This window comes from Rattus rattus, chromosome 8 (genome assembly GCF_011064425.1).
Source record: "Rattus rattus isolate New Zealand chromosome 8, Rrattus_CSIRO_v1, whole genome shotgun sequence".
Classification (NCBI taxonomy): Eukaryota; Metazoa; Chordata; class Mammalia; order Rodentia; family Muridae; genus Rattus; species Rattus rattus.
The window spans coordinates 49,180,652-49,292,063 of NC_046161.1; the positions used below are offsets into that span (position 1 = coordinate 49,180,652).

Here is a 111,412-nt window from a genome sequence, read left to right on the forward strand (position 1 = left end):
GCAAAGTGCTTGCTGCCCAACACAGGGGCCTGAGTCAGACCCCACAGAGCATACATAAAAGCCTGCTGGAGTGGCACATGCTTGTAATTGGCATACTCCTAGGCTCCCTGGCCATAGACTTGCCTAATTGGTGAGCTCCTGGCCACTGAGAGACTCAAAGTCCAAGATGGACTGCACCTGAGGAGCAACATACACAAGGTTGATCTCTGGCATCCACTACACACACAAACACATATGTACATGTACTCACACACGCCATGCAGATTCCCTCAAGAGATCCTTGAGAGGAGGAGAATTATTCAGTATGTTCTACTTAAGTGATTTTTTTTAATTGCCTAGAAAGAAATCAAGTTAGAATCATCATTGCCTTAAGCTGCAAACCTCAAATTAAGGGGTTTAGCTGACACAGAACTATAAAAACACTACCAATCAACACAGGGGGAAAACAAGTATTTATGTGATCTTAGGGATGCTAAGAGAATTTTTAAGCTAAATACTCAAAACAGGCATTATAAAGAAAGTGAAACTATTGCCAGCTTAGTTTTTCTCATTATCTCTCCTGCCTTTTTTTTTTTTTTTCTGGTGTTTTGGAAACTTATGGAAGTTTTGACTTTTATGTAATGAAATATATCAGTGTGGCTAGTCTATGAAAATACTTATCAACCAATGGGAAAGATGGGTATATTAATGAAAACTGATCAAGAAAAGGAACAAACAATTCAGCAAAGAAGAAATTCACACACATACACTCACACACACTCACGCACACACATATACTCACACATTCACATACACACAAACTCACAAATACTCACATGCACACATATACTCACACATTCACATACACACACACTCACTCACACATACATGAGGCAATGAGGTTCAGTGGGTAGAAGCATTTGTTACTTAAGTGTGAGTACTTGAGTTCAAATCCCCAGGGCCAAGGAAAAGCCAGACATGTAATCTAAGTGTCAGCAACCCCAGAGCCCAGGGAAGATTGTGGGCAGAGAGCAAATGCCAGGGAACTCACAGGCCAGGGAGTCTGGCTTATGTGACAGCAAACAACATGCAGGTTCTGTCTCAAAGTAGAAGGTGAGGATGGACATTGAAGATTGTCCTCTGATCTCATCATGCACACACATACACACACACACACACACACACACACACACACACACACACACACACACAGTACATATAGCATTCAATTTCGCTAGTAATAAAAAAGAAAAAGTATCTTAGGTTTTCCATTGCTGAGAAGAGACACCATGACCAACGCAACTCTTTTTTTTTTTTTTTTTTTTGTTCTTTTTTTCGAGCTGGGGACCAAACCCAGGGCCTTGTGCTTTCTAGGCAAGCGCTCTACCACTGAGCTAAATCCCCAACCCCGACCAATGCAACTCTTATAAGGACATTTAATTGGCGCTGGCTTAGAGGTTCAGAGTTTTAGTCCATCATCATCAAGACAGGAAGCATGGCAGCATCCAGGCAGGCATGGCACTAAAGAAGGAGCTGAGAGTTTTACTTCTTGTTCCATAAGGCAACCAGAAGGCTGGATCACACTGACAAGACTTAGGCATATCTATGAGACCTCAGAGCCCTGACTCCACAGTGACACACTTCCTCTAAGAAGGCTACACTTCCTCCAACAAGGCCACAACTCATAATAGTGCCACTCCCTGAGCCAAGCATATTCAAACGGGTGAATCTATGGGGGCCAAACCTATTCAACCCACTCCGAAAAGCAAGTCTGATGTTTAAGAGGGCTTGGGCAAAAGAACTCTCATCTCTTGTTATACAAAGGTAAACAGTAACAACCTGTACTGGTTACATAGTCGATTATATGAACTCTACCTAGTAGCTAACAGTTGTTATATAGCAGAGAAGACCTAAGTAGAGGACATTTGTTACAGTATAGTTAACAATAGTCTAAACAACAAAACAATGTATCCAATCACAAATAAGGTAACCATTGAGTGCATTGCGCATTCAGGTCACAAATCCCTGTCCTGCTCTAAGAGCCCCAGCTTAAAGTGTGGCTGTTTGGAGCCACAGTGCTCAGAGCATGCCCAGTTTCCTAGATCCCCCTAATCTGTACTAGATAAAAACAGTACATACACCTTTTAGAGGTAAGTATTTTGGGGGCTGGTGAGACGGTTCAGCAGTTAAGAACATCGGCTGCTCTTCCAGAGCTCCTGAGTTCAACTCCCAGCAACCACATGATGGCTCACAACTATCTATAAAGGAGTCTGATGCCCTCTTCTGACATGACTCCTACATTAAAAAAAACACTAATAAATTTTAAAAAATAAGTCTTTTTCTTTAAAAATAAAATACAAATCTTTCTTTTCTGGAGGATATAAGTCAGAGAGCTAGATGCAATAGCTTATCAGAGAGTAATTTTATAAAAATAGTTACTGTCTAGTGGCTCAAGAACATTTTATTCTTATAAGAGGGTTAGAAAAATCAGGAGTCTGGGCTGGAGGGATGGCTTACATATTAGAGTACTTTCTGTTGCACAGGCACAGGCATGGTGGCTCGCAACCGTCTGCAACCCCAGTCGCAACCCTTCTGGCTTTTGCAGGCACTGCACACACATGATGTACATGTACTTCAAAAGTATTTACTTACCTGAGGTCTTCCTGAAAGTGTCCAAATATATTCAAACCTAAATTGGAGGTCCTTACAGATTTCTATGGATGTGTCTTGACTCTTTGGTCTGGGGGGTGATCTAAGAGAGTACCCAAGTCCCAAGGACTAACCTGCAGTTGAATAGTACAGCCAGCATCTACTAAGGCCACATTAGACAAGCTACCTACTATTCCAAAGTCTCTACTTTACCATCCATCAAATGGGTGTGATCACCAAATTCTCTTTTAAGTGATTTATTTTATGTGTATGTATTTTGTCAGGCACACAAGAAGGCATCCGATCCCATGGGACTACAGCTATAGATGGTTGTGAGAAACCATGTAGGTACTGGAACTCAGGACCTCTGGAAGAACAGCCAGCTCTCTTAACCTCTGACCATTTCTCCAGCCCCTGCCTCATTTCTTAGGGCAGAAAGGGGAAATCCCCACAAGGCAATAAATATCACAGTGTCATCACAGAGCAGGCTAAGTTTGTTCCAGGCCTCCCGTTCTCCAGCAGTAAACCCACTCCTTTTTTTGAAGTCAGCAGTGGCAGCGCATTCCCAATAGGCTAGCATTCAAGTTGTATCTTCTTGCTCCGTAGTTTTTGTCTGGCCCGGGGCATGTGATTAAGACCCACTGACTGTTCTGGGTGTTGAGGAAGAGCTTGGACAAACACCAAGTCTCTGACTACCTAAATGCTGTGGCCAGTGTTACCTGAGCCCTACTTCCTCCTGTGCAAAGAATGAGGCCAGACCAGTTCCTCCCAAGCTTTCCTCAGGGGCTCTCAAGAGAGGAATGCTGCTTCCATTTGGAAGAGAGGCTGGTCCATTGATGTCAGGTCAAATCTAGGCAGCTCGGCAGAGGTTGTGAGGCATCTTCTCATTATTCAGGGAAGAACAAGATATTAGCCCATGCCCATTCAGAGGTAAAAGGCTGCTAGTGTGGGGCACTAAAGGTTGTGGTTGGCCATCCCCAGCTCTGGCTAGCATCCTCAATAAAGGCAATCTCAGAAGGCACCAGATCTACCCTTCAGCCTCCACAGCGACTGCACACAAACTAACTTACAGATTCCTGCAATTTTATCTCATTTCATTGGCCAACAACTTGGAGTTTGTAGGTTTGCCTGAAGAATACTGCCATGACCATTCACGGATGGGATGGTGGGAGAAGCCAGATTAGGCAATTACGTGAAAACTGCTCAGGTTGGCAAAGAGACCTGGGGAGGCTCCTGTCCCAGGTCTGATGGTGGTGGTGGACATTCTGAAAAGAACTGGCCACAGAGAGGCGTCAGAAGAGTTTCATGGTTGCTTGTCCCTTCACTGTGGAAGGCCTTAGCAGCAGTCCTAATCGGAAGGACAGGAATCATACATCCACAGACAGGCTACACTGAGGAGGCTGAGTTCTGCTCACTAAGACAGTGTGCTGGCATTCGTGGGATAGTAAGAGTATCTGGTCTCTGTTAGAACTGTAGAGGAGAGGCTGACCCACGGAGTCCATTGGTATATTAGTATTCTGTCAAATCATTATAAGCTATAACTTCCTATAAGGAGGGAACCTATAAGGAGGTGCCAGAAAGCTCACTGAAACTGCCACAGGGCATTGTCCCTGGATCAGTTTCTATCTGAACACAGAAAGGAGTGGACGCAAGGGAACTGGCACTTAAAAGTCATGAAGAGAAATGCTGGCTCTCATATGTCAGCTGCATAAAGGACAGGGTATAGGTACTCATTTGCCTTCTAGCTTCTTGCCCTTGTTCTTGTTGGCAAGTTCATCTATCCTGCGCTGAGCCATTCCTTCCTGGTTTTAGAACTTACCTCTTTATGATTCCAATGACTACTGAGGACCAGCTGAGACATCCAACCTCGTGGACTGAACAGCTACTGTATTCTTGGCCTTTCTGTCAGGGCACAGCACTGTTGGACTAGCCAGTACACAGCCTGCAAGCCATTCTAATAAGTCCCCTCTTGATGTGTGTGTGTGTGTGTGTGTGTGTGTGTGTGTGTGTGTGTGTGTGTGTGTGTGTATTGTTGGGGTCTAAAAATCTAAAACAACCCAGGCACAAGAGTCCAGCAAAGCAAAATCTTTACTTGAACTAGGCAGAAAAGATTGACCAGTCATGGGCAACAGCACAGACTCGGGAGCTGACTGCATCTCAAACGTTCATCTTAGTATTTAAGTAGCTAACAAAAATGTACTCAAGCCCCTACTGGTTGGTCAGGCCATAGAACAAAGTTGGGAGCTGAACTGAGTCACGAGTTTACAGAGTTTGTAAGTTCGAAGTCCACAGACATCTGTGCATGTTATACTCACAAATTTTCACCAATCAGAATAATTTGTTCTTTTGTGGTTAGGAACAACCATTATGTTTTGGGGAACAAAACAAGAATAAGGAGGAAACTGAATAGACATCTGGAAAGGTCCCCTAGAGTCTGGGAACTTGAATTTCATCTTAAGATCAAAATGGAGTCTGAAAACAAAAATGGCATTATTTAGGATAAGTCTCATTTGTTTGATCCCAACAATAGATGATATACATACACACACATATATATATATATTATATTATATGAGTTTATGTGTATATAAATTCTACCAGTCTGGTCCTCTAAGGCAGTTTCAACCTTCCTAATGCTGTGACCTTTTGATACATTTCCTCATTCTATGTGACCCTCACCCATAAAACTATTTTGCTACTACTTGATAACCGTAATTTTGCTACCGTTGTAAATCATAACATAAATAACTGATATGCAGGATATTTAATATGCAACCCCCAAGGGGGTCATGACCCACAGGTTGAGAACTACTGTTCTAGAGAATCCTGACTAAAACATAGAGGGTGCAAATAAGGTTCATCTTGTGTTCTGATAGGATGGCTGCACAGAGAACCATGCTAGAAAGGAGTCTAAGGAAGACCAGGGTTACTGGTGCACTATTCTGTGATTGATTAGCCATGCCTACCATGGACATAGGCTTGGAGCTAAAGGTATGCACCAAACATCTGCCGGCTCTGGAGAGAATGCCTGTCCCCACTTCTCCAGCATTGCAGACGTGCGCCACCTTGCCTAGCTTTCTTTGTGGATGCAGGGGACCCAAACTCAGGTATTCATGTTTGTGTGGTGAGCGCTTTACCAGCAGAGCCGCCTCCTTCCCAAACGAGGGAGCAAATTTTGTTTGTGTCTTCTAGGTGCCAGAAATGTCACTGAACTCGCAACAGGAGTGTTCCTGGCTCAGGATCTGTGCACAGCGTTTCTTGGAAGGGCTGTGTATTTGTTTGCTTGGTGCCGGGAACTGAACGAGTTAAGCATGTACTCTGCCACCAAGCAAGAGCTGCAGCCCCAGGAGGGTTCTTTACATCGGAGCTTCAAGGAGGAAAAAAGTTATTACAGATGATGTTTTCAGCTTTACTGAAAATTCTAAAGTAGCTTATAATTTCTGGCAGAGATCTTTGAAAGTGAATATTTTTTTTCCTCTTTACTAATAGAGAACTGGATTTATGTCATTACCTGGTTCGTGATAGAGTCTCATTATTGGTGCGTATAGGCGCATTTTAATATGTTCTATGGTGATTTGAATGAGAATGGCCACCGTAGGCTCACACGCTTGAATGTTTCCCAAAAGTCCAATATGTTAAAGATCTGTTCCCTCATCCTTGGTGCTTTTGGGGGACACAGGACTTTAAGGTGGAGAAGATGGGGGAGGGTGGTGGAAGGAAGTTTAGTCAGTGCAGTTATGTCCTTGAAGGAGATATGGGGATGGACCCTACTCTCTCCTCCCTGTCTCTTTTGCTTCCTGACTATCATGAGGTTTCCTGACTGAAACCTACAGAACTGTGAGGCAGGATGAACTTCCTGTTTTGTTTTGTTTTTGTTTTTGTTTTTTTTAAGGTAATCATCCTGGGTATTTTGATATAATTTGAAAATCTGAGATAGGAAGACGACTCAGTCAGGACCTGCCAGACTGGCATTAGGGCCTGAATTTGGATACTCAGAACATGTGTAAAAAGCCATGCATGGCGTGACCTCAGCCTTGAGGTGGGGTGAGGGCAAAGACAGACAGATCCCCTCAAGCTCAGTGGTCAGACAGCCTAGACAAACTGATGAGTGTCAGGTCCCACGAGAGACCCTGTCTCCAAAAAGAAAGGTAAAGAATGATATAGAAAGATACCCACCCTGGCCCCGGGCTTCCACATGCAAGTGCGTATACAGTCATCCCTCCCCCAACATGCACACAGATACATGACACTGGAAAGCTGACCGTTATACCGTTATGACCGTTTTCATGTGTGCAGTTCAATCATATAAAATAGACTAAAAGTGCCAGGCAAACAGTTTCCAGAATGGTCGTCATCATGCAAAACCAGAACTACCTACAAGAGCCCTCTTCCCTGACCTGCCAGACGCTCTGTTTTTCTGTGTTTGACTAAACATCTCAGATAAGGTGAATCATACAGGATGTGGCTTTTTGTGAGGATACTTAGTGTGGTTTCCTCAAGGTCTGTCCCTGTTGTAGCATGTGTCACAATCTTCTTCCCTTTTATGGACGTATTAACATCCCATTGTGTGAACCGATACCTTTGTCTATTCATCCATCGAGGGAACCCAGGTTGCTTCCAACTTTCAGGTGTTTTGATTAAGCCTTCTGTATCAAGAGGAATTATAAGCACTAATGTGGAACTACAGGGTGCTCTGCTGTGTGGGTTGGGCAAGCCAAGCTCCCTCCTCTAGTTCCTCATGATACAGTTTTGGTTTTATTTGTTTTGTCTCTGTATAACCCTACACTATATCCATGCATCCCCTCTCCCCAGCCGTTTCCTGGGCTTTATGAAGGATGATGCCCTTTTCTTCCGTGGGGAGTTTGCCTTTTTTACTTACTGTCATTGCTAAGGTCTACGTTTCTCGCTATACCGGTTCTTTGTCATTGCTGTGTGACACCTCAGAGTGAGCAGAGCCCAAGGCTGCTCACGCTAATGTTTGGGTATGAGCCGGTGTGGCCACTTTGGAAAGTAGCTTGTCACTACTTCAAGAAGTCAATATTCCTGTATCTTGTGCCCTGGTGATATTTCCCTTAATGGAAAAGTTCCTGCCTGTGTAAAACCAAAGACGTGTTTGCAGAATGCCCCCAGCAGCTCTGCTGGCTGTAGTCAGAACCACCAAGCAAGAGCAACTGACTGGGTGGTCATTCATCAGAAAGGGTTTCACCCCACTACCTTTCCTTCAATCACGTGATGCCAGCAGTATTCCTGTAATTATCGTGAGGGCAGGAGTCTTGTAGCGATTGATACTTTGGTGATAGTCCTGCTCAGCTATGGGACAGTTGCTACAGACCCAAACAAGAACAGGGAGGATGAGGGTCCCCTGGGCTCACTGAGCAAGTGGCCAGGTCCCAGGGAGGGGCAACAAAGAGAGAAATTTGAACCTATAGGAAATAGACACACAACAAGTCAGTCTTCACAAATACCTCAGTCACTCAGGTGAATCCAAGTGGCAATTGTCACCTCAAAATGCTGTTAAGTTTATCAGGGGTAACCATTTACCAAGCACCCGGCATACATGACAGTGTGCTGGGTAAGAGTCACACAGCTAGAGAATGGCTGATTCAGAAACTGGTCTACCAGTAAAAGCAGGCAACGTCTGAGGGCTTAGGTTAGCTCTCTCCCAGTAAGTCTTTCTCTACATGCTCTAAACATAGCAAACCCCCATTCTTCATACCTTGAACCAAACCAACAGCTCTTCCTTTTCAGAGACAATTTTAAGGGCAGCCTCTAGGGCAATGCTCCAAGCCAAAAGAACTCTCCTCTACATCAGTTTCCGCAGGCAGGCCCTGGTGTGTCCATGTATGGAAAGATTCCCCAAGGTGGCCTTCAGGCCTACGGCATTGTCCTCAGATATGGGTCAGAGGCAGCACAGCACGGCCTGTCCACAACCACTGCAGGAGTCCACTTGGCTTTTTAACTGGTTATCCGTTGTTTTTAAAGACACCCTAGGCAGCAGGCCATATGACTCCATCCAACTGCTAACGTGGACAGCTCCTCCTGGTCTCAGAGCAGGAGCTTGCCGTCTGTACACACAGCCCCCCGAGCCATGTCCCAGGCTGTCTCCTGGTTAAACAGATGTCATCCTCTGCTTCCCTCTCACAGATGGCTGGAGCTGCCAGCAGTCCCTGAAGATGTGCAGCCTGGGCCTGTCTTAATTTCATCACCCAAGAGGTGCCTGTAGGAAAAGAGGCAAGGCTGGGCCAACTCCATGCGACTCCAATTCCTTTTCTTGGTTCAGTGACCCCCTTCAGTGTGTGTGTGTGTGTGTGTGTGTGTGTGTGTGTGTGTGTGTGTGTGTGTGTCCCATGGAACAGCCACTGCTGGCTACAGGCTGAGTATTAGCTCACAGTCTGCCGGCAAAAGACGTTCACAAGGAAGCCATGTGCTACCTCGTCTTAGGCAATGGCATCATGCGGCTTATGTTTTATGTTTTTCAGAGATCATTAGGGTTTTGTTGTTGTTGTCCATCTCAATCTAATCTAATTTCAACGGATTATATAGATAGAATTCTTCCGAACTCACAGACACCTACTTTAGACGTAGTTGAAAACACGCACCCTAATTTTGCACAGCTGACTCTGGATTCTATAATGACCAAGGGCATAGGATCTGGGCTCAGATCCAGGCTCGGCGAACACAGGCTGTAAAATAACACAACTTACAGCCTTAGTTTCTCAGTGTGTGGCAGGGATTATTAGCTGAGGCAGGTGTGGAGAACCAGTGCACTCCTGGTTCAGAAGGCCCCAGGCGGAATACTATCATCCTGACGACACATACGCTAGTGACAAGGAAGTACTTAGAGCTGTAGCTGAACATCTGTGTGTTCGAGTTTGGAGGAGTGTACTTCTGCATGCTCTCATCTTAGCTCATAGCCCTTATACTACTGAGGCTCTTAAACTCAGTACTCAGTTTGCGTTACAGCACGGCTGTCAAAAATGATAAATGAATTGGACATAACACCCTGCTTTTTAAAATCATTTCATTCATTTACATTTCAAATGATATGCCCCGTCCGGGTTACCCTCCACAAACCTCCGATCCCATCCCCCCTCTTCCCCTTCCCCATTGTCTCTATGAGGGTGCTCCTCCACCCACTCACCCATTCCCACCTGACCCCTCTAGCATCCCCCCTATACTGGGGCATCAAGCTTCTACAGGACCAAGGGCCCCTTTCCACTGACACCAGATAAAGGCCATTCTCTGCTACATATGCGGCTGGAGCCATGGGTCCCTCCATGTATACTCTTGATTTCTATTTATTAGTTTCAGCAGCAAACATGTGTCTGGGTCAAGAACAGCATGCTTCAAGGGCTGGGAACGTGGTTCATTGGGTAAGTACTTGCTATGCTAGCATAAGGGCCTGAGTACAGATCTCAGTTAAGAGATGAGCATTTTACTGGATGGTGGTGATACCCGCTGTTAATCCCAGAACTTGAGGGGCAGGTGGGGGTTGGGGATTTAGCTCAGTGGGGGTTGGGATTTAGCTCAGTGGTAGAGCACTTGCCTAGCAAGTGCAAGGCCCTGGGTTCGGTCCCCAGCTCCGAAAAAAAAGAAAAGAAAAAAAAAAAAAAAAAAAAAAGGCAGGTGGCTCTCTGAGTTCAAGGTCAACTTGCTTTATAGAGCAAGTTCTAGGTCAGCCAGAGCTTCACAGAGAGACCCTGTCTCCAAAAACAAACAAACTCACAAAAAAGGAAAACAAAAAACGAGGGGGAGAGGGTAATTACAAACAGAACAACCAGAAAAGAAAAATCTGTGTCACCAGAGCTTCAAAGCAAAGTGATACCATCACCAATCATCAAGATGCACAAACGGGAGAGAGCAACTTTGAATCAGGTCACAAAGAAAGATAAGGAACTGCTAGGCAAGATAGCATGCTTTTGAAAGTTCCCTTTGGCTCTGCAGCTTGATCAGGGACACAGGAGGCCAAGATGGCTGCCACCTGAACTAACTCGGTGCCTTGAGCAGGGCCACAGAGGGAGTCTGTCACCTGAATTGGTTCAGTGACTTGATCAGGGTTGTGGAAGGAGCCTGCCACCCCAATCCAGGTCTCTGTCCCATGTCTTCCCTGAAGTCTGGTCTTCATTAACTAATCCAAGATACAAAGTAACAATTACTGAGGTTCCTCAGTAGGGGCTGGAAAGAGTCTGTGGACTGAGTTTGATGTTCAGAACCCATGTACAAAAGCTGAGTGTGGATGCAAGATGGCTCAGCAGGTAAAGAAAGGCATTTGCCACCAGACCCGACCACCTGAGTGTGATCCCTGCATCTCACATGGTACAAGGAGAGAACCAGCTCCTGACTTTCACATGAGTGACCTGGCTTGCACCCCCCCATACACAAACACAAACAAACAAATATTTTTAAAAATTTCAAAACCAGGTATAGCAGTTTGAATGAAAATATCCCCCATAGACTCATAGGGAGTGGCATTTCTGGAGGTGTGGGCTTTGAGGTTTTAGATTCTTAAGCCAGGCTGTCAGTCTTCCTGCTGCCTGCTGGTCCAGATGTAGAACTCTCGACTACCTTTCCCGCACCACGTCTGCCTGCAGGCTGCCATACTTCCTGCCATGATGATAATGGACTAAGCCTCTGAACTGTAAGCCAGCCCCAATTAAATGGTTTCCTTTATAAGAGTTCCCAAGGTCGTGGTGTCTCTTCACAGCAATGGAAACCCTAACTAAGGCTTTGGTGGGAGGCTAGAACTGGGGTAGTAGAAACAGGTTGATTCCTAGGGCTAACTAGGCTACCCAGTGAACTCCAGGCCAGTGAGATGAGACCTGGTCAAGAAAACCGAAGAAGACATCTCCTCAGGAACAACACTGGAGGTTGCCCTACAGCTTAAAAACACACACACACACACACACTCACACTCACACACACACACACACACACACACTCACAATCGCCCTAGAAGGGAAGGGGGAGGGAATGGGGAAGGGAGGTGGGAGGGAAGTAAGGAGGAGGGGGAAAGAGAGAGAGGGGGAGGGGAGGGAGGAGAGAGAGAGAGAGAGAGAGAGAGAGAGAGAGAGAGAGAGAGAGAGAGAATATGGAAACACAACTGATTTGAAAGGGCAATAGCCATGGTTCCTGGGTCCTTGGGCTCTCTGTTGAGGAAACAGTAAGGACGTCCAGTGTCAGCTTTACTCTCAGCCTCAGCCTTGCTCCTTGACCCCAGTCACAGATTCTGGAGTTAGACTGCCTAGGCGCCAAGCCCAGTTACAGCTGGGTGAATGCAGGCTGTTCCCCTGGCCTCTCTGTGCCTCAATGTACTCACATGTAAAGTTGGAACAACAGTAACAGCTCTTCTGAAGCATTACTGGGAGTATTAATGAGCCATTTCATATTAAGAGCTTCTGGTAGTGGGTAGCCCTGTCTCTCTGTGCTACAGTCACTACAGTCACCATGGTTACAGCATCCCGATTGCTCTGCCCTTTGACTTTTCCTCTGACTTTGTGATGTAGTCAAGTCCTTCTCAGTTATTCCTTGTGTAGCTTGAATTTTATAGTTGGTTAGTTCCAGGATACAGTAAAACTTCAAGCCCCAAAGTAAGGTGTCCCGTGAATGGATCAGACTCTCCCATTCAGTCATTTGGCCTCTGTGCCTGTATAGGCCACTCCCTTTGCCGACAGCCCTGCCCCCACTCTCCCCTGGCTTGTCTCCTGGCCACTGTCTCTCTTTCTTCATCCCTTAGTTCATGTTGCCTAGGACTTCACTGCAGCTTTTACCACCCTGCCTGAAGGCCAAGGCGGGGGAGAGGGGCATTCCAGAACCCCAGCTGTCCTTTGTTTGGCACTGCGGACAGGTGGTCTAGTTTCCTGTTACCTCCAAAACACTCAACCTTGGGACACTGGCTGTGGCTTTTATCTTCCGTCTCTATATCCTCTTAGATGTCTCTATGTCTTCTCCCATTCTCCTTCCTCTCCTCTGTCCTGGAGGCAGGCCTACTCGTCTAGCCTTCCTGGAACACCTAACCAGAAGAAAGATAACATAGAATATAATTATCAAAACCAGTTACTCGGTGAAAGTGCACATGGTAATGACTGTGGGGATTTGCTGTGACCTCACAGTTAAGACCTTGTCATTCCACAGTCACCTTTACCCAACATCACAGTTACGAAAGCATCCTGAGACTCTACAGATGCCCATATTAAATGCTTGCACCTGCCCTTAAAAAACAATGTCTGTATTAATACTTTACATTTTAACAATTTTTCGTTGTTAATTATCTAACCTAGGTTGGCGTGACAGAATTGATGACTATCTATCTATCTATCTATCTATCTATCTATCTATCTATCTATCGATGGTAAATGTAATATTTTTAAAAATTATACTCTGTGTTAGGAAGGTATGCTGACCTTGCCCTGGTTAGTTTTTTTGGTCAACTTGACACAAGCTAGACATATCTGGGAAAAGAGAACTTCAGTTGAGAAAACACCTCCATCATATTAGCCTGTAAGCTTTTGCCTCTGTGTTCCTGCCCTGAATACCTTCCTTAGCTTCCCTCAGTGATTGATTATAAACTGTTACTGGACATAAACCCTCTCCTCCCCAAGTTGCTTTTGATCATGGTGTTTCTCACAGCATCAGAAAGCAAATTAAAACAGCCATTCATGGAAGATGTATCCTAAGCAATTTTAGAAAGCTTGGACTATTCGCTTTTAAATTTCTAAGTTCATCTTTAGTCTCTGTCATTAGCTGAAACGAACAGTTCCATTTCCTGTGTGACCCCTCCTCTTTGGATATGAGATCCGGTGCTCTTAAACGGGATATGTTCTATCAAGTGTATATGTGTTTGGTGTCAACTTTGTATGCATGTGGCATGCCGTGTCAGGATTAGCACCAACTTCTCTGGACTAATGGAACATGCTGTTTGAACTGGTAGAAGGTCTGTATTCCAAGCTTCTATTCTCTCCTCCCACAAAGATCAATATATACACACGCTCTTAAGTCAAAAGGCAAGGCGGTCCACAGCCTGAAAGTTTTATTGCCAGATGAAACACTAAGGTTTTGTGCTACCATTCAACTCTAAGTGGAATGTTCCCTTCGTCACCCACCATACTTCAGCGTGTAAGCACAGCAGTCTGTGGTCAGCTTCCTATGTCATCACATGAAAACGTCTCCAACTGCACCCATGAGCCAGCCTGGATGGGTCTTTTACTACGTCCCCTAGCACACCACGTGTTTGTGGAGGGTGCGTTAGCATGACTTTCTCTGTGAAGGGACCACGTGCCCACTTACATTCTGCTGCCAGCACCTTAGTCTTTGCCTATCATTTCTGCTGTGTTATCAGACAATCTTCCCACATGGAACCCAGCTACACCAGCTGACGAGGTCGTGTACTTTGATGACTGACAATGGCCGACTATTTACTATGTTCTAAGTGTCTGTTTTTGATTTCCATTCACATCCCATCACAAGCTGGTGGCAGCATGCAGAGCTACCGAGCTCTGCACATCACACTCTGAATGATACTGCCCTACCCGGTTCCCATCTTTCCAGCTCCAGCATGCAGGCACCATGCCTCTCCTCTGTTCTCTCTTGGTCCCTGCTCTCTTCCTCATGTCACCCACATAACCACACCTTCATACTTTGTTATCTTTTCTTTACTTCTTTTTGAAGCAATGCCTCACTATATAGCCTTGGCTGGCCTATACTCTGCTTTCCAAGTGTTGGGATTAAATGTATGTATCATCATATCTGGCTGTAAGGTATACACATACATGTGCATGTGTGTGAGAACCAGAGGTTGGCTTCAGGTGTCCTGTGACCTTTTACATGACCATCACCACCATCATCACCACCATCACCACCACTATCATCATCATTGTCATCATCATTTTGAGACACCTTCTCTTACTGAATCTGAAACTTGACAATTTGGCTAGACTGGCTGGCTAGCAAGGCCGTGGTGATCCTCCTGTCTCCAGTGCTGGGATTACACGTGCACACTATTACACTCAGCTTTTCATGTGGGGTCTGGGGATCCAAACTCAGGTCCTCGTGTTAGTATAGCAGACCCTTTACCTGTCTAGCTAGCTATTTCTCCAACTCTTCATAACCGTCGCCTTGGGTTTTTAATAAAGATCTTCCTTGGATTATTCTAAGGTTGGTGTCTTTGTTCTCTTTGAAAATGTCTTTGGTAAAACGTCCCAGTGTAACAACTCAGTCATTAAAGAGAAGACAGAGGATGCGTGGTGACTGGATAAATAACCAGTTATCTGTTTTGAAGGAGGTCAAATGAAGAAAGAGCTGGCCAATCTAGGGACTCCCAAGATGTCCTGTTCATTCTGAATCTGGAGTCCTTGGCAGAGACATTACTACCTTGTATAATGCTGTTGTGTACATTGGAATAAGGCACAGGCTTTGGAAGGACACAACTCCTCCAAGTTGTAGGATTTGAAGTATGGACCCCTTTGCCCCTCAATCCAGACACTCCTTGCTGAAACAATGCATACAGTCTTAGATGGTGATGTGTTACGTGTGATTCTCTGAGGCAGCCTTCTGCCACTCAGAATTTGTGGGAATATGTTATTCTTGTTTGCAGGGCGATCTTTCCCCACACATTTTCTCTTTGGCTTCCTGAGTGGAAGAGGAGAGTCCTTATCACCATGCTGAGTAAGTAGTTTGAAGGGCCACTGAAGTTCTGGGAGCAAATGCTTCTGTTCTGAATATAATTGTGTCATCTCGGGGAGGCCTGTAAGACCCCACGCTGCCTATTTGTGACTGAGAGCAGCTCTCGAGAGCAGAGTCAGGGAGAGCAGGCACTGAACCAATTCTTCCTGACTGGAGCTCTGCATCACTCCCACGATGGTGTGCTGATCTCAGGAGTGGGCTAGAGAGCTGGGGGAGGAGTTCAGGAGAGTGGCGTGAGGAAACCAAACAACTGTCAGTGCCTTGTGATTCAGACCTTCCAGTTGTAGAGGGAGTGATTTGGGTTGACACGAATTCCCAGAATGCCTGACACACCCACAAGCAAGCGGGCTCCAACCCATCCCAGGGACCTTCTGTTAACCAGCTGAGGGCTGTGTGTCTTCTCTCAGCACCATGTCCTGCTCTACAACAGCAAGTCCCCCCCCACTCCCCCCCAGAACATCAGAGGGAGTTCCTGTGGAAAATGGTCAGGGGGCTTGTGTGAGATTAACCCCTTAATTCTCAATGGGGAGGGTTATTTCAGGAGAAATGGTATCCTGTCTTTGCCAGAAGCTCGACACACCTTAGCTTCTTCTCTTATTTCTTAAATTGCTCAAGCAGATGGGTCAGCTGTTGGCTTGGTGGTAATGACAGGAATATTTACTCTGTAAGCCTGGGAGGACACAGGAAGGTATATCAGGAAACAGGGCAAGGCAATACCCTGGGGCCTGCAAAGAAACACCTTTTCCTGCAGCTGCTGGAGTCAGTAGTAGAAAGGAAGACTCTCATCGTTTGGGAAACTAGAGAGTGCCAGGACCACTGCCCTTCTGGTTTAAGACTAAGACACTGAAACTCAAAGAAATGTATTACTGCTGAAGATTATGCAGGAAATGATAACGTCAGGGTTAGAATCCAGGTCGGGTGGCTGATAGTCCAGTGTGACTTTTGGTATACTCTGTGCCATACAACATAGATGTCTCTCCATTCATTCATTTGTTCATTCATTCATTCACTCATTCACTCTGTATTTGTTGAACACCATTAGTTGGTTCTATGATATGAGCCTGTAGATCTAGAGCCATCAATGAGATAGACATGAAGTTTAAGTGCCATAAGACACATTCATTGAGAAATTATCCAATTAACAATGGCAAATAGGGCTCCTTGCAAGAATCCGGGGATGCCAAGGATACTAATGTGTATACCTTTACCCTGGTCCTGGGAGAGGTGATTGCAATAAGTATCCTGGTTATTTATTTATTTATTTATTTATTTATTTATTTTTGGTCATGGCAATACAAGCTAGTTAACGAGAATTGGGAAATTGCCTCCATAAGATTGCCTGGAGATGGGGTTGGGGATTTAGCTCAGTGGTAGAGCGCTTGTCTAGCATGCGCAAGGCCCTGAGTTCGGTCCCCAGCTCCGGAAAAAAAAAAAAGAAAAAGAAAAAAAGAAAAAAACAAACAAAGATTGCCTGGAGACACATCTGTAGAACGTTTTCTTGAGTCCTGATAGATGTTGGATGAGCCAGCTTACTGGGGTTGGAGTCTAGGTTGTATAAGAATACAGGCTGACCCAGCGTATAGTGGCATACTCATGCCCTTAACCCTGGCATTCAGGAGGCAGAGGAAGGTGGATCTCTGTGAAATCAAAGACAGTCAGGTGTGTGTAGCGAGTAGAAAAGCCAGTACTAGCTACATGTAGGACCTGTCTGGAAAAATAAAATGACAACAAAGCAGAGAGGTGGGGATGGGCATGGGCAAGAGAGAGCAGGCTGAGCAAGCCATAGGAAACAAGGCAGGAAGCATGAACACTGTCCTTCCATGGCCTTGACTTTAGTTCCTGCCTCCAGGTTCCTGCCTTGAGTTCCTGCCCTGGCTTCTCCTGATAGACTATAGCCTGTCAGCAAAAACAAAACAAAACAAAACAACAACAACCTCCCCTTTCTTCCTCAGATGCATTCAGTCATGGTATTTACCACATCACTAGAAACTTATCTAGATCTTAGGAGCTGTCCCAAGACAGTCATGTGATACTCAAGCTTAGCCGTGGACAGCAAATGGAGGATAGTGTGGTGAAAGGGGATGAGAAGTGAGTTTGGTTCAGAGAGACAGGATCACAAAGATGGTCTTGAGAAATACAATGGGTTTGGAAGACAGAAGGAGTCCGTAGGGCTGGGGACTAGCTCCATTCCAACTCCTTCACTAAGGGGTTTAACTCCAGTTGAACCTATTTCCTGGCTACATAAAAGAGAACTGTTGGAAAAATCCATTCTTTCTTCTAGTTTTCTTTTTAAAAATGCTTATTTTGTTGTTGTTGTTGTTATTGTTCCTCCTCCTCCTCCTCCTCCTCCTCCTCCTCCTCCTCCTCCTCCTCCTCCTCCTCCTCCTCCTCTTCCCTATTATTTTGAGACAGGAACTCACTATTTAGCCCTGCTGGCCTGGGACTCAGTATGTAGGCCACACTGTCCCCAAATGCATAGACACCTGCCTGCTTCTGCCTCCCATTAGACTCATTTACCACCATGCCTGGCTTCTTCTGTTTTTGGAGACATGCTGTCTTAACTGCCAGCAAGATCCAGGACTCCAACTGCCTCTGTCTTCCCAGAGCTGGGCTTGTAGGAGTCTGCCACTGTACCTGGCTTGTTTGCTTGTTTTTGCTTTGTTTTGTTTTGTTTCTTGAGACACGGTTTCTCTGCGTAATCTTGGTTGTTCTAGACTAAATTTGTAGACCAGGCTGGCCTCAGCTCATATATATCTGCCTGCCTCTGCCTCCCAAGTGCTGGAACTAAAGGTATGTGCTACCTACCACACATGGATTCTGGTATCAAACCCAGGTCTGCGTGCTTTATTCTCCCAACTCCTCCCATCCCTGTCTTCTGAATGTTTTGTGTGGAACAGCTCAGAAGTCAAAATAGAAACAGTGTAATCTGTTCTAGCCAACACCTGAGACCTGAGATAGGCCCCTGCCCTCCCTCCCTTTCTTAGGGTATTTATTACAAACTGAAATATTTTCTATCTCTTTGGTGTGTGTGTGTGTGTGTGTGTGTGTGTGTGTGTGTGTGTGTGTGTGTGTGTGTGTGTGTGTGTGTGTGTGTGTGTGTGTGTGTGTGTGTGTGTGTGTGTGTGTGTGTGTGTGTATCTTTCAACCCCAGGAGTGTTTTGCTCAAGGACCCAAACACCATTACTTTGAAATGTACTCACCAGGACAGACAGGGAAGAGCGGATGCTAACTCTGACAGTGACCAGCTCCTGGACGTGGCTGGCACAATCTCACCTCTGCAGCCCTCAGCAAGCTCTTAGAACCAGTTCACTCCCTTGATCCCCCTATCAACGTGCGGATCACCAGTGCACATGCTGGAATGGGGCTCGCCTTTTCCCGTTGTCAGAAGTTACTGAATGCAATCTGTTTTCCTCACTTTAACTACTGTCTGGCTCTATTTAATCACTGTCAGAACCTTCCCCAGATACAATGTTTATTTGAAGAACGGTTGGCAGCCGTGGGTGATGGCAAACATCTATAACGGGTTTATTTGCTCTTTTTCTCTCTCTTTTTTTTCTCTTCGTGACTTGTCTCTTTCCAGGAAGGACACGGTACAGAAAGAGTAACACAATAAGGCCCAAAGGGAAGCCAACTGTCCTGAGAAGGAGTATGTTGGTTAGGGAACACGCTGAGAACAAAAACCCAAAATAGAGTGCTGACACTCGAGAGCTTCTTTCTCTCTTACACAGTAGGTGGGAAGTGAGTCCAGCAGGAGAGGGGCAGCTGTGATCATCCTCTGCCACCATGGAAGTGATATCATCTCTTCTAGGTGTATCCCCTTGTCCACATCTTAGCTATTGGGCCCCACTGACTTGCGAGGGATATTGAAAAAGACAGTCTTTGGTTAGGTGTTCACATACCCAGAGAAAACTGAATATAAAAAGGGGAAATAGCTAGGCAGTGGTGCTCATATCTTTAACCCCAGCACTCAGGAGGCAGGAGGCAGAGGCAGAGAGATCCATGATCTCTATGAGTGTGAGGTCAACGTGGTCTACAGAGGGAGTTCCAGGACAATTATGGCTACACAGAGAAACTCTGTCTCAAAAAACCAACCAACCAACCAACCCACCAACCCCTCAAAAAGGAAATCGGCATCGTGAATATCCAAAACAGAATGGAAGCACCCCGGAGTAAGAGTCAGAGATTTGACTGCCAATATTTGCAGCCTTCCAGCAGGGGGTATGTCAGCCATGTACGACACAAGCATAATGTGCCAGAGAAGGGGGGAGGGGGAGGGGGAGGGAGAGGGAGAGACAGAGACAGAGACAGAAGTTAGCTCTTATAGTTCAGGTTTCTCTTGCATGGCTGGGACGATCCTGCGGCATTATAGAGTGTTCCCAGGTTTATCAGCGAGACCAAACTCCGGTTACCTTTCTTCCTGCTTTCTGAGATCCAACCCCAATATAAAACACCTGTACCTGGAATCCTTGTTCAGTGTCTTACTTCTGGGGTAGTGCTAAGACCAAACCTGGGATCCTTCGAAATCCAGAGGGAAACTAACCCACATAACTGCTGCATTTAGAAAGTAGGAGAGAAGCCAGCTCTTCAACCGAGACAGGGCTTCTCCTTGCCCCTCTCCATTCCTCCCCAACAAGTGCAACTAAGTGCCTGCTTCCCCTCTGCCGGGTCACTGTGGTACTTCTGTTTGCTCTGCTCTCACACCTATGGGCCCCTTGACCCTTCCGACCCTTTGAGCTAGGAAACTCCCTCACACATTCTTAGAACTAAGCATGTCTGGATGGTGGAAAATATGAACTCTGTCCAAGACCTCTTGACACACAAAGAAACCAAGTACTGCAGAGTGTGACTGGCCACATGTTCCCGGGAGAGTAGCTCAGGAAGCCGGCTCGGTGCCATGCTGGTTTTCTGCCATGAGCGGATTTTGTTTTACCCTCTGAGTGGAGCTCCAAGCTTTTAGCTGGAGCATGTTTGTAATTGGTGAAGAAGCCTCCGCCCGGAGTGGGCTACGTCGTCTGCCCTTGGCCATGAGGTCTGAAGGACTGTGCTGGTCACTATTTAATTTTTCATATCTTGTAAGATGAGACCTAAATGTAACCAGGGAAATAATCTATTGATTTCAGGCTATTCAGAATCCTATAATGCATTCATTGATTATGGAAGACTGCAAACAGACTCAAGCTCTTGTTTCCATGAATTTCTCCTGGAAATCACACCCCTTGATAACTCGAATTTGATCCCAGAGGAGGAAGCCCCCAAGCCAAACTGAAAGCATCAAGGCCCTTACTCAGCATGGTTTGGGGAGAAGGATTTTTTTTTTTTTCTAAAACAGGGTAAAATTTGTGAAGCATCAGTGAATCAGCTGTTTGTCTAGGAGCTTGAAGTTCAGGTGTTTGTAATTCAACCTGAGTCCCTTCTATTTCAAGTGTCCTTTTGTGATTAGAAAACAGATCAACCAAACCAGGAGCTGGGGAAGTAGCCCAGAGAGTCAAGTGCTCACAGTGTAAACATGAGTTCCCATATTCTGTCCCCAGCAGTCACATAACAAAGATGCGTGTAGTGCTACAGGCCTATAACCCCAGAGCGGGGGGAGGAGGATGCAGGGAAGATCTCCCAGGTTTGCTGACCACCCAGTCCAGCTCAATCTCCAAGCTTCAGGCTCAGTGAGAGACCCAAAATGCAAACAAATGAACAAACAAAAATAAAAAAAGTTGGGGCTGAGAGGTAGTACAGCGACAGCGTGCTTGCCTAGCAAATTATGAGGCCCTGCTTCAAACCACAGCACCACCCCCAAAACTAGGTGAAGAGGAAGACAGGGAGACACCTGTTACTGACCTCTGGTTTCTACATGCACATGCATCTAAGCACACACACACCAAGTACCCACGCAAACCCATGTGCGAAACCAAACCAAAGCAAACCGAACACATGTGTACTGGCTCATTAAATTTTCTTTTTAAAATTCTTCCATGACTGACATCTATCTTAAATATGTATAAACTAGTTTAAAATTATGTATTTAGGCTACTGCACAATACCAATATTTTGGAAAATATAAATAAACAGATAGAAAATTTGAAAAAGTCTCCAGATTGGCAGGAATGTTCATTATTGGTGTGATGGTGCGTCCTTCCAGGTACACATACAGCCTGGTTAAAGGCCTTCAGTTATTCCACTGGGTAGTCCAAAATGTTTGAAATGTCCAGTTCTAAAACTCTGAGTCCTATCTTGTCTTTTACAATGATAAAGGTGCTTTTCTCTACGCACGCACGCACGCACGCACGCACGCACGCACGCACGCACGCACGCACGCATGCATCCCCTGTATATAGGCCAGCAATCAACATTGGCTGTCTGGCTGAATTGCTCTCACCTTGTTTTTTGACACAGGGCGTCTCACTGAATCTGGAGCTCACTGATCCAGTTGCCTTGGCTGGCAGGGAGCCTAAGATCCTTCCACTTGCCTCTCCAGGCTGAGGTTATAGTTTTATGTTACCAAGCCCAGTTTTTAATTTTTAAAAATATCCTTTGCCCTGACTTATCCTGGGAATTGCAGGCCTGAGATACAAAGTCTCTATCCTGAGCCCCACGAGCACATCACATTCCGCACCTCTTTAGGCTGTGTGGTATCACTGCCCTCCTGTCCTGTCTTCCAGACTTTTCAGTGTTACTCTGATTAAAACTCTTTCTGGACTATTATCATCTCTCAGACCCAGCAGTTCTACCACAGGCATGTCCCTAGAATTGCCATGATACTCTCTTGTCTCACTGTTCCCTGCTCTTTTTTCACTACTGGCTTGGGCTGATCCAAAGTCTCTGGAAAATTGTGTATGAAGTAATTGTTTCACCAAAGGATTCTCTGTCTCTCTGTCTCTCTCTGTCTCTCTGTCTCTCTCTGTCTCTCTCTGTCTCTGTCTCTCTCTCTCTGTCTCTCTCTCTGTATGTGTGTGTGTGTGTGTGTGTGTGTGTGTGTGTGTGTGTATGTGCACATGCATGTAGAGGCCAGAGGACAACTGAAATGGAAACTTAGGGTTCTTTTGGAAAGTCAGTTGGACGGTGGTTTGCTGGTGCACACACGTGAAGGTGTGTTTAGTGGAAGTGGACACAGGTGAAAGGCTAAGGCAGATTCATGAAGGAACGTTTAGCTGAAGCAGACACAGGTAAAAGGATGTTCTGCTAAAGCGAGCGTGTGAAAGGACAGGTGATGAAGGACTCTTTGCTAACCACAGGCACGCATTTGTCTGCCTTACATTGCATAGTTGAGTTGCATTTGTTGTGACACCATAGAGAGAAACACAGCAAAAACCTTCTGGTAGTGTGCTGCAGTTTCTCGCTGCTTCCTTGGACTCGGGCTGATGGGCAGAGTGATGTCAGCTGAGGCCAGACCTGTGGAGGACTCGTGATATTTGGAGGGTATAAATAGGACTCTACAGACAGTGAGACACTGAGCGAGGCTTGCTTATAGAGCTAGCTGTGCAATGCTTGTGGGTCTCAAGCCTTTCATGATCTTTGCTTCTCTGAGAGAGACACAGCCGAGAACTTCTGGTGTTCCTCCTGGTCTTTCCTGTTGACCATGGCTTAGGCTTAGGCTGGGGCTGAGGCTGAGGCTGAGGCCTGGCTGGCTCTGCTAGGTAGTGCCACTGCTGCTGATGCCTGTTTGCTATCCCAACTCTACCAAACTGGACTGCTGGTGTATCCATGAAGTGTTTGCGAGTGGATCAGGCTGCCGCTGCCTGTTAACCTGTGAACTGAACTGCCTATCTCCAGATGACACAGATGGGAGTTGGCCACCAGCCTAGGGGGTGGCACCATCCCCGGTGAGCTGGATCCTCCTACATCAATCATTAGTAAAGAAAATGCCCACAGGCCAACTTAGTGGGGATATTTTTTTCAAATGAGGTTCCCTCCTCTTGAACGAAGGACCCTAGCTTATACAAAGTTGACCAAGCAAGCAAGCAAACAAAACTAACCAGGACGGGGGGTCTGCACGTGCCACTGCATGTGTGCTGAGAATAGGGAAGTCAGCTTTCTTTTTCTGACTTTACACAGGTTTATCTGGCTGCAAGTCCAGCGGGTGCTTTTACCTGCTGAGTCATGGTGCTGGCCAGTACCTGGTGGTTTCCTCTAAGGGGTTTCTGGGTATCAAACCCAGGCGCCATGCTTGCCAGGAGAGCACCTGATCAAGTGAGCTCTCTCCCCAGCCCCCATTATGACATTTTCATTCATATGCTATTATAGTTTGTTCTTATCTGTGCTCCTTCCTAGCTCCCACACAGCTCTCGTGGTGGCCCCCATTCCCTTTTTACTTTCATGACATATTTTATTACCCCTACCCTCAGTTTAGGATTGCTTCCTTTCTTTCCACCATCCTCCTTCTATTTTCATGTCTTCCATTCACCCCAGTCAGAATGACTGAGCTGGAGAACCTCACAGATGGGTATAAACTACTCCACCGAATTAGGGGTAGGGGATAGGGAGCTAGGTCAGTTGGCGAAGTGCTTGTCACTTAAGCATGCAGACCTTAGTTTGATCCCCAGAACCCATGTAAAAATCTGGGCATGTGTTAGACACAGGAGAACTGGTGGGGTTTGAAGGCCAGTCAGGCAGCCTAGAAGAGCCCGTGTGTAAGCACTTCACCAGTAAGACACTGCATTTCAGAGAGCAAGATGAACATCTCTGACACCCAAGGAATGACACCGAGGTTGGCCTCTGCACCACCCCAATGAGACACACACACACACACACACACACGCGCGCAAAATAATTTTTAAAAATTAGGGGCAGGCCAGAATTAGAGAATCTGGGTTTATTGCTGCACTCTCCCCCTCCCCCCATGGCTATTTTGTTTTCTTAAACCAGTATTCATCCTTTTTGTGTAGTAATGCCAAACTAATTGTAAAAGTAGTGACCCTCACCAGATGAAAAGATAGTTCCTGGCATGTGTGCCAGGGCTCCAAAAATCTAGTCACAAATGACTTCTCAGTTTGATCTTTCTCCTGGCCCCTGACTGTACAGTACACAGAAGAGCTGTCTCCTGGGAGGGTTCTTGAAAAAGGTTCCTAAGTCTTACAAGGAGAACTGGGCTAATGGATCCTTTCTGTCGTTGGGTACTTTGTCTAGATGCATCTGCTTACTTTCAGCCTGACAAACTCCTTTCAAATAATCTTGAGTTCTCGATGGCATTATTACCCACCAAGTCAACCGATCCTGGAGATGGCTTTGCTTTCGGATGTCTCATTACATGAAGCAATATATTTCTTTATTGTTTATGCTATTTTCAACCACTCTCCTGTTATTTGCAGCACAATACACCAGGAGACAGTATTTTGTTTTTTGTTTTTTTTTTTTTAATATGTGATATATTAAGCTTCTTTAATTCAGATAATCTACTCATCTTTTTATGCCTGTTAGTCTTGGTCCACGCTGATCCATTCAAGAGAATAATTGTGAGATTAATGCTTGTATATATCTCTAAGATATAATAGGTAAGATCAATCACAATATAGCTTTTTATCATCTTATAGCAAGTGAAACCTGTTTAATGATACCTACTTCTGACCAGAATGGGTTCCTTTGTTGCTAATCCTCGTTTGTGACTGCTATGTCTGTTAGGATCCTGAGTACCAGGGATTGAAGGAGCAAAAGGAAATGATCAGTCACATCTGTGCTTAGGGCAGCAGTCACTCCTGTGTAGTACCTTACTTCTAGCTCAAAGCCCATGTTTATGGTGTTGCAGCCACAAATCTCCATTAAGTACAAGTTTTATTGGTGAAAGTATTTTTCTGGAAAGGTAAGTTGCAACTTTTCTTCCGTTCTCAATGAGATCTAGACCCCTTCTGAAAGCTAAGCACCATAACATGGTACCTCAGAAATAAAAATAAACAACCCCTCCCCCCCAAACAATGCTTCCCTCTGTTGTTCTGTTGTGATTTAAGGAAGTCAAACAGGAGACATTTAGGCGGCAAGGATGGGTACCTCAAGACCAGTGTAAAGAGGAAAAGCAGGGCCCCTCTTAGAATGTAAGACTTTCAAAGCCTGCTGTGGTGGTGCACACCTTTAATTGTAGCACTTGGGAGGCAGAAGCAGCTGGATCTACGAGAGTTTAAGGCCACCCTGGTCTACATAGTGACTTCAAGGACAGTCAGTGTACATAGAGAGCCCATTTCCAAAAACAAACGAATGAATTCCTAGTTTGGCAGTGGTGGTGCAGGCCTTTAATCCCAGCATTCTGGAGGCGGGGAAGTAGAGACAGTCTGATCTCTGTGAGTTCAAGGCCAGCCAGGGCTACAAAGTGAAACTGGCTCAAAAACAAAACAATAGGGCTGGAGAGATGGCCCATTGATTAAGGGCACTGACTGCTCTTCCAGAGGTCCTGAGTTCAAGTCCCAGCAACCACGTATGGTGGCTCACAACCATCTGTAATGGGATCTGATGCCCTCTTCTGGTGTGTCTGAGGATAGCTACACACCAGCTACACACACTCACATACATAAAATAAATAAATCTTTAAAAAATTTCAAAAAAAGAATTTCAAGATGGTGACAGCAGGGCACTAAATCAGACCCGGGAGCCTTACTAAGCTAGGAACTCTGGGTACCATATAGGTGGTGCCTCTGGAACACGTGCCTAAATAAATCTATATGTATTATTCTCTTGCCTTCCTTCTTTAGACTGCAATGTAGTCCTTCAGTTATTTGTGAACGCACATCCCAGGTGGGATTGTGTTAAGTGTTGGGGATTCAGGTGAGAGCAAGAATTTATTAAAAGACACTGGTGTCATTAGGTTCTCCGTCCCCTCGATCCTGGGGGTGCTGATCTGAATTAGATTTCAGTGTTAAGCAGAAACAAACAGAAAGACGCAGTAAGTTAACCTATTGATGGGATACATGGTATCTACATGGTTACTTTAGCTTAGTTGGTTCTGAAAGATCAGTCTGACACATTTGGGATGCGACTTGAAACATGGTCGAGCCTGGGAAGTACAGCAGAAACTCAGGACGCTGAGTATCCACATTAGCGCAAGCACAGAAATGTTTACGGGAAAGATTGAAATGATGATGGGAAGAAGCTGGCAGGCTCCACCACCGTCTTCGGCAAATGGGAGCGAAGGAGGGAGCACAAGTCTGGTGAGAAGGACCTTTCGGGAGCCACACTTAGAAAAGTGGTGGGTGGTTCAGCGCAGAGCGAGAGCAACAGAGGTGAGGCTGCTAGGTGCGCACCCCTCACCTCCCCATCCGGGCCGCGCCCAGGCCAGGTGAGTGGGTGGCCCGCGGACAACCACGCGCAGGAGCTACCTCCAGGGGCCCGCGCGCTTCCTACCGGAGCCGACGTGGCCCGTGCGATAGGCCGCACACGTGTCTGGCCAGAGGCCCGGGCGCACAGGCGCGCCGGGGGCTCGGGTCCGTCCTCGTGCGCTGCCGCCAGCCCAAATCCTCCGGGTAGCGAGTGCTGGGCGCGGAGCCCCGGCGCGGGGCGGAAGGGGGCTGGGTCATGAGAGGAGGGGGCGGTCGGGAGCGCGCACGGAGCTCGCGGACGCGCGCCGGGGCGGGGGCAGCCCTCTCCCAGGCGGCGGTGGGGGCGGCGTCGCTGTTGCCCTTTTAAGCGGCGGGGCCACCGCCTCCTGCGGGTGGAGTCGGTTACAAAGGCAGCAGCCGGCCCTGCGCCCGCCCGCCGAGGCCTCGCGCTCCTCGCCATTTTCCAGCCGCGCTCCGACGCGGGTCGCGGCGGCGGGGAGAGGCGGAGCCGCGAGAGCGCGGCCCGGGCCGGCCCCGCGGGGCGGTCGCGGCCGTGACAGCGGCTCCCGGCCCCGGCTCCCTTTCCTCACCCCTCCCGCCGGAGATGAGGGGAAGATGTCCGTGTCAGGGCTCAAGGCCGAGCTGAAGTTCCTGGCGTCCATCTTCGACAAGAACCACGAGCTATTCCGCATCGTCAGCTGGAAGCTGGACGAGCTGCACTGCCAGTTCCTGGTGCCGCCGCCGCCACCGCCGGGCAGCTCGCATTCGCCGCCGCCGCCGCTCACACTCCACTGCAACATCACGGTGAGGCGCCGGGCCGTAGCCCCTCAGGGCCGGGCGGGGGCGGACGGGGGCGCCGCAGTCCCGGGACAAAGGGCGTCAGCCCGGGAGACCCCCGGGGTCTCGGGCGCGGCCGGTTGGCGGCTGGGCCCTGGGCCCGGCCCGGAGCTCCGGCTGCTTGGCCCGGAGGAGGCGGAGGCGCGTCGCAGCACGGCGCGGGCCGGCTTTGCTCTGTTGGCCCCTCGCGGCCCCCGTCGGGCCCCGAGGTCGCCATGGCCGCCGGCAGCCGGCCTGATCTGGGGACCACGGCGGGTCGGTGGGCTCCTGTCAGCCGCTCAGGTGGAAAGGCTCTCAAGTATTTGTTTTAGCTACTCGTTTTCCCACCAGGTTTCAAAACCCTCGTCCTTGCTTGTTCAACCAGTTCTCGTTTGTGTATTGGTCTCTGAGGACAAATGAACACTGAAAGCCTACGTATGTAGGGAAAAAGTTTTGGATGCAACCCCGGGGGATGGATGGTGTGAACCATCGTTTACCCCAGACCTGGCTTTGCGCTAACGTGTTTTGGAAAAGCTCATGGAACCTTCCACGCGGCAGGTGGTGTGGTGAGTGTGCAAGCTGTCCCACCTGTGCCCTGTGCGAAAGCCTGGACATTACCAGCAGGGGAAAGGAGATGCTTTCCAGTTTATTACCCGGGAAGATCGGGTGGGATTAGAAAGCTGGAGAAACACGTGGAAAGTTACTTTTCCTGTTTAAGGGGGAAAAAAGCTCATTAGAAACATTCAGTTGGTAAAATATCAGATTGTAAGTGAACTCTCCCCCCACCTCCGAGCGAAGTTTATTATGAGGCTGACTATTCATCGTGGAACTGATCTCATGTGCAGAATACACCTTATGACAACAGGCATTAAGGCGGTAGTTTTTATATGGCTAAGATGCCTTCTGTTAAGTCAGCCAGTAGATAGCCCCAAATGTGGTGGGAGTTTGCTAAGGCCTTAACATTGTAATTGAACTTAACATTTAGTTCACTGCTATATCTGACAAAAGAAAAACAACAACAACAACTGCTGCAGTGTGCTTTAGGAAGGAGAGAATTCACTTTCTGAATATCTTGTTAAGCTGCTGTGGCTACTAGTGTTTGAGGAGTTGGCAGACCTGTGCCTATTCAGAGAATTCAGACTTCTTGTAGAGTTTTGTACATCTGTGACAACTACTTTGATGCTATGAAATCTAAAGGGAGCATCTAATTTTGAGTAGGGAACTGTTTACTAGTTTTCTTTCAACTTGACAGAGAGAGGACTAAGAGGGGGAGACCTCAGCTGAGAAAAATAGCACCTCAGGAGTGGCCTGCAGGCCGGCCTAGGGGGCGTTTTCTTCATTAATGATTGAGGGCTCAGCCCATTGTGGTGGTTTACCCCTGGGTAGTTGGTTCTGTGGTGGGGGTAGGCTTTTAATCCAGCACTACAGAGGCAGAGGCAGGAGGGTCTCTGAGGCCAACCTGGTCTACAGAGCGATTTCCAGGACAGCTAGAGCTACACAGAGAAACCCTGTCTTGGAAAACAACAACAAAACAAGACCAAAAACACCCCCAAAAAACCAAAAATCCCCCCCCAAAAACAAGCAGAGTAAGAAGTGATCCCGCGTGACTTCTGCTTCAGCTCCTGCTTTGAGTCTTGCCCTGACTTAGTTCACCCGCAACCCCCTTTCCAGTCTGCTTACCGTCACTGAAGGTGTGCCATAGAGAAAGCTTTGAGCAGTTGAACAGGTGAGTACAGATTCGGAATCTAGCATCAGTAAGGTGTCCTAGAGAGAGGAAACTCCACCCAATGAAACACTGACGCCTGAGAAAGATGATTTGTATGAGTGGACAGTTAGTTCATGCTAAGACTTGAAATGTCCAGGGTTGTAGGCTGGTGAAGATTTTCCAAATATGGAAGGCAGAAAGTAGTAGTCAGTATAGAGTAACAGTAAGTAAACTGGCCTGGACAGTTGGAGGGTTATTATTCAAGCGGAACCTGAAGGTATGGGAAGAAAAGGAACAACTGGTCTAAATGACAGGACACTGAATTTGTAGACTAGGGAGCTGTACCCTTACTTTGGTAAGATGAGAAAAAAATGTCTGTTTTCAGAACTCTGATTCTTTACAGTGGTGTGGGATTAGAAAATGCACGAATGTATGGTTTTGGTTATTCTAGCAATCTGGGCCAGGCTGTTGGTGTGCCGGCATTTACTACCAGGGGATGCTAATGTCGGGCAGTCTGCCATGTCAAAGAATTATCTGACCTAAAGTGCCAGCAGCATCCCATGGAGAACCATTTTGGAGACAAATAGGTCAGACAAAGGATGTTGATGATCTGGATTAGGTAGTGGCAGTGGGAATGGAGTAAGAAAAGACTCAAAAACTGGGTGAAAGGATGCGTTGATGTGCACTAGTGCAGTGGTGCTGCTAGTAGACATTATTACAACTGACCTACTAATGACTTATGACCAGACATTATCAGAAGACAATTACAGATTCACAGTAGGAGTGTATATTAGCTTTATTGTGGAAAACTAACAAATATACAAACTGAACAGAGAGACCTTGTGCACTCAGGCTCAACACTGATAAACCTTTGGCCAGTCTTATTTCATGTATACTCCTATTGGATTAATTTGAAGTGTAGTCCAGACATACAGGGTTTTTTTTCTATAAAGATTTCGGTATGTGAGTATGTGTTTTGATAATGTATAGGGCCTGCTTACATAGGTACAATTTGCTCAGAAGGAAAATAGCAAGGGAAAAATGTTGGAATTTAAATACAAGTACCCTGTCTACTAGGTTTGTGATTTGTTATTTTGTAAAAAGTTGTATGTCATTAGTGTAGTGGACTTGACCCATTCTTTTAACTTTTCGTCTTTAGAGAGCAGTATTTATGGAGCACTCTTCTACACTAGGTTACCAAACTACCAAGAACCATCTGAATGGCATCGTACTAGTGTACCAGTTTCTTAGGAATCCTCTGAGGACACTGTGCCTACTTTTCTTCCTAACCTTCTTTATCAGCTGTTCTTCCTCTGGAATGAGCTCCTGCCTCTCACCTATGCTCTGCCACAGCCTGCTTTTTCCATGGTTGACTGCCCCCAAGACTTTCTGGGTCACACGCAGTTCATGATAGCATTTCCCCTTCCTCCTTTTAGTTCTCGTGATTTCTGCTTTTTTTTTTTTTTTTTTTTTTAATGTTCACTCATAATTCTGATTATCCTTTCTCCGAGTTAGTTTTAATGGTGGCAGAATATTGTCTAATTATAATTTTGTGCCTTGTATTTTCTTTTCATTCATACTTGTCTTACTGACTATATGGCCAGTGTTCTAGATACATTAGAAGGAATTTTCCCTACCTTGAAAGATAGCTGGTAAGAATTTCTCAGAAAGTATCATGGGAAGTAAAGAAATGCTTAAAAGATCACTGAAGATTTGATCGGACATCTGTAATTTGGCTACATAGGAAGACTAGTATCAGAAGAAAAACTCAAAGTGCCTTCCTTCCTAGACCAGGGAAATTGGGTTGTTAAGGTTTTTTTTCCTCATCCTGTTTTATGAATTTGTCGCACTCTTGAATATGAACCTCACAGAATCTTTATTTCTTGTTTTCTGTGGACTCATGAAAGATTATCAGTTATACACTTCCACATGGCCTTCCATTTCAGTAAACAGGCCTGGTTGCCAGTCCTCACTAACATTCACTTGTTACAATCACACTCCAAAGCAAAGCAGCTTATTTTAGTAACCAGCATGACCATTTGGGGAGCCAATATGTGGCTTTCTTTTAGTCATTTAAAAATAATTAAGCTGGCAATTCCATTATTCCTTTTTGGGGGGAGTAAAGGAATGTTGAGATAGGATCTCCCTGTACTGCCTTGGCTGGCTTGAAACTTACTATGCAGACTAAGCTGGCCCTAAAACTTCATGACTCTTCAGAGTGCTGGGATCATATCATAGTCTACTGTGTCTGGCTCCATTCCTTCCTGTATAGACTTGTTGAAATTTTAAGAGAGAGAGAGTGTGTGTGTGCATGTTCATGTGGGTACATGTGTTTGTGGGTACAGGTAGAGGTCAGAAGTCAACTTTGGGTGGTTTTTTTCAGGAGCCATCTACTTTTTTTTCCCCTTTAACAGAGTGTATTTCATTGGCTTGGGGCTCCTCAATTAGATTAGGTGGCTCGCCAGTGGACCCAGGCATCTACCTGCCATTGCCTCCTTAGTGCTTGGCTTAATAGAGTGTGCCACCATGCCTGGCTTGCTTTCTTTTTTAGACGTGGATTCTGAAAAACAAGCTTAGGCTGCCAGGCTTGTGTAGTAAGCACTTTATAGTCTGAGCCATCTCCCCATCCTCCCTCCCTCCCACCCCCTCTCTCTCTCTGTGTGTGTGTGTGTGTGTGTGTGTGTGTGTGTGTGTGTGTGTGTGTGTGTATAAGAAGGCCAGAGCCCAACCTTGAGTGTTTATACTTAGGAATCGTATACCTTGTGCGCTTTTTTAAAATTTTTATTTTTTTTTATGTTGGTGTGTGTACATGTTCATTGTATGATACCCAACCATGGTGTGTGTGTATAGGTCAGAGGACAATCTCCACTATTGATTCTTGTCTTCTGCCTTTTTTTAAAAAAATTTTTTTAAAAAGATTTATTTATTTACTAAATGAGTACACTGTAGCTGTCTTCAGACACACCAGAAGAGGGCATCAGATCTCATTACAGATGGTTGTGAGCAACCTGTGGTTGCTGGGATTTGAACTCAGGACCTCTGGAAGAGCAGTTAGTACTCTTAACCGCTGAGCCATCTCTCCAGCCCATCTTCTGCCTTTTTTGAGGCAAGGTCTCATTTTGCTGCTGTAATAGGTACACCAAGGTAACTGGCCACTTCAGGTGTATTCTCCTGTTTCTACCTCCCATTTTGCCAGAGGAAGGCTGGGCTTATGGACTGTATAGACAGTGTGCTTACTTGAGTTTTGGAGGTCTGAACTCAGGTGGTTAGACATTCATGACAGACAGTTCTACCTGCTGGGCCATCTTCCTGGTCTTTGCTTTTTTTTTTTTTTTTTTAACTACTGTAAGGCCAGATAATTGACTGGCTAGTTGCTGTCTCCCCAGCACTGGGATTCTATGAATGCACCACTACATTGGCTTTTTGTGCATTCTGAGACTCAAATTCAGACTCTTAAGCTTTCATTGCAAACTTTACCAACTGAGCTGTCTACTGCCCTGAGTCTTCCCCGACCTCTATTTTGAGGGTCCCATACTGTAGTTCGGGACTGGCCTTGAACTTGCTTTGTAAAACTCCTGATCCTCCTGTCTCCCCTCTGTGTGTACTCGACTACATACCTAGGAACATCTGGTAATTCTCGGTACTAAATTACTATTTTAGAGTTAAAATAAAACAAAACAAAATGTCTCACAGGAAATATAAATTGGTGTTAAATTGAAACTTTATTCTTTGTTACTTGTATATGTAAATTATTTCTTAATGAATGATTGTCAGGCTAGTTTTGATGAAATACTTTTTGTTTAGCTAATTTCTATTCTTTATTACTAAAAACACCTCTCTCATAGCAAGCTACTAAGTTAACAAATATTCACACTGAATCTGGGAGGGAGAGCTTTAAGCATTACTTAATATTTAGGATCTTAAATAATTTCTTTTATTGTTTCAAAACAGTCCCCCTTTGCCCTGGATGTTATTGGAAAGCTTGTCAACAGTATGGTACTATACTGTACAAATGGGAAAGTGGTAGCCTTTACTTTAAAAATTCTGAGCTGGATAGTTCAGTGGTAGAATACTCCACCTTGCCACTATAGCATATGCAAGATCCAGCTACAAAGGAAGGAGATAAATTACCTGCTTTGTAACCTCTTTTTATGGCAAATAAGGCAGTCTGCCCTGTTAACTTCATGTTTTGTTTTTCTAGTCTATATACTGATACAAAGTCATTCAGCTAAAGTTGTACAAAGGAAATAATGAACAAAATGACCACAGAGCCTAAGGACCTTTCTCTAGCTTATTCTCCTGTGACAGATTACCTTTCCAAATTGAATTCATGGAGAAGCTGTTGGAAATACGCTCTGAAATGGTACTTTCAGATCAGAAAGACTCATTGTTCTCATTTATTTGACCAGCTAATGACACAGGGTCAGATTCCTTGTGGTTCTCTGTCCTCCATCTCCATTTTAGTGCAGTTTCTTGAGAAAAATGAGATTATGTAGAGGCTTGGGTTTCCTTTTCGTGAATGATGGTATACCTTAGTAAATTTTTGGTGGTGTCTGTAGGATAGGAGTGTTAAACTTAGACCTGGGAAGGGGTGGAATTAGATAAGAGTCAGGTAATTGAGGGAGGGGGTAGAGACGGAATGCCAAATATAAAACATTACAGGAGAGAAACAACAAGGCTTACCCCCACCACAAGGCTTCTGTAATAGTGGTTTCTGGTAGCTTCTAAAGAGAGTTATGAAAAACAATGGTTAATCAGAACCACTGAAATCATCCAGGGGAATTTGTAGCCTACTTGATTCAGATCAATTTCATTATTTTATCTGCTTCAGTTCATTTAGAAAGATGTTCTGAGTAGATGTAGTTGTTCTCTACCTTGGGTATTTAAACAGCTTTTAGAACATGATGCAGAGTTTGTGTTGAAAGCTTTTCCAGTGGTGGTGGTAGGTGTTTTGTAATATGGAAAACAAAACGTTGTGGGAAATTTAGAAACCAGAGAAGCAAAACAAAACAACAAAACCTCTTTAATTCTTGTACTCACTGCTATAGGTTCTGGTTTAGTATCTTTCTGGTCGTCTTTTCATCTAGTTTCCTGTTAGCTTGACACAGGATAGAGTCGTCTGAGAAGGAAACCTCAATTGAGCGAATGCCAACATAAGACGAGGCTGTAGGCAAGCCTGTAGGGAATATTCTTATGGCTGCTTGAGAAGGGCCCAGCCCATTGTAGGCACTGCCGTCCCTGGCTAGTAGTCCTGTAAGGAAGCAGACTGAGCAAGCCAGTGTGCGGCAACCTCCATGTCTTCTGCAACAGCTCCTGCTCCCAGGCTCTTGTCCTGTTTGAGTTCCTGCCTTGGCTTCCTTCAGTGGACTGTGACTCAGGATATGTGGAATCCAGATAAATCCTTCCTCTCCAAGTTGCTTTTGGTCATGATATTTCATCATAGTTCTTGGTCAGGCTTTGTGTCAAGGGAGGGAGGTGTCAAAACCAGCCCCAGTGGAACATGTAGGCTAATGTAGAATGGAGAAAAGGAGGTTTTTTTTTTTTTTTTTTTTTTTTTTTTCCAAGGAGGAAAGGCTAGGGGATTTGGCAGGAGAGAAATAGGAAAGTAGCAGTTCTCAATATTTTTGGTGTCAGGACCTCCTTAAACTCTTTTTTCTTTTTTTTCCAGAGCTGGGGACCGAACCCAAGCGCTCTACCACTGAGCTAAATCCCCAACCCCTCCTTAAACTCTTAAAAATATCATAGGCCTAAGGAAACTTCATTTTTATGTTTATACCTTTGATATTTATTATTAAAATTAAAACATGTTTAAAACATTAATAACTAATATTGCAAGTTTCTTTGACACTTGTTCTGTCATTTGCTTCTGCACTTTTAAACATATATTTAAATATAGTATAAGATAATATATTTTAAAAATATTTGTATATTTTATAGATTATAAAAGTATATTTTAAAATGTATTTTAGGTGTATGTTTTGTCTCTTATGAATGACTGTGCACCATGTGCATGCCTGGTGCCTGTGGAGGCCAGAAGAGAGGGTGTGATATTTGCTGGAACTGGAGTTAGAGATAGTTAGGAACCACCATGTGGGTTCAGGGAATTGAACTCAGGTCCTCTGCAAGAGTAGTCATGCTCCTAACCTCAGCGCCATCCCTCCAGCCCAGTTGTTTGATGCTTTAGTTGAAGTAATGTGAACAAAACCCAACTTTGTTATCTGGTTGAAAAAAAATTAATGGCAATAGCCACTGTAGATAATTGGGCTCTCGATGCTCTTCAGTTCTGGGAACTGAACCTGGGACCTCAAGCATGGTAGGCAAGTGTTCTTACCACTGAGCTGTTTCCCAGCTTGTGAATGTTTTTGAGTGAGTAGTGTGTGTGTGTGTGTGTGTGTGTGTGTGTGTGTGTGTGTGTGTGTGTGTGTGTGTGTGACAGACAGACAGACAGACAGACTGACTTTACAAAAAGTTGATCTATTTCTTGCATGATATTATAGCATCATGCATTGATTATTGGGAAAATATTTGGTTGATATATCTTCTAAATACTAGCTAACATCAAAATACAGTCTCCCCACCAGTCTAATCAGAATACTTTGTGAGGCCCCCACTGGTGGGTACAAGTGTTTCAAAGTTTGAATGGTTTTCTCTAAAATTTGACTTTTATTGATGAAGTATACTGACTTTTGTTTTGAAAATGACATGCTGTCTCTTATTTTTGAGAAAATATCTTCCAGAAACTCAAGTTGGGGTGAGCATTGCAGTCATCCTTTCAAGTAAAGTATCTGTTCATGTCAGTTCACTTCACAGATGAGTCACACGTGCCTACTGTCAAGTGTGCCACAGGGGCTCCTGGGTACTCCCTGCTCCGTTACCATAGTGTTGAAAAGGTTTATAAACTGTAAGGGACAGCACAGCACCGGCATTCTGAAGGGAAGCCTGATTTCTTTTCACAGCTTTGTCCATTTAAACACTAGCAGGAAAAGATTCCAGCAGACCACTGTTAAGACCTTCCCTTGTGGGAAGGTAGCAGAACTTTTTTAAGCAGAGTAATTAAGTTGCATTAAGATTCTCTTAAGTAGAGTGAAAAAGATCATTGACATTTTAGACTTCTTGTACTGAGGGGTGCAAGGCCTTTGAAAACATTGAAGTGAGTGCTTGGATTTGCTGCCTGTCCTGCCTTTTCATGTCAGGATTTAAAATGCACACAGATCTCAGGGGGAACTGATTTCCTTTCCCTAACTTTCTCTTAACATGGCGAAAGGCATTTCATTCCACATTAATAGCTCATGTTTCTTCATGCAGACATTTACCAGGTGAACAAGAATCTGTACAATGAACTTTTAGATCGTGTTTTATTTTTTTTAAAGCTAAAGCAAATGCAAAGCCCAGACAATAAGTTCCTAAGCTAGGATGAAGAATGTGAAAGATGAAAATACCCTGCGGTGCGAAGTGCCTCTATCTAAGAACGGGGTTAGTGCTGAAGAAACTCTACCTTAGATAAACAAGCTAGTGCTGGACAGGGACATGCACATCACTGCTGACCACTGATCTCTGTAGTTTTTTTCCTTAAGATTTGGTCAAATGTTTTTAAAATTTTCAGTTTCTCTGCTGTTAGTTCTGTTATTTTGTGTGTGTGTGTGTGTGTGTGTGTGTGTGTGTGTGTGTATGATATATATATTATATATATACCATATATGTATAAAATTAGGTTATATATAGCATTAAAGAACACTGTTCTGTAAAACTCTTTGTGTAGTGCAGTTTTCTACTACTTAAATATATTCAGAAGCCAGTATCTGTCAATAATCTCTTTTTCCAGATTCCTAGTAAAAATCAGAATAAAGGAGCAAAAAAATGCCTGTTAATGGGTAAGAGTATGACTCTTAATTAAGTCACTTAAAAACACACACATTTGTGGCTTTAAAAGATACAAATTATTAGTAGCATTTCTTTGTATGATAGGATGATTCTATTGCTTTACTAGCAATAGGTGTATTTCTCTGTAATAAACTTAGAAACTTATCTATATTACTTAATTTATCTTACGTGTATAGATAGGTGTTTTGACTGCATGTATTTTTGTGCACACATGTGTGCAGTGCCATCAAATCCCCTAGAATTGGAGTCATAGGTGTTTGTGAGCACCAAATCTGGATTCCCTCCCTGTAAAGGCAATCAATTCGTTACTGCGAAGCCATTAGAACTTAAAAGAAATGAGTGTGTGTGTGTTTGCCTGCATGAGTTTACAGGAGCCTACAGAAGCCAGAAGTGGTTGGGGTACCTGGAACTGGAGTCACAGCTAGTGGTGAGCGGCCATCTGGGTGCGGGAACTGAACCTGCCCTGCTGCAAGGGCAGCGAGGGCTCTACCCACTGGGCCATGGCTTCAGCCTCCTAATTTAGAACCTTTAAGAACCAATGTTACTCTTGGGTTCTGTGGATCAGAGTCTGTGCATCCCTTCCTTACCTTGGTTTCTCTGACCTATGGTCGTTTCCAGTGCAGGAAAGTGTTGGCGGAGGATGCAGTGGTCAGAAGGATGGAGATCTGCCTCCAAGCTCTCTCATAGTTGCTGGCAGGCTCCTTCTCATAGGATGTTGCCTAATTTGAGAACCTTGGTTTAATTTTTAGAGATCTTTTTCAATTCTTGCCATGCAGAGCTCTCCATAGGTGGCAGCTGATTTTCATCACCAGGATTAATTGCAAGACCAGGAGATAAACAAGACAGATGTTAACTTTTTTGTAACTTGATTTCAGAAGTGATATTAGTATTTTTACTGCATTTAGATGTGAGTGGTAAGTCCAAGGTAGGGGATTTTACAAGGGTGTGATACCAAGACATGAGATTAACTGGGGCCAATTTAGAGGTTTCCGGGTAGAGTGTTTGAGAATACCATTGATAATGTCTTCAAATAAATGTCAGGAACATCTGTATTAGGGGAAAAGCTAACTCATAAGCCCACCTCTGTGGCAGGTGAAATCTGAATAAGGATTGTGGCAGCCCTGTGCTGCTGTTCACTCTGCTTCTAGCACTTGTTATATTTAAAAAGTAGTCTTTAAGGATTTCTGCTATAGTTCAGTGGTAGAGCATGTACCTGGGCACGACCTTATGTTTGGTCCTCAGATCTCCAAAAACAAAACAGGTAGAAGAAACTATCACCATTAAGAAAATGATTAGGCAAGATCAAATGAAGGTAATCTTATTTAATGTGTCTGTTTTCTATGAAACTATATTCTGAGGCCAGCCAGTATCTTAGCACTTAGGAGGCTGAAGTAGGAGAGTGTGCAAACTTGAGTCTATATATTGAGACCATGTCTCAAAAAACAAGAGAAAAAAAACAAAGAAATAAACTACATTCATTGTTACAGTCTAAGAAGGGATGGAAAAACAAATCGATCAGTCCCGCCTTTAGATATTATTTGTGTGTGTGTGTGTGTGTGTGTGTGTGTGTGTGTGTGTGTGTGTGTGTGTATGTATGCATGCATGCATGCATTAGACACAATGAGTGCAGTTCTAGAGGTGCCATATCCCTTTTTTTTTTTTTTTACCCCCCGAGGTGCCATATCCCTTAAAGCTGGAGTCACAGGCAGTTGGAGCCAGCTGACATGGGTGCCTGGTGAACTGAACTCAGGTTCTCTGGAAAAACAGTACACGTTCTTAACCAGCCCACTTACAGCCTACTTTTCGAGATAGGGACTTTGTCTGTCCTAGGCTGGCCTCAAGCTCACCAGCTTCCTACCCAGTTTTTGAGGTGGCCATCCCCAAGCCTGGCTCAATGTAGTAAATTTAATATAGGTGAAAGAAAAAGAAGTCCTTGGAGAGACTTCTCTGATTATTTTATACTGAAGACCAGAATGCTGTGGGTAGAGGGTCTTGAAGGTGCAGATTTGGAGACGTGTTCCTTGGATTAGTTTTTTTTTTTTTTTTTTTTTTTTTTGGTTCTTTTTTTCCGGAGCTGGGGACTGAACCCAGGGCCTTGTGCTTCCTAGGCAAGTGCTCTACCACTGAGCTAAATCCCCAACCCCCTTGGGTTAGTTTTATAATTCAGAATTAGGTATCTAGAAATGTAGTATTATTTAAAAGCAAAGATACTGTTCAAAATCTGTAGACTGAATTTTAAAGTTGGGATTTTCTTTTTAATTTACCTTTTCACTTTGAGAGATTATCATGATTCCATATTTTAAAGCTCTGAAAAGGTAAAAACTAGAAAATTCAGGTCATGATAGACATGTTGTTACAAGTCTTCAGTGCCACTTGAATACAGTTTCTCCCCTTAGATAAAAGCAACTCTTAAGGTATATTTGGTTTTAATCATTTTGATCATTGGGTAAGTTCTGTTGTCTGCTTTTAAACTCACAGATTGTATAACATGGACTACACAAGATTAAGTTGTTAAACTTAGCAATTTTAATTTTTAAATTCCACAGAGGCATCTGGTCTGTCCCCACATGAATTTCAATGTCTCCTTCCCTCCTTTGATGAATTGTGTGGATCACGATCACCCGCCCCTAGTGGTACAGTCTTAACTGCATCTCTGGTTGGTCTGTTGTAAATAGTCTCACCTAGCTGTCTCTGTAACAGGAGTCTTACCCTTCTTCTTCACCAATATGGTTTGTGGACTCTGATGACCCAAATCTGACATCAGTCCTGGAGCGCTTAGAAGATACTAAGAACAACAGTTCGGTAAGGAGATGAACCAGACTTTCCTTTTTCCTTCTCATGGTCTTATGCAGAAAAATATTAATATTAAGCAGTAATATGATAAAAAATTTATCACACTAAAATTTACTTCATTTACTTCCCTTTTTGATAATTTTCCATGTCTTCTTAGATTGTAATACAAGTTGTTAAAGCATGTTTAATAATGACAGTTTTAGCATGGTTAGAGACCTTTTGAAGCCCATCTCCCCCTTTCTACATATACACTCTATTTATGTTAGGAATTGAGGTTCTTTTTTTTCCCCCTTCATTCTAACCATTAAAGCAAACATTTTTTGATAGACTGTTGGGTGAGGTGAGAAAGGACAAAGGGGAAAGAAAGGTCAGTGTAGATAGATGGTAAGGGAGGTAACATAGGATAATACCTTTGTAATATATGAATATACTGTAGCAGTCTTCAGACACACCAGAAGAGGGCATCAGATCTCATTATAGATGGTTGTGAGCCACCATGTGGTGGTTGCTGGGAATTGAACTCAGGACCTTTGGAAGAACAGTCAGTGCTCTTAACCACTGAGCTCAGTGTTTGTGTTAGGGAATTCCTTTGCTGGTCAAGGGTCCACAAGTCTGCAGTAAAAGCCAAATTTATTGAAAAAAGAGTTTGTTTGTGTGTTTTTTAGTTTGTTTTTGATCCATAGTCATTCCCCTGTGCACAAGTTCCAAGACTCTCAGTAGAAGCCTAGATCTGTGGGTTGCTCTAAACTCTATACAGACAGGTTTTCTTCAGGATGTTGCACACTAAGAGATTCATGTTCAATAACTGTAAACATTATTTACTTCCAGTTAGTATATGGGGACCTTGAATAACCCTGGAAAACAATGTTTTTCTCTGGGTTAGAAGGGGGGGGGGCTGCTGTGTAAAGAGATGTATCCTTCCAGGCTGGAGAGATGACTCAGGAGTTTAGAACACTTCTACAGAGGACCTGAGGTCAGTTCCCAGCACCCAAGTTGCCACAGCTTACAAGTGCCTATAACTCTAGCTCTGGGCATCTAATGTCTCTGTTCCCTACAGGCACTGTACTCAGGTGTACACGCTATACACAATTAAAAATGAAAAATCTTGTGAAAAGTATCCTTTTATTTTTTTTAATATTAAATGTTTTATTCTTTGATTGTAAATGTCTTAAGTACCCATTGTGAGAAAACTATGGTGTAGATAAAGAAAAAGAGGACACTTTTACAAATGCGACTTATCTCCATGTCCTTATATTTATAAATGTAATGCCGTGTCATTGGGAATGATTTATTTATTTTGGCTTTTAAAGACAGGGTCTTGCTGTGTAGACAAGGCTGTTCTGGACTTGCAAGCCTCTTGCCTCAGCCTTTCCAGGTCTGGGATTCCAGGCTGTGTCGCCATGCCTGGTAACCAGCATAATTGTTTCTGGTACTGTCAGAATGACTCAAGAAAAAAATGATAAAATACAAAAGTTTAAAGAGGTAAAGAATTTTCCCAAACAGGTAGTAAATGAAATAAAATATTAACTATTGGAACTCGACCAGCAGGCAATAGAAATTTAGAAACAGCCATTCAAACTTAGAATAAGCAAAGCTGGAGTTTTAACCCAAGAAGGAAGAATCTTTCTATAGATAATTTTAGAACTGACCATTTAGGGAAGTTAGACTCATTAACTCTTTGACTTGTCAAAAATAAGTTATAGATGGTTTAAGCATGTTCCTAAAATTAAGAACGCCGGGGTTGTTGAAATGGTTCAGCAGATGAAGGCAGTTGTCTACAAGACCCAGGAGAGAACACCTCCTACAGTTGTCCTCTGACCGCCACGTTGTGTCATGGCACATGTCAGCCCCCACTCTCCTAACCTCCATAAGTGTAAAATTCTAAAATAGTGAGCAATATAAGTTTCAACAGTTTGTAAAAGAGTCCATGAGAGTGGGAGGTAATTAAAAGCCAGGCAGGTACATGTTTCATCTCCAGCAGACTGGTGATGGAAAAGACAGAAAGACATAGCCCTCTAGCTGTTCCTCCTTAAATTGCTTGTGAGTTAGGCCTGCTGGCACAGGCCCATAATCCCAACTACTTTGGAGTTAAGGTATGGAGATTGCAAGGTCAAGGCCAGTCTGGTCAACAGATTGAGGTCCTGTCTCAGAAGTGAAGAGATGGTTGGACTATAACTCACCTACCTTGCACAGGGCCCTAGGCATAATCCCTGATACTATGGAAAAAAACAACCCCAAAAAACAGAAAAACCCCTGTGTCAAGTTAAATGGAATAAGACTTACATTGGATCTAATTATAGAAAGTAAGTACATTTACATGAAGGAAAGACATGTTTTTGTTCTTAGAGATAGCCTTTGCTAACTTCTCAGAACCTGGTTTCTAGAGAGAACAGTTGTTTTGTTTTGACTTTTTAGTTTAGTTACTATAGGTAGAGAATCTGCTGTTGTATAGACATTTCTTAGCTGTCAAGTCCAGTGGCTTCTTTTTAGTACTCAAAAGGATTTTTTCATGGTTGAAATATTGTTCCATCAACATGTATTACTTAATGCCCCCTAAAGAGCTGGTTAAACTTTTAAAAATGTAATGTATAGTTGAATACTCCAATGTAGTTAAAAAAAAAAAAAAAAAAGAAAGCAGCCAGCCTATTCCCATAGTACACATAGGCCATTGCAAGACAGAAGTAAAGAGCAAGGCATGGAATACTGTTTAATCTGCCCTCTTCTGTATTTAGTGTTGGACGATACATATTAGAGATGCCTTAGCTGTGCTTGCATTCTCCTTCCGTAAATGTAGGAAGCTGTTAACAAAACACAGAACATACTTCAAGAATATTGATTGGCTTCTCTGAAGCTCTGTGATAAGTGATATGTATTCAAAGCCAAGATGTGTCTGTCCTGTGCTAATTGATAGCCTAGTGGGGACCTCTATGAGACCACCATTCCCGGCTCTCTTACTATCTCATCATGGTCTCCTCTAAGATGCTCTTCCTTGGTATGTCTCCTTATTATCTTTTTACTCTGTGTTTTCTCTGTGCAAGCTCTTTTACTCTCAGTTAATTCATACTTTATTTATTGCAGGGATCCTTAAATCTGGATCTCTAGCCAAAATGTGTCTTCAGAGTTTGAAACCCATGTACTTAGGTTATTGATCCTCTAGGGGATCTTGCTTAGTTGTGCCATGGGATGTGCATGTCAGTTTACATTTGTCTCCATCACGTTTTCCCTCACTAACTCTCTGTGAAAATGAAACAATGATACTGGTTCTGTGCCTGGCCCTGGGAACTTAAGAATTCTTTTTTATACTTATGTTCCCAAAACTATAAACTAGTAAGTACCAAAGACTTGTCCATTTACCTTCTTAAATAGTTGAGATCCTCCCTGTGATCTTAGTTTCTTCCACAGTCCCTGAAGAGGAGGGGAGTGTTAAAAGTTAAATTTCCTGGAAAATGTACTCCCTGTTTTTCCTGTTGCTTGGTATGGTGCCATCATACTGCTGTCACCTACAGCACACCTGCAGAGTCCCGTGGCAGGATCCGAGGTCAGGGCTGTGTCCTGGTCACCCTGTCTCATCTCATTTTATGCCTACACACATCCACAGAAGGAGCCCTTTGCTTCCCTTTGAGCATGAGGACATTTGTTTGATCTAATTTAGTGCTTAGCCTTCCTCATGTTCACTTGGTCCTTCATCCACTTTGGAAGGGCTTGCTCTTTGCTGGGTTTAACCCATTCTAATCCTGTTTCTGTTTTCTTAGTCCTCCATAAACCTGCTTCTTCTTCATGTCTTTTCTTGATCAGAGACGCCGAGCTCACCATTCCTGCCCATGAAGTCACTTGCTTTATCACCTCCAATCTGAGTCTTAAGTATTGCTCATATTTTATGTTGAGGAAAAACCCTAAATAATGAAAAGTACGTTTGCACAGATTTCCTTGTTTACTTCCTTACAGTAAATATACCTACAAATATTTAAAATGAAAATTTAAAGAGCTATTCTAATATGGCAGTTTCACTAATGATTTTTTTCTTTTCTATTGGAGAGACTTAATTTTAATTTACTCCTTACTGTCATGAGACAGCCTTCATTTCCCTGTTTTGCAGATGGCAGAGACTAAAGCCAGGGTTTAGGTATACAAAGTTATTTATTCCAGGCTGATCCTACTAGGTCACAATTGCCTTATAGTTATAAATAAATCTAACTGTTGCAAATGAAATTTTATAATCCATATGCAACACTTTTAGTTTTTTTTGTAGTCTTACGAATGCATTAATGTTCTGTTGTCTAAAGCTCCCAGTTTCTAACATTAGTTAGCAACTAGACACTAGACAATGTCTGAGCCTTCCTTCTGTGCCTTTTTGTTGGTGTTACCTGCTAGTTACCGTGTTGTAAGGACATACTAAGCTGTAGTAACTTTTTAAAAATAGTGATTTTCTTATATCAGCAGCTCTAACATGCGTCAGAGACAGTTACTCCATCCGTAGGCCGCAGTTGAGCAGGAGCACGTTTTCCTTTCCTTCTGGATTGATTTAACAGTAGTTGTAGCATTATTCAATGTCTTCTAAGGGCTCTTTAACATAATGCTTATTTACTGAAATGTGTTTTGTAGCTCCGTCAGCAATTGAAGTGGTTGATATGTGACCTCTGCAGATTATATAACCTTCCTAAGCACCTGGATGTTGAGATGCTAGATCAACCACTACCCACGGGTCAGGTAAAGTAAACGTTCTCTAGTGTTGAAGAGCTGAAATCAATTGTCTTAATTGAAAGTTAAACTAGGATAATTTAAAATTATTATGTAGCCTATTTGGAAGTTAGCTTTGTGTTCCTAGTAAATTGCCTTGCTTTAGGTGCTAACACAGCCTTTTCATTTCTTGGAGTTGTTTGTATTTTACTGGGATAGGACTGCTGCTCCCCAATCCCTCCACTTTGATTTTTGTTAAAATTTCTGATTGCTGTGTTTCTTCTTTGACTGGTTGTTTAATCAATTACTTTCCTCTGACATACAATGTCCATAAGTCCGTTTGTGCTTCTTAAGATCTAATGCAAAGTTAGCTCTCCCTAAGCCATAGAAATTTCTACCAACTCATGATTTTTAGACGTTTTTAATTAGCTATTAGTTAGCTGACCTTTTATTACAATAAGTGAGGATTTAGCTCTTATGTGAAACACCTCCTTAAACATCCACTGCTTCTCAAGCAGTGTTTTCATCTTGAACCATCAGTTTGCCATGAGCACTTTGGGAGCCATGCTTTCTGTCATGGCAATTCCATACGGGCACCATTGTTTATTTCTCAGTTTATAGACGTCACGTTCTCTTTCTGGAATCCTTTGTCTTTGGAGTCTCTGGCTCTTCTGCATTAGTCCTTGTGAGATCTCTAACTGCCTATGCAGTTGTCACCTTAAGATTTTTCTTCTCTGCTATCCTAGAGTGAATTTATTGATTCCTGGGTCTTATGGCATTTCTATTGGCTTCCTTTTTCTTGTTTGTCTCTATCTATTACAATGTCAGATAAAAGCCAAAGCATGAAGGAATGGCACATTTTCTGAGTTAGCTTTTGAAAATCCTGGTTCAGAGTTGTCGTTAGAACAAGACCACACTGGTTTCAAAACGTGTGAAAGATCCTATGGCATCTTTAGCATTTCTTTACATGGCTTCCTCTTAGTCTCTGACCACTTCTCCCTTGTACGGAGTGGTTTGGCAGCCCTGCAGGTGTTCTAAAGTGGCGCACAGTGACGTGTGTGAGAGTTGTGGGCCCCTAGTATCAACTGCTGTTGTGTTCTGTTTTAATCAGTGTTTCATTGAATAATAAATCTAGGCTGATATGTTTGCCTAAGAATTTCAAATACAATGCTGTTGTCCTCCAGCCAGTGGTATTGCTGAAGCCGATGCCATCTGGGATCTTAGGTTTTCTTTGGAAGCTTCAGGGAATTTGTGTTTTCTTTGGTGTAATGAACTGCACCAGTGTCCCTGACTTAGGGTCTTTTTTTCTTTTATTGTGCTGGACATTTAGTAAGGATATCCCTTTTCAAATTTGAACCTTGAATTTCGGTATATATTTTTGTGTGTTAACTTTGATTTTCCATTTTGTTTGTTTTAGAGTTTATTAATTGGGCTTTTTAATTTTGTTCTTACTTTTTGGAGACAAGGTCTTGTATACTTCAGGTGCTGACCTCAAAAACCATGTGTAGCTGAGGCTGATGGTTCTCTAGTCTTTATAACCTGAAAGCTAAAATCACAGGCTATCTCGTCATGCCTGGCTGCTTTTAGATTTTAAATCTGATACTTTGAGTCTTTACCTCTATTGTATTATATTATTTTCTTAGTTTTATTATATTTTTATTTGTATATGCCTGTGTGTATGTGTTGACATGGACATTGGTGGCACTTCTCTGGGGATCAGAGAACAACTTGCAGGAATTGGTTCTCCCCGTGACCATCTGAGTCCCAGGATCAAACCCCGGTGGTCAGGCGTGGCAGTAAGCACCTTTATCCACTGAGCCCCTTACCTTTCTCTATTTCTTTTACAGTCTTGCTGCTCTATCAACTTTTTGCTTATTTCACATGGACAATAATAACTTTTAAGGTTTTAAATAGTCCGTGTGTGAGTGTTTTGCCTACATGTATGTGCACCACATGCACATAGTAGAGAATCTGTTAGGATTCCCTGGAAATGGATGGTTGTTAGCTGCATTAGGCGCTAGCAATCAAACCTTAGTCTTCTACGAGAGCAGCGAGTGCTCTTAACCAATGGGCCACTCTTTAGCCCCAACGTTTTGTTTTTATTATATATCTATTTACCCCACTTTCTCAGAACTTAGTGGCTTAGAGATGGATGTGGTGGCACATGTGTTTAATCTCAGTACTCAGGAGCTTGAGGCAGGGCGTGTGTGAGTTTGAGGCCAGCCTGTCCTACAAGTGAAGACCCAGTCTCAGAATCCCCCAAGCAGGCTGGGGATGACACTCGAGAAGTAGAGACAGGCAAATCTCTTGAATTTACAGCCAGTTGCAGCTATACAGTGAAACCCTGTCTCCAAAGATTAAAACAAAAAAAACCTTAATGCCTTAAAATATTAATTCCTGCTATTGGATGGCTTAGTTAGGCTTAGCTGAGTAATGTCTGTGGTTTCATTTGGTGACTGTTATGGTGGCACATTGAAGATAGTATGGCCGCAGACAACTAGTGTGATCTTTACCTGAACAGCTAGCTCTCAAGTGTCCAAGGATGGCTTCTTTCTTTTCCCCCACTTCTCACCTTTCTGGCATCTTTAGCATTTCTTTACATGGCTTTTTTTCTGTACCTGACGCTATCCTCTAGGGCCTCTTCATAAGGCTTCTGTTTTCTTACAGGTCAGGCAGAACTCTTCAAGAATACAAGAGGGGAAGTTGCTGGGCATTTCCTCCAAGACAGGGTTTCTCTGAGTAGCAGCCCTGGCTGTTTGGCAGCTCACTCTGTAGGTCAGGCTGTCCATCTCTGCCTTCTGAGTGCTGGGACCACCAGCGCCCACATTAAGTTGCTGGACATTCTTAAGGCTTAAACCTGGAGAGGCCCAGTGGTTTGTGAGCTGAAGCCTTCTCCAAGCCAGCTCAGGTTCACTGTGTGCTGTGACATCCCAGGCTTTAAGCCTGGTGATGTGGCTCATCTGGAGGAGGGAGTCCTCTTCGTGTCTGAGTGTGAACCTGATGGTCCTTCTCCGTGGCATTCTGCCTGTCACTGTGATAGGGTCAGAAAGCAGCTTATTTTGGCCCTTTGGCCTCTTTAGCAGCTGTCACTTTTTACTCTGCGTTTTCTCAGAGTCGTCATGTCTTCCTGTATATATTGTAAAGCCTGTCCTCAAGTACTTTTGTGTTCTGTCTTTACTCATTCAGATTTTGATTTTTTTTTAAACATTCCTTTTTTCTTTTATACCAAATAAATGATTTGGAGTTTCTTGTAGCCAATACTTGTCAGCTGAAGCTCAAGGGGAGTTTATGTTGATTCCCAGCCACTTTTCCACTTGTTAGTACAGGGTAAATGATGGCTCCAGTTTCTCTGCAGATGACATTTTGTCTGACAGATAATCTGGGTTCTACTTAAAGGGGTGGGGAATGCAGGGCACTGAGGGCTGCAGGTAGGCTTTTGGCTAGTCTGTAGGTTTCCGTCGAGCCTACTGTTCGTCCTCAGTGTGAGTCCGGAGCCTCTGAAGTCAGGGTGCTTTTGCAGATCTCTCCTTGATCACTTCTGTTTGCTGACTGAGTCCCTCCTTCAGAGCTCACAGCAGCCATCTTCCTTACTTTTCTCTGACTTTATCCCCCACAGTGCAGACTGTGTATAGTTTAGTGTCGCCCTTATTGAGTGCTGAGAGTCACACTAGGTATTGCATGCTTTCTTTGCAGCCCCTTTTTATTGTTATATTTATTTCATTGTTCAGAAAGACCAGAATGCCCATTTGCTTGTTGGTGGATAATGGTAGACAGTTCAGAGTCCTGCTGTGGAGTTCTTGTTTGTGCAGTCATTTCTCTGGAGTATATACTTATTGGTTGCTAGGATATGAGTATTTTTTTTCCTTTTCCTTCTTTTTTTCAAACCCAAGAGTTATCTAGACAGAACTTTATAATACTTTACAGGTGACTTAGGGGCTACTTTTGTTTTTGTCAGTGCGTGTGACCTCGCAATTACATGGACTGTGCCATTGGCGTCATTGCTGCTACTGCTACTCACTCTCAGGTGGATCCCTACATAGCATATTCTATGTTTTTCCTAGAAAGATTTGCTTTATGAAGATAACATATTGTATACATGGAGAGTGCTGTATACTTGATGTCTGTTTTTAGCATGTAGAGCGTGTTGATGTGGAGAACCTGCATGTACATGTGTATGAGCACAGAGCTGCTGAATGAATCGTGCCAATTTACTTACATTTATTGTTACTAGATACAACTCCAGTGATTGCGTGATTCCGCTTTCTGTGTATTTCATTTTCCTGTCTGATTTTCTCTGTAACTGTGGACTTTGTTTTGCTTCTCAGTATTTCTTTGGGGTAACCAGAGATACTTAATATCCTAAACTCTTCCCAGAACTTGCCTGCCACCATGTGTCCCTTTCCTTGCATAGTTTCCCTCTTGTTCTCCAGATGAACATTAGCCCTTTGTGTTCCTGTCTTCCAGGTCCCTCGAATGATCTTATTTGTAACTCCTCAGGCTTCCCATCTCTTTTCTTCACGGCCGTGTCTCAGTTTGGCCATTGTCATTATAAATGCTTTGTTCAGAGGAGACTGGTGGGTTCTTTTTGCTCTACTGTCTTTCTTCAAATGTTTCTTATTTCCTGGAACTGTCCTGTCCTTTTATAGTAATGTGGTCCTACTACAATAGGTGCAGTAGCTTCTCAGCAGCGCTAAGGATTCCAGTTAGATTTTAGTTTGTCTTCCTTCCTAGTTGTGTTTTAGGCCACTTGTGTGACTTTTCTGTGTGGCACCCTCAGAGTCTGTTTTCTGTTCATGGTACTTGGTCATTTGCTTGTTGTGTAGGAGAGGTATGGCATCGGTCAATACCAGCTGTTGACAGAGGTGTCTGGAAGAAAGATACTTTTCTCTGCTGCCCAGTGTGTAGACCTGTGTTCTGCTGAAGCTGGAGGATGGAGTTGGGGTTTCCATCTCCAGAGGTGTTAGGAAATTCTGCTCTTGTGTTGAGTTATAGTGAAAAGACTTTTCCTTTTCCCTTTGGTTCTAGTACCTACCTATTAGTGCACTAGATTGAGAGACCATCGGGGTAGATGGGGCTCCTAGAGAACAGAGGGGCCCTTAACATTAATTAGGACAAATCTACAGCAGTTCATCCTGTTGTTCTCCTGAGTGAGGCTTTCTCAGTCAGGGCATCCAAAATTTCCCAGCAGCCATAGGATCCACCTGCTGTGTCTGCTGCTGCTCTATAGTTAGGGGTCTGTATATTGTTTTCTAAGTAGCAATGTCGTTCATTATCAAAATTTGTCACCTTCCCCTAACTCTGTGTTGGTTGTGTTTAAGGCAGGATTTGTATTCTCAGCTCAGGTTGTCCTAGAACTCACTGTAGGGTACCTGGCCTTGAACTCACAGCAGGCCTCTTGAGTGCTAGGATTACAGGCATGAGCCACTGTGCTTGCTTTCATTGAGCTTTTGAAAAGAAGCCAGCCTGCTTGTTGAAATGAAGGCCTTCGATTTCTTTTTTTTTTTTTCCGAGCTGGGGACCAACCTAGGGCCTTGTGCTTGCTAGGCAAGCGCTCTACCACTGAGCTAAATCCCCAACCCCGGCCTTACGATTTCATGAGCCTAATTAATTGGCTTTGTGTTTTTGTCAAATTACTTGTCCTTTGGGGAAGAATTGCTCAGCTTTCTCATTTATAGAATATTAGGCAGGGACTAGTTTGATGGTCACTGACATAGGCTAGAGCTGCATGTCAGGATCATCTAAAAATACTTTTTAAAACCATAACTTTTAAAAATTAAAATATAAAATTATATTGTTACCCTTCTCCCTCAAACACCTCCCAGTACTGACCTTGCTGTCTTTCAAATTCATGGCCTCTATTTCTTCAATTGTTATTGTTTCTCTCTCTCTCTCCCTCTCTCTCCCTCTCTCTCTCTCCCTCTCTCCCTCCCTCTCTCCCTCCCTCTCTCCCTCCCTCTCTCCCTCCCTCTCTCCCTCCCTTCTTCTCTTCCCTCCCAGCCCCCCTTCAGTCCATACACTGTAACCATGTGGTCTTGGTTAACTTGTTGCCATGCTGTCCTTTGGGATGACCATTTCTCCTACTGTTGCACAGCCTGCTTTTCCTGTTAGCATTTTTGTTGGTGTCATTCTTGTTCACATCTTAATTTAGATAAGCATCACAGTGAGACTTCATGGGTATAGTAGCTTCTATGATATTTCTAGGAGACCAAAATCTCCCAACAAATTTCCTTTTCCCTCCTCTGGCTCTTAGTCTTCTGGCCCCATCTTCTTTTCTGACCCCAAGCCTTAGACATAGGAGTTGTGTTGTAGATAACCTCAGTTGGGGCTGGACACTACTAGCCCACTTATTCTTTGTATTTTGATTGGTCATGGTTTTCTGTAAGGGTCTCTAACTGTTGCATTAAAATGCATTTGATGAGGGATTTTCTGGGGTAGGTTTTGAAATTAGCATTTCAACAATGCTTTTCACCCTTGGTGCACTCAGACTTGTATTTGGGAACTTGGGACTGCTTGGTAGCTGTGTTCTTTCTGTTTTTGAAAATATATCAGAAATAATATGGTTTAGAAATGCAGAAAAGGGTGAACCACACCACAATAATTTGGGGAACTGCTTGCTTTTCTCATTTTGTCCCTGGGAAAGGAATAAGTGTTTGGAGAGATTGCGATTTTAAAATAAGCCTAAGCTTAGGCTGCATGAACCTGCACAGACTTCTCCAGCTCACTGGTCATGAGGAGTTAATGAGGGTGTTTTGTTATTAAGACTTGTGCTCTCAGAGAATCTAAGAACAGACGCTTTGAGATGCTGAGATCTGGTGGTCTGATTTGATCTCTGGGTCCCAAACTAAACCTGCCTTTTTGAATACAGATGCATTTCCATATTGAGAGGTGACAGACTTGGCTCTGGCAGGAGACTTCATGTCTGACTGTATATGAAGACCCTTCCTAAAATCCCACGTGACTGACTCCAGTGTAGATGCGTAGTAAACCCTGCCTTAGGAGAGGTGTTCGTAGTAGATAGACCGGCTCTTAAGTTACTCATTCTCGAGTATCTATTTCTTTATAGCATCTCATCACTTAAAATGCAAGGCAGGTGAATTTATAGAAAAATTAAGGTATTTTTTTGGGGGGTGTTAAATGGGTAGATGAGGAAAAAATAATTTGGAGCATTTATTATGAGCAGAACATATAAGTAAAAAATTAAAATTAGGTTATCTTTAGTTTTTAAGTTTCCTTTATATTTGATTGCCTTTGTATATTCATAATGCATCTGCTACATTGGATTGACTTGAAATTCTTTAGTAAGCTCTGCTCGTGGTTCTGTGGTGACAGTGACTAATAGTGGCCAGCTTTCTGATGGGCTGTGTGTAGCATTGGCACATTCTTTCTCTGTTTCAGAATGGCACAACGGAAGAAGTAACTTCAGAAGAGGAGGAAGAGGAAGAGATGGCTGAAGTAGGTATTTATGTAAGAATAGTACTTCATGAATACCTAATGGAGTTTTCTCCATTTAATTTAATTAATTTGTATGTGTGTGCGTGTGTATATGCGTGTGCGTGCGCGTGTGTGTGTGTGGCATGTGGAGGTCAGAGGGCAACATTTGAGAGTCTGTTCTTTGTTTCTGCGTCATGGGTTCAAGGTTTGGTCTCAAGTCCTTAGACTTGGGACACTTCCTTTTATTGGCTGAGTGGTCCATCCCACTGGTTCACATCTCATGAATATCTCAACATTTAAACGTTTTAATAATTCTTTAATCTTTTTAAAGTACTATTAATGTTGAATAACAAAAAGTACCTGGTATTTCAAATGAAATATACTTCTAAACTCTGGTTTTGCTTCATTAGAAGCAAACAATATTGTTTTATCTGAGGGCAGTAAAAAATTGTTTATATTTAATAATAGTATTTAGCTTATAGTTTGGTTATTTTTAGAAAATAACTATTGAGTTTAAAGTTTGTGTCTACAGCTGGGAAGATGGCTCAGTCAGTAAAGTGCTTGCCATGCAAGTTTGAGGACCTGAGTTCAGATTCCCCAGCACTCATGTTTAAAAAAACAGAAAGAATCTAGGTGCTGCAGCTTGCATCTGCAACTCCAGTTCTGGGGAGGCAGAGACAGAAGGGTTCCTGTGACTCTTAGTTACCCAGGCAGTTAGACCCAGGTTCAGTAAGAGACACTGTGTGAAAAAAATAAGGGTGTGATTTGAGGTAGTATTTGATCTCCATACACACATGAGCCTAACATAGACAGACAGATAGACAGACAGACAGAGAATTGTATTTGAATGAAAGGAAAGTTTGAGGACATCACAAACTGCTTGTTAGAAGCAGTGACATTGTCTCTTATTGAAAAAAAAAAAAAAAAACATTTAAGGGCTTTCTGTTAGTTTGCTTTGTGTTGCTGGAATTAGACTACCCAGGACTAGGTAATTTATGTTCATACTGTTTAAGAGCTAGGAAGTTTAGAATCAGGGTATTTTGTGAGAATTTTCATGCTGTGACCTCAAAGGTTGAAAGCAAAAGAGCAGGAGAACTGAGGCACATAACCTTTTATGCTTCCTTTGTTATCAAGGAAGAAGGGCTCATGCCTACTCATCTGTTAAAGGCCTGATCTCTTTTAATCTTTTTTGTTTTGTTTGAGATAGGATTTCCTTTGTGTAGCTTTGACTGTCCTGGAAGGTTGCTCTGTAGACCAGGCTGGCCTCAAACTCAGAAATCCACCTGCCTCCTGAGTGCTGGAGATTATAGGCATGAGCCACCAATGCATTTTAATATTTTTAATTTTTATATTCTAATATGTTTTTAATTGAAATAGAATATCACTTTCCTTCCCCTAACTCTTCCCAGCTACCTTCCCTTGAACCCTTCCCATGTCCCCCCACTCCTAAGTTGATAGCCTCTTTTTCTTTATTGTTATGTATGTTAAATATGAATGAGTGTGTGTGTGTGTATGTGTGTGTGTGTGTGTGTGTGTGTGTGTACACGTGTGTACATGCACATAACCTACTGAGCCTGGTTTTGCTTGTGTATTTGGTTTCAAGCGTAACCATTCTGCATTCTGCAACCAATAAGGGGGCTCATCCCTGGGAGAGGCTAATTTTTCTTAAAGTCCATGAACTCACTAGTTCTAGGAAAGCTGCCTAAATTTCCAGTACCAGACATGATTTCCCTTCTGTTGAGTGGGGTCTTTAGTCCAATTAGACTGCTGTTGATTGCCACCGACATGTGAGTGCCACTTACTATACCTTTATGCATATCTTGGCCTGATGGAAATTGTGGAATTGTCACCTGGGGAGGACTGCTCCCTTGCTTAGCTGCTTGCATAGCATTTACTGCAACTGTGAAGGCTAGACAGGACACAAGCCTTCAGGACAGATGCAGCTCTGATCATCAGAGTCCTCTGTGTGGTGGTGACATTAGCAATGGGGAAGGCTCCCGTTTTAATACCATTATAGCACCACACCTGACTTTGGAGGGAACATTTAAATCACAAATTTTGTAGCAACTTTCCAAAGCATTAAGATAATTGTCACTCACCAATAGATCTTTAGGCTTCTGAACCTTTGAGTTTAAATTCAGAGTTTGAAATAAAGATTCAAAACTCCATTGACCAGATAAAATGCATATGAATTTCAGTGATCTTTAGCTTCAAGAAAATTGGTTTTTGTTTTGAATCTTATTATTTTATCAGACTTTTACCCTACTTTATTTGAAAAAAAAAATCTGTTTAAAATGTACTTTGAGAATGGGTCAAAGCAAATGAAAGAGTCACTTGTTTTGTATCTGGGAGTAGAATCATTCTTAAAATTATTTAATTAGAGTGACTTTGGTGGATAGGCTGTTTGCTTTACTGTTTCCATGGAGTTTAATTAGGTGGGACAAACTACACAAGAACATTAAACTCCCCCACCCTCCCACCCCTGGCCCCATATGCAGTGAAGTAGACTTTGTACTCAGAGTTTCTGTACTTTTTCTTTTTCTTCTCATAAAATTGACATGGGATAGTAATATTTAGAGAAATCTAGAAAGGTAGGAAATAACAAGGAAGACATTTCAATGTTACTAGAACTAACGTGGTTGAAGGACCTGAGTGTAGTGTTTTTTGGGCACTGGATGCTGTCCTTTAAGCAGAGGAGAGGTGGCTTCTAGAGTACATGATATTATTGAAATTCTGAAGAAAACAAATACAGGACAGGAGAAAAGTCTTCATAGCATGAAGCCCTGCATAGAATCTGATTAAGAACAAAATGTGATGGGTGGAAGAAACCTGTCGAGTTTGCTTTGGATTGAAGGTAGTCATTGACCTTCAATTCAGATTGCATGGAAAGTGGAGGAAGTGGATACTCCTTCAGAGATCTTGGTTAATTGAAGCTTGAAGCAGTCCTAAAGTTAGGACCAGAAAGCTTGGGCATAGATTTGTGTGTGTGTGGGTAAGAGCAAATGATACGGGAACGAGAATGGGCTGTGAAAGATGCTGGTCTACAGGTGTTTTTCAAATTCTTTTTCTAAAAACTTTGCCCTAAAGTTGTCAAAACAAAACAAAACAAAACAAAAAAACCAAAACAAAACAAAACAAAAAAAACTCAAGAGTCTTTTAGCACTATCTGTTTCAGTTCTTATTTTGAGAGCATGGAGAGTCTGTATTTCCATGTCTTTTATTTCAGGGTTTTTATTGATAAAGAAAATAATTACGCTGGCTATGTCTGTGTTTGTAGTAGCTTAGTTGGTAATGTGCTTGCCTAAGCATGTGCAAGGTCCTGGCCTTGATCTCCAAGCACCATATAAAACTGAGCATGGTGGCACTTGCTTATAATCCTAGCACCAAGAGGTATACAGGTAGGAGTATCAGAAGATCAGGGTCATCCTCAGCTCCAAAGGGAGTTTGAGCCAGCTCAAGACTATATAAAACTAAGCTGATTTTAGTATCCTAAAGACCGCATAATGGATGATCCATCAAATTAAGTGGGTTTTGGTTTGGTTGTTTGTTTTTGCATGTGTATATTTTATTTTTGTAATTATCAGAACGAGATGGGTATAATTATTCCTAAATTAGTATTGATATTTCTTAGAATAAAACTCTAAAGTTAGGTTTCTAGAATAAAATACGAACAATTAAAGGGTCACTAAATTGTTTGAAAAGTTCCTCATAATCGAAGGTTTCTAAAGATGGCATATTTGATGATAGTCAGCAGCTTTATCGTTCCAATTTTAGTATATGTGCTGCCGAAGCGAGCACAGTCAGCAGCTTTATGAAACTATGAAATCTGCTCTACTCAACCCAGCTTTTCCACAGAACACAAGGTATTAAAGGAGAGAGCCTTGTGAATGGAATCTGAGGCTTTCCTCCTCCTCCTAGAATGGATGATCCTTTTTTTCTTGTACTTTTTAAATTTTATTCAAATTTTTTTTCTGACACAAGAAACTAGTGAAGAAGAGAAGAAACCTTAATAACACTCTGTTTGTAGGATATAGAAGACTTGGATCACTACGAGATGAAGGAAGAAGAGCCTATTAATGGGAAAAAGTCAGAAGACGAAGGGATTGAAAAAGAAAATTTGGCAATATTGGAGAAAATCAGGAAGACTCAAAGGCAAGACCATTTAAATGTAAGTGTGAGTAAGTATCTAGAACACGAACTTGTGGTTACATAATTACAGATTGGGTAATTAATTAACTCATTAAGATATCAATTTTGGCTGCCCTCTATCCTTTCCTTAGTGATGGGTTTGGTCATTTGTTTTGTTGAACTGTGCTGCTTCTCCTGGTTGTTGACAGCCACTTTCTTCCCTGTTCATCTGTTCTTCACGTCTTTTTTTTTTTTTTTTTTTTTTTTGATTCTTTTTTTCGGAGCTGGGGACCGAACCCCGGGCCTTGTGCTTCCTAGTGCTCTACCACTGAGCTAAATCCCCAACCCCTGTTCTTCACGTCTTAAAAACAAACTATCTCTGTATAATAATCCTGTGGTGGACAGTTGTAATGGTCAACTTGACATAACCTTAGAGTTAACATGGAAGAGAGGCTCAGCCAGGAGCATTGGATTGACCTGTGGGCGCGTCTGTGGGCGCGTCTGTCAAGGAACTGTCTTACTCAGTTAACTGATTCAGGAAGACTCCGCCCACTGTGCGGGTGACTCCATTCCCTAGTAGGGAGTCTTAAATTCTGTAGCGAAGACAAATGCAGACTGCAAGCAAGCAAGTGGGTGAGAATGTACGTGTTCGCTCCTCTCTGCTCTTGACTGTAGATGTGGTATGGCTATCTATTTGAAGTTATTTCCTTGACTTCTCCACAGTGATGGACTCTAACCTGGTATTGTAGGGTGAAACGAACCCTATTCTTTCCCCAAGTTGTTTTTTTGTCAGGGTATTTTTATCACAGCAACAGAAACGAGTGTAGAGGAACTGCTCTTTGCATTCTGTTGCCGCTTTACTTACTTCCCTACTATAGGTTCTGTTGTGCTCAGACTCAGGCTCCTACAAAGTATTACTCTGTCTCTGTTCTCCCTCAAACCTCACCTCTGGCTTTTATACCCTAATCAGCCCAAAAGTAACTTTTCTCTTTAGATTTACTTATCCCTGTCCCTTACCCCTGAGTTTGAACTGTGTAGCCATGGCTAGCCTGGAACTCTTGTAGACCAGGCTGCCATTCATTCACTTCAGAAATCTGCCTACCTCTACTTCCTAAGTGCTAGGATTGGAGGTGTATATTACCTACCATGCTAGATGATTTAACATGCCTTTTAGGAAAAAGAAGCAACATAGCAGTATAAGATGCATACTTTGGTGAAAAAAACCACGCCTGTGTGGCTTTGGATTGCTCATCTTTCAAATATAGGCAAACAGTATTTGGATGACTTGTGAAAAATGAAAATGGTGGGTGGGGTGTGTTGTCAGTCAAGGAATGTATGCATTGGCAGTCTTGTGTTAGAGCACCTTATTAAACTTCAGGAGGTCGGGCCAGCTGCTTTGTTTTAGGCAAACATAGTGAGTGAATTGTTATATAAGTTAATGTCAGGAATGAATTATAGAAAATTCTTATACTTCCTTCAATCATGTTTAATACACTAATTTAATTAGCAAGTCTTTTGTTGCAGAGAATGTTAAGCCCATATCTTGATTATTAAAGTAAGGTTGTAGCACCTGAACTGATACTTTACTTGCTGTGTCTGATGATGGACTTCAGTTTGTATGGGGTTAGTTAGAACAGCTACAAGTTATTGGGTACTCTGACATAAGTATAAGACTTAATACTTTATATTACTGTCCCATTTAGTCTTCATAGAATCTTCATTTCCATTGTAGGAAATCGACATTCTTCATATTTTATAGATATAAATACTAGGGCGTAAAACCAGTTGGAGGGTTGCGAGATGGCACAATGGTAAAGGTTGGTTGCCTCTCAAGCTGCAAGTATTAGGATTGGTATTTGATCTCTAGAACCCACATTAAATGCTGAATGTCTGTGGTGGCCAGCCTATACTTCCACAACTCAGAAGCAGGAGACAGGATCCCCCTGAGCAGGCTGGCTAATTAAACTAAACTGTTGTCAGTTAAGAGCCCTTACATCAGTGAATAAGGTGGAAAGCAACCAAGGATGATGATCCACTTCACACATCTACCTTGGCCCATACATGTGTGGGTACACATGTGCACTTGACTATACATGAGTGAGTCTACAGGTATACAAATACACATGTATACTACACATATGTACATTAAAAAAACTAGTTCAGGGTTTCATGGCTAGGAAATAGATCTTTGAAACCTTTAAACTCATAGTAGTACAACCTTCAAACTTTGATTTTTAAGAAAAAGTATGCTATTTTGTGTGCACGTGTGTGGAGGAAGGGGTGCTTGTCAAAGCACACATGTGAAGGTCAGAGGACAACTTGTGCTGAAGTTAATGCTAAAATGTCTTAGTGAGGGTCTTGTAGCATTTTTAGAAGTTGTAGTTTGGAATAGACTCATACTGAACTCTAAACTGTCACAGAGTCCATGGTGTTCTGGGCATACTGTGAGGCCTTCCCTCATGATATAAACAAGCAAAACATATCTTCAGTTTTCTGTTTTTCTTAGCATTTCATAATCCTTTATTCACTTGCACTTCTTGACTTCTTAATACTGAGTTGTGGTCATTTTTACAATGTTTCTGTAAAATTTTACTCAGGCTTTGGTACCTTAAGACTTAATTATTCATTGTTTCAGGGTGCGGTATCTGGGTCAGTACAAGCATCAGATAGACTCATGAAGGAGCTCAGGGACGTCTACAGATCACAGAGCTACAAGGCAGGTGAGGCTCTGGCCTGCTGGCCGCTTGCTGCTTTACACGGAGCCTTTCTCTTTTGCTTTGCCTTCCTTCTGGGGAGTGATGGGGACCATTTAGCACAAACTGTTTTGGAACTCACTATTTTTCTCTTTGATCACGATAGGGTTAGATATGTGTGCCACCACACCAAATATGTGTCATTTACTGAAATATAGGTAGACCTCTGTGAGTCTGAGGCCAAATACAGAGTTGGAAATTTTTATTGATGTTATTTCAGAGATGTAAAATTCAGGTTTAATGAAATTCTAAATGATAAAAGATATTAAATGAGTTTATCTTGTTTGTAGTTTTGTTTTCTGAGATGGGTTTTTCTGTGTATTCTTGGCTGTCCTGGAACTTATTCTGGCCTCAAACTCAGGCTGGCCTGGAACTCAGAGATCCACCTGCTTTTGCCTCCCAAGTGCTGGGATTAAAGATGTGCGCCCAGTGAGTTTATCTTTTGTATTTAAAAAAAAAAAAATTACAGGGGCTGGAGAGATGTCTCAGTGGTTAAGAGCACTGACTGCTCTTCCACAGGTCCAGAGTTCAATTCCCAGCAACCACATGGTAGCTCACAACCATCTGTAATGGGATCCGATGCCCTCTTCTGGTGTGTCTGAAGACAGAGACAGTGTATTTTTGTATTTATATACATAAAATAAATCTTTAAAAAAAATTGCATTCTTTTTCTTCTTGCCTTTTTTTCTGGTGAAGATATAACTTACGATTTTTATTTTCTGGCAAAAGCATGAATAATACTACTTAAGAATAAGAAAGATTAATGCATTTTGTTGTACAAGGAAAACTTGCTAGATTTATTTTCCTAGTTTTCTTATTTTGAAACAGAGCTTACAGTAGAGGTGGTGTTCTTTTTTAAATTGATGGGTTTCATTCATTCACAGTTCCACAAAAAACATCTTTCAGGGCTGGAGCTGAAGCTCTTTGGTAGAAAACTTGCCCAGTTGACATAGGGCCCTGACAGTCAATCCTCAAAAGCAGGAGTTTTTTAAACAGATAGTAAGATTTGTGCATTATAGAGCCTGAGGGGAAAATGTATTGCATTTAGGAATAATTGGTTCAGTTAATTTGGCTTTATTAAAAGAATGTTACAGAGTGGTTTAGAAGACTGATACTAAGAGCTGGAGAGTGGTTAAGAAGCGTCCTACTTTGGGGAGGACCCAGTTCCAGTTCCCAGATTTAATGCTCACAGCTGCCTCTGACTCCCAGTCTCGGGTGTCTTGACACCCATGTGGCCTCCACAGGCACGTACACCGGTGGTATATATAATACATAATATATACATACATAATACAAATACTAAAAATGAATACATTTATGTGGATGCTCTAGAAAGGGGGACAGTAGAAAACAGACGTCTCAGAAAAGTGAAGATTAACGTAATACATAGAGAGGGACTCCTTTCTTAGAAGAGTCTGTGTGCTTGCATAGTGTATGTTGTTCAGTGGAAGTCAGCACTAAGCAGTGTTTTTACATTCATTTAAGTATCTTTTAGTTGATAGCCTTAGTTACTTTGATAGTGAAAATGTGCTGTTATTACTACTCAGCATACTTAGAGCTAACTCCCACCAGAGTGATGGAAATGAAGAGTGACCAGTATGTCTTATGTCTCCACAGGGATCTATTCAGTGGAGCTAATAAATGACAGCTTATATGACTGGCACGTCAAACTACACAAGTGAGTACCTGTTGTGCTGACCTCCTTTACAATGAAATGCTGGGTTTTCTTTCTTCTTTTTGCCTCATCAGTTTCATAGTTTTGTATTCTGCATTTGCTTGGACAGCACTGCTCAGTAAGTGGTTGTTAAATTACTAAAGTGAGCTGTTCTGAGGCTCAGACAACAGGGAGTGATAGACAGGCAGGGAGTGTTTGACAAGTTTATGAGATTGTGGCAGTTTACAAACAAAAGGTATTCAAATAGCATGAGACTGATCCTGTTTATGTTTGAAATGAGGAGATTTAGGCAGTACGTGTAGAAGAGTTATAGAAAAAAATGTTTTTATAGTGATTTACTTTTGGTGGTTTTATTGGTGGTAATTTTTTTTCCCTTAAACTTCTTTGTTAAAAGTACGATTTTAGGAAAGGATATTACCAAAACGTCTTTCAGTTGTTTGAAAAGTTATGTGTATCTAATTGTTGTTCTTTGGAATGACCATTAATTTCAGATTCCCTTTGTTCCCAAGGAGCTAGAGCCCATAGTGATTCATTTTATTTTTTCTGGGACTGTGGAGTACGTTCTGTTTAGAACTTACCTTGGAGGCTCTGTTCCCCCGCCCCCCTTTGGACTGGTTTAATTGGAGCTTAGTAAGAAAGGTTTCTCTAATCTTGTTTGAACTGGCTTTTGTTTTATTATTCTTAGGGTTGACTCTGATAGTCCTTTGCACAGTGATCTTCAGATCTTAAAAGAAAAAGAAGGCATAGAATATATTTTGCTTAACTTCTCTTTTAAGGTAAGAACATTGTAATGGGTTCCATGTTCTAGTGGGAGGATGTTAGTGGCTCAGTTGCCTTGGAGAGCAGTTTGGTAAAGTGGAAGATATTCGTACCACATAGTTCTGGATTTTTTTCCCTTTCCTTTCCTTTTCTTTTTCTTTCTTTCTTTCTTTTTTTTTTTTTTTTTTTGAGACAGGGTCTCACTGTGTAGCCTCAAACTTTCTATCTAAACTAGAGTAGCCTCAGACTCACAGAGGTCTGCCTGCTTCCCTTTCACTCCCAAGCATTGGAATTAAATGTTGATACTGAGCTTGGCTAGTTGAGGAACTGCTGAGATGTGTACTCCACAAGAGATGAGTGCTTAGACACCAGGACACACACGAATGTGTAGAGCAGCATTGTATCACAGCTACAACCAAAGTAATCCAGGTACAGTGACCTGGAGAATGTGGCATCCATAAGATATTGACAAGATAGGTCAGTCTTCTATATAGTATATATAAGTAGAAGAAATTAGACTTAGACTCCTAGCAGTTTTGTGTAGTTTTGTTTATATAGAATTCAAAACTTGTAAACAGTGTTGTATAGGGCATGTGTTGTAAGTGCAGGTAAGGGAAATCTGGTCCTGCAAATAAATATTCTTAGGCATTATAACAGTCTTTAGCCAAAAACCATATTTCTCTTGTGCTAAAATTCCATGGGGCCAGGGACTCTGGTAAAATTAGGAAAAACATTTCTAGAAAGACTTTTTAGGTACACAATAGTGAGAAAAGAAAGCTCAAAAACACCGAAATTGTGGTTCATACCTGGGCAGCAGAACCAGAGAGCAAAGGTGTGATCACCATAACGAGCTGCTGAGCAGACAGAGGCGTCTGTTGGTCTTGTGGGCATCCTGTTTACAATAAGCTCTAAAGTTTTCCCTGTATATTTATGTTCCTTTTCAAGATGTTAAAAATAAAGGTTAAAAAAGAATAGTAATGGGCTCTAGATAAAATGTTAGTGGTTTCATGTCTAATATGGTAAAATGTAATGATTGAAAATCTCAGCTAGATTGAGGTGTTTTGAGGTTTATGTTGAGTGTTCTTGTGAGTTGAAGAGGAGGATTAGCGCATCCGCTGTCTTGCAGTTACAGGGTTTGTCCACAGTGGTTATCCAAGTGACTTTGAATTTCTTCTTGCTGTGTAAGGGTTTGGGGTTTGAAGTTGTCTCTGGGGAAAAGGGACTGTCGGACTTTCAAGAACATACTGAAAAGCCTACGGTTTCTGGGATGTGCTCTTTGTGCTGTAAGCCAGCCATGGGAGGTTTTTATTTGAGGGCATAGTTGGTCTGTTCTGCTTCTTGTTTTGTCTTAAACAGTTGGTTAGCTCCCTTTGTTAGCACTGGTTGATAGTATATAGTTGGTCCCTGACAGAGTAGTTAGAGGCTGTTACCTAATCTTAGAAAGAAATGGTGCAGCGTTTGTACATGGCGTTGGTGCTACAGGTGACACAGGTGGGTTTAAGATGTTTTGAAGGAAGAAAACATAGACGTTAAAGAATATTTTTCTTTCTTTTTTCTTTCTTTTTTTTTTTTTTTTTTTTTTTGAGCTGAGGACCGAACCCAGGGCCTTGTGCTTGCTAGGCAAGCGCTCTACCACTGAGCTAAATCCCCAACCCTAAAGACTATTTTCTTATACTTAGAATTGTAAAAAGCTTTATTAGTTGAATTCCAGAGCACAGTTTATGGAGGAGCCTCTAGGCTCTGAAGTAGAATTACTTTCTGAGATTTCTGAAACTGAAGGTAGTTCTCAATCAGTCAAAAGAGGTTTTATAGTTGCTCATTTGGGATTATGTATTTAAAGAAAGATCTATTCTAATAATACCTTTGCTCTAACAAGCTTTATGTCCATGCTTTGTTATAATGTTACATTATAGATAGATTTAGAAGTAGATGAAGCTCTCAGTGGGTTGACATCTTGTATGGACAGGTGTCTTCATTTTCTAACTTGCAGTAGAAATGTATGATGATGCATTTTAGCCTCTAGAAACACCTGTCCTCTGCCAGGAGGACTGAAGAGTAGTATTTTAGTCATTTTCCACTTGTTTTCTTGGAAATAATTGGATGAGACATGTTTGTTCCTATCTTGCCTCAAAACTAAGTTTTTAAAAAAGCATTACTTCACGTTGTTTGAACATAAAAATTGGACATAATTTTTGTTAGACTCCCTTGGCCTGCCTTCGTCAAGAGCAGGAAGCCATTTTCCTACCTAGCTGCTGCAGAAAGTTAGAGGCAGCTTTGCTGACCCGTCCGTCCATTAGGGGACTAACAAATAACGCTCTTGGCTACTTTAGCTTCTGTCTGTGTGCTATCAGATGACTCTCACCTTTTTAGGGCTGGAGCGGGGCAGGGTCTCTGACTAAACCTGGAGTTCTCCAGTATGTCTAGATGGGCTGACCAATGAGCTTAAGACATCCTCCTGTTCATGTGTCCTCAGTTCTAGACACACAGACATGTGCCAGCATATCTGACTGTCGTCTTTGGTTCTGAGGCTGGAGCTCAGATCCTTGAGCTTGTACCGCTGTTTCCTCAGCACCTCTGACTTTATGAAGCAGCTTAGTCATTGTATTGAATGTTACCATTGGTACTCACCATATTATAGGTGATTTTCTACTTGTCTTTTTTGTGTTGTATCTCCCTTCCCCGGCCCCATTCCCTTTTGGATTTTCTTAGGACTTCTGTTTCCTACCTTTTAACTTAGTAGTTATATGTTTTCTTACTCATCCTGTATATATCCTTGAAATGTCAAAGTCCAATATTCTGCTTTTTGCCTTTGTAATCTCATAGCCTTTGAGTACTATTTCTCAAACTACCTACTACTGACCTTTTAATACAGTTCCTCATGTGTGGTGACCCCCAACCATAAAAATTTTTTTGTTGTTACTTCATTACTAATTTTGCTAAGTTATGAAATATAACGTAAATATCTGATATGTAGAATATTTGTTATGTTAGATAGGTTGAGAGCCACTGCCTTAGAATGTTTGAGTTCATGTTCTCAATACAAACATTTACATTCTTTACTTGGATTATTCTGAGACAAGCCAAATTTGGAATTTTCATGCTCTTTAGTCTCTCAGGTTATATATAGCATTATCTTTTTTCTGCCTAAAAATTATAGTTAAGTATTTCTTTTTAGGGTAGCTTTGAAGATGGAAAATGCATCTGTTTAATTTCTTTTTCTCTGAGATAAGGTCTTGTTCTGAGTCACAGACTAGTCTCAAACTCGTTACCTTCTTCTCTTGCTTCCTGGGTGCTGGGGTTACAGGTATGTGCTGGTTTGCCTGGCTTTAATTGCATTTTTGAGGAATATGGATTTTTAGGTTGGCAAGTTATCAACTCCTTTCAGCCCCTTGAAGATACCTTTCTTATCACTAAAGATTCTAGTCTTTCCTGAAAGTGCTTATAGTGAGTGGCCAAGCATTGGGAAATCTTTGAAAAATTCTCATCCATTTTTCTTGCCTTATTTTCTCTTCTAAGACTCAGACATAAGTGGTAAACATTGTGTCATTGTTTTCTGCATCTTTCACCTCTTGTACATTTTTGGGTCTTCCCTAACTTCATTCTGGGTGTTTGTTTTCTGTTTTCCACTTCCTGAGCCTCTCCTCTGCAGTTTGTTGGCACAGTCTCAGTCACCTCAGTCTCAGTCACCTCAGTCTCTCTCAGTCACCTCAGCCTCAGTCACCTCAGCCTCAGTCACCTCAGCCTCAGTCACCTCAGTCTCAGTCACCTCAGTCTCAGTCACCTCAGCCTCAGTCAGTCTCAGTCACCTCAGTCTCAGTCACCTCAGTCTCAGTCACCTCAGTCTCAGTCACCTCAGCCTCAGTCACCTCAGTCTCAGTCACCTCAGCCTCAGTCACCTCAGCCTCAGTCACCTCAGTCTCAGTCACCTCAGTCTCAGTCACCTCAGTCTCAGTCACCTCAGTCTCAGTCACCTCAGTCTCAGTCACCTCAGCCTCAGTCACCTCAGTCTCAGTCACCTCAGCCTCAGTCTCAGTCACCTCAGCCTCAGTCACCTCAGTCTCAGTCACCTCAGCCTCAGTCACCTCAGTCTCAGTCACCTCAGTCTCAGTCACCTCAGCCTCAGTCAGTCACCTATTGGGTTGTTAGTTCCTGCTGCTTTGGCTCCAGATCCCAGAACCTCTAAGGTTCTGTTGTAATGATATACAGTTGTGCTGTGGTTTGGTTTCATCTTCTCTTCCTTCCAGATGTGCAGCAGTTACTGTAACATGTGCCTGTTGACTCTGTCTCATTGTGTTGTCCTTACGTCTAAGTCTTCACAGTGATGGACATAATGTGTGAAAGATCACAGAAGAGGGTTGCAGTATTGCGTTCTTCCCCAGAAGGGATTAACGTTTGCCCTGCCAGGGCCACAGACAGCGGGGTACCTAGACAGTGAGGTGATGGAGACTGTTGAGAGCCAGGTTTGACTCCCTGTGAGGGTAGTCGGCCATTGGTCCCTTGGGGCCCATCCTGACCTGCAGAAGGCCCCCAGGCGTCTCTTTGCCTCCCTGGCAGCAAGTCTGCATTCTGCTGTTTGCTAACCTCTTCCATTCCTCTTCTGTAGTGGGAAGAAAAGGCCTCTCCCAGGCCTAACCACACCACGCTGCTTACTTATGGTGTGAGTTAGTGCAGCTCTGCTCTGTTCTGTCCTGACCTGAGTCTCCTATTTAATGGTTTTGTTGTTACTTGTTTCTCATCTGTCCTTTGGTATTAATTTTACTTTCATGACCAGGTAATAAGATGATATATTTATTGATTATTTGAAAACCTTCTAAATAATGCAAAGTTAAAAATGATGTTCTTAAAATTGATTAAACATTTTTTTTAGGATAATTTCCCATTTGATCCCCCGTTTGTTCGAGTGGTGTTACCTGTTCTCTCAGGAGGGTAAGTTTACATATTTACTTTTTTGTGATAGTATGTGTCAGAGTGATTCTGTGTCAGGTAGGTTAAAGGGACTTGAGAACATACATTTCTAAGTAGTTCTTAAATGAAACTGAGAGCACTTCCTTGGGGTCCACATTCAGAACCACAGGCCGAATTAGTTACTTATAAGTACACATCCTAATGGAGTTTATTTATAGGTATTGACCCTCTAGAAGCAGGTTTTAGCTGAGTGTACCTGCCTGTAATCTCAGTCTGTCAAAAGCTGATGCAGGATTGTGAGTTCCAGGCCAGCCTTGCCTATGCAGTAGGTCTGAGCCTGCCAGAGAGATCCATCCATGTCTATATCTGGATATTAGGTAATATGGTCAATGTATATCAAGATCCGGTCTTTAAAAAATGTTTTCCAAATATAAAGCATGCTTGAGGATTTCAGGAATGTTACAGTTACTGAGCTTCTCACAGGCCTCTGTGCCGAGTGTAGTCACAATGGTGATCTGGCAACCTGAGGCGACTGTGGAAGTGATCTCGGCATGAATAGTTATTACTTAATACAGTTGACTGGCGATTGTCATACAGTTGTCCTGAATTTGTCTTCCTTCTTTTTGTAGTTAGGAAGCTATGGGAGGCAAGAAAAAGATCAACTCTGAAATGTTATGCAGTCCCCCATCAGACATCATTGAACTACTTGTAAGGGAGCAGGGAAGGTTAGAGTAGTTGTTTCTCTTGCAAAGGACCCAAAGTCAGTTTCTAGCACCCATGTGAAGTGACTTACAACTACCTGCTACTTCAACTCCAGTGGATTTAATACCCCCTTCTGGCCTCTATAGGCTTTTGCACACACATGAATGAAAAGAAAAACAATCTTGAAAAAAATCGTTTGAGAGTTTTCAAATCCTCAGCTAATTCTACTTTGTGAGATAATTTCTATTGTAATAATAAAATCTAAAAACATTGCCTATAAGCTGATAATTTCTGTATTTGAAACAATAGTGAATGACTCCTAAAGATAGACTTCAGATCTTCTCAGAAATAGTCTCTTGTAATATATAGATGTGCAAAAACAAATAGAATTTTTTTGTTTCTGAGATCACATCCTGGTAGGATTTCTCAATATAGTCAGAATGTGTGTGACCTGATGTTGGGGTGTAGAACCCGACACGACTGGCCATTGTGTCCATGAGGCTCAGCATGTCTAAGTACAGTCCAGGAACACTTCTTTAAAAGGTGACTTAGGTGCTGCCTGCAGCCTGCTCCTTTGGCGACATCTCCCAGAAAGTCCTGTGGTATATTAGACATTTTGAACACAGGCTCAGTCATATTTATTCCAAAGGGACTTGTTGAAGACTTGATGTGATTTTTCCAAAAACTCACTAAATAACAGCTCCTAAATCTGTCTTCCACAAAATCACTGGATAACTTCTAATATTAATATATATATTTGGCCCCTTGGCATCTCAGAAGATGGCATCCTCTGGTTTGCTGTTTGGGAAATGTTGCTCTTTGAGACACTGCAGTTCTGAGTGATGCTCAGCTGAAGTAATTCCGTAGAAATGTAGCTGCTGCTTTTGGCAAACTGTTACAGTTCTGACCACAGATACTGTTAGGATGAGTGGAGATCACAAGCTAGGAGGGCTAAAGTTTCACTTTGTTACCTTTAAACACTTCCGCATGCTTCTGGATCGGGCAGTGGGGGTGGTTTTTCTACCATAAAGCCCCATGGCTATTTTTGTAAGGAGAGCATTAGGTAACCTAGCCAAATATTTACATACACAAAATAAACATAGGGTGGAAATATGGTGAATTTTAAAACTTTTATATCTCTCAGAACACCAGCCCTTTCCTAGCCAAGTATAGCAATGTTAAACTTTTTTACAGTTTAGTTTTGCTATAGCATTGTAAATTCTGTAACAAGTCTTTTTTTTCCCCCCTCCTTCCTCTGGTAAGCATATTTAACTGTGAATATTGGATTTGTCTGTCATTAACTGGTATATAGGAAAAAGGAAATAATTTTCTAGGAACAGAAGAGATGGCTTAGTTGGTAGAATGTTTGCTGAGAAATTAGGACCTGAGTTGAGATACTAGAGCCCACATACAGTCTGGGTATGATGGCTTATTCCTGTAACCCAAGCACTTGTGGGGAGAGGGAGGACAGGGAAAGGAGAAGAATCCTTGAAGCTGGCTGGAATTGGTGAGAGGTTCATCGAGAGACCCTATCTTAAACAGTATGGGGATAGCTGGAGTTAGGTCTAACCTCCATAGTGTGTGTAACACACACACCCCAACCACACACAGAAGAGAGGAGAAGCACCTAGAGCGATGGGTCCGATCTAAAGACTATAGCTGAGCTCCCGTCGCCATGGGGTTAAGTGACAGAAGACCTGATGAAAAGAGGAGTGAGGTAGGGAAGCCTAGTAAAGGAGAACCAAAGTGGCTTCTTTCATAGCTCAGCTACTAAAAGAAGAAAAACTACTAGCTGATCAAAACCAACAATCTCAGAATTAGAAGACAGCTTAAATTTTGTATGAAGGTATAGAAATGGAGGCATGGTAGGGCGTGTGTGGGCTCTACTGTGCCGTCTCAACAAAACACTGAAGACTCAGACTGTACAGCTGTCTGTAACCCTGTCAGCAGAGTTGTCAGCATTGCAACAGGGTGCAGAGAAAACTCCAGAGACTGAAGAACATGAGTGTCCACTAAGAAAACAGATTGTTTTGCTCCTGTTCTCTGGGATGTTTGGAGCGAAGGTTTTAGTTTTTGACATCAGAAAAGTTTATTAGTATTCTCTTCAACTTGTTTGACAAGTCGATGGTATTAGAGTAAGGACTGTAAACATTTGAAATTGGCCAGTCTTCTGTCTCTAACAACAGTTTCTATTTCTGGATGCTGTCTTCTACTTTTGTGTGAGTACTGTCTTAGTAATGATTCAGAAGTTAAGGAAGATTCTCTATGCTTGCTTTCCTTTTTTAAAGGTACGTGTTGGGCGGAGGAGCACTGTGTATGGAACTTCTCACAAAACAGGTAACTTCTGTACAATTCTCAGCTTTAGTGGACTATTTCCATACATAAGCTGGATGTTAAGAGGAGAGCTCTTAAATGTAGTAGCACCTACTTCTGAAACAAGTGTAAGGTAAAGTGTTTCCATGCTGGAACAACCATTGAGAGTGGTGTTGATCTGAAATTATAACCCACTCGCTGACATTTAGAACCCGGGTTGTTAGTGAGAATCTAGAAGTGGCCCACTGTTTTTCCTGTCACTACGGATTTGTAAGCACTGATTGCTACTGTTAGCTCCTTCTCTGTGCCGTTTCGTTAGGCTTTTCTGGATGGGAATTGTGAAGATCGCTGAGTTTTAGATGCACCTTTTTCTTCCTGCAGGGCTGGAGCAGTGCCTACTCAATAGAATCTGTCATCATGCAGATCAATGCCACCTTAGTGAAAGGCAAAGCTCGGGTGCAGTTTGGAGCAAATAAGGTACTTGACTAAACTCCACAGACATACTGGGGTGCTCAGGCTGGCATGCCTTATGTTGAAGGCATCTTCCTGTCTTGATTCTATTTTTAAAATTTATTTTTATGTCTACGAGTGTTTTTCCTACGTGTATGTGTCTGCACCATATGTGTGCCTGGTGCCCTCTGAGGTAAGAAGAGGCTATTGGATGAACTATAGCTAAGGGCAGCTGTGAGTCACTGTGTGGATTATTGGAATTGAACTCAGGTCCTCTTCAAGAAAAAGCACTCTTAACTGTGGAGCCCTGTCGTGGTTATTTTGAGACTATTTATTTCATTTTTTATTTGGTTTTCTTGTTTTAGAAAGGTGTAGGTAGAAAACACAGATGTGTAAGAGAAGATACTCATTACAGCTCCTTAACTGCACTGTCTTGGATGGTCACAGATGTGTTTAGTGTTTGAGCTCATTGTTGCTAAATAGAACACGCTACGTAAAATCCTGGGGGACCTTGAGGTTTCTCTAAACTGGGACCATGTTAGCATCATTAATTTTCAGCCTGTGTGTACATGCTGGACTCTATTCTAATCTACATCATTAACCTTTTCATCCTTTTCATAACCTAAGAGAGATGTTCTGTTGTATAACTCTTAAGGTCATGGGGTCAAGACAAAGGTTTTAGTCAGCAGGCATAGTCTGCGCACTTACTCACTGAGATATGTGCTGAGTATACTAGGATGATCCTCCTAGGTGGGACTGTAGGCATTCGTAGGTATTTGTGATTGTTTTGAAAAGAACTTTTGTGATGGAAATCAACTTTGATCTAATGCTTTTTGCATAGTGAATATTTCCCCTAAAGTTCTTTGTAAGTTTGCATTGTTTATTCAGGTAGTAAGATTTATATTTATACTGTACTTCAGATTGTTTTAGAATGTTAATCCACAGAAAAAGAAAAGTTTAAAAGATCATTATTTGGGATGATAATGTTGCTTTTAACAGTTGTTCGTTTACATGGAACAAAATGCCATTGTCTAAAATCTAGAAGGTAAGCAGCTCACCTGTGGTCAGCAATTCCTATCAAACCTACCTACCCACCTCCCTACCTACCTACCCACCTCCCTACCTACCTACCCACCTCCCTACCTCCCCACCTCCCCACCCACCCACCCACCTACCCACCCACCCACCCACCCACCCACCCACCCACCCACCCACCCACCCACCCCCACCCCCCCACCCACCCACCCCCCCCCCCACCCACCCACCCACCCACCCACCCAACCCACCCACCCACCCACCCACCCACCCACCCACCCACCCACCTACCTACCTACCCACTTACCTACCCACCTACCTACCTAGTACCTTCCTTCCTTCCTACCTACCTACCTACCTACCTACCTACCTACTACCTACCTTCCATCCTTCCTTCCTTCCTTCCTTCCTTCCTTCCTTCCTTCCTTCCTTCCTTCCTTCCTTTCTCTCTCTTTCTTTTCTTTCATTCATTTGCTTGTTTTTGAAGACAGGGTTTCTTTGTGTGTAGCCCTGGCTCTTCTGGAACTCATATAGACCAAGCTGGCTTAGAACTCAACTAGAATCCATTTGCCCCTGCTTCCTGAGTGCTGGGACTAAAGGCCTGAGCCGTCACCAATGGGCCAGAACAACATTTCTTAACAGTATATGTGAACCTATGGTTTTATCTTAATGTGTCAATAAAATGGTTATGTAGTATAGTCTAAAAACTTTTTAATGATAAAATAAATAGTTGCTCATGCAAAGTTCCTAAAGTAAATAACATCACAAAAACTTGAAAAGATAATTTGTAATTTTGAATACCTAGAAATAAGGCATTGAGGTGTTCTTCAATGCTTTCTTCCTGGCATCTATTTATATAGAGGATTTGATGTTAAATTTTAATAATTTTTTTAAAGATTTATTTATTTATTTATTTATTTATTTAATGTATATGGGTGCACTGTCACTGTCTTCAGACACACCAGAAAAGGGCATTATAGATGGTTGTGAGACACCATGTGGTTGCTGGGATTTGAACTCAGGACCTCTGGAAGAGCAGTCTGTTCTCTTAACCACTGAGCCATCTCTCCAGCCCATAATTTTTTAAAAATTTACTTGTTTTTCATTTTAAAAGAAAATTAGAAGGGCACAGAACAGTAATTTTTTTCTTTCCTTTTGGGTAATTGAAATTTACCTGCACACTGTGCAGACTTTCTTCTCCTGAGAACTGTGTATCAAATAGAGTAGGACAGAGAAGTTTAAGTTCTCTATTGTTTTGAGTGCCACCCGTATTCTTTGTTTTGTTTTGTTTTGTTTTGGGTGATGTGTATTTCTCTTGGCAAGAAGCAGCAACATCCATCATACCTAAGATGCTAAGTCAGGCTGCTGAGAACTTTTGTATATTGACTCTATTCACCCACTGCTTAAATGTGGAGCTCTCCTGCAACTGTGTTATATAAGTAATAACACATACCTACTAAGATGGCTGTGATGACATAGCGTATAGAATCTTTTGAGACCATCATCCTCTGTGCTGGCTTTTTGTTCATGGTTGACAGAAGTGACTTTATGTGGTTAGTACAGTAGAAGGTCAGAGGTGTTAGAGAAAGGACTGAAGGAGCTGAAGGAGCAACCCCATAAGAACAACAACAGTATCAACCAACCAGAGCTCCCAGAGCTCTCAGGGGCTAAACAACCAACTGAAAAGTACACAGGGATGAACCCATGGCTCCACCTGCCTATGTAGCAGAGGATGGCCTTGCTGGGCGTCAGTGGGAGGAGAGACCTTGGTCCTGTCATGGCTCAATGCTCCAGTGTAGGAGAATGTCAGGGCGGGGAGGTGGGAGGAAGGGAGGGTTGGGTAAGGGAGTGCTCTCATAGAAGCAGGGGAAAGGGGGTGGGATAGGGGGTTTATGGACAGGAAACTGGGAAAGGGGATAACATTTAAAATGTAAATAAAAATAAATAAAAGAAAAAATATTGTGAGCTAAGAAAGTGGAAACTTTCTTACGATGTAGTAGAATTCCTGAATTCTGAACTCTTCAGGGAATAATCTAATCATTAACTTAAAAAAAAATACTATAAAAGTCTGCCATGGTGATTCATGCCTATAGTTTGAGCAGTTGGGGTAGCCTGGGCTATGTAGTGAGACCCTGCCTCAAAAACACTAAACCCCTAAACAATCAAAAAAGAAAAAAAAAAGAAAAGAAAGGAAGCTGGACGGTGAGATGGCTCAGTGGGTAAACACATTTGGCACCAAGCCAGAAAGAGGACCTGCACTCAGTCACGGTAGGAGAACCAATTTCCAAGGTCATCCTGACCTTCACAATCATATAACGGTGCATGTCTCTCGCTTGTTCCCCACATGCACACACATACAATGAATGTAACCGAAAAGGAAGATAGAGAGCTGGGCAGATGGCTCAGCTTGTAAGAACAGTTGCTATGCTTACGGAGAGTCTGGCAGCCAGCTCACAAATGCCTCTAGCTCCTACTCTAGAGGGGTCTGAGGCCCCTGGGCATCTGCACCCAAGTGTAAGACTCGACATAAAGACACATACACACATAATTAAAAATAGTAAAAGTCAGTCTTTAAAGGGCCAGCAGGTTGATTCATGGAATAGAACTACTGCCATGTAGGCCTGATAAACCAAGTTCAGTTACAGTGGAAGGAGAGAACTGTCTTCTGAAAGCTATTCTCTGATCTCCATGTGCCTGAGCACACACATATTTATATATTCATTCTCTCTTTCCTCCTCCCCTTCCTCCCTGCCTGGCTTCCTCTGTTTCAAATAAAAGAAGTTGCTGACATTTGGGGCTGGTGAGGTGGTTTAGTGGGCAGGTCTGACAACCTGAGTTTGAATCCCGGAAGCCATGTAAAAGGGAAGCAGAGAGCCAGCTCTAGATCTTCTGATTGCCACATGTGCTGAAGCACAATAAATATTTTAAACTGTGTTAAAAATAAGCTTTTGATATGTGTGGGCTGGTTCATGTGTCTGAGTGGGGAAGCCATGGGGAGGAAGGGAGAGCTATGTAAAATATCAATAGAGACTGCTTTTGGAAGAACAGTCAAATGCATACAGCCATTGTTACTGATTAAGGATTTTTGAAATACCAGTAGGGTTAAGTTAAAAATGAGATTAGTATTGTGCTCTTCAAATTTCTTTTTGTCACATATTTATTACTTTAGAGTATTTTAAATATTTACAATTGATCTTAGTAAAAAAGCCAAGCGATATTCTAATTATATTGTTAGTTGTTGATTCAAAGTAATTGGATGTGCTTGCCTTTTAAAAAGCTGAATTAACTGATAGGTATGCTAGAAATCTGAGTTCTTCTCAGTAGACATGATTGAGGCCAGGTTGTAATGGGGCTGAGACCTTGGTAGCTCTGTCCAGGCAAGAGCCTGTGGAGAGAGGGAAGGACATTCTTGCCATCAGCCCCATCCCTACTCCCTGACAATGTTTAGCCAGAAGGAGCGAGAACAAGCCATGGAGTTAGAAGGTGAGGCAGACTGTTTCCTGTTCAATTACTAGGAAATGAAGTCTATAGTGTTAGCTTGAGGATTGACCCATCCTTTCAGAGTATGGGCCTGTCTGTAGAAGGTAGTCCCAGCACTGGTGGAAGGCTAAGGCAGGACGTTTGCACATTTGAGGCCATCTGGGCTACACGGCGAGTCTATACTGAGCTGGGCTGTATACAGACTTGCACGTTTCAGAGGGACCTTCGGTCAATGGTAGGGAAGCCTGGAAACACAGCCTTGGGGCAGTGCTGACCTTGCCTCTGCAACCAGAATAGGAGCCTTCTGTTGCTGCCACTTACTGCAGAACCCTTCATGACGGTCATAAGCCCAGGAGTGAGTTTTTCATCGTTTCCAGTGTGCGGGGGGGGGTAACTAAGCCCTGGCCCTGTATCCATAAGTGAGTTGTGGTGCCAAATACAGAAGCGTGATTGTCCACAGGGCCTGTTCTGATCCCACTCTCAGCTCTCACCTCAGCTCTCACCAGAAGTGGACCCATACTCTAGAGAAAGGTGTTTCTAATTGAGGCTTGTAGACTTCCCAAAGATTAAAATCAAACAAATGGGGAATTCCGTTAAAGATCACAACTAGGCCACCCAGGCACAGAATTCACATGAATATTACATACATGTCCCCAAGGACTGGTTCTTGAAATATCAGATCACAGGATAGGGGTAAGGGCTGTGGTTGTAGCTGAGTAGTAGGGTGCCTACTTAGTGCTGTTCAACCCCAGCACCTCAGACACAAACAACAAACTGAAAACTGCAGTTATTTGAAATGAATAAAGTAGTTGTATGAAATGTCAAAGGAAGAAAATAGCTAGGGAAATGGTCATATGCTTATAACCCCAGTGCTCAGAGAAGGTGGAGGCAAGAGGATCACAAGTTCAAGGTAATGTTTGGCTACATAGTGGGTTCAAGGCCACAGTGGCCTAAATGAGACCCTATCGCAAAAAGCCAAAGAAGGGGCTGGGGATTTAGCTCAGTGGTAGAGCCCTTGCCTAGGAAGCGCAAGGCCCTGGGTTCGGTCCCCAGCTCCGAAAAAAAAGAACTAAAAAAAAAAAAAAAAAAAAAGCCAAAGGAAAGAAAACATTTAAAAATGGAACCTTGAAACTGACCAATTAATAAGACCGGGAGTGGAGTTGAGGGGTCTGAACATCTTAATAGAACATACAGAATAGCTTAAATTGAAGAGAAAACCCCTAATAAAAGCACAGGGAAAACCAGATCAATGTACCAACAAAGAAAGGGCTGCACACGTTGTCTGCTGGCTAAACCAGCTGAGCTCTGTTCCCAGCGTGAAATGGCCTTGAGTCTTTCTCAGACATACATAAGAAACTAAAGTTCACAGCAGATTATTTTATAAAGCAAGGCAGATAATATAACAACAGTGATACCTTCCAAAACTATATAATTCAATATAATTAAGTTAGAAAATAATAATGAAGATGAATTAGATTATATGTGAACTTCGAAATTTAAGTGCATTTCTAAGTTATAGTAAAAAGAACATATAAAATTAAAAATAATTTTGAACTGTAATGGCAAAGTAAAATTCTTGAAAAAAAAGTTTAAAGTTGTTGGAGTGAAGACAACCCATAATACTGAAAACTAAAAGGAAGACAGACCCTATCCCAGCTAAGTAAAACTTACAGTAAGTTAATGTTCCAGAAATACACAATGTGCTGTGGACATTCAGACTTACATAGCCCGTTGGTCAAGTAGGAATTAGAAGATAAAATTCTGCAGTGTCTGAGATGGTAGCGACAATGCTCTCAGACACTGAGGGGGCTCAGCAACCGTAGGAGAAGAAAGGACCCATGACTCCTGAGACTGAAAGAGGAGAGACTGGAGGCCGGGAAGGGACAAGGGTAGGGACCGTGAGGGAGAGGAGAGTCCACTAATGCACACCTTGTTAAAAAATGCTGAGAGCTAGTTCTTTGTATGCTAAAGTACAAAATAAAACCAGTAACAATAGATCAGAATCCAACTCATTGTTAGAGGTGAGTCAGAAGGGAGAAATAGCCAAGGTGTGAGAAGAAGTCTGCAGTCCTAACCTGGAGGTCAGTCATCAGCTGTGGCGACTGTCCACACTGATGGGCTCTGCTTAGGAGAGTGGGCTCAGTGTTTCCTGATCTGAGCGCTTGGCATATGTATTTTGTTAGGTTTAGTCTATTTCTCCTTTATTTTTCTTTTTATGGGAAATAAATTAGTGTGTATTAATGTTTTGCCTGCATTTCTTGTTTGTCTGTGGACTGCATACATGTTTGCTGCCCTTAGAGGCCAGGAGAGAGTATCAGATTCATGGAACTGCAGTTGTTACCCACGGCGTGGGTGCTAGGAATCGAGGCTTGGTGCTCTAGAAGAGCAGTCAGTGCTTTTTAACCACAGAACCGTCTCTCCAGCCCATGGAAGTATTTTCAAATCATCTTTGAGATAGTTACCTTAGATTGTCATAGATGCCTTATGGCAGGGCATGGGATTACTCTATAGAAAATAGGGGGGGTTGGGGATTTGTCTCAGTGTAGAGCGTTTGCCTAGCAAGCTCAAGGCCCTGGGTTCAGTCCCCAGCTCCGGGGGGGGGGGGTGTCCTGGTATAGCTGCTCTGTTCACAGAAATAAAGATAATAGCTCACAAATGCATGGAAACTGGCCCGGCTGGACTGCATAGTAGACCAGCAAGCAGGTTGAAACTACAAGGAGGATGTGGCTTTACACAGAGCTGAAGGCTCCTGGGAAACGCCTCGGATGTGCTTGCAGATGCATGGACGGCCTTGCAGCCCATGTCAAGCACCTGAGCGACTAGTGAATGTAGCTAACTACAGGAGAGAGAAGCAGGGTCAGGCGGTTGTTGGGAGACTGTCTCTACATTGTGTTTCCTGTGCACTTGATTTGTTATACAACAAGTGGTGTGTTGCTGTAGGTGGGGTGACCTGTTTTGGAGAACGTGTCTGGTATTTGAAGTTAAGATGTAGCCCATTTGAACTTTTAAGACAAAATTCAGTCTGAACTTGGCTTCTTAGAGAACATTCCTTATTTTAGCCAAAAGAGGTGTCTGGGTGGCAATCATGGCTGTTCTTAGTATTTATAAATATCAAAAATTTACACGTATTTACATGCACAGTGCCTAAAGCTTAGCTTTTTTTTTTCTGAAAACATTATCTCATAGACTGTCCTTTTGGATTAAGTTAGAAGGAAGAGTTGGGGCTTTATTCATCCAAATGTGTTTCCTTCGCCTTGATCAGACAGTGTGGAGAGACACACTAGGACTGTAAACCCTCCTGCTTGACCAGTGGTAGGAAAACTTTAAAACAACAACCCTGAAGCTTGTGGGGTTTTACTGAAGTACAATTGTGGTATTGTTAGTCTTGTAAAATGATAGCAAGTATGGAAGTAACACAATTTGCCTGAAGAATGAAAATGTTCTTTTAAGCACAGTAGTTATGCATCCAGAAATGTACTATGCTTTTCATCTGTCTGCAGTTTTGATTTAATATGTGTATTTCTTTTTCAGAATCAGTATAATCTAGCACGAGCCCAACAATCCTATAATTCCATTGTACAGATACATGAGAAAAATGGTATGTTTAATTCACTAAGTACTTATTAATATTTATGAAGTTATATATAACATGTTGATGTTTTCTTTGTTCTTTTTTGTGTTTTTGTCCTAATTTTTTATCAAATACTGTTAATTACAGTGCGGGGAAAACATTTTCTATATTCATAATCTTGGAACAAATCTTAACACTGCTTCTATCAAAAGCTGATGCCCTGAATTCCTTGACTTGAGCACCTTTGAGTCACTGCCAAGAATTTAGGTTAATAGATAAATTCCTTTGCTCACTTGAAATATACTCTGTAAGTAAAGAAATTGTGTTAGCAACTCTATATAGAGCTCTCACTGTAGCAGAGCTAATGTAACCTGATCAGGACCATCTGCTTCTGAAACATCTTCAGATTCCTACTCGGTTCATTTCCTACCACAGGGTCAAACCTAGAACCCTACCAGGCAAAATCACACACTGTGTGTGTGCATCATCTGCCTTGCACTGGTTCTTGACTTTCTCTTCCTTTTTTTCTTTTTTCTTTTTGTTTGTTTTACTTTTTAAGACAAGATCTCACTGAGTGTCCCAGGCTGGCTTTGAGATCACTCTGTAGTTCAGGCAAGGCCTGAACTTGGAGTCCTTGTGCTTCAGTCTTCCTAGTAGCTGGGATCATAGGCCTGCCTCACCTGGCCTGGCTTGGAAGACCTATTTGCCAAGTGTCATTTATGTCACTCCCTAGAAATATGGCTTTGAAGGAGTCCTCAGATTTCTTTAGAAGAGAAATTTGTTTCTGTGTGTATGTGTTTGCCACTGCACATGTGGGTGCTGAGAGTCAGACTCAGGTTGTCTGGCTTGGTGGCGAGTACCTTTACCCACTGAGCCGTTTGCCAGCCTCTGGTTTCTTTTATCCCTAGTTTGCTCACCTGAAGTTGGGAAAGTGTCTCTTAGAAAACGTAAAGAAAAAGAATAGTACCTATGCAGAGCACTTTGTAACTAAGTGCCCTGAATAAGAAATTCATTGTAGTAGTGGAAGGGAAACTAATACTCTTTCATACAGAGTAGAAGGGTAGGTACCTTAGGATAAGTACTGTAGTAAATGGTCTTGACTCTGCTATACATGTGTTAGTTGGGCTGGGAAATTACCAGGCATGAGGCCCTAAGTTTGTTCTCAGAATGCACATGAAAAGCCAGGTGTGGCAGTGGATGTTTCTGATCCCATCTGTGGGGAGGCAGAGAAGGAAAGAGTCTTGGGTTTGCTGGCCAGCCAGACTGAATCATTGAACTCCAGGTTGAGAATCTGTCTCAAAACAACAATAAAAAAAGTGATTTGAGGAAGACCCAGGATGTTGATCTCTGTGTACACACTTACATAGGCGTATTAGTTTGTAAGTTTGGATTTGCATCTTGCATTCTATTTTAATGACAAAGCCAACTTGTCACTTTTTCCATGATTCCTTTTAGTAATAGTATTCAAAACCAAATCTTGAAACTTCAAAGGAAGGTCTTAAAATATGAGGTCAAGCCCAGGCTTTTGTAGCAGTCATTTCTGGAAAATACATCAGATGAGGTTGTTCCAATGCTATACTGGGCATAACTGAGCATCCACTTGCCTTTCTGTGAGAGCTTACACTTGTGTGGAGCCTGAGCCAACAGTTACGTTTCCCCCCTTTTTATTTCTTAAACCCTACAATTGGTGTTCACAAGATGCTTATAGAAAATATATTTGGGAGAGACAGAGAAAGAGCCTTGCATTGATGGAGGAGCAGTGGATTCATAATCAGAAGAGAGCAAGTCTAATTTCAAAGTTTTTTTTTTTAATCTTTGTACTTGTTTTAAATTGAGAAAATTGTGTACTTATCATGAGTAACTTGATGTTTAGTCATACATTATGAGGTTACTATGTGATGGACCACCTCACATAGCTGGAATTTTAATGTGATGAGAGCACTTTCCCTACCAATGTTTTTGTTTGTTTGTTTTAAATTCTGATCACCAGGACTTTGTTTGGGGGATATTTTGAGTGAGGTTTGCTGTTAAATACAAAACTGAGATGGAAGGTTAGCATGGGGATGTTAGTCCATACTGAGACTGTCAGCCAGGAGTCCATTCATACAGAGATGCTGACATCCAGGTATGCTTTAGTCATGAGCAGTAACCAAGTCAGATAGCAGAATGCTGGGTTAGTCACTAAACAGCAAGTTAAATTTCTACTGTAGGGTTAAACAGCACAGTTATGAGCAGAGACTGAGTCTGATCTTAGTAATGCCTTTTGTAATGCCTTTTACTAACTGCTTCAAGATTGATGTAGTTAACCTTTTTCCATTTTATTGCAGGCTGGTACACACCTCCAAAGGAAGATGGCTAACTACATTGACATATGTCTGGACCAATGTTGCTTTAAAGAAAATCGTTCCAACGTACAGACATAAGCTTTTGAGTGCCCGTATAACAGCAGTACCGAAGACATTAGCTAATAGATCATTTAGTGGATAATCTGTCAACTGACATCCAGTTACAGTCTTTTCATTTTGCTCACTTTAGGTATCTTGGACTGAGCAGTGGGGCCTTTACTGTATTTTTCCTGATAAGTACACACAGTAGCCACTCCCTACCACCTCTTTCTTGAAAAGTGAAATCTTTTAAGCAGGGAAGTCAGCATCAGTTTACTGCAGCTGTGATTTTACAGTAACCTTTCTATATTGAGCCTATGGGGTATGAAGATATGCAAAATCCTGTTCGTTTAGAGCCAATAAAAGTTTAACTGATGGTCAATACTGGTTTAGAAATTTTAGGTCTTCTAAACCATAGCTTTTTCAGGTCTGAAATCATTTTATTGCCAAAATTATGACAGGAAGCCTCTTCATTAACTTGTTACATTTTCCATGGTTGTGTGAAGGTTTGAACTAGTCTGAAAGTCTGATTGTAATTGTGTCATGTTAGGTACAGCAAAGCCAGGTAGCCACTTGTGACTGTAATTCCCACTGGGGCAGCAGGGTCTTGTTGAACTGAACCTGCTTCCTGTTGGTTCAACATTTCTTGTGAGGAAGAGCCACAGTGTAGAACCTGAAGTTCTAAAGTATGAGGTCATTTACCTTTCCATTTATTAGCGGGGTGTTGCAATTGATGATAAGCTAATAAACGTATGGAATGATTGGCACAAAGACAGACTCTTGGAGCAAAATTACCTAAATTGGAGATCCTTAAATTTTTGCTATAGTCATGCAGTGACTTTTACATCAAAAGACTAGTAGGAATTCAGCCTATGTTAATTCTTTTATAAAGTGTGACACGAATCAACGTACTTTGCATTTTATTGCCTTACCTGAATCAGTCCTCTTTGGTTGGCAATAGATTTCTTTTTTCTAATAATCCCATGTTTGATTTAAATCTAGCTATTTAAGCACTTTTAAAAAGAAACCCAGAAGCACATTTTCCTGCACAAACCAATACAGAGTTCAATGGTATTTCCTATATATTTGATTTGGGATTTTTTTTTTAAACTTTGTAAACCACATCTAGGAGACGTGGCACTTGTGCATTTTATGTGTGGTTTTAGTTTCTCTTGATTCTGTTGGTTAAGAGGGCAATAAAGATATCTGGTATTCTCGGTCACTTGGTTACCTTAAATAAATGATTACCAGTGACTCAGATGACAAGTGACAAGGCAGAATTCCTCAACACGTTATGAAGCTCCTTATGCCTAAGGCAAAATCTTGAATATATTATTGAATTCTAATTTCCTACTAGCTAGCAGACTGACAGCTGCACATTTGGCATGCTTTGGGTTGGTTTTTTTTTTTTTTTGGATTTTATTTTTCATTGCAGATTTATTTGGCAATGTACAGTAAATTTTGTAAACTTGCATCAAGTTTATGAATAAAGAACCATTTAAAAATCGGTTTGTCACCTTTCCCTCATAAGAGATGTTATGATTCAGGTGTCTTTAGACTCTATATTGAATTTCTAGTGTAGACTATTTAAAGAGAAGATGGGGTGTGGGGAGGTTTCAGAAATGTCGATGAAGCTAATGAGAAAGAGATAGGGAACCTAGAATTGGTGTGTACACACATAATATATTCAGTTTTTCTTTAACCATTCCCTTTACTACGTCCTTTAAATTCAAATACATGTGATTTCTAGTGCTGTTTTAATTAATGTCTCTAATGTTCTTAGGGCAGTAATAGCACAGCTCCTCTTGTATGCTCATGGCCCCTATATACACCATTATCAGAGCTCAGCAGAAGGAAAGCTCGAGGGCCAGCATGTTTCTCTCCGTGACTGAAATTCCTGTGCCAGTTTCATCTTTGGTTTGAATGTTATGTCTCCATGTACAGCCACTCTATTTCATTCAGAAACTGGTTTTCTCTGAAGGTTGCCTTAGCTGAGGAGATGTTCAGAAGTCCTCTTAAACATACTGGCCCTTGATATTCATGCCCTAGTCCTCATCACATGTCTCCCTCTCCCCCTCCTATCCAGTGACTGGTCAGAAGAATGGAGCCACAGAGCAGTTTGGGGCCATTAGTTCTATAAGTAGGACTTAGGACTCCTGGAGACCCCAAGAGCTGCTGGGGTTTTTATTAATGGAAAGCATTTAAGTTTTCACACACTCTCAGTGTATCGTGGCGCTTTGTAGACTGTATGCATCCATGTTTGCTATTAAGCCTTAAGGTTTCCAGAGTAAAGTGGCAGTTTGGAGTTGGGCCCAGATTCTTTTCGGCTTCTGATCCTCTTGCCTCCAGCTTGCTAGATTGCACCATCATGTACAGCTCAAAATGTTATAATGGGTTATCGAAATGTCATGAGGCCAAAACAAGAAGCACCAGGTCAGACTAAGTAGCTGGGGCCAAAGGGCCCCTCACTCAGGAGACAGTCTACTCAGTTGAAAGGAAGCTGCCTCTACCGTTCTTTCATTTTCGGTTCGGGAATGTACGGGAACCTTAGAAGGGTTAAAACAGGTTGTTGGGCTTGTGATTCTGTAGCCCTGCGAGGAAGAACCAGCACGAGCCAAAGAATAATGGTTCCAGTGTCAAAATATCTGTCTGGTTTGGCATGTGCTTTTTGTAGCAATTAGAGTTAGTGGCCAAAGAATAGCGAGTGCTATTTTGTCTACTCGTTTAAAATTTAAGAGCTAACGAGTTAACCAGATTCATCAAATACACAAGTGTCTGCCGCAGACTTAAGCGCCAGGCTGCATCCGTTCCCTTCCGGGCGGAACAGTGCAGGCTGGTGCACCGCTGCAGCGGCGTATCCAGAGCCGGAAGCGGCCCGCCGGAAGTGGCGCGCGCCTGCTCAGTGGGCTCTGGTTGTCGGTGGTGCGCCGGCCGCTCCGGTGCCTCTGAGCCTCCGTAGGGCTTTCGGGCCGGTAGACGAGGATGGAGCCAGCAGGCGGCGGCGGCGGCTCCTCCTCCACAGATCCGCGAGGCACCTATGTGCTGAGTAACCTTGCGGAGGTGGTGGAGCGTGTGTTTACCTTCCTGCCGGCCAAAGCGCTGCTTCGGGTAGCCGGGTGAGGGCGGATGGGGCGGGAGGAGACCTTCGTTCCGGAGGGTGGCGGGTTCGCCCCTGCCCAGGTGTCCTAGTGCTTGGCTGACGCTGCGAGGCTGCTGACGATGGGAACGGGCCGCCCGGCGGCAACCCTTTGTGCTTTTGCATCCCTAGAGTATGCCGCCTGTGGAGAGAGTGTGTGCGCAGAGTGCTGCGGACCCATCGCAGCGTGACCTGGATCTCCGCGGGTGTGGCGGAGGCGGGCCACCTGGAGGGACATTGCTTGGTCCGCGTGGTAGCTGAAGCACTTGAGGCAAGTATGGAGTTGTGCCGTGGACAGTCACTTGCAGGGCTAGTGGGCCATCTTTAAGAACTTTTTTTAAAAATCACGATACATGTCCTTGCTTTTGTTAACTTGGGGAACCTATGCTCGTATTCTGGATTTTGTAGTAAACCTTAGGTTTTGTAAGGGCGTGCTGCGGTATGTTCATTATTAGATGTTGGGTAATTTAAGTATCCAGGTGCCCACTATTACAAGGCCCTACAGAACTTTCCTCAACTTGCCTCAGTTTTGCATTGAAAACATTGGGTCATATACTAGAACTGGAAGAACTAAAACTTATACCTAAATACTTAAACCACAGTCCTTTCCTCATTTTTCTCCCTGGAGCCAGGAGTCTGTTCAGGGAGGTGAAGACAAATTACAGAGCTGATAGTGAATCTCCAGTATCTCACTGAGTGGCAGGGGCCCTCGTGAGGAAATTGCTCATTTGATGCCTTACTGTGTATAACAGGCAAACAGAAAATGTTCTACTTCACAATATAGCCTCCAAATTGGGAAATTATCATTGATATATGTGTTGGTTAGAGGGGTTTTCGGTTTTGGGTTTGGTTTTCAACTTGATCTGGAAAGAGGGAACTTAAGTGCCTGCCAAAGATTGGCCTATAAGACACTTTCTTTCCCCCACCCCCACCCCACTGTAGGCTTCACAGCCCCCTAGCTGGTGATTCTAGAGTTTATAAGAAAACAAATTGAGCAAGCGGTGAAGAACAGTCCAGTAAACAGCACTCCACAATGGCTTCTGCTTCAGTTTCTGCTTTTGCTTTCCTCAGGGACCCCTTACTCCCAAATTGCTTTTCATAACGACCTTTATCACAGTGACAGAAACGGAATTAAGATAATACATTACCAAAAAGACATCTGAAGGTGCCCTGAAGTGGGATCTCCCTAGTCAAATTGGAAATAATTCGAGTACCAAAGTAAAAGCTGTAATAAATACATCCTTCAGTAAGAGACTGCAAACACACTACCAAGTCTTCAGATTTTCATTCAGGTTTTACCCCAGTACTTTTCTTGAGAGCTCAAGGATTGGTTTTGGTTCCCAATGACTGACTAAAAGACATGTTTCTTTGGTTGGTATGTTTCTCCAACTTGACTTTCTGTACCAGCTTCATCACTTAGGAAAATTCAAGGCCAGTTCATTTGTAAAACATTCACAAGTTGAGTGTGACTGTGGTTTGTTAGATTTTTTTAAAAATCCCATTACCTTAAATTACTTGATGCAAGTGGTGTCTGCCAGAAGTCTCTGCCTTTAAATTTTCTATCTTGTTGTCGTTAATAAGTATTTGTGTATAGAAACTTTGAAACTTACTTTTCATTCTCTTTCAGTTTGTTCACACAGCATACACAAATACCCTTGCTCTCCTGTTTAGAGATGAATCTGTTACTGTTAGAATCTCCTTGGTGCCTTGGTACTCAGGTGGTCAAGTGTGTGGCTACTGAGCTCTCAAGCCAGTTTTATCTCTTAGGGATGACCTTTCTTTGGCACCGAATGTCTTCAGCCTGTATTTCACCTGCTTTATTCAAGAAATGAGTAGCTTCACTTGGTCTCTCTCTTAGTGGAGAATGGTATTTAGAATCTAAGGTCAGTATTGTGTAAGTCTACTCACTGTTGCCTCTAGCCCAGACAGAAATGTGTGTGCATATCTGCATATGCAATTGTTCTTTGGTATTGTCAGGGTATTAGTTACCCCGTATTGAAGTCCACAGCTGTTCAAGGCCCTTATAAAATAGCATAGTATTTGTTAGCCTATATAGCCCACCCTTATATTTAAATTCAAATCTCTATTTATACCTGATATAAAGTAAATATAGACTATATTAGGAAATAAAGACAAAAAAGTTTGTAGATTTAGTATAGATTCATCCCCTCCCCCATTTTTTTAAAAACAGCCACATTTGAATCACTGAGTGAAGAGAGAGGTGGCTGACTGTACCTGGAGCTGTGTTTCTATCCATGGTTACTCTTGAGTTGCCTTAGGTACATCCAATCCAACATAAGATTTTGTCTCACTTCCTCTCTTCATATTTAAACCTCCCTTATTGACAGTGGGAAACCTGGCTCAAAGGTTCCTCCGCTCCCCTTCTCCTCTGAGAGGGTGCCACTGCATACCTCCCCCACCACCCCACATACACATCATGTCTGCCAGATTAGGCACGTCCTCTCCCACTGAGGTCAGACAAGGTAGCCATGGAGACTGAACATATGTGCAGGGGTCCTCGTTCCAGCCGGTGTATGTTCTTTGGTTGGTGGCTCAGTCTCTGACCACTCCCAGGGCTCTAGGAAACCTGGCTCTTAGTGTGTGTGCATGTGTGCTTGTGTGTTGTGTATCACGTGCACATGGCCGTGGAGGCCACAAGACGGCATTGGATCCCTCAGAGCTGATTGTGAGCTGGGTGAACTTTGTCTTCTGAATGAACAGCAGTCCTCTGAAGTGGTGAGCCTCCTCTCCAAGGCCTGGGTCTTGTTTTTCATGTGCTAGTCCTGAGTGGGGTATCTTTTGTCCATGCCGTCTTGTCTTTTTCTTTGCTCTTTTGGACTCTTGGACTCACACCCAGAAGGCTGGCTAACATCTCTCTCGCCTCTTGTATCAGTGAGATACAGCCTCTTGGAGTACTGTATCTCTCTGATATATTGATCATTATTTAGAATCTCTTATTTGGGAAAATCCAAAAATACTACCAAAGTCTTTTCCACAGAAGTGTTCTTTGGAGCATCACGTGCAGTGAGAGAGCTTAAAAGTCCACTGCTCAGTAAAATCGTTAAGTTATAAATCACAAAGTACCTTCAGTGATAAGAAAGTCTTGATAAAGGGGCTAGAGAAATGGCTCAGTGGTTAGGATAGTTGGCTTCTCTTCCAGAGGACCCAAGTTCATTCCCAGCACTCACGTCAGGGGGCACAGCTGCCTGTAAATACAACTGGTTTCTGAGGGCACCTGTACACACACGGCATACGCTTAGTTAGACACATACAAATAAAAAACTTTTTTAAATGTTGATTATTTGAGAAAGAGCATTAAATTATATTAGTGTCATCTAGATTAATATAAAGGAAGAGTCATAAATAAGCTAGAATGTTACTGAAAGTTTTCTGTGGGGAGTAGAATTCATATGGTTTCTTTTTTTAAATGCTGTTGTATGTCCTGTCATTTCCAACTTTACTGCAGTAGCATTGTTCTAGGTGTGGCAGTGGCTATACACAGAGTCTTAGATGTTAACTCGGATTTTGACTTAAGCTAGCAATGTGGCTTTGACCTCTCCAAACCTTGAGTTCTGTTTCCACAAACTGAAAAGAAAGAACAATAATTCTTTTGTACCCTTTAATGGGTTCTCGTAAGAATTAAATGGCAAAAAGATAATACATATAACATGTTAATTAGTATAAGACTGTATATTTTCAGTGGATATTTAGAACTTAAGACTATTAGATAGTAGCCTTAAAGAAATTAAACTCATGGGGAGGCAGAAACATGGTGACTATCTAAGCCATATATACTGTTTTCACTGTTTTCCAGATCATCTTGTCGATTGAGTGTTTTAATAGATATAAGGGAAGTTGCTTAACTTCTATTAGAAATATTTGGAATTTTTATAAGGCAACTTACCATTCGAAACTCTGGATAGTGTAGTCCTAGCTGCCTTATGCTATAGTGAGAGTGTCTCATTTCAAGGCTTGTCATAGTCGGTTTCTAGTGAGAATTAGAGATGAGGCTGGTATGTTTGTTTAAACATAGGAAGCTCAAGAAACCAGATACCTGCTTTGTAAAAGTTACCTGCTGTTGATGGCAGAGGCAGGACCAGACCCTGCCTCCTTCAATCAGGAGACATTACAGACAGAAAGAAGCCCAAGAGGGTCCAGTGGCTGTAGGTACTGGCAAGTCTGCCTAGCCATAGCTGAAAGGCAAGCAGTCTGAGTGTTTCTATAGTTTTATCTAAGGGATTGAGAAATATGTTAAAGTGGCAACTAGTTAGACCTTTTAGAAATGCCATGTGAAGTCTAGAATTTGTATACATAGGTCATCGGTCTTACCCAGCCCACACTATACGGTGTACTGCTCAGTGTTTCGTTTATTTAAAACCTCTCTGAAACAGCTAAGTCTCTGTGGATTACAGGGCAGTGATGATGTGCTGCTCTTTATTCCATTCTTGTAGGAAAAGCTTTGAAGGTCTCTCCTTCCCTTTAGTTCTGCCCTTGACACCTGTCTACCATGTGAGCTGTAGGAAAGCCACAGTCTTAGGAAACCCTGCTCAGAGTTGAGACTCCCCAAACAAGAACGGCAGGTGGGGCTATAAAGAACACCACTTGGAGGTGCCAGGTACAAAGGTTGAAGTTGCTCTGAGGCCCCTCAAAGAACCTGTTAAGGTGCTTGGCAGCAAGGGAACTTGTTTGTACAAGTGTGAGCAGGTCTGAAATTCTGAGCTGGAGGGCTGGCCACAAGAGGGGTGCAGCCTGTGAACCCTCCCTCGGTTGAGATGATTCTTACTGTGACGTCTGCTTAAAAGATTAAATGAGCTTTATGAAAAGGAACTTAAAACCTGAGAAGTTTGGTACAAAATCAGAATAGTAGGTGCTGACAAGAGTTGGAGGACAGGTGAGAGCTGAGAGGGAGACCTCAGGGTGGAGGGGACAACAGCCCTGGACAGGATTGCCTGGGACACAGAGGCAAGCACAGACTCACAGGACCCCATTCTTTTTTTCTTTGCAGAATGTCCGCATCTTACCACGGACAGTTCTCTACATGGCAGATTCTGAAACGTTCATCAGCCTGGAGGAGTGCCGGGGCCATAAAAGAGGTAGCTATGGAGACAAGAGTTAGGTGTTTTGCTTTGTTTCTAGTTTTGACATTGTCCTAGTCCTGAGAGCAAGCCTCCTGAGTCTTTTGGGCACTGCTCCTGTACACATGCCTTTGTCTAGCATGAGCTGAGGAGCCAGCCCTTTGTGCTGTACATTGATGTCTAACCTCATGGTACAGTTGGATAGATGGACGGATGGATGGATGGAATGAGGTTTTTCAGACAGATGTTTTTCTTGTTTTGAAATGCTTTAGTCCTCCAGGTGTACTTCCCTCCTGCTCGTGTGTAATGCTTGCTGTGAGCTTTCGTTTACAGACACTATGCATTCTTGGCTTCCTAAGGGGAGATACGGACCAAGAATCCATTCTGGGCCCTGTGACCCAGACTTTGACTTGGACATTGTCTGATTTGAATCTAACTGACTGGAATGGAGTAGTAGTTATGCTGTGAAATCAGTTGAACAGAGAGGTTCAGTAAATAGCACCTCTCAAACTCGGTGCTGAGCCAGATCTGATGCCTGTAGAGCAAAAGTGGTGGTGGCGAAGGTCAGGGCTAGAATTTGAATAAAACAGGCACTAAAATGGGGAAATCCCTTATCCATCCATCCATCCATCCATCCGTCCATCCATCCGTCCATCCACCCATCCATCCATCCACCCATCCATCCATCCATCAATCCATCATTTTTTCTTTTTCTTTGAGACAAGGTCCACCTAGCCCAGGCTGGCCTCAAAACTCACTATAGCCAAGAATGACCTTGAACTCCTGATCATCCTGCTTCTATCTGCTCAGAGTTTGTGCAGTGCTGTGGCTGATGACTGAACCTAGGGCTTCGTGTATGCATTCTACCAACTAACCTACATCCCCAGCCTCATAGCCTGTTCTATTGTTAAATATCGTTTTGCTTTTTAACATTGTCAGATTTGACATAGAAGCTGGATAGTATTTAACAGTGGTACGACTGTATCATTACAGCAAGGAAAAGAACTACTATGGAGACAGCATGTGCCCTGGAGAAGCTGTTCCCCAAACAGTGTCAGGTCCTTGGGATTGTGACCCCAGGAATTGTAGGTGAGAGAAATTAACAGCTTATTTCTTGCCTTGGGTTGATGTGGGGTTGCATGGATTGGTGAAATATTTATAGCTGTGAGTACATTGACATTTCCCATCATCTAAAACAGCAGCACTGGCCATCCTTGCCGGGGTGTGACTTTGCACTTAAAATCTCTCTCAGGTGATTGATGGTCATAGTTCAGATCCCAAGGCTGCTTAAAGGCAAAGTGTAATCTCTGTCTTCTCTCAGCCAATCGCCAGGAGGGAAAATGTCATTCTACCTCCTCAGATTAGGAAAGACCTGCAGCCAGTCCAGTCTGGTCAGCTCAGCCCCTCTTGTTTCTTGCGGGTTGGAGTGACTGAGAGGGACAGGTTTGTGGGCCTTACCTACAGGCTTGTTTCTCTGCACGTTGCCAGCATGGCACGTTTGCCCTCGGTATTTGTATTGTTTCCTTTTGATGTAGTGATGGTACAGTGGTTAGGACACATGGATTAGGATTCCAGCTGTATCACTTAGGACTTACTTTGGACAGTTTACTGACATCCATGAGGCTTCAGTTTCTTCGTTGGTAAAATTGGATGCTGACCCCAGTATCTCTGGAGGACTGTGAAGATGCAGTGATGTAACACATCTGTGGCATTTAGAACTAACCATGCAGCAAGAAGGTGTTAGTCCGCTATTGCTATTTTCTGGAGCCTAAACAGCCTTGCAGGTGGTTCGGCTGGTGAAATGCCTGCTGCACAAGCATGAAGACCCTTGCCACCCTTGTCCCCACACAAGTGTCCTGAAGGATTTTGTTTGCATTTCCGAGTCTTGCTCAGTGAAACACAAAGGGTTCCAAGTGTTTGCAGCTGAGTAGGGGCTGTAGCTGCTCACACACTCATAAAACAATAGCCATAGCAATGGTTTTCTTCCAAGGTTTGAATTGGCATTAAGTGGCCGGTAGCCTTTTTATCATTGCTGGTTATGGTGGATGCTCATGTTGGGTCGTAGCTCATTCCTCACATCTTAGTCTGTCCTTTGCATCCACTGTGGCTTCTCCAGACACAGTGAGTTCCTCCTGTTTGAGTTTTCTGTTACAGGAGTGGGGGTAGGAAAGAAAGGATCAGCCGTGGCTAGCAGGCCTGTGCTCCCTGGCGAGTCAGTGGCAGTTGCAGCTTTCCCTTGGTTGCTGCCCTGTCCTGAAGCAGCTTTGACTTTGTGCTGCTTTAAGTCCTCATGATCTTGTTAGGGGCAAATATTAAATAACATTCCAATGCTCCAGCCAGAGTGTGGCCTCTGCTGTTTGCTGGACCCTCTCCAAGCTGGTTGTGGTGATCTAAATAAGTATGGCCCCCATAGCTTCCTGAAATGCTGGGTCTCCATGGAGAGGACCTGTTTGAAAGGATTACAGAGGATTACAAGGTGTGGCCTTGTTGGAAGTTTGTCCTGTCCTTGGGGATGGGCTTTTACGTTTCACAAGCTCATACCAGCCCCAGTCCCCGTCTATTCCTGTGGGTCTGGGTGTAGCTCCCAGCTGCCTCTCCAGCTCCTGCCTGTCGGCCACCATGCTCCCAGCCCTGATGAAGACAGACTAAGCCTTGGAAACTAAACAAGCCCCCAGTTAAATGTCTCCTTTTATGAAGGTTGCTTTGGTCATAGTGTCACTTCACAGCAGTATAACAGTGACTAAGGATGGTCTTTGAGGCTGGTAGTTTCTTTGTTGTTTCCTGACAGCCCCTCCCAGAATTCTTCTGACTTGTGTGGCTAGGTTTGCCTGTCAGTGTCATGGTGCCTGTCCTCTTTTTTGTATTTTAACTCTCACGTAATATAAATAAATGTGGTTTTGAGGTTCATTTATGTTACAGTTCTCAGCAATTCCTTTAAAATGTGTTTGTGCGGGTGCCTGTGAGAGTGTCTGTCTGTCTGTCTGCATGAAGAGATCAGAAGTTGTCAAGTATCTTTATCAGTTCTTTGATGCAGGGCCTCCCACTGACCTTGGGCTCACTGTTCAAGCTAGGCTTCCTCTTTCTGCTTCCTCCAGTGCCTGACCTTTGCTTGCTTGGGGTTGGGGGTGGGGACTTCCAGACTCTGGTCTTCACGCCTATATAGCAGACACTTTACCCGACTGAGCCATGTCCCAGCCCTTGGTTTAGGCATTTTGAGTCATTCTGTGATAAAAGGGACAAGATTTATTTTCTCATTCTGCTTTTCATAGACTGGTTTTCTGCTCCTAGGTTATCATGAACAAGGATGTTACTTTTGTGTAAGTTATAAGTTTCCTTGGAACTTAAGAAGTAAACTTATTGGTTTTTAGCACTGATACATATTTAACTCAAAAAGAAACTGCTAGTTTTCCAAATTTCTACCATGCCGCACTTAGCGACAGGGTCTGAGGTTGCAGTTGCTCTGCGTCCCTGGTACTCGGGTCACGGCCGGCGTAGGTGTGAGGATGACTCTGATGACCAGCTGCGCTGAGTACCTCTGTGTGCTTACTAGGTACTTGTTTGTGGACCTGTGACGAGGCTGGCTCACTCTGCTGTAGTTTTAATTCAGACCATCCTGCATTTTCTCACAGGGATAGACTGTTAGGATTCCCTCCTCGCCTTTATTGGAGTAGCTCGTTTGCTGTTGCAATAAAATACTTGGCAAACACAATCTGGGTTGAACTTGCTTAGCTCACAGTTCAAGGGTGCATCCTGGTAGGGAGTCATATGTGAGAGGCTTGAGAAAGCTGATCACACTGTCCTTACTCACGGAGCCCACCCAGCGTGACTGCTCCAGCTTGGCTGCAGGACTCCAGGCTCTGGGATGGTGCTGCCCAAGTTCAAGGTCTGACTTAACCTAATCTAGATCCTTCACACACTGCCCAGAGCGATGGTGGCTCTAAATCCTGTCGGGTTAACTAACCAAGACACCACCACAAGCCTTATCATAAACTCACATTTTTCTTTCATGTTTTAAGTTCACAGTATACCGTGTGGTTTTCTTCTGTGTTTTTCTCTTTGAATATTCCCTACCCCGATTTGAGTTTAGAAACTTAACACTTAAAAAGGATTTATGTGTTTGACATTTGGCCTGCATGTGTATCCGGGCACCACATGCATGCCTGATGCTCATGGACACCAGAAGAAGGTGTCAGCTCTGGAGCTAGAGTTAGACTGAGAACTGGAACAAGGTCTTCTGAAGAGCAGCAGTTCCCTTCATCTGGACTCAGCGACTGCTCGATTTGGATGCTTTGGTTTGTAAAGTTCCTTTCTGAACACACCTGAAAGAGTGCGGCAGGCATTGCCACCCTGAAGTTGCCAGAGAGCTGTGCCTCTGGGAGCAGCTGTTTGCCAGCCTAAGCTGCAGTTAGGATGTGATGGGCTAATGATACCACGTCCGGTTTCTATGAGATGTCCTTATGAAACTCTTTTTCTCCCTAGTGACTCCAATGGGATCAGGTAGCAATCGGCCTCAGGAAATAGAAATTGGAGAATCTGGTTTTGCTTTATTATTCCCTCAAATTGAAGGAATAAAAATTCAACCCTTTCATTTTATTAAGGACCCCAAGAATTTAACTCTCGAAAGACATCAACTTACTGAAGTGGGTAAGTTATTGATATTTACTAGTTGATTTACTTAGTTTGAGACAAGGTCTATATAGTTCTGGCTACGCTTGCTCTCAGAGATCCCCCTGCGTCTGCCTCCTGAGTGCTGGGTTTAGAAGTGCATGCTGTATACCCCACCCGCATTGTTATTTACTCTTACTTGCTCGTTTTGTTGATTAACTTGCTCTGTTTTAGTTCTGGTCAGCTAGAAGCTTCTAGGCTACTGTTGACAAGGCTGGTCATGATTGGTAGAATTGGTTTCAAATGATTTTATTTGTCATGAAGTCCTAAATGTCCAGAGATAAACATTTTTATAAGCGTCCTGCCAATAAGCTTGTATAAGTGTTTTGTTTGCATGTTGGTAAGTGTATGTAGCATGTGTGTGTCTGCTGCCCATGGAGAGCAGAAAAGGCCATCAGATGCCCTGGAACTAGAATTATAGACACTTGTGAGGTAAAGTCCATGCTTGCATGCATTTAATTGTAATTGAATTTTAAAAGAATTCTCGATCTTCAGTAAACTCTTATCAACAATTTTGTCTTATTTTTGTTATTTAAAGCTGAAACACTTAAGCTTTTAAAAATATTTCTAGTAACCTTTATTACAGAGGTTTTAGAAGAAAAGGTGGGTGGTAGAGAGAGTCGTGAACTTTGTGAGCGGCTAAGTTTGCCCAGAGTGTGAGGAAGCAGGCAGGATCGCAGTAGGTCAGGCTTGGATAGGAAACCTGTTACAGGAGCCACGGAGCCAGCAAAGCCTCATGAAGGCTTTCATCATCTACACCTGCCGAGGGGGTGATTCGAATTAAACTACCACTGCATACAGAAGCTACTTAGTGCAGACTCACATCTGTGAGTAGATGGGCTAGCCTGCAGACATAGGCCTGTGTTACCCACTGCACTCAGACTGTCACTTCCCAATGTCCTCTGATCTCTTCCCTACTGTTGTGCTTCCATGTTGCTAATACGTAAGTCACCTGTTGAGTCCTGTACCTATTCTGAGTGGTTAGCTTTGCTTTACAGATGAGGAAATGGGTTTGGAAAAGTTAAGAAGCTTTGTCCCAACTAAAAGACCGGCCATAGAAAAAGTGGTGTAGCAGCAAAGAAAAGTTTGGGTTTATGGATCAGAGGAAGGATACACACTGAGAGGAAGAGCTGAAGCTGGGAGTCCTGCACATGAGCCTCAGTGTGGAAGAGGGTTGCACAGGTACAAGTGCCCTGATCATGTAGTGTAACTGCTTATAGGCTGCGGGGCCTTCAAGGCTTGGAGACTACTGGGAAGTTTCCTGACTTCTCTCTTCCCCTGTGCTCGTATGTATGCAGGTACAGGTGTGGAGACCTAAGGCTCATATTGGTTGTGTGTCTCAGTGTCTCTTGAATAGCCATGTCCTTGTCCCACCTGAGTCATTTCTCTGCAGTAACACTCTGGTTTCTAAAATAGACTTGACTCTTGCTGCCACAATCTCAGAAAATTGGTTCTAGAAAACGAAAAGGGTCTTTTCTCAATGTGTCAGGCTCGTACTGTTGAGATGTAGGGTGCTAGGAGGTACTGTTGTTTCCACTGTGCAAAACTGCAGTTTACAGTGAGGAGAATTAAACTGGCCCCAGATCAGTCTGAAGTACTGTTTGTCAGATTGGTTATCTTGTCAGTAACATGGGGTGGAGGAACTGCTCCACACTGTGACCTGCGGGTAAAGCCGATCTAGATTTTAGCAGAGAGGAGTTCCTGGGTGAGCTGGTGTAGAGTAGACTTGGAGATTATTAAGTGGAGATTTTCAGTCTCACTTTCAGCATAGGGTTGAGACACTCAGGGAAAGAGGATGTGGCTGTCTTTACAGGAGCTCTGTCATTAAAGTTTATTAACAGGGATACAGAAAGGTTAACATTTGATAAAATGAAACTCAAGGTCGCTGGCATGCATGGAGTTCAGTGTTGGTGTGGATTCTTGATTCTCAGTTGGCACAGTCTCCCAGCACTGCGTCTGCAGGGCTCCTCCTCCTCCCCAAGTAGCCTGCCTCAGTCTTGCTGAGTGGTCCACACTGCTGTGGAAGTCGTGTGGCTGAGTTTAATGGACTCATCAGCATGGTTGGAGGCCATACTTTGTTCTTTCCCAGAAGCCACCTGTTAATACCGTTAATGCTTGAAAACAAGGTGCAGAGGCTCAGGCGGACATCTGGGAAGGAGATGGCCACTGGCTCTCTTGAGCTCTGCTGCCTGCTAGTGATGGAAGCCGCTTTCAGACGGCATCTGATAAGACACTGGAGGTCTCCAGTGTGTGTGGAACTGCCACCTTTCACTGCTGCTGTTCACTCTGACGCATCTGTGTAACACATCTGCATAACACATCTGTGTAACACATCTGTGTAACGCTCTGTAAAGTGCCCTTGCTTATTTGAGGCATACTATATTCAAATAGCTATGAGTTTTATTAATGAAAAAATTATAACTAAGACTTGAGTAATCTCAAACTCTAAGAATTGAAAACCTGGGGTTGGGGATTTAGCTCAGTGGTAGAGTGCTTGCCTAGCAAGCGCAAGGCCCTGGGTTCAGTTCCCAGCTCCGAAAAAAAAGAAAAAAAAAAAAAAAAAAAAAAGAATTGAAAACCCGAGAGCTTCAGCACTGCAGAACACGCTGCGAGTGCCAGTCAGCAGGAGCAACAGTTGATGCTGTTTTAAGGCTGCCTTTATCCCTCACTTCTCTGCAGGTCTTCTGGATAACCCCGAACTCCGTGTGGTCCTTGTCTTTGGCTATAACTGCTGTAAGGTGGGGGCCAGTAATTACCTGCACCGGGTGGTCAGCACTTTCAGCAACATGAACATCATCTTGGCTGGAGGCCAGGTGGACAACTTGTCTTCACTGACTTGTGAGAAGTAAGCGGAGTACTTTGCTTTTCTCCCATGCGTGAATGGAAATGATTCCAGGTTCTCACTACTTTTAGTTTCTTTTTAAAAGAAAAAAGAGGAATCAAGCAGAGTGTGGTGTTATTTTGCCTTTAATTCCAGTAGCTCTGAGTAGGCAAAAACAGGTGAGTCTCTTGAATTCAGGGCCAGCCTGATCTACACTGGTGACTTCCAGGCCAGCCAAAGTGATGCCCTGTCTCAGAAAATACAGAAGAAAAGGAATTGCTAATATACCAATTCATTCTATTTTGCTCTTGCCAAGATGCTCACTAAACATAATTCTGCTGGCAGTCAAAGAGCTAAACTTGGGTTTGTTTTTTAAGAATGTCAGAATCAGGCTCCTTCAGCATTACCCGTTGGTATATTTCACAGCTCTGGTCCTCCTTGTGGTGTTGCTCCTGAAGATGAAGAAGTCATCCGAGTGAGGCTGAAATAAATAAATGCACATGGCTTTTATTTCAGTAAAGAGTTGAGCTGCTAACTGGGAAATAGAGGTTTCACAGAAACAAATAAGGCTTAAGTTTTAAAGGAAAGGGGGAGCTATAACGTGAGGTTGAGGCAGCCTGCCTAAGCAGTTTTCAGTGCCCTTGTGGAAGCCTCTTAAGTGAGCTGAGAGTACACTGGTGCTGAGGTCTGTGCATACACTGAGTGTACACAGGGGACTGTCAGAAGGAGGACGGCACCAGGGAGCAGACGCCTCCCAGGCGGACCGTGCGAGCTGGTTTTCTAAGCACTTACTTGAAGATTGAATTCTTACGTCTGAAGTAAACTTCATCCTCTTAAAGACAGCTCTGGTTTACAAATTCTCTTGGTTAGACTGTAGCCATGTGAAGTTGTTACATGTTTTTCTTGAGGAAGAGGTACATGGGCCAAATGTTCATGGCAAAACTTGTCAGGCTCTAACCACACTTGCTTTGGGGGCAGGATCTCCCTGTGGCATCCATCTCTAACCTTTTCCCTCAGAGAGCAGCAGCCTCTGGGCATCTTTTTTTTTTTTTTTTTTTTTATTATTAACTTGGTATTTCTTATATACATTTTAAGTGTTATTCCCTTTCCTGGTTCCGGGCAAACATCCCCTCCCCCTCCCCTTCCTTTGGGTGTTCCCCTCCCAACCCTCCCCCCATTGCTGCCCTCTCCCCAACAGTCTAGTTCACTAGGGGTTCAGTCTTAGCAGGACGCCTCTGGGTATCTTACTAGTATTCCTTGGTCTGTCTTCATGTTTGGGAAATGTAACTAGATTTTATTTGTGTGTACATATGTACCAACGATGCTTGGTGCCTTACTTTCTCAGTCTCTTGCTAACTCAGAGAACCTTGCCCATTCTATAGAGTCAGTGTTGATAAGTGTCATAGGCACCTAAGGTGTATGCTTCTTCCCAGTGGGTATTCATTGTATGTTTTATAACTTACTAATAATGCATTTTCTTTTGTAAGGATAAAAAGTCTTAACAGGGCTGACAGCCTGTCACAAGAACTGACAACCTGAGTTCTTGTGGGCCACACAGGGTGGAAAGAGAAAGGACTCCTGAGCTTCCATCCATAAGTCATGTGTGTGCGCTCGCACGCGTGTACACGTGTATACACAAACACACACACACACACACACACACACGCTCACCCAGACATACTCATAAGATTAATGTAACAAAAGTTTTTAAAGGTTTAATTGTGTGCTGTGTGTATGTCTGAGCACAGGTGCCCTCAGAGACCAGAGATGTTAATATTCTCTGGAGCTGCAGTCACAGGTGGTTATGAACCGCCTGATGTGGGTGCTAAGAACCGAACTGGGAGCTTCTGTTCAGAGCAGCTTCTGCTCTTAACCTGAGCCACTCTCCAGCCACTCCCCCACCCCCAGCTGTGAAGTTTTAAAATTCAAATGAGTCAAATTTCAGCCTCCAAGCAATGAACCGGACCGGAAGCATTACAATCATAGTTGGTCAAAGGCTAGTCAGCACAAAGCTGAAACCTACAGAGTTGAACTCCCCTCTGCGGTTATAGTTTTACTCTGTCTTCATAATTTAACAGTGGATGGGCTGAGAGGAGGACGGTGCTATAACATCCTTGACCTGGGTATAGGGACAGGGATATTAGGTTCCATTTACAGTGGCCAGATCGGTAGTTACTGGGCACCACTAACCCGGGAAGAGCTTTTGTATAGCTAGCTTTGTATTTGTGGCAGAAAAAAAGCAGGTGCTTGCTTGTTTTTTTCTGTCCTACTTTTAATAAGTTTATTTTAATCCTTGAATGAGAGGGATAAACCTCAGACCAAAGCTTAAGTTGCCAAAGGCAGCAGCAATCTCTTCCCCTTAGTCAGGAGGCATTGATGATTTTCTGTTTCTATCTCCAGGAACCCTCTGGATATTGACGCCACAGGTGTGGTCGGACTGTCATTTAGTGGGCACCGAATCCAGAGTGCCACGGTTCTCCTCAACGAGGATGTAAACGATACCAAGACCGCTGAGGCCGCCATGCAGCGCCTCAAAGCAGCCAACATCCCTGAACAGAACACCATTGGCTTCATGTTTGCGTGTGTTGGCCGAGGCTTTCAGTACTACAGAGCCAAGGGGAATGTTGAGGCCGATGCATTTAGAAAGTTTTTTCCCAATGTCCCCTTATTTGGCTTCTTTGGAAATGGGGAGATCGGCTGCGACCGGATAGTCACTGGGAACTTTATCCTGAGGAGGTGTAATGAGGTGAAGGAGGAGGATCTGTTCCATAGCTACACAACCATCATGGCTCTCGTTCACCTGGGGGCCTCTAAATGAGAGTCTTGTTGCGAGTGGCTTTCACACTGTGTAACTTTGGGGCTTTCTCTTTTTTAGAAAAATGGAATCTCGGGATACAAATATTTTAAACAAAACTAGCTATTGTGTGTTTTGTAGCTTTGAGTGATGCTCTGAGGTCACTTCGGGATGATTTTTTAATACGCAGATGAAGGACACCGTTAGCATTATGAGCACACAATGAGGCTGTTATTAGTGCAAGCAGCCGCTGCGGCTGAACTGCACAGGTTCTGCGGCCACTGCGTAAGTGCCCTGGGAGGTTGAGAGGCCACCCGGAAGGTGGAGTTCAAGTAGTGGTGGGTGACTTTTAGCAGAATCATGAGAGAATTAAAGAAATGGTTTGAGAAGTCTTTCTCTGCTTTTCTGTTTTTTACAGAAGCTGTAACAAATATTACTGACTGTTCACTTTTTTTTGAGAGTTAGTGTTTTCCTCTTCCTAGTAAAGAGACTGCAAGGGAACAGTCTTTATCACATAATTCTGAAAATCATATCACCATATTTTGGTTTTACACCAATAAAATATACTTGAAAACCCACTCAAATGGTGTTGTATTTCTTGCTTTTGATGAGAGGATGAGGGATGTAAACCGCTCCTGGGAGAGATGTGAGAGCGGCAGTCCCCTTCAGCACCCAAGCTTACATTGTACGCTCAGTTTTTCAGTTATTCATATGCATGTATTTCTTAATACTACTGTGTTGTGTGTTCTTAACAATGGCATGACCTTTGTTTGTTCCATTCTCCTTAGTGCTTGAAATATGGGCAGGTCACCCTGGGCACTGCAGAGGTGTCAGATGTCAGTACTCCATTGTGGCAAGGACCACAGAGGGATCCTGGGTCTCTATACACACGTGTTGTTGGACCCTCACAGTGAACCTAGGCTGCCTGCTTCTAGACTGTTTTACAGGCAGAAGTCAACATGGACTTGTACCACGACTTCGTAGCAGGATATTCTTACAAGGCAACATTTCTGTAATGGTCAGAGGTTTATAGTAATAGGACAATAGATAATTTATAAGTAAAATCAAATACTAACAAAAAATTGCTGACTTGTCAAAAACAAGCAAACAAATGCCTAGAAATGGCAACCGCTGATTCTTAGGAAGCTGCAAAAAATCATCACATTTAAAAAAAAAACCGATTTGAGCATAGTAGTGAAGGTGTGCTCACAAACTGAGCGATCTCAAGCAAGACGTGGCGATCTACCAGCAAGGCTTAGAAATTGCTGCTTTCTCTGTATACTAACAAATGAAAGTGTCTGGGGCTCTGGGTTGTTAAGACAAGGGTTGCCTCAGGGAATACATTTTTTACTCCCTTGACCCCAGGAAAGGGGAAGGGGAACCTTGAAATTGAGGTGTAGAAATCCAGCAGGCAAAATGGTAGTGTGTCGTTACTGAGGGGTGTGTCCAGTAGGTGGCCTCGTTACTTTGGCTTTCTCGGTTTTGTTTAAACTTGGATCTTGATCAAGGAGGCCAGTAGCATAAGACCAGTGGTTTGTGCTGTGAATTTAACAAACTGAACATGCAAAGAACTACAATAGAAATAAACTTAGACATCTGAGTACTTTCTAGCCAATTGGTGGAGATTTAAATGGGGACTTATGTTATTTTAAAACCACAGAATCTGGCCCAAGTTAATGTAAGTGTAGCTTTTGGTAGAAGCAGAAGACTGAAGTACAGGAGATTGGCTTTGGGGCTGTAGGCTGGGTGTGGGTTGGGTTAGTGGTGCTGAAGCACAGAAGGCTCTACAGTAAGGACCTCTGCTTAGTAGGCAGAACGACATTGGTATTTGTACAGTTAGCAGAAAGTTACTTCAACATTGCCCTTACAGGCACTGAGCAGTGACGTGCCAGATGTGTCGTAAGTTTGGCTATTTCACATCTGCCTGGCGCCACATCTGAAGCGGAGTGTCTAGATCATGAGCTGCCATAAAGTAGACTCACCTGGAGAAGTCCGTAATGTTTTGGAGTTGAGTGTGGACACTTGCATTTTAGTAACTTTGTCTTGTTTTTTTGCTCAGATGAGCAACAGACAAAGGCAAATCATGATGTTTTTAAAAGCAAATGATTAATTAGAAGCAAATTGAGACCGACCACGGTGGTTTTCATACCGTCATCCTGCATTTACTCGGTAACGTGCCCTGTCCACCATCTTCTGATACTAGATGTTCAGACAGAAAGGAAACATCCTGGCTCCTTTGATGGCATCCTGACATCTCCAGTGACAAACTCCATGCTCTCATTCCCTAGCCGAAACAGCAACAAATACAGGATGGCTCTGTCAGAGCTAGAAAACGGGTTCATCCAACAGAGCCCCGTCAGGAAAACCTGGCTTTACAACAGTGCCTAGGTTCTGGGATGCTTTCAGCAACTCCACCCCCTCGTGACTGAGGAGAAGCTCAGTTCCCATCCATGAGCTGGAAAAGTGAGAGAGACTCTATTTGTAGTATGTACCCTCTCAGGATAGTCCTGAGGTGCTCATACAAGGCTGCAGGGACTCCCATATGACAAGGTCTAGAGAAGATGGGCAGAGATGTAAAGTTGACCATTTGAGGAGAGACCGAGGGAAGTTAGAACAACATTCGAAAGCACCCACACATTTGGAGGATTCAGAATGGCATGAAATGTCCAGAGACGTCACTTGCTCTAAAGATCTGATACCTGACCTTTCAAGTGTGTGTGATCCCTAAGCCCAGTGAATAACTGAGTCTGTCAGAGGATTACCCCACCATTCTGAGGAGACCAGCATGAAGGGGGGATTGCTATGTAAATGGTTGCATATAAGTGGGGAGGGGAAGTCGATGAAAGATCACACAAAAGGGGGCACCTGTAAAAGGTTTGAGAGAGTAAACACAATTGGATGATACCTTTTGTTAAAAAACAAACTAGGAAACCTTGAGATCAGAGTGGGGTTGGGGGAGGGGAGCGATACCATTAAAATAATGGCGTGCCCCAAATGAAGAGTAGCAGGTGACCTTCATTTAGTGTAACAAGTCGTGTCTGTTTAATCAATTGTTAATTGATTGTTCAGGCAATAAATTAATGCAGGAGGAGTTGGTAATGTCTTCTCTACAGCCCATTACCAGCTTCTATATGTGAATGCCTGTCCTTCTCACCTGCCCAAAAGATGACTCTCCGAGATTATCATGTTAAAGCAAACCGCCGGAAAGGAGATCACGTGGCCCTCATCCGGGCCTAAGGGGTGGATCTGGCGTTGTCCTGCTGCTGATCTGTTAAGATGGAATGTAGCTTTTTGTAGAATAGAGGCTGACAGACAGTGGCTGGGCAGGAAGTGGAGTCTTCCTTGTAGAGACTCTGGGAAAAAGAAAGAGGAAACAGGAGAGGATATAGGTGACTATAGGCCTGGAAGGTATAGCTAGCCATGCGATAAGACAGGTCTAGATGGTCAAGTAAACTCAGATGAGCTAGTTGAGGGTCTGTCTGCCCAGCTCAGGCCCAAGCTTTATTAAAAGGCCTGTCTTAACTATTTCTGGCTGAAGGGCCACCTTGGGGCATACAGCAAATAGGCACACAGAGGCCTGGAAATGAGCTCCATTCAGAGAATTGAGATAAATACCAGCAAGACAGCAAGCTCGGCAGACAAAGGTGTGCTTGCCACCAAGACACAACCAATGTTTGATGAAGAAGAGAACTGACTGATGAAAGTTGTCCTTTGACCTCCACACATATGCCGTGGCATGCAGCTGAGAGTTCAAACACAGAAGCTGGTACAACTCACTAGAGTCTTCAATACACCCTTAGGAGCTACAGGACCATGATAAAGGACAGAATCAGTGTCCACAAAGAGAAAGGAAATACGAAAAGACTAAACAAACAAACCCAAGACCCTAAGGAGAAAAGAGCAACAAATGACCTCCTCACCAGGGGCTTACAGAGGGCGCTGGGGACAGGGAGGGACGATGAAGAAAGCTGGAACCAGAAGAATATAAACAGGAACAGATGAACCCAGCATGAAGAAATTATGGGACCAAGATACAACCACTGCCCGACACAACATTGGTGTTGTCAAGGAGAGACGTTTGGTAGAAACCATCCTTCTGTAATTAAAAACAATGACTTAGAAGTAGAAGGAAATTACCTCAACCTGAAAGCTACCATGAAAATGCCCACAGTGAAGTCACACCCACTGGAGAAGTGGAGACGCTTCTCCACAAGAACAAGGAGGTTTGCCTGCACTGTTGCTAGGCAACCTGGACTGGCTAGAGCCACTAAGCAAATAAAAGGAAAGGCACCAAGCTGGAAAGAAGTAAAACTATCTGTTCACAAAGTATGTGATCTTGTACCCAGAAAACTAAAGATTCCACAAAAGACGTTCAGAACCAATACACTAGCAGCTCACAGTAGCAGGGTGCAAGGAGGTGCAGAAGCCAGCATCGGTTCTGTGCTTGAGCGATGAACAGCCAGAGTGAGGCCCTGGACTGCCATAGGAGTGGTGGAGCACATCCGTGTTGATGGGTTGGTGCTAACCAAGGCAGTCTACAGTCCCTAATCCCTATCAAAACCCCAACCCCTGACAGAGAAATACACCCGAAACCTAGGATGAGTCATCTGATTACACCATGTTAAACTGATGAAACAGAAATCCTTAGAAGAGAAACATCTGTATCATGAGTAATTTTTGACAAAAGTACTAAGACTGTTTTCAATAAGGAAGAGACAATCTTCTAGAAATGCTGGAGTTGGGGACTTAAGTAATACCAGATATGAAAATTAATTCAAAATAAAAATTTAAAAATTTAACAATAGTAGCTAATATATATATATATATATACACACACAACTCTTGGGGGGATATCAGGAAAATGAATTTTTCAATGATTTTTGTGAAGTGTTAGAAAATTTTTAGGAATCAAAAAGTAGATCTTTTGTGCATAAAAATATACCATACTTAAAGAACAAAAAGGTTATAACACAGACTTGAAAACCATATTTGCAGCCTACAAATAAGGACTTGATTTCCAGAGTACAAAATATGGCAATATGGTCAGCCTCACTGATGCACGGGGAAGTGCATGTTAGGTCTCAGTGAGATGTCACACCACCCCATTAGGATGCTGGGTGCTCCCCCATTTCCCCATCATTCATCTTTCTTTCCTACACAGTAACACATGCACACATATTGGACCCTGGACTGCTGGTAAAACTGTAAAATGGTTCACTGGTTACAGAAAACAGTATGATCCTTGTCAAATTAAGCAAAAATTACAATTCAATCCAGAAATCCTACTTGAAATATATTATTTAGAAATAAAAGCTGGGGTTGTGGTGGTATATATTGTAACATTGCTGTTTACAGCAGTCAAACTGGAAACCATCCAAATGTATTTGCATAGTATAGAGAATGTAATGTATCCTCACTGAATAATATTGAGCTGTTAATTGTAGAATGGATTTTTGGCTAAGTGTAGATGAGCTTCGAACACGTGTTGAATGAAATTAGCCAGTGACAGAGGACAAGGAGTGTGTGTCTCCAGTTACTTTCTGCTGGGGGTTTTGTTTTGGTGTCGGGGTGATACAAAAGGAAGCCTGGGGAAGTACAGGGTTCAGTGTGGGATGATGAGAATGTTCTGGACAGCGACAGTGATGACAGCCCTACCCAGAGTGAATGCACCCCATGGCGCTGAGCTGTGCTCTTCAGAGTGCTTTAGAACAGTAAATCTCCTTGTGTAGATCCTGCACGGTGGGCTGCTGCTTCTCCCCGAAGCAGGCTGCCTTGAATCGGACCCTTTTACCAAGCCTATGTGTGAGACGAGGAGAATGGAAGCATTACCTTCTCTTGTGTGGTCCACAGTCTGCCTTTGTAGGTAATAATGCCCTTCACTGGGGATGTCTTCAGTGCTCTCTGTGGCCTGTAGAGAGGAAGATAGGAGGCTTGAGCACTTGGATTTCTGCATACACACACCTACCTGCCCTCTTACCTGCATAAACCCGCAGCTTCCACTTGTGGCAGGAGACCTGAGGTGAATGTACCTCAGACATCCATACCCGCAGTGGCTGTCCTACAGCACCTGTGCACAGTGTGCCAGCATCCCCATCCCAGTCTCTCAAGCGCTCACCCTTACCTCCCTGCCCTTCTGCTGCCTCAAGTTCTAAGGAGTTTAATGATCTTTTTGAAAACTACAATTACAAAACCTGGGTGAGAGGAGGAACGCCAAGGCCAGTCACTGACAGCAACATCAGCGGCAGGGCCAAACATGGGAGGACTACCAAACACAAGCACGGGAGAATCCTGAGGCTAAGTTCTGGCCAGCAATCCCCAGGGACCTGTGGATGGCCATGTGCAATAGGGAACATGGGCTTGGAGGCCAGCAACACAGCCCAGCAATGCAAGACGGGTAACCAGCTCAGTCCTCAGAACCCATTACGGGTAGCAGCAGAACTGACTCTGTGGTACTGTTCACTACCTCTGCACACCCCTATGCTGGAACCCAGACGCATCTGGGTTTAGATTCTTTCTCTACTAGTATCTGGATAGAGAATCTTTACCTCCGACCCGCAATTTTCCTGTTATAGAAAGTGTCACTTACTACAGACTCTAACAAGTTGTTGTTATGTCCTGGGACTTGCGGCTGTGGGTTTTCTAATGCAGCAAGTGAGGAAGTTTGCCTAGAAGTCTGCATTCCCAGAGTGCAAGGATGATGTGAATGTGCCTGTTCTGGTCACTGCTGGGTTGAATCAAGACCAACGGCACTGGCACTAGCTCCGGGTGGCGTCATTCACTGCTGTGTTCTCTGACCTATATCGTTTTCACTGCACAGGTCTGAGCTGATGTTGTTGAGCGTTTCCTGGTGTCTGTAACAGGCTCACTCCAGAGCCCAGCTTTCATTTTACCACATAGATTTTGTCTCCTTCACTGTGACACGGCCTTAGATACTAATGTTTGGCCTTTGAAGAATGCCTGGTCAGATGTGCTAATTTTGTAAGCCGATACACTATCCTGGCTTTTGGTTGTTGTTATGGTCTCATGGTCTTTTTTCTTCCATTAAAAGAAAAAAAAAAATACTCAATTCTTCCCAGCATGGTGGTTCACTCCTGTGATACCAGCACTTGGGAGGTAGAGGCAAAGTATTCTTTCAAGTTTGAGGCAACTTTTAGTTCCAGGACATAGTAAATTATGGAGTACGACTTAATCTCAGAAATACACAAAACCCTAACTAAGAGATAAAGAAACATTTTGAATTTCAAAGTGCAGGGTAGTATAGAAAAGCTGCAAAATCGCTTCCGATACTTGTTAATATATTTTTTTTAATTATGTGTGTATGGCATGGGGCAGGTTCCGCCCGTATACCTGTGGTCAGAGGTACAGGACCCTCCTGGAGCTAGAGTTCATGGCGGTGGTGAGCTGCCCAGCATGGGTGCTGGGAGCTGAACAACATGTGCTTTTAACACAGAGCTGTCTTTCCAACCTCTTCTTTTTCTTTTTACAAACGTGTCTTTGCACACAGGATAGAGCTAAACATGCTTTATCTGTGCATAGTTTATAAAAAGCAAGCCAATCACTGAGTTTTACTGGTCCATCAACTACTCTGAGAATCCATATCCAGAGGCATGAAAGAGAGAGAGATGCCCATGTGGTCAGGACCCGTGCCAGAGTGCTGTTTCTACACACAGCACTTTTGGATTGGGCCCCATTTGTGTTAACCTTTCCAGTTAACTGCACAGTAATAAAACCCCGCAGTCCTCTTGGAGGACTTTGACTGGTTGGTTCACTGTCAAGCATTTTATCAAGGAGTGTGACTCTAGATGTTACTCCTTACTTACAAGCAAAGGGCAACTCCAGCCATTAATTAGAGCTGCCACTAAACTACGCAGAAAGGGACACATCCCCTTAGCCTCTTGAAAGCGCATGGGAACTTGCGCATCATCTGATAACATCATCAATTACAGTGTCCTTCACTCTGGTTGACTCTGTTGTGAACTGTGTAATAGAATTTACCGTTTCAGCCATTGTCAAGTTTAGTGACATCAAATACAGTCACATAAAAGGAGTCACCATCCCCTCCAGAAACTTCACTACTCCAAACTTAAATTCCATGCATGAAATAAGAGCTCTCTCCACACTCCCTGGTACCATAGGTACACTTCCTGTCCCCGTGCATTTGGCTGCCCTAGGATCTCACTTCCACGGTGCACATTCTGAGTCTGACTTTTTTTTATGTAGCATGACGTCTTCAGAGTGCAGTATTCTTCATATAGACAGTCTTCGTATTATAGTATCAGGATTGTACTCCCCTTTAAGGCTAAGTAATGCTCCGTCATACGCAGACACCTATTTCTCCATTCACTCATCAGTGGACATCTGAGTTGTTCCCATCTTCTGACCATTAGGAAGACAGCTTCCAAGAGTGTGGGTGCACAGATGTTTGCTCGTGTGTGTAAACTCACATTAGTCAACTGTTGGGTAAAATGGTAGTTCTGTGGTTTGGTTTAAGACCTGTCATACTGCTTATCCAGGTGACCCTAAAAGTTTATATTCTTATCAGCAAATACACATGGGTTCCAGTTTCTGTACACCTTGTCAGCACATGGTCTTTCGTAGTCACTGTCCCTATGTGTGAGGAGTCCACACTCTTCCTTCTACGCCCCTGTGGCCAGTGATGCTGAGCATTTCACAGGCTCCTGGAAAACGTCTGTAGACGTCCTCTGCCAGTTTTTGAATCGGGTGGTTTTATTTGTTATGAGTTGTTTACTCAGGAGTAGTTCTTGTTATTAATTTTAAGTTGCTGTTGAAACAGTAGTTTTCACACACGTGTATCATGCAGGTTGCTCACATTTGTCCCTGATTGCCTTTGACTCACTGCCCCCGCCCCCTCTCTCGTCCCTCCTATAGTGGGATTAGTCCCCTTAGTCCCGAGTCCTGGCAGAGTAACTCCATCTTGTAGATGCCATTTAGAGGTTCTGTGTGCCAGACTGCAGCAAAAATGGGCCTTCCTTTCTAGAGCTGGTCAGTGCTGCAGCGAGCGTCTGTAAGGGCTCTGTAAGCAACTGCGTGGGCTCTAAGCTTCACAGAGCCTGGCTGGGCTGCGCCTTGCTGCCTGAACCTGCCGTCACCTCTCCTGACTTAACACTAGGTAGCACTCTGAGCCCAGGTTTGTACCAATTCTGCCGCCAGCTGAGAACCACACAGAGCAGCTCAGTGGGCAGCCCTTGATTCTTGGTATGCTGTCACCTACACTCTGCAAGACCCTGACGAATTCACCTATCGTGTCAAGCTGAAACTGGTAGACTCTTCCTCAGGTCTGTCTGCTCTTGCACGAGGTAAATAGATGTTTCTTTACATTTTCCCAGGAGAGTCACACGCCCTTCAAAGACGGCCTCCTGTTTCTTTTCATGCATACATACGTGCATATTGAAATAAATTACACTAAATGCTAGTGTTGCATGTTTGAAAAGCCTTTTGTGGACTGCCTTTTCACAGACAGTGTCTATATAAAAGCTATATCAACTTTTCATTTTAATGAAGTCCAGTATGTCTACATTTCTTCGTTGACTGTGTTTCTGTGTTATTTATATACAAAGAACCATGGCCAAGTCCAACTCTGTAGAGTACGTCTCCAGTCTCTGAGTCTTGCAATTGTGGGCCTTCTGTGTAGTTTCTCGCCCACTATGAGTTCATTGTGCCCGATCCTAGTGTGCAGCCCCCTCCCTCCAGTGCACACGAGCCCAGCCCTGGCACGGTTAGATGGAAATTGGACTTCTACTAAGCTTACTGAGATAGAACCCACAACTTACAGCATTCAGCTTCATAAACAATTCCCTGGCTTAAAGTCAAGGGGCTTGAAGTAACTATGACCCAGTTTTCAACCAGATCTGCACCCTGGAAATACTTTCCAGGGCTATCTGCAGCCATTGCCCACTCCAACCCTGAACCTTAGGAAGCCACTCACCTATCTTAATGAAAAGGCAAGTGCACACGGGGAGTTCTGTAAGTCCTTCCGCGCAGCACAACGGAGTGTGACAGCGTACGTGACTGCATTGTGCCTGTAGAGTTACGGCAATGGACTCCCACTTCCCACTCCATGGTTACGGGGGAAATGCTGTTGTGAACCTCCGGGTTCTTTATACAAACCCAAGTTTTTGTTTACTTGGGTAGCTGACTAGGAAGGGACATGTGCCTTAATAAACTGTCCACACCTCTTTATAGCCACAGCAGCAGTGAACTGCACTTTTCCACATCCCAAACTTAAAAACCACGGCAGAGTTAGTGCATTAGTTGGTGTTCTATTTTGGCTTTTCGGTCTGCTAGTGAATTGCAATGTCAAGTGCTTTGCACATGTTTCTTGGCCATTTGTGCATTTTCTTTGGTAAAATGGCAGCACTTCAGTTCTCTTGCTTTCTTTTTTTTTTTAAGATTTATTTATTTCATGTATGTGGGTACATTGTCACTGCCTTCAGACACCAGAAGAGGGCATCGGATCCCATGACAGATGGTTGTGAGCCACCATGTGGCTGCTGGGATTTGAACTCAGGACCCCTGGAAGAGCAGTTGGGGCTCTAAACCACTGAGCCATCTCCAGCCCCGTTCTCTTGCTTTCTGTTACTGAGTTGAGACACTTCCGTTGAATGAGTTCTTGTGCCCATTATACCATCTGTCAGATATGTGATTTGAACATACTCTCTCCTGTCTTGTGCCTTGTATCTCACGTTTACAGTGGAATCATCTGGAGCACGCGGACCTGTCCTTTGCACACGGCCCAGGATGTCAAACATAGTTTACCAACTGTGCCTTCCAGACTCCGTCTCTGCCTAATGGAGGGCATAAGAGTTTCTCCTACGAGGTTTATATCTTAGTTCTTACATCACAGGCATCATGAGTTATTTGTATATACGGAGGAAAGTGAATTTATGTCTTGCATGTGGCTCTGCGACCCTTGCAGCATCCTGTTAGACTGCTGTGTGGGCACCGGCGTCTGGAGCCCTGCGCTCCTCTGCACGCGCTGTCTCAACTACGTCAGATTTGCCATTAGTTGGATGTAGGTAGGTTAAGCCCTTCAGTGTGCCATGGAATCACTGCTTCCTTGCCCCAGGCCCTGCGGATTCCCAGTGGTGTGTCACAGTCACCCCGTCGGCTACCACAAAAACGCCCGCTGCAGTTTATTGGGATGCACCGGTCTCTGGGAAAACTCATGTCGAGGAGAACTGACTACCCCATAACTACTTGGGGCTGTCTTTTCTCTTTTCTCAGCATGGCTGCAGATTTCACAGTGCAGATCTCTATTTGTTACTTTTCTGCCGATGTGATAAGATGCTGTAGCCAACGTAATGTACAGGAGGAAGGCTTTGCTTGGCTTATAATGGCTCCAGAGGGTCAGCATGGCAGAGAAGCACATCAGCAAGCTGCAGACATTGTCTGGAATACAGCTGAGAGCTCACATCTGGACCCACGAGCAGGAGACAGAGAACACACTGGGAATCGCATGACTCTTTAAAAACCTCCTCCAACAAGGCCACCCCCACTAATCCTTCCCAAGCAGTTCCACCACCTGATATTCAAGCACATGAGCCTATGGGGGTCACTGTCACTCAGACTACCACAGGCCTTCTACTGCTTTTGTTAGTCCTATCCCTGTCTACGTTGAGCCGCTGTTACAAAGATGCATTGCTTTTAAGGTTTTTATATCTAGCAATCTCCAATATATGGAACTATATTTTACCTCTTAATATCACTAACCTTGCAACATCACTGAACTGCCATCTTCGTCTCATATTCTGTACTCGCCAGTATTTCTAAATGAGTTTATGGAGAATGGTTGTTGCTTCAGTGGAAGTATGGCATAAGGTCAGATATTTGAGCCTGGACTGTCATTGAAGAAAAGTTTCTATACAAATTCAATCAACGAATATAGAACTATTTGAATTTTAATTAAAAAAAAACTTTTCATATTACTCTCTAGATTTTATTTTATTTTTTGAAACAGGGTTCCATGGAGCCCAGGCTGGCCTCATTGTAGCTGAGGATATCCCGTACTTCTGATCTTCCTGTCTGTATTTCTTCTCATGGTATTATAGGCAGGCATAACAGAGCCTGGGTTTATGTAATGCTAAGGACAGAGCCAGGGCACCTTGACCTAACTTGACCTGGCCCCTCAAGTTAGCCCTTTCTTTGGTAATTTTTATTCTTCAAAGGATTTGTCCATTTATCCTAAATTATGCCAGCTCTTTTCCTATTGCCTTATCTGTAGTATTGCTAGAAATGCTACCTAATTTTGTTGTTGATATTGCTAATTCCTGTCCTGAGTAGGAGTCTAGAACCATGCCACCAAGCCCAGCATTTAAAAAAAGAGATTTATTTCACTTTAGTGTATGTGTGCTTGTGTGTGTGTGTGTGTGTGTGTGCAAGTGTGTATGTGTGTGAGTTCATGCGTGCCATGTGTGCCCATGTGCACGCATGTGTATGTTGGTTTGCACACATGAGTGTGTGCATGTGTGTATGTGTGTACATGTTTGTATGTGTATATGCATGTGTGTGCCCATGTGTATGCATGTGCCCATGTATGCATGTGTGTGTGCATGTGTGTGTGTGCACAGATGCAACTGCATACTGAGAACAGAGGTCAGAGGTCAACTGTTGCTTCATATGGTTTGTTCATTTTTCGTTGCTTTCACGTAAGAGGAAGAGCATCCAGTGCATGCTGTCTTACTTTTCCAGAAATCTTAAAACAGCTTGAAAACACTGACTTGTCTATGGTTTTCCCAGAGATTCTCTCACTCCAATCCTAAGGTAATTCTGTGCCCCAGCCTCCCAGCACAGCCCATGCCAGAATGTTCTAGAATACTGTTCCTCAGATCTGCTATAGCACATTACAGCTGAGGGCATCTCTTCACATGCTGAAATTCATATAATGTCACATTTATTTTGTGAAAAAA

The 111,412-nt window shown here is 43.2% G+C and overlaps 2 protein-coding genes and 1 long non-coding RNA gene across 4 annotated transcripts; 2 read left to right on the plus strand and 1 right to left on the minus strand.

The window, feature by feature from the left end:
* Nucleotides 1–26,878: 26,878 nt before the first annotated feature.
* Ube2q2 (ubiquitin conjugating enzyme E2 Q2) lies at nucleotides 26,879–81,502 on the plus strand. 2 transcript variants are annotated; one of them, XM_032911244.1, is made up of 13 exons: nucleotides 26,879–27,341; nucleotides 39,640–39,741; nucleotides 44,335–44,439; nucleotides 51,805–51,861; nucleotides 55,868–56,008; nucleotides 58,604–58,688; nucleotides 60,339–60,399; nucleotides 61,082–61,172; nucleotides 66,023–66,081; nucleotides 69,051–69,099; nucleotides 69,457–69,552; nucleotides 77,572–77,638; nucleotides 79,939–81,502. In XM_032911244.1, exons 1-13 carry the CDS (start codon nucleotides 27,153–27,155, stop codon nucleotides 79,968–79,970), a joined length of 1,134 nt encoding a protein of 377 aa, XP_032767135.1. In that variant the 5' UTR covers nucleotides 26,879–27,152; the 3' UTR covers nucleotides 79,971–81,502. The 2 variants fall into 2 exon arrangements, with proteins under 2 accessions (XP_032767135.1, XP_032767136.1); XM_032911245.1 differs by lacking the exon at nucleotides 44,335–44,439 and having other exon boundaries at nucleotides 26,946–27,341.
* A 1,365-nt stretch (nucleotides 81,503–82,867) lies between these two features.
* Nucleotides 82,868–99,064, plus strand: Fbxo22 (F-box protein 22). The gene is made up of 7 exons (XM_032911243.1): nucleotides 82,868–83,111; nucleotides 83,264–83,402; nucleotides 88,137–88,224; nucleotides 89,200–89,295; nucleotides 92,686–92,850; nucleotides 95,551–95,716; nucleotides 98,093–99,064. The coding sequence occupies exons 1-7, from the start codon at nucleotides 82,978–82,980 to the stop codon at nucleotides 98,508–98,510; spliced, it is 1,206 nt and encodes a 401-aa protein (XP_032767134.1). The 5' UTR covers nucleotides 82,868–82,977; the 3' UTR covers nucleotides 98,511–99,064.
* LOC116907993 lies at nucleotides 96,040–104,394 on the minus strand. The gene is made up of 2 exons (XR_004388866.1): nucleotides 104,316–104,394; nucleotides 96,040–96,173 (listed from the first exon to the last, which is right to left on the minus strand). It is a non-coding gene; the product is annotated as an uncharacterized LOC116907993 (long non-coding RNA).
* Between the last annotated feature and the right edge of the window lie 7,018 nt (nucleotides 104,395–111,412).

Coding starts and splice junctions, on each gene's coding strand:
- Ube2q2 (XM_032911244.1), top strand. CDS start 27,153: ATGTCCGTGTCAGGGCTCAAGGCCGAGCTGAAGTTCCTGGCGTCCATC. Junction 27,342..39,639: donor CACTCCACTGCAACATCACG/GTGAGGCGCCGG, acceptor TCTCTGTAACAG/GAGTCTTACCCTTCTTCTTC. Junction 44,440..51,804: donor AACCACTACCCACGGGTCAG/GTAAAGTAAACG, acceptor TCTCTGTTTCAG/AATGGCACAACGGAAGAAGT.
- Fbxo22 (XM_032911243.1), top strand. CDS start 82,978: ATGGAGCCAGCAGGCGGCGGCGGCGGCTCCTCCTCCACAGATCCGCGA. Junction 88,225..89,199: donor GTGCCGGGGCCATAAAAGAG/GTAGCTATGGAG, acceptor GTATCATTACAG/CAAGGAAAAGAACTACTATG. Junction 95,717..98,092: donor TCTTCACTGACTTGTGAGAA/GTAAGCGGAGTA, acceptor TTCTATCTCCAG/GAACCCTCTGGATATTGACG.